At 45.1% G+C, this 144,179-nt stretch overlaps 4 protein-coding genes across 10 annotated transcripts in view; all 4 read right to left on the bottom strand.

Annotated features, from left to right (window-relative positions):
- LOC129735946 (collagen alpha-1(I) chain-like) overlaps positions 1-396 on the bottom strand; it is a 1,699-nt gene extending 1,303 nt beyond the window's left edge. The window contains exon 1 of the mRNA XM_055708707.1: positions 135-396. Coding sequence (XP_055564682.1) covers positions 135-186 — 52 coding nt within the window. The 5' untranslated portion in view covers positions 187-396. The remainder of the gene's footprint in view (positions 1-134) is intronic.
- A 16,273-nt stretch (positions 397-16,669) lies between these two features.
- LOC129735942 (collagen alpha-1(I) chain-like) lies at positions 16,670-18,369 on the bottom strand. The gene is made up of 2 exons (XM_055708683.1): positions 18,107-18,369; positions 16,670-17,497 (listed from the first exon to the last, which is right to left on the bottom strand). The coding sequence occupies exons 1-2, from the start codon at positions 18,156-18,158 to the stop codon at positions 16,905-16,907; spliced, it is 645 nt and encodes a 214-aa protein (XP_055564658.1). The 5' UTR covers positions 18,159-18,369; the 3' UTR covers positions 16,670-16,904.
- An 11,370-nt stretch (positions 18,370-29,739) lies between these two features.
- LOC129735945 (collagen alpha-1(I) chain-like) lies at positions 29,740-31,471 on the bottom strand. The gene is made up of 2 exons (XM_055708702.1): positions 31,101-31,471; positions 29,740-30,577 (listed from the first exon to the last, which is right to left on the bottom strand). The coding sequence occupies exons 1-2, from the start codon at positions 31,150-31,152 to the stop codon at positions 29,985-29,987; spliced, it is 645 nt and encodes a 214-aa protein (XP_055564677.1). The 5' UTR covers positions 31,153-31,471; the 3' UTR covers positions 29,740-29,984.
- A 14,091-nt stretch (positions 31,472-45,562) lies between these two features.
- On the bottom strand, positions 45,563-123,044 carry LOC102057384 (solute carrier family 12 member 7). Of its 7 annotated transcripts, none has more exons than XM_055707221.1 (25): positions 122,823-123,042; positions 105,443-105,537; positions 100,338-100,460; positions 91,690-91,836; positions 90,892-90,946; positions 86,908-87,038; positions 83,128-83,369; positions 80,479-80,690; positions 78,790-78,957; positions 77,282-77,380; positions 76,518-76,575; positions 73,869-74,043; positions 70,530-70,648; positions 69,262-69,360; positions 66,921-67,040; positions 64,834-64,938; positions 62,408-62,576; positions 59,359-59,554; positions 58,876-59,045; positions 58,593-58,724; positions 56,762-56,869; positions 53,667-53,783; positions 51,271-51,452; positions 46,999-47,132; positions 45,563-46,540 (listed from the first exon to the last, which is right to left on the bottom strand). In XM_055707221.1, exons 1-25 carry the CDS (start codon positions 122,944-122,946, stop codon positions 46,449-46,451), a joined length of 3,372 nt encoding a protein of 1,123 aa, XP_055563196.1. In that variant the 5' UTR covers positions 122,947-123,042; the 3' UTR covers positions 45,563-46,448. The 7 variants fall into 7 exon arrangements, with proteins under 7 accessions (XP_055563196.1, XP_055563199.1, XP_055563197.1 ...); XM_055707224.1 differs by lacking the exon at positions 122,823-123,042 and adding an exon at positions 118,981-119,131; XM_055707222.1 differs by lacking the exon at positions 122,823-123,042 and adding an exon at positions 112,905-113,035.
- Positions 123,045-144,179: the final 21,135 nt, after the last annotated feature.

The following is a 144,179-nucleotide window of genomic DNA, read 5'->3' as shown; positions in this document are numbered from 1 at the left end:
GGCAGCAGAGGGAGGGAGGGACGCGAGCCCGGCGCGGCGGCAGGGCTCCGTGCAGAAGCCCGAGGGGACGGCAGCCCTGCGGGGGCCCCCGCAGGCCGAGCCCCGGCCCGCCCCCCGCCGCCAGCCCCGCGCACCCAGCAGCAGCGCGGCCAGCCCCGCCAGCCCTGCGCCCCGGCCCCGCCGCATGCCGCCGCTCCGCCGCCCGCGCCTCGCTGCCCCGCGCCAGCCCCGGCTCTGGGCGGCGGCCGCGGCGCCTCCTCTCCGCCGCCTCCTCTGCTCCGCGCCGCCGCCAGCTCCGCCCCGGGGCTGAGCCCGGCGCCGGCGCCGCTCGGGGGCTCGCCGCAGCCTGGGGCAGCAGCGGGGCCTCGGCCCGGGAGATGGAGCAGCTTCCGGAGCTGCCTCCCCGCTCCGGGGCTGGAAGCGGCAGCCCCCGCTGCCCTGCGGGTGCCGGGGAGCAGCCTCAGAGCCTGCCTTCTGCTGCCTCTGCAGCCCACTTGGGTCATAGAGAAGGTGTGCGAGAAGATGCCGCTCCAGCTGTTGCCCAGCAGTGCTGAGAAAAGGGGAGCAATCGCCTCTCGGCCTCTTGGCAATGCTTTGTCTGAGGCGGCCGAGGATTCCCTTGGAACTCCTTGGCGCAGGGGCACAGTACTGGCTCATGGCCAGCTTGGTGTCTACCAGAAGCCTAGTTTGTTCTCTGCACAGGACTGCTTTCTATGGGTGACCCCGGGCTGCCCTGGTGCGTGGTGCTGTTCTTCCAAGGACGGGAGTTTTTCCCTTTCCCTTGTTGAACTGCATGAGGTTCCCATCAGCCCATTTCTCCAGCCTGGTGTGGTCCCTGTGGCCAGTGGCCAGACCCTCTGGAACAGCAGCCACTCCTCCCAGGTTGGGGTGCTCTGCAACCCTGCTGCGGGCACGCTCTGTTCCATCATAGAGATCATTAGAGAAGGGGCTGAACAGGGCCCACTATTGATCCATGGAACACCCACTACTCAGTGGCCTGTGACTCAGTTTTGCGCCACTGACCGGCCCCCCCTGGGCCTGGACATTCAGAGAGTTTTCAATCCACCTCACTGTCTGCTCATGCAGCGCTCTATGTCAATGGCTTCTTTAATGAGGACGGCATCAAAGGCCTTGCTCAAGTGGAGCCAGATGAGATCCACTGCTCTCCCATCATCTCCCAAGCCAGCCTCTTCATCGCAGAAGCTTACCAGCTTGGTCAGGCGTGAGTTCCCTTTGGTGAAGCCATACTGACTACTCATGGTGGCTTTCTCATCGCTATCATGCCTGCATTAATCAGGCTTTCTGGGATTACCTGCTCCATCCCCTTCACAGAGACTGAGGTGAGGCTGAAAAGCCTGTGGTTCCTTGGATTCTCCTTCTTTTTTCTTGAATGAAGGAGCAACATTGGCTTTCCTCCAGTGCTCAGGCACGTCTTCCAGTCACCGTGGTCATTTGAAGATACTCGTGAGTGACCTGGCAATGACATGAGCCAGCTCCCTCAGCTCTTGCGGTGCATGCTGTCAGAGCCCACGGACAGTTTCTATGTGCAGTTTGCTTCAGTATTCCCTGACCTGATCTCCTTCTGCCAAGGGCAGGTCTCCCTTACTCCCGACTTTCCCCAGGTCTGCAATTGGGATTCCTGAAGGCCAGTCTTGCTAGTAAGGAGTGAGGCAAAAGCGGCCTTCAGCACCTCAGTTTTTCCCCTATTCTGTGCCACCAGGGCCCTCATCTCATTGAGCATGCTCCTTCATTTGCCGTATTCTTCCTTTTGTTACCCATGCCCTTAGAGGAGCCCTTCTTGCCTTTGACATCCCTCCCTCGACTGACTTCCAGCTGGGCTTTCTCTTCCTTAACCTCATTGGAGGTTGTCTCTGTACGCCTCCCAGGTTACTTGTTGTGGCTTCCACCTTCCGTATGCTTCCTTTTTGTGTTTGAATTCCACCAGGAGCTCCTTGTTCATCCATGTAGGCCTCCTGGCGTTCTTTCCAGACTTCTTCCTTGTTGGGATGGGCTGCTCTTGAGCCCGGAGAATGCAATTCTTGACTAGGAACCAGCTTTCTTGGGCCCCTGTTGCCTCTAGGGCCTTATCCCAGGGGACTCTTCTGAGTACATCTTTGAAGCAGCCAAAGATTCAGCCTCCCCTTCCCTTTCAGGCTGAGGAAGACACAGCCAGCTCCTCCCAAGTCAGTGACAATCAGACCCTGTATCCTGGCATCTCTGCTCAGGAGCAGCCCCTTGGCCTCAGAGCATGTCCTGCAGATGGGCAGCCCAACCACGGCTGTCCCTCAGTGAGGATCCTGGTGCTGCTGGCGTGCCTGAGCTGTCAGCAGCTCTCAGGCCTATGAGGAATGCTATTCCTCATGGTTTCGGTAGCGTAGTGCTGCAAAAGGAAGCTCAGTGAGAAGATGGCTCCAAAGGAAGCAGGAGTGGGGCTGGAGTGAGGAAAAGCATTTACAAGAGCCCAAGACATTCTCCTCCTCCTCCTCCTCCCACCTGTCCCCATAATGATGGGCCATGGCCTGCACCCAAGGGCAAGGATAGCAAGGGCAGGTCACCTGTACACCCTCTATGCCAGAAACAGTTCCCTGCACAGCACGGCAGTTGCACGCATGGGCAGGGCTAAGGCGACTCACAGGCTGACGCTGAAATCAGCCTGGCCAGGCCACAGACGACGGCACCCAGTGCCCAAGCCCCCACAGCTGCTCTGTGCTGCCTGGCCTTCCCCCAGGCAGGAAGCAGCTTTCCCCCAGGCCAGCTCTTCTCCTGGAGGACATGTTGCCCACCTCTGCCTGCTGGTCTGCTCCCCCATTCAGCTCTTGGATAGACTTGTACAGCATGGTCCCGCTGCAGAAGAGATGAGGCAGGGCTGAGGGCAGCACACAAGGTAGGGCATAAGAAAGGCTCCAGGGACGGACAGAGCACACTGAGAAGAGACTTCCTCAGGCTCCCAACACACAGCAGCCGGAGGGTTTTCCAAAATCCTTGTCATCATGTCGTTCCAGGAAGGAGCATTGCCACGTGGCATGTCACTTATGTACCTTTCCTCTTACCTTGAGCTCTGACCTGTGAGGGACGCATCCTCGAGCAGCTGCTCTAAGAGACAGGCCTGCAGGAATACCTGAAGAAGCAACGTGCCGCAGGGAAACCAGAAAGCAAAGAGCAGCAGCAAGGCACCAATGCAGAAACTGCGCTGATCTCCTGCATTGCCTGTCACCTCAGCAGAGCCATTGGGCAGAATACTCACGTAAGCCACAGCGAAGGCACGGGGACCTCAGATTCTTTCACCGCCTTCTGCTGCCTCTCAGGCCACTGACACCGGCCCTCCCTGGAAGAGGGTCTTGGCCTGCAGAGCTCTGGGTGGACGGGGGAAGGAGCGCTGCCCGGGGACACCTGAGGGCCCCTTCCCCCAAGCTCAGCCTTGCACAGGCACGTCCCCTCCCTCCCCTGGCTCGTCGCACAGCCGGAGCATCTCCCTGTGCCAGGGTGTCTTGCACAGCAGCGAGGTGCACGGCACTGGCCGAGACCTCGACTTGCGCTGGCTGCAGGACGCTCTATTTCCCTGTGGTGTTCAGCAACGTGGTGAAATGGCCGCTCTGCCTGGGACTACCCGCTGCCTGCTACGAGACGTGCTGTGGGGCTTAGCCTTTCTTCTGCTGGTACCAGAGCAGACGAGGAATCGTACCGTCAGTCAAAGCCAAGGCTTACCCAGCGGTTGCCTCAGGAAGTCAACGATGACGAGATACGCAAGGACCATGCTGAGATGGATCGTCCTGCATGTGTGAGAGCGACTCAAAGACCGCCCGCGTCCCCACCGGGAGCTCTGAGAGAGCAGAGCTGCCAGAAACGACTCTGCCAGGGGAACCCAGAACGAGAAAGGGAGGAGAGAATTCTTGTTCTTAGCATGCCTGAAATGCCTGTGCTGTGCTCCTGCCTCCTCCAGCAGTGGCACCTGTTGCTCCTGCACTCAGCAGCTTCTGCCTTGCCAGGGTGGAGGGGCGACAGGCCTGCAGCTGGGGACCAACCTCTCTGACACATCCTCCCATGCAATGTCGTGGGAGTCTCTCCTTCCCTGATGCCTGTGTCCTCTCTCTCACAGCACAAGGCCTTGGTGGGGTTGGCCTGTCCTAGCTCCTTCACGGTGCCTAGCGCCAAGCTCCTGTCAGCACAGCCCAAGGCTGCAGCTCTTACAAACATCATCTTCAACACCCCCAAGCCCTGCAGACACCAACTGTCCCACTCAGCCCCACAGGCACTGTGGACTTTCTCCTTCTATCCAAAAGAAGATCGGTACTCGAGGAAGCAACACATGAAGCTTTGTGCCCCGCTGCTCAACCCCTCTTATAAATCAGCTTCTGCCAAGCTCACCCAACACCACACAGCCTTTCCCGATGACCGTAACCCTGCCAATTTCCCTTTCCTCCAAACCAGCTGGATCTCCAGCTGTCCTGCCCTTACTTCCAGTCCCATCAAACAAACCTGCCAAACTGTTTCTGCTCTTCCCATAGCATGATGTAGGTTGGACAGGGCCGGTCAGGGCTGTGTCCAGACGAGTCTTGAAAACGTCCAAGGCCAGAGCCTGCACAACATTTATGGACAGTGCATTCCAGTCCTTGAGCTTTTTCAGGGTCAAAAAGAACTGGAAAATAAGGTTCTCACACGTCAGTAGAATTCCGCAGGTTCCAAACTGTGTCTGTGGCCTCTCGGCCTACCGGCACCGTGCACTTGGAGAAGAGCCTGGCTTCATCTTCTCCACGTGCTCAGAGCACGTAGCTGTAGACACCCATAAGGTCTCCCTTTGAGCCTTCTTTTGCTAAGGCCTCGTTCCCTCAGGCTCTGAGTGCATCATGTCCTCAAGCTCCCTGCCTGCCTTGGGGCCTCCCGCTGGACTCCCTCCAACACGCCTGTACCTTGCCTGCACACCGAGGAGCCCCAGCCTGAACGCAGGAGCCCAGGCATGGTCTCAGGAGTGCCAAAGAGAGGAGAAGGATGACTTCCCTGCCTGTGCTGGTTCCGCTTTCGCTGGCATCTCAGAGCGCAGTAGGTGTGCTTTGCCACAAGGGCACACTGCTGACTCACCTGCAGCCACTGGCCACCAGGCATCCCCTGCCTCCCCAGCTGCCTGACCTCCAACCTGTGTCTACAGCACGGTCCCAGGGCCCTCCAGAAGCTGAAAGGTGCCTCTCCCCGGAGGAAGTGCTCGATCATGGCTCAGGCCTTTGGAGAACAATCCTCTTCTGGTGTGTCCTACCTGCATGGTCGCTTCTGGTGGAACTGCAGCGTAAATTCCTTCTGCCTGTGATCTGTCAAGCCAGAAAGGTATTTCAGCATTGCCTGGCTCTGTGTCCGCCGTATCTATCCGTTTGTCAGCTTTGGCACTGGGCTCATGCTCCACCTCGCTTTCTATAAGCTGCCAAAGGCTGATCCATGCATCTGAACAGGGTGAGATTGCAGGCTCAGGGTTCAGCCAACCCCCAGGTGCAAGGCAAGGAGGGATCTTCCCTCCTTGGGCTCATTTGGCCAGGAATTAAGTCACGAGCATGATCATGCCTCCTGCCTAGAACCATTCTCTCCAACGGCAGCTCTCGGTGGATGCTGGGGGGAGCCTAGGAGCAAGACAAGTAGGATCCTTCTGCTGAGGATTCACTCCTGTGTTCCAAGCCCCTGGGCTTGGACTTGGCTGAAAAAGTCGCCCCCATACCAATCTCCACAGCTTTCCTCACTGGCACAGAGGCTGGGGAGGCACACGCCCAGCCTAACCACAACCCACAGCACCATGTTGCCCTCTGCTTTACAGCCAGGCTTCATCCATCCCTCCAAGTACCCACCTGGAGAACCCCTGGCGGCCTGTGCTGCCCTGGGCTCCAGGACACCACCGCTGAGGCAAGCGTGCTGGCTGGCCGCTTTGAACCGCATGCAAAGAATGCCTGGAGAAGGGATCCTTTACCACCGGTTCACGGCGAGGGCCTCTGCCGCTGCACAAACCAGGTTTTCCTCTGTGCTTCAGAAGCCCAAGAACGTCGACTCTGAACAGCTGAGTGCTGTTCAGAGCCGTGCAGGCTTCCTCTCCACCACAGACCTTGTGCTCAGGAATTGGCTGCAGTGCTGGGGGAAGAGGATTCTCTTACCTGTAAATCTCATCCCTTCTGGGAGATGGAATTGTCTCTTGGCAGCCACCACAGCCTCATATCCTATTTCCTCCACGAAAACCCCGATGTCTTGACAGAAATGTACAAGTGGAAGGATGGAAATCCCTACACCCCTGTCCTCCACCGAGAGGGGATTATGGCTAATGAAGCACATACAAGCATAGCAAAAATGTGAAAAGGCCAACACCATTATAAGGGCGTTTCTGTTGCGTGCCTGGCAAGTAAGGCCTTTTGCCAAAGCCCTGCCAGAGCGCTGCTACTGGCTCTTGGCACAACCTCTAGCTTGCTTGCCCAACGGAGACCATGGAAAGATAGAAAAGGGGCACAGGACCCACCCAAGTTTTAGACCTCAAACTAAGGGCATTGCTGCCAGCGGTTGTCCTTTCCAATGGAGATTTAAATCATGCTGCAGCTCTTCTGTGCAGAAGACGGGCACTGAGCTGTCTCAGGCTGCGCTTCTCATTTCAATGCTGTGGCCTGGTTCTATGCCTCATGTGTCTTCACCTACACGGGAGCCCCCGAGAAAAGGTCACTAGGCAGAGTAGCGGCTGTTCTCTGCGTGGTTCTTCCTCTTCTGCTCAACACCTTGGTTTACACCCTAAGAAAGGAGGATGTGAAAGCTGCTCTGAGCAGGGTCAAGAGCTGGCATTTCTTCACATGAGGGAAACAACCAGCAGGGTGCCATCACCCTCACCCCCACATCACCGTAGGTCAGGGAGTTGGTGATCCAGGTATCCTGAGGAGGCCCTGGCCTCTGCTGTGCCCTGCTACAAGCAGAGCCTGGCCTTCAGGCCCGTGTTGTTCTGCACAGATCCCTTGGCCAGGGGACAAACTCAGCCCGTCCATTGCAGCCGATGAGCTTTCAGGCAGCTTCGGCTTGGTGCCAGTGATTGCACTGCCCTTGTGTCCTTGCCTCTATCTGAAGTGCAGCAGGAAGGTCTCATGTGAACATGGCTTCTGTTTCGCAGCAGAAATGCTGAATAGAGCTGTTTTATTTCATGACAATCGTCTTAGAGTTTGACTGACCAAGAAGGGGTGACCTTTTCATGGGCAGGACGAGCGTGGTGTGCTGTGCCCTGACTGGAGCCACCTATTTGACAGCACGTAGCTTAGGGCTCCCAGCGTCTGAAGGACATAGGATTATCTGTACTGCCATCTCTTTCTTCAGTGGCATTCTCTGGGATAAGAAATGGCCATTTACAGAGTCTGGGTGCCTTTCCACTGGGAATCAAACCAGCAGCTCCTGGTGCAAAACGTTTGGTGCAGCTGGCAGGTCCCCGTGGGAAATGCCTTTGCAGGGGAAGGACAGTGATTTAAAGAATCACTCTAGCAATATATGAGCAAGCGCAGGTTATCTTTATTTGGCAGCGGTGGGTGCATGGGGGATCGCTGCACCAAAGTCATGCACAGCAAGGGAACCTTTCAGCCCCTTCTTTATACAAGTCACTCATGTCTATTCATTAACTTTCCATGAACTCATTAACATATTTCACACCTGGACAATTAGCACAACATTCCCTCTGTCACCCATTCAAGGATTTAGTACATCTTCAAGGTAACAATATTAAGATATCTCATGCCTGGACAATTTAGCACCCTCCCTGTGTCACCCATTCAAGGATTTAGTACATCTTCAAGTTAACAATATTAAGATATCTCATGCCTGGACAATTAGCACACTCCCTGTGTCACCCATTCAAGGATTTAGTACACCCTCAAGTTAACAATAAGGGTCTCCTCAGACAAACATGAGCACATGTTCTTTAAATAAATCGTATATGGCCCATTATTCAATAGTGAAGCAGAGACAGAGCAAATGCCCGACTGGGCCCGCGCACACAGCCATGGAAGGCTGTTACGGGACACGTGGCCTAGGTGGTTTTCCTGGTGAAGCGGGAAGTGAGGAGGGATTATCGGAATGTCCCAGCCCCCCTGAACAACTAACTTGTTTCAGGCAGCGTGGGCCCGCACAAGGAAAAGGCAAGGAGAACCTGTGCTGTGTTGGTTGTGGCATCCGTGCTGGAGGTGGACGTGGGGATGTTCGGAGCTGAAGCAGCAGCCCCAGGTGAGATGCAGGCGCGGTAGCTCAAACGCATCTGGGCAGCACATGGTGGTGTGGGAGCAGGGGGCACACGGGGTGGCATCCCTCCTCACCTGCAAACCAGCCCAGGGAAGGGGTGTCCCCTCTTCAGCCCTGGGGCAGGGACAGGGCGGGCCAGGGGCGGGAATGAACACAGCCCTTGAGTTCTGCTTGTGACACTGCGGAGCCAGCACAACACTCGCCGTGTTACGGCTCTGCTGGATACTGGGGCAGAAGTAACCCTAATTCATGGCAATCTGCACCATCACCCCAAGACGAAAGCAATGACCGGTAACACAGTTGGGAAGGGGCTGTTGGGGGCAGAGGCAGAAGAGTTGTCCCCAAAAGTCTTTCTAACCTTGCAGCCAGGAGGAAACGAGCTACTTACAAGTTGGGGTGGGCTTCCAGAGTGCCCTGCTTCATATCACAGGCCGCGATCCCTTAGCAGGAAAGGCTTTCCATATCCAGCGGGGGAAAATATTCCTCCCACATCCACCCAGCTCACAGCGGGGAGGACTTTGCCCCCCACATTATGCAGCCCCCTCCCTCCAGGACAGTAGCCTCAGAGCAGGACTGGCTGCCTTCAGGGCTTGCTGACAGGTCTCCACCAAGCCAAACACTCCTAGAGCCTGGGGTTATCCAGCAGGGGCATTTGCCTTTCAGTAACCCGGGCTGGCCTGTAAAGCAAGCGACTGGGTCCTGGTGTAGGACTGTAGGTCCCTGGCTTTTGGGCATGGTACAAAATTTTTTAACCAGAATGTATAAGCTAATGAACAATACTATATGGACATACGGTTTTGTTTAATAATCTGCACATCTTCTTGAAGAAAGAGAACATCCACATACTTTTGATTCAGGATGTGCCATGCAAAGAACTATCAAGGATAATTAGCTGAGGCAATTGCTGCTTGGGACAAGGTGACTCTGCAGAAGAATTACATCCAGGAAAGTTGTACCTCATCCTTGTTGCACAGGTAGCAAGAGATTTGTCCTTAAGCAAACTGCCTTCATTATAATACTATAACTCACAGCCCTTACACCAGATGCCTCGGCCCACAAAGACACCCTTCCTCAACGAGCATGTGTAGTTGACCAGTAAGATTGTGTAACCGTTAAGTAGATTACCCTCCACTCAGTGTTAGAGGGTTGGAAATTAACAAATTCATATTCATCTACTCTGACTGTGGAAACTACCAAGTTGTGCGAGTTCACTCACCACTGAAAGCTAGAGGAACTTTTTATTAAAAGCAGTATCTCGTAGACTTACATTACTCCCTCCTCTGGGAGGCAGTCCTTGACAAAGTTCTCCAAATGGGTCCTTCCCATGCACTGCCATTCTTCATAAAGTCCTTTCCACGGTCTGCAGTCCTTCAGGAATGGATTGTTCCAGTCTGGGTCCCCCCTGCTGTACAGGTCCTGCTAGAAAAATGTCTCCTCCGTAGGCTCCTCTCTGTGGGCCGCAGTTTCTCTGAGGAGCCTCCTCCAGCACAGGGTTCTCTATGCTCTGCAGCTTCCTTCAGGGCATCTCCACCTGTTGTGGCATGAGGTCCTCCGTGGGCTGCAGGGTGGGTATGTGCTGCATCATAGTCCTCCGTGGGTTGGCACAGGACAAGCTGTGTCACCAGTGTCTTCTCCATGGCTGCAGGGGAGTATCTGCTCTGGCACTTCAGGCACCGGCTCCCCCTCCTTCCTCAAAGACCTCGGTGCCTGCCAAGTTGTTTCTCTCACATTTTCTGACTCTTCTCTCGCAGGTGATGCACAGCACCTTTTACCCCTTCTTGCATATGTTATCAGAGAGGCGCTGCCAGCGCTGCTGATTAGCTCTGCTTTGGCCAGCAGCAGGACCGCCTTGGAGCCGGCTGTCATTGGCTCTGTCTATGGCTCTGACATGGGGGCAGCTTCTGGCAGCTTCTCGCAGAAGCCATCCCTGCAGCCCGTCCGCTACCACAGCCTTAGGTGAAACACGTGCACTGTCATTACCCTGGTGTGATTATGTGCAAAACCTGTTTTGTGTCTGCAGGATAAAGCCAGCCAGCTCAAGGCGCACAGAGGAGGCTGCTGGCAGCTCCCTCTTGCTACGGGCAATTACCGCACCCGCACCTGCAGGCAAAACAGCAGCAGAGCAAAGGCCAGCACAGCAATTAAAACAGGGGAAAAATAACAAGAATGCGTGAGCATTCACAGGGCAGCCAAACCATTTGCTCAGCTGCTCTGTAAATTAATGTTGCTCCTGCCTTTCTCTGCCTTTACAAGAGAGGGTATTTGCCTTCACGTGAGCCTAGAGACAGGCTCACTGCTACATCACTTCTGATGCCCCAGCCTCAGCGGCTGCGGCCCAAGGGGAGTCTGGCTTGTCCCAGACACACCCCTTCTGCGGCCACATGAGTGTGTCACTGTGGAACTGCTCCCTCTGCAAGGGCAGGGGCTGGTCCCAGACCCCTGAGGAGATCACCAAGGTCAGGCGGGAGCTGCTACCACTGAGGGATTTAATGTTTCTTTTCCTTTCTTTTCCTGGTACCATGGGAATTCTTTGGGTGGCTGCAGCAAAGGGGATGTTCTCCAGCTTTGCATTATCCTCCACACATAGGCTTGAGATGTGGACAGGCTCCATATCTGGAAGGGCCTTGAAAACGTCCACTCTGCGGTGCTTTCTTGAGCGCTTCTCATCATCAAAGAGCCTGGATCCAGACGCAGCTGCACAAGTCACACAGGCCTGTGCCTCACAGCAGTACAGGCTGGGGAGGCAGAGGCCCAGCCTCACCACAGCCCCCAGGTGCTGCTGCTGAGTAGGCTGAGCTCAGAGCTCCAGGCAAGCAGTGGCAGGGAGGGATGTGCCCCTCACAGCACCGCCCATGTTTCTATGCGCTGCTGCGTGCTGTGGGCACCACTGTGGGCTCAGTGCACAGAAATAGGCAGCGCTGTCCTGGAGCTCAGCATCCCGCACATGCAGAACCACCTGGGAGGTCTCCACAGACAGTGAAGACGAGAACCTCCCTGAATCCACCTGCGGTTTCCATTTGTGCACTCCCTGCAGCAGCATCTGAGGGGACTGTGTCTGGCGCTGCTGGTACCAGAAGATGTAGGGATTGGTAAAACTGGTGGAGAAATTGCAGCGCAGAGCTGTGCTGTGTCCTCTCTGGATGGTCATTTCTGCAGGGAACTGGAGCACAGAGTCCTTTTGGGCATGACCTGTAAAGCCAGAAACTTCTTTCAGCCTTGCTTGCCTGTGCACCAGTCCATCTGTCACTTCCTGGGCTTGCTCACTGTCCCCGCTCTCCATCTCACTTTTCCCAGGCTCTGAGATGCTGAGCTGCTTGTCCCTGCACCCTTCTTTCTGCAGCTGCTTGCCACTCCTCACCGCCCAGATCATCCTGCTTTCCAGCAGTGCGCACATGTCTTTCCAGCCATTCTTTCTCTCCGTATCTGCCTCTGAGCTATGTTAACTGCTGCTGTCTCCTTCAGCAGCGGCAGCCATGAGCTGTCCTTCTCCCACCTCTGACTGTATCTTCTTGCTAGCGAAGCTCCTCCATATGACACACCACGTCCTCTGCCCTTGCCCTGTCCCTGTACAGCATTTCAGCTCTCCTTGACTCTAGTTAGCCTTCTCTGTTTGTCCCCCGAGGTTTAGAGACAGCCCTGCAGAGGCTGGTAACCTTTTCTCCAGCACACCTAGGAGAGAAGCTCCTAGATGCCACACAGCTCCGTTCCCCAGCGTCTTCCCTCTTTCAGGCTTGGACTGTATTAGCAGCACACTCAAGAATGCTCGGTACCTGCAAATGCAGGGTAAAGTCTTGTCCTTCCTCTTATGCTCGTTACTCCTGACATCTCCCACATTATTTGCCATACCCACCTGCAGCCCCGGCTCTCCCTACAGAAACACTCCCTGATCCCCCAGGCCGTCAGGACTGACACCTCCGTGCTTCCACCACCAGCTGCGCAAACTCTTGCCTCGTTCACCCCAGCCTGGAAGTGGCATCTCACCAAAGGCTGCCAGTCCCGCCAGGGCTGCCAGCACAATCAGGGCCATGTCACGCTCTCCCTTCACGGGGTGTGCAGGCACCTGCCAGCCGGAGGGACCTGATGCTTGCAACTTCACCTCTTCCTCTGCCTCTGCCCGATCAAAGAGGCCTCCAAACCACAGCCCAGAGGGCGGAGCAAAACTCTCTCCCTGCTGCTCCAGGCAGGCCTCGTTGCACCTGTCCCCCAGCCTCTACCACCAGAACGTTCTCCAGAGCCTCGTGGTGTAGGTACCGTCCATCAGAGGGAATGGCATCCCTGGTGATCTTCTCCTGGCATCGGACCCAGGTGTCGCACACTCTCCCTTCCCCTCTGGCCGTGGAGCAGGAACCTGAAGAGAAACATCTCTGTAAAGAGCATCTGCTGCAGAAACCAGCCGCACAGGGACAGGCACGCTCCCGCACTCTGGCAGGGGGAGGACACTGCCACACAGCTCTCCGTTGTACAGGCAGTCCCCCTGTGTCCCTTCACCTGCCCACATTAGCCACAGGCGCCAGGTGCTTGTCCCACCCTGGGCCCCAGAACCGCTATCCCCAGGCAAGCCAAAGGGCTGCTCGGTTTTACTGCCTCCTGCTCCTGGAGCAGGGCTCCTCTGCCACTTCTCACCCAGGGCCCTTGGCTCACACAGCTGGCAGGGACTGCAGAAAACAGCTGGCGAGCGCAGCAGCCCCCATTCACAACCCCGCTCCCACAAGGCCTTCAGGGTCCTGCTGCTCAGCCGAGGCCGTGGCAGAAGGACGGTGGGCTGCCCTCTGCTCTCCAATGTCTGCAAACCTGCCAGGGGCTCCTGGTAATGCACTGTAGCTGCCACCACAGTCCCCAGCTGAGGCAGGACGAAGGGCTGAACCTTTCCCCTCTGCCTCTCAAGCCTGTGCACATGAACTTTCACAGCTGCGTCAGCTCCTGCAGCCGCACCAGCCTCGCTGGGGACTGGCTGGGACCAGGAGCCAACTTTGACATCTAGATGAACATGCCAACCAAATGTTTTATATATATATATATATATCTGTATTTAGTATCCAATCATTGGTAAAATATGCATGATCATTAGTGAAAGATGTAGCTTAGATAGAATATAATCATTTGCAAAGATGGAGTGCATCCTTCCTTGCTTGGAGGCAGGTGGTCAAGGCTGTGAAACCAGATATATGGCCTTCTATGGAAACCGGTGGTTAAAATCAAGTAGGTAAGGGAGGCTCCCTTGGTTCCTCCTGGTAGCCCGGGCCAGGCTTTGGTGGGATCTGAGAGGAGAGTGAAACCAGATGTCTCTGCATTTGAAATCAGGTGATCTTGTTTATTCAACACTATAAGAGCTGGACCCTCTGACAGTGACTTTGGAGACCTCACCTATGAGTGGATGCCCTGTGTAGGACCTCCCAAATGCTGGGACAGGCTCTCCAAATCCTCACTGTAACCAGGGCTCCCAGCAGCTGTGGACCTGGATGACGGTAAAGTATTAAGGCAATTGGTGATGTATCTTTCTTAACCGCTGTAGCCTGTCATAGGCAGCAGTGATTAGGTGCATTGCCTTGTTTTATTCTTGCTGTATCCTTTCACTTACTACTTGTTTCACTTCCTATTCTATTTTTTAAAATGTAAGTAAAGATAAACTCACTTCTTTAACTAGGGGTCTATTTCCTTTGTACTGACCCGGTCTATGGCAAAACACCTCTCTGCAGGAGGCCTTCCCACAGCAGCAGGAGCAGGCTGGAAGTGGACTGTGAAGCCGGGGCAGCCAGTTTGTAATTGTGTGCCTGAGCCAACGTTACAAAGGTACCAGCAAGAAACCACTTCTCCTTGTGAATTCAAAGCAATGGCTTGCCCCCAGGCTGTCTCAGTTGTGACTTTCTGTTCTAACAGGGCCTGGCTATGTTAGTGGGGTGGAAGAGATCCCCAGCCCCTGCCTGCTGAGCAGCAGCAATGCCCGGCTCATGTGGCAGGAGGACCTCTGCTGCCTGCCTCCCTGTGCAGACCCAAGAGGAGTCGCTCCTCGCCAGGGACCACGACTGAAGGGCAATGTTTTATCAGGGCATTTCACTTGCATGTCTGAAATCCTTTTTCCCTAGCTGTGCTACAAGGAACCATCACCTGCAGCAGCACAGCTGCACTTCCTAACCCAACCACAGTAAACCTTGTAACAAGCTGGAGTTCCTTCTTAATGAGGATAGCACCTGCAATGGTCCTTGTAGAAGAGGGAGGGATGGCATTTCTCCATACAGACGAGTAAGCCATTTGGCCACAGCACCGCCAAGGCGCTGCTCCTGGCCCTTGGCATGCCCCCTGGTTTGCCTGCCCGACCGAGGAGATCTTGGACATGGAGGAAACGGGTACAGAATCCATGCAGGTTTTACAGTCCAAACTAAGGGCGCTGCTGCCAGAGGTTCTGGGGGTTTTTTGATGGTGATTTAAACCACCTACTGATGGAGCTGTCGCTGTTCTTTACACCTCTCTTACTCCCCTGCTGATTGCCTTGATTTATACCCTGAGAACTCAGGTTGTCCCAGCTGCTACTATCTGCTGATTTGCAATCAACTTCTGTCCAGCTTGCGGTGGTTCACAGTAGCAATGATGTCAGATCTGTTTCCAATGGAAGCAAATGCTCTAAAAGCATGACCAACCGCAATGGAGTAATCCTTCTGTGGACGCGATCTGCACAGTGTCCTGTGCCCTGGCTGTGGCCTGCTGATGTAAGGGGGAGTTTGTGAGCATTGTGGACTGTCTGAGAAGGGCCTATATGACTGTTAATTGAAAACACTTGATTCACAGAGGTGAGGAGTGGAATGTATTTGGTTTATGGGGCAAGGTTATGGTAGCAGGGGGGCTGCCGGGGTGGCTTCTGTGAGAAGATGCCAGTCAGTGCCGCCCCATGTTGTTCAGAGCCAGTTTCAGGTGGCTACAAGACGGACCTGCCACTGACCAAAGCTGGGCCAGTCAGTGACGGTGGTGGTGCCTCCACAATAATACATTTAAGAAGGTTGAAAAAGTGGTGCACAAGAGCATGTGGGAGAGAGGAATGAGAATACGGGAGAGAAACAACTCTGCAGGCACTGAAGTCAGCAAAGAAGGAGGAGGGGATGAGGTGCTCCAGGTTCATGTGTGGCTCATGACACAGGTTGTCCCTGATGAGCTGGTGATGCAGCTTGTCCCCCTGCAGCCCATGGAGGTTAAGGGTGGGGCAGACATCCACCTGCAGCCCATGGAGGAGCCCATGCCACAGCAGGTGGATGTGCCCTGAAGGAAGCTGTGACCCCATGGAGATCCCATCATGGAGCAGGCTTCTGGCAAGATCTGTGGCCCCACGGGGGATCCACGCTGTAGCAGTTTGTGAAGAACTGCAGCCCACGGAAAGGACTCGTGTTGGAGAAGGACAGTCTCCCACAGGAGGGACCCCACACCACAGCAGGGAAAGAGCATGAGGAGGAAGAGGCGGCAGAGGGAATGAGTTATGAACTGACTGCAGCACCCATTGCACATCCTCCTGTGTTCCTCTGGGGGAGGAAGTAGGGACGTCAGGTGAGCCCAGGCATAAGGAAGTGTTGCAGGGAAGGTGTTTTAAAATTTATTCTCATTTCTCATTCTCCTACTCTGATTTGATTGGCAAGAAATTAATTTCTCCAAGCTGAGCCTGTTTGCCTGTGACACCAACTGCTGGGTCAAAATTTCCCTGTCCTTGCCACAAACCATGAGCCTTCTTATTTTTCCATCCTGGTGAGTAGTGGGAGTGATAGAGCAGAGTGGGGGAGACGTTGCAGCCAGGCAAGGTCAACCCAACCCCAACACGCCATGCTCATGCTGGCCCAGTACAGCAGTAGAAATGGTCTAACAACCTTCCTGGTGCAGAAGGGACATTGCAGCAGCAGAGCCACCTGGGAGGAGGTGACCAAAAAGCCCACTGCCCACACTCCCGGCGCTGGCAGGGAGCAGAGCTTCTTTGTCATGACAGTGCTTTTTGCCAAGCGCTTTGCGTATGGTGACACCATGACTGAAGGCCATGGCTGAGAGGATCGGGAACTCAGGCATAGCCAGGAAGAAGCAGGAAAATAACAGCAGGAGACACAAAGGATTGTTCTGTTGGCAAGGAATCTTGGGGACAGCATCTGGGGGACGATGGTGGTGACACAGCAGATCTCCAAGAAGGAAAGCCTGACAGGAAGAAATGCACAAGGATCTGCAGGGAATTGCCTGATTTGAATGCCCAGGGAGCTTGTTAGTGTTAATAACAACTCCAAGCTGAGATCTTTGTGTGCGTCCTTGGGATGGGGAAAATTACCGGGTGGAAGCTGCTGCTGTGTTTGCCCAAGGCAGCCAGGCAAAGGTGAGACACCCACTAAGCTGAGCATCGTGCTGGAGCATTTGCGTTCGCTTTATTCTTGACATCGTGAACTCCCTGTGCCATGGCAGCACTTGGAGGACCTAGAGGTGTCACTTGGCCTTCCTAAAAGTCATGAAGAGCTCAGCATCCTTGGCAAGAGGAGAAGCAGCCTGAGGTGGCCTGGATGGGAATCGGTCCCCTCTGGGAAGGCGTTGCGGGACAATGCCGGCAGGCCTTTTCAGACAGGCCAGGGGACGCCACGGTACCCGCAAGGCTCTGACCCCGTGCTGGGCAAGCACGAGCGCGTGGTGGGAAACACGCTGCGCCCCGCTGCCTTGCACAGACCCTCTCAGGCTCCCCGTGCAGCGCGGCCCAAGCGCGGCTGTTTGCTGCCTCGGAGCACCGATGCGCAGCAGCCCTCGAGGAGGAGAGGTGCTGAGCCCGGGCAGCGACTGCAAGGGGCACCCGCTGATCCCGGTGCCGGTGCCGGTGCCGCAGGCGGTGGCGGGAAGCGCCCGCGGCCGGGCGGGCCGAGGCGGCAGCGCCCCCTGGCGGGCCCGGCCGGGGCTGTCCCCCCGCCCCCGACACACACGCCCGGCCCCGGCCGCCGAGGTTCGTGCCCGGCCGCAGCCCCGGCTCCGAGCCCCGTGTCTCCCACGGCGCAGTAATACACCGCCGCGTCCCTGCGCCGGGGCCGGGCGAGCCACAGGGCGCTGGACCGGCGGTCTGCCGCCACCGACATCCGCCCCGGAGGGTCCTGCACCTCTCTGGACCCTTTGTGACCGCTCGTGATGAATGCGGGGCCTCGGCCCGGGAGCTGGCGGTACCAGTAGATTAAGTCTGTTGTCAATATGCTGGGGTGTGAGCAGCTGATGGCGATGCCGGTGTCCTCGGTGGTCTCTGCCGACGGCTCCTGCTGCACCTGGGCTCTGCCCACAGCCACTGCCGAGGAGAAAAAGAAGGGGGAATCCTCAAAACCTGCTTTGTGCCCTGCCCCGCCTGCCGTTCGCCATGGCAAATCCCAGCCAGGAACGTTCGGGCATGGGGGGGGGAGAAGAGTTTCCAGAGGATGTCTACAGGTGCATTAACGGAGGTGTCCGTTAACGGCTGGCAGACATACGAACGCGAGAGTGACAGGTGGAGTCACTGGAGAAAAACAGGGACAAAGGGAAGGAGCCCGAGGGGAAGCAGCAGCGGGGAAGGAGCCCGAGGGGAAGCAGCAGCGGGGAAGCAGCAGCGGGGAAGGAGCCCGAGGGGAAGCAGCAGCGGGGAAGCAGCAGCGGGGAAGGAGCCCGAGGGGAAGCAGCAGCGGGGAAGGAGCGGCTGCAGGCGCTCCGCGGCAGAAGGCGGAGGGAAGGAGGCAGCGGGCAGGGCTGGACAGCGAGAGCACGGCGAGTTTCCGCAGGGAAGGCGGGATGGCAGCAGAGGGAGGGAGGGACGCGAGCCCGGCGCGGCGGCAGGGCTCCGTGCAGAAGCCCGAGGGGACGGCAGCCCCGCGGGGGCCCCCGCAGGCCGAGCCCCGGCCCGCCCCCCGCCGCCAGCCCCGCGCACCCAGCAGCAGCGCGGCCAGCCCCGCCAGCCCTGCGCCCCGGCCCCGCCGCATGCCGCCGCTCCGCCGCCCGCGCCTCGCTGCCCCGCGCCAGCCCCGGCTCTGGGCGGCGGCCGCGGCGCCTCCTCTCCGCCGCCTCCTCTGCTCCGCGCCGCCGCCAGCTCCGCCCCGGGGCTGAGCCCGGCGCCGGCGCCGCTCGGGGGCTCGCCGCAGCCTGGGGCAGCAGCGGGGCCTCGGCCCGGGAGATGGAGCAGCTTCCGGAGCTGCCTCCCCGCTCCGGGGCTGGAAGCGGCAGCCCCCGCTGCCCTGCGGGTGCCGGGGAGCAGCCTCAGAGCCTGCCTTCTGCTGCCTCTGCAGCCCACTTGGGTCATAGAGAAGGTGTGCGAGAAGATGCCGCTCCAGCTGTTGCCCAGCAGTGCTGAGAAAAGGGGAGCAATCGCCTCTCGGCCTCTTGGCAATGCTTTGTCTGAGGCGGCCGAGGATTCCCTTGGAACTCCTTGGCGCAGGGGCACAGTACTGGCTCATGGCCAGCTTGGTGTCTACCAGAAGCCTAGTTTGTTCTCTGCACAGGACTGCTTTCTATGGGTGACCCCGGGCTGCCCTGGTGCGTGGTGCTGTTCTTCCAAGGACGGGAGTTTTTCCCTTTCCCTTGTTGAACTGCATGAGGTTCCCATCAGCCCATTTCTCCAGCCTGGTGTGGTCCCTGTGGCCAGTGGCCAGACCCTCTGGAACAGCAGCCACTCCTCCCAGGTTGGGGTGCTCTGCAACCCTGCTGCGGGCACGCTCTGTTCCATCATAGAGATCATTAGAGAAGGGGCTGAACAGGGCCCACTATTGATCCATGGAACACCCACTACTCAGTGGCCTGTGACTCAGTTTTGCGCCACTGACCGGCCCCCCCTGGGCCTGGACATTCAGAGAGTTTTCAATCCACCTCACTGTCTGCTCATGCAGCGCTCTATGTCAATGGCTTCTTTAATGAGGACGGCATCAAAGGCCTTGCTCAAGTGGAGCCAGATGAGATCCACTGCTCTCCCATCATCTCCCAAGCCAGCCTCTTCATCGCAGAAGCTTACCAGCTTGGTCAGGCGTGAGTTCCCTTTGGTGAAGCCATACTGACTACTCATGGTGGCTTTCTCATCGCTATCATGCCTGCATTAATCAGGCTTTCTGGGATTACCTGCTCCATCCCCTTCACAGAGACTGAGGTGAGGCTGAAAAGCCTGTGGTTCCTTGGATTCTCCTTCTTTTTTCTTGAATGAAGGAGCAACATTGGCTTTCCTCCAGTGCTCAGGCACGTCTTCCAGTCACCGTGGTCATTTGAAGATACTCGTGAGTGACCTGGCAATGACATGAGCCAGCTCCCTCAGCTCTTGCGGTGCATGCTGTCAGAGCCCACGGACAGTTTCTATGTGCAGTTTGCTTCAGTATTCCCTGACCTGATCTCCTTCTGCCAAGGGCAGGTCTCCCTTACTCCCGACTTTCCCCAGGTCTGCAATTGGGATTCCTGAAGGCCAGTCTTGCTAGTAAGGAGTGAGGCAAAAGCGGCCTTCAGCACCTCAGTTTTTCCCCTATTCTGTGCCACCAGGGCCCTCATCTCATTGAGCATGCTCCTTCATTTGCCGTATTCTTCCTTTTGTTACCCATGCCCTTAGAGGAGCCCTTCTTGCCTTTGACATCCCTCCCTCGACTGACTTCCAGCTGGGCTTTCTCTTCCTTAACCTCATTGGAGGTTGTCTCTGTACGCCTCCCAGGTTACTTGTTGTGGCTTCCACCTTCCGTATGCTTCCTTTTTGTGTTTGAATTCCACCAGGAGCTCCTTGTTCATCCATGTAGGCCTCCTGGCGTTCTTTCCAGACTTCTTCCTTGTTGGGATGGGCTGCTCTTGAGCCCGGAGAATGCAATTCTTGACTAGGACCCAGCTTTCTTGGGCCCCTGTTGCCTCTAGGGCCTTATCCCAGGGGACTCTTCTGAGTACATCTTTGAAGCAGCCAAAGATTCAGCCTCCCCTTCCCTTTCAGGCTGAGGAAGACACAGCCAGCTCCTCCCAAGTCAGTGACAATCAGACCCTGTATCCTGGCATCTCTGCTCAGGAGCAGCCCCTTGGCCTCAGAGCATGTCCTGCAGATGGGCAGCCCAACCACGGCTGTCCCTCAGTGAGGATCCTGGTGCTGCTGGCGTGCCTGAGCTGTCAGCAGCTCTCAGGCCTATGAGGAATGCTATTCCTCATGGTTTCGGTAGCGTAGTGCTGCAAAAGGAAGCTCAGTGAGAAGATGGCTCCAAAGGAAGCAGGAGTGGGGCTGGAGTGAGGAAAAGCATTTACAAGAGCCCAAGACATTCTCCTCCTCCTCCTCCCACCTGTCCCCATAATGATGGGCCATGGCCTGCACCCAAGGGCAAGGATAGCAAGGGCAGGTGACCTGTACACCCTCTATGCCAGAAACAGTTCCCTGCACAGCACGGCAGTTGCACGCATGGGCAGGGCTAAGGCGACTCACAGGCTGACGCTGAAATCAGCCTGGCCAGGCCACAGACGACGGCACCCAGTGCCCAAGCCCCCACAGCTGCTCTGTGCTGCCTGGCCTTCCCCCAGGCAGGAAGCAGCTTTCCCCCAGGCCAGCTCTTCTCCTGGAGGACATGTTGCCCACCTCTGCCTGCTGGTCTGCTCCCCCATTCAGCTCTTGGATAGACTTGTACAGCATGGTCCCGCTGCAGAAGAGATGAGGCAGGGCTGAGGGCAGCACACAAGGTAGGGCATAAGAAAGGCTCCAGGGACGGACAGAGCACACTGAGAAGAGACTTCCTCAGGCTCCCAACACACAGCAGCCGGAGGGTTTTCCAAAATCCTTGTCATCATGTCGTTCCAGGAAGGAGCATTGCCACGTGGCATGTCACTTATGTACCTTTCCTCTTACCTTGAGCTCTGACCTGTGAGGGACGCATCCTCGAGCAGCTGCTCTAAGAGACAGGCCTGCAGGAATACCTGAAGAAGCAACGTGCCGCAGGGAAACCAGAAAGCAAAGAGCAGCAGCAAGGCACCAATGCAGAAACTGCGCTGATCTCCTGCATTGCCTGTCACCTCAGCAGAGCCATTGGGCAGAATACTCACGTAAGCCACAGCGAAGGCACGGGGACCTCAGATTCTTTCACCGCCTTCTGCTGCCTCTCAGGCCACTGACACCGGCCCTCCCTGGAAGAGGGTCTTGGCCTGCAGAGCTCTGGGTGGACGGGGGAAGGAGCGCTGCCCGGGGACACCTGAGGGCCCCTTCCCCCAAGCTCAGCCTTGCACAGGCACGTCCCCTCCCTCCCCTGGCTCGTCGCACAGCCGGAGCATCTCCCTGTGCCAGGGTGTCTTGCACAGCAGCGAGGTGCACGGCACTGGCCGAGACCTCGACTTGCGCTGGCTGCAGGACGCTCTATTTCCCTGTGGTGTTCAGCAACGTGGTGAAATGGCCGCTCTGCCTGGGACTACCCGCTGCCTGCTACGAGACGTGCTGTGGGGCTTAGCCTTTCTTCTGCTGGTACCAGAGCAGACGAGGAATCGTACCATCAGTCAAAGCCAAGGCTTACCCAGCGGTTGCCTCAGGAAGTCAACGATGACGAGATACGCAAGGACCATGCTGAGATGGATCGTCCTGCATGTGTGAGAGCGACTCAAAGACCGCCCGCGTCCCCACCGGGAGCTCTGAGAGAGCAGAGCTGCCAGAAACGACTCTGCCAGGGGAACCCAGAACGAGAAAGGGAGGAGAGAATTCTTGTTCTTAGCATGCCTGAAATGCCTGTGCTGTGCTCCTGCCTCCTCCAGCAGTGGCACCTGTTGCTCCTGCACTCAGCAGCTTCTGCCTTGCCAGGGTGGAGGGGCGACAGGCCTGCAGCTGGGGACCAACCTCTCTGACACATCCCCCCATGCAATGTCGTGGGAGTCTCTCCTTCCCTGATGCCTGTGTCCTCTCTCTCACAGCACAAGGCCTTGGTGGGGTTGGCCTGTCCTAGCGCCTTCACGGTGCCTAGCGCCAAGCTCCTGTCAGCACAGCCCAAGGCTGCAGCTCTTACAAACATCATCTTCAACACCCCCAAGCCCTGCAGACACCAACTGTCCCACTCAGCCCCACAGGCACTGTGGACTTTCTCCTTCTATCCAAAAGAAGATCGGTACTCGAGGAAGCAACACATGAAGCTTTGTTCCCCGCTGCTCAACCCCTCTTATAAATCAGCTTCTGCCAAGCTCACCCAACACCACACAGCCTTTCCCGATGACCGTAACCCTGCCAATTTCCCTTTCCTCCAAACCAGCTGGATCTCCAGCTGTCCTCCCCTTACTTCCAGTCCCATCAAACAAACCTGCCAAACTGTTTCTGCTCTTCCCATAGCATGATGTAGGTTGGACAGGGCCGGTCAGGGCTGTGTCCAGACGAGTCTTGAAAACGTCCAAGGCCAGAGCCTGCACAACATTTATGGACAGTGCATTCCAGTCCTTGAGCTTTTTCAGGGTCAAAAAGAACTGGAAAATAAGGTTCTCACACGTCAGTAGAATTCCGCAGGTTTCAAACTGTGTCTGTGGCCTCTCGGCCTACCGGCACCGTGCACTTGAAGAAGAGCCTGGCTTCATCTTCTCCACGTGCTCAGAGCACGTAGCTGTAGACACCCATAAGGTCTCCCTTTGAGCCTTCTTTTGCTAAGGCCTCGTTCCCTCAGGCTCTGAGTGCATCATGTCCTCAAGCTCCCTGCCTGCCTTGGGGCCTCCCGCTGGACTCCCTCCAACACGCCTGTACCTTGCCTGCACACCGAGGAGCCCCAGCCTGAACGCAGGAGCCCAGGCATGGTCTCAGGAGTGCCAAAGAGAGGAGAAGGATGACTTCCCTGCCTGTGCTGGCTCCGCTTTCGCTGGCATCTCAGAGCGCAGTAGGTGTGCTTTGCCACAAGGGCACACTGCTGACTCACCTGCAGCCACTGGCCACCAGGCATCCCCTGCCTCCCCAGCTGCCTGACCTCCAACCTGTGTCTACAGCACGGTCCCAGCGCCCTCCAGAAGCTGAAAGGTGCCTCTCCCCGGAGGAAGTGCTCGATCATGGCTCAGGCCTTTGGAGAACAATCCTCTTCTGGTGTGTCCTACCTGCATGGTCGCTTCTGGTGGAACTGCAGCGTAAATTCCTTCTGCCTGTGATCTGTCAAGCCAGAAAGGTATTTCAGCATTGCCTGGCTCCGTGTCCGCCGTATCTATCCGTTTGTCAGCTTTGGCACTGGGCTCATGCTCCACCTCGCTTTCTATAAGCTGCCAAAGGCTGATCCATGCATCTGAACAGGGTGAGATTGCAGGCTCAGGGTTCAGCCAACCCCCAGGTGCAAGGCAAGGAGGGGAATTGCTCAGGAATTGGCTGCAGTGCTGGGGGAACATACCTAGAATTCCCTTTACCTGTAAATCTCATCCCTTCGGGTGGGGAGAAGTGTCTCTTGGCAGCCACCACAGCCTCATATCCTATTTCCTCCATGAAAATCCCGACGTCTTGACAAAAGTGTACAAGTGGAAGGATGGAAATCCCTACATCCCTGTCCTCCACCGAGAGGGGATTATGAGTGTGTCACTGTGGAACTGCTCCCTCTGCAAGGGCAGGGGCTGGTCCCAGACCCCTGAGGAGATCACCAAGGTCAGGCGGGAGCTGCTACCACTGAGGGATTTAATGTTTCTTTTCCTTTCTTTTCCTGGTACCATGGGAATTCTTTGGGTGGCTGCAGCAAAGGGGATGTTCTCCAGCTTTACATTATCCTCCACACATAGGCTTGAGATGTGGACAGGCTCGATATCTGGAAGGGCCTTGAAAACGTCCACTCTGCGGTGCTTTCTTGAGCGCTTCTCATCATCAAAGAGCCTGGATCCAGACGCAGCTGCACAAGTCACACAGGCCTGTGCCTCACAGCAGTACAGGCTGGGGAGGCAGAGGCCCAGCCTCACCACAGCCCCCAGGTGCTGCTGCTGAGTAGGCTGAGCTCAGAGCTCCAGGCAAGCAGTGGCAGGGAGGGATGTGCCCCTCACAGCACCGCCCATGTTTCTATGCGCTGCTGCGTGCTGTGGGCACCACTGTGGGCTCAGTGCACAGAAATAGGCAGCGCTGTCCTGGAGCTCAGCATCCCGCACATGCAGAACCACCTGGGAGGTCTCCACAGACAGTGAAGACGAGAACCTCCCTGAATCCACCTGCGGTTTCCATTTGTACACTCCCTGCAGCAGCATCTGAGGGGACTGCGTCTGGCGCTGCTGGTACCAGAAGATGTAGGGATTGGTAAAACTGGTGGAGAAATTGCAGTGCAGAGCTGTGCTGTGTCCTCTCTGGATGGTCATTTCTGCAGGGAACTGGAGCACAGAGTCCTTTTGGGCATGACCTGTAAAGCCAGAAATATCTTTCAGCCTTGCTTGCCTGTGCACCAGTCCATCTGTCACTTCCTGGGCTTGCTCACTGTCCCCGCTCTCCATCTCACTTTTCCCAGGCTCTGAGATGCTGAGCTGCTTGTCCCTGCACCCTTCTTTCTGCAGCTGCTTGCCACTCCTCACCGCCCAGATCATCCTGCTTTCCAGCAGTGCGCACATGTCTTTCCAGCCACTCTTTCTCTCCGTATCTGCCTCTGAGCTATGTTAACTGCTGCTGTCTCCTTCAGCAGCGGCAGCCATGAGCTGTCCTTCTCCCACCTCTGACTGTATCTTCTTGCTAGCGAAGCTCCTCCATATGACACACCACGTCCTCTGCCCTTGCCCTGTCCCTGTACAGCATTTCAGCTCTCCTTGACTCTAGTTAGCCTTCTCTGTTTGTCCCCCGAGGTTTAGAGACAGCCCTGCAGAGGCTGGTAACCTTTTCTCCAGCACACCTAGGAGAGAAGCTCCTAGATGCCACACAGCTCCGTTCCCCAGCGTCTTCCCTCTTTCAGGCTTGGACTGTATTAGCAGCACACTCAAGAATGCTCGGTACCTGCAAATGCAGGGTAAAGTCTTGTCCTTCCTCTTATGCTCGTTACTCCTGACATCTCCCACATTATTTGCCATACCCACCTGCAGCCCCGGCTCTCCCTACAGAAACACTCCCTGATCCCCCAGGCCGTCAGGACTGACACCTCCGTGCTTCCACCACCAGCTGCGCAAACTCTTGCCTCATTCACCCCAGCCTGGAAGTGGCATCTCACCAAAGGCTGCCAGTCCCGCCAGGGCTGCCAGCACAATCAGGGCCATGTCACGCTCTCCCTTCACGGGGTGTGCAGGCACCTGCCAGCCGGAGGGACCTGATGCTTGCAACTTCACCTCTTCCTCTGCCTCTGCCCGATCAAAGAGGCCTCCAAACCACAGCCCAGAGGGCGGAGCAAAACTCTCTCCCTGCTGCTCCAGGCAGGCCTCGTTGCACCTGTCCCCCAGCCTCTACCACCAGAATGTTCTCCAGAGCCTCGTGGTGTAGGTACCGTCCATCAGAGGGAATGGCATCCCTGGTGATCTTCTCCTGGCATCGGACCCAGGTGTCGCACACTCTCCCTTCCCCTCTGGCCGTGGAGCAGGAACCTGAAGAGAAACATCTCTGTAAAGAGCATCTGCTGCAGAAACCAGCCGCACAGGGACAGGCACGCTCCCGCACTCTGGCAGGGGGAGGACACTGCCACACAGCTCTCCGTTGTACAGGCAGTCCCCCTGTGTCCCTTCACCTGCCCACATTAGCCACAGGCGCCAGGTGCTTGTCCCACCCTGGGCCCCAGAACCGCTATCCCCAGGCAAGCCAAAGGGCTGCTCGGTTTTACTGCCTCCTGCTCCTGGAGCAGGGCTCCTCTGCCACTTCTCACCCAGGGCCCTTGGCTCACACAGCTGGCAGGGACTGCAGAAAACAGCTGGCGAGCGCAGCAGCCCCCATTCACAACCCCGCTCCCACAAGGCCTTCAGGGTCCTGCTGCTCAGCCGAGGCCGTGGCAGAAGGACGGTGGGCTGCCCTCTGCTCTCCAATGTCTGCAAACCTGCCAGGGGCTCCTGGTAATGCACTGTAGCTGCCACCACAGTCCCCAGCTGAGGCAGGACGAAGGGCTGAACCTTTCCCCTCTGCCTCTCAAGCCTGTGCACATGAACTTTCACAGCTGTGTCAGCTCCTGCAGCCGCACCAGCCTCGCTGGGGACTGGCTGGGACCAGGAGCCAACTTTGACATCTAGATGAACATGCCAACCAAATGTTTTATATATATATATATATATATATATATGTATTTAGTATCCAATCATTGGTAAAATATGCATGATCATTAGTGAAAGATGTAGCTTAGATAGAATATAATCATTTGCAAAGATGGAGTGCATCCTTCCTTGCTTGGAGGCAGGTGGTCAAGGCTGTGAAACCAGATATATGGCCTTCTATGGAAACCGGTGGTTAAAATCAAGTAGGTAAGGGAGGCTCCCTTGGTTCCTCCTGGTAGCCCTGGCCAGGCTTTGGTGGGATCTGAGAGGAGAGTGAAACCAGATGTCTCTGCATTTGAAATCAGGTGATCTTGTTTATTCAACACTATAAGAGCTGGACCCTCTGACAGTGACTTTGGAGACCTCACCTACGAGTGGATGCCCTGTGTAGGACCTCCCAAATGCCGGGACAGGCTCTCCAAATCCTCACTGTAACCAGGGCTCCCAGCAGCTGTGGACCCGGATGACGGTAAAGTATTAAGGCAATTGGTGATGTATCTTTCTTAACCGCTGTAGCCTGTCATAGGCAGCAGTGATTAGGTGCATTGCCTTGTTTTATTCTTGCTGTATCCTTTCACTTACTACTTGTTTCACTTCCTATTCTATTTTTTAAAATGTAAGTAAAGATAAACTCACTTCTTTAACTAGGGGTCTCTTTTCGTTGTACTGACCCGGTCTATGGCAAAACACCTCTCTGCAGGAGGCCTTCCCACAGCAGCAGGAGCAGGCTGGAAGTGGACTGTGAAGCCGGGGCAGCCAGTTTGTAATTGTGTGCCTGAGCCAACGTTACAAAGGTACCAGCAAGAAACCACTTCTCCTTGTGGATTCAAAGCAATGGCTTGCCCCCAGGCTGTCTCAGTTGTGACTTTCTGTTCTAACAGGGCCTGGCTATGTTAGTGGGGTGGAAGAGATCCCCAGCCCCTGCCTGCTGAGCAGCAGCAATGCCCGGCTCATGTGGCAGGAGGACCTCTGCTGCCTGCCTCCCTGTGCAGACCCAAGAGGAGTCGCTCCTCACCAAGGACCACGACTGAAGGGCAATGTTTTATCAGGGCATTTCACTTGCATGTCTGAAATCCTTTTTCCCTAGCTGTGCTACAAGGAACCATCACCTGCAGCAGCACAGCTGCACTTCCTAACCCAACCACAGTAAACCTTGTAACAAGCTGGAGTTCCTTCTTAATGAGGATAGCACCTGCAATGGTCCTTGTAGAAGAGGGAGGGATGGCATTTCTCCATACAGACGAGTAAGCCATTTGGCCACAGCACCGCCAAGGCGCTGCTCCTGGCCCTTGGCATGCCCCCTGGTTTGCCTGCCCAACCGAGGAGATCTTGGACATGGAGGAAACGGGTACAGAATCCATGCAGGTTTTACAGTCCAAACTAAGGGCGCTGCTGCCAGAGGTTCTGGGGTTTTTTGATGGTGATTTAAACCACCTACTGATGGAGCTGTCGCTGTTCTTTACACCTCTCTTACTCCCCTGCTGATTGCCTTGATTTATACCCTGAGAACTCAGGATGTCCCAGCTGCTACTATCTGCTGATTTGCAGTCAACTTCTGTCCAGCTTGCGGTGGTTCACAGTAGCAATGATGTCAGATCTGTTTCCAATGGAAGAAAATGCTCTAAAAGCTTGACCAACCGCAATGGAGTAATCCTTCTGTGGACGCGATCTGCACAGTGTCCTGTGCCCTGGCTGTGGCCTGCTGATGTAAGGGGGAGTTTGTGAGCATTGTGGACTGTCTGAGAAGGGCCTATATGACTGTTAATTGAAAACACTTGATTCACAGAGGTGAGGAGTGGAATGTATTTGGTTTATGGGGCAAGGTTATGGTAGCAGGGGGGCTGCCGGGGTGGCTTCTGTGAGAAGGTGCCAGTCAGTGCCACCCCGTGTTGTTCAGAGCCAGTTTCAGGTGGCTACAAGACGGACCTGCCACTGACCAAAGCTGGGCCAGTCAGTGACGGTGGTGGCGCCTCCACAATAATACATTTAAGAAGGTTGAAAAAGTGGTGCACAAGAGCATGTGGGAGAGAGGAATGAGAATATGGGAGAGAAACAACTCTGCAGGCACTGAAGTCAGCAAAGAAGGAGGAGGGGATGAGGTGCTCCAGGTTCATGTGTGGCTCATGACACAGGTTGTCCCTGATGAGCTGGTGATGCAGCTTGTCCCCCTGCAGCCCATGGAGGTTAAGGGTGGGGCAGACATCCACCTGCAGCCCATGGAGGAACCCATGCCACAGCAGGTGGATGTGCCCTGAAGGAAGCTGTGACCCCATGGAGATCCCATCATGGAGCAGGCTTCTGGCAAGATCTGTGGCCCCACGGGGGATCCACGCTGTAGCAGTTTGTGAAGAACTGCAGCCCACGGAAAGGACTCGTGTTGGAGAAGGACAGTCTCCCACGGGAGGGACCCCACACCGCAGCAGGGAAAGAGCATGAGGAGGAAGAGGCGGCAGAGGGAATGAGTTATGAACTGACTGCAGCACCCATTGCACATCCTCCTGTGTTCCTCTGGGGGAGGAAGTAGGGACGTCAGGACGGAAGGTGAGCCCAGGCATAAGGAAGTGTTGCAGGGAAGGTGTTTTAAAATTTATTCTCATTTCTCATTCTCCTACTCTGATTTGATTGGCAAGAAATTAATTTCTCCAAGCTGAGCCTGTTTGCCTGTGACACCAACTGCTGGGTCAAAATTTCCCTGTCCTTGCCACAAACCATGAGCCTTCTTATTTTTCCATCCTGGTGAGTAGTGGGAGTGATAGAGCAGAGTGGGGGAGACGTTGCAGCCAGGCAAGGTCAACCCAACCCCAACACGCCATGCTCATGCTGGCCCAGTACAGCAGTAGAAATGGTCTAACAACCTTCCTGGTGCAGAAGGGACATTGCAGCAGTAGAGCCACCTGGGAGGAGGTGACCAAAAAGCCCACTGCCCACACTCCCGGCGCTGGCAGGGAGCAGAGCTTCTTTGTCATGACAGTGCTTTTTGCCAAGCGCTTTGCGTATGGTGACACCATGACTGAAGGCCATGGCTGAGAGGATCGGGAACTCAGGCATAGCCAGGAAGAAGCAGGAAAATAACAGCAGGAGACACAAAGGATTGTTCTGTTGGCAAGGAATCTTGGGGACAGCATCTGGGGGACGATGGTGGTGACACAGCAGATCTCCAGGAAGGAAAGCCTGACAGGAAGAAATGCACAAGGATCTGCAGGGAATTGCCTGATTTGAATGCCCAGGGAGCTTGTTAGTGTTAATAACAACTCCAAGCTGAGATCTTTGTGTGCGTCCTTGGGATGGGGAAAATTACCGGGTGGAAGCTGCTGCTGTGTTTGCCCAAGGCAGCCAGGCAAAGGTGAGACACCCACTAAGCTGAGCATCGTGCTGGAGCATTTGCGTTCGCTTTATTCTTGACATCGTGAACTCCCTGTGCCATGGCAGCACTTGGAGGACCTAGAGGTGTCACTTGGCCCTCCTAAAAGTCATGAAGAGCTCAGCATCCTTGGCAAGAGGAGAAGCAGCCTGAGGTGGCCTGGATGGGAATCGGTCCCCTCTGGGAAGGCGTTGCGGGACAATGCCGGCAGGCCTTTTCAGACAGGCCAGGGGACGCCACGGTACCCGCAAGGCTCTGACCCCGTGCTGGGCAAGCACGAGCGCGTGGTGGGAAACACGCTGCGCCCCGCTGCCTTGCACAGACCCTCTCAGGCTCCCCGTGCAGCGCGGCCCAAGCGCGGCTGTTTGCTGCCTCGGAGCACCGATGCGCAGCAGCCCTCGAGGAGGAGAGGTGCTGAGCCCGGGCAGCGACTGCAAGGGGCACCCGCTGATCCCGGTGCCGGTGCCGGTGCCGCAGGCGGTGGCGGGAAGCGCCCGCGGCCGGGCGGGCCGAGGCGGCAGCGCCCCCTGGCGGGCCCGGCCGGGGCTGTCCCCCCGCCCCCGACACACACGCCCGGCCCCGGCCGCCGAGGTTCGTGCCCGGCCGCAGCCCCGGCTCCGAGCCCCGTGTCTCCCACGGCGCAGTAATACACCGCCGCGTCCCTGCGCCGGGGCCGGGCGAGCCACAGGGCGCTGGACCGGCGGTCTGCCGCCACCGACATCCGCCCCGGAGGGTCCTGCACCTCTCTGGACCCTTTGTGACCGCTCGTGATGAATGCGGGGCCTCGGCCCGGGAGCTGGCGGTACCAGTAGATTAAGTCTGTTGTCAATATGCTGGGGTGTGAGCAGCTGATGGCGATGCCGGTGTCCTCGGTGGTCTCTGCCGACGGCTCCTGCTGCACCTGGGCTCTGCCCACAGCCACTGCCGAGGAGAAAAAGAAGGGGGAATCCTCAAAACCTGCTTTGTGCCCTGCCCCGCCTGCCGTTCGCCATGGCAAATCCCAGCCAGGAACGTTCGGGCATGGGGGGGGGAGAAGAGTTTCCAGAGGATGTCTACAGGTGCATTAACGGAGGTGTCCGTTAACGGCTGGCAGACATACGAACGCGAGAGTGACAGGTGGAGTCACTGGAGAAAAACAGGGACAAAGGGAAGGAGCCCGAGGGGAAGCAGCAGCGGGGAAGGAGCCCGAGGGGAAGCAGCAGCGGGGAAGGAGCGGCTGCAGGCGCTCCGCGGCAGAAGGCGGAGGGAAGGAGGCAGCGGGCAGGGCTGGACAGCGAGAGCACGGCGAGTTTCCGCAGGGAAGGCGGGATGGCAGCAGAGGGAGGGAGGGACGCGAGCCCGGCGCGGCGGCAGGGCTCCGTGCAGAAGCCCGAGGGGACGGCAGCCCCGCGGGGGCCCCCGCAGGCCGAGCCCCGGCCCGCCCCCCGCCGCCAGCCCCGCGCACCCAGCAGCAGCGCGGCCAGCCCCGCCAGCCCTGCGCCCCGGCCCCGCCGCATGCCGCCGCTCCGCCGCCCGCGCCTCGCTGCCCCGCGCCAGCCCCGGCTCTGGGCGGCGGCCGCGGCGCCTCCTCTCCGCCGCCTCCTCTGCTCCGCGCCGCCGCCAGCTCCGCCCCGGGGCTGAGCCCGGCGCCGGCGCCGCTCGGGGGCTCGCCGCAGCCTGGGGCAGCAGCGGGGCCTCGGCCCGGGAGATGGAGCAGCTTCCGGAGCTGCCTCCCCGCTCCGGGGCTGGAAGCGGCAGCCCCCGCTGCCCTGCGGGTGCCGGGGAGCAGCCTCAGAGCCTGCCTTCTGCTGCCTCTGCAGCCCACTTGGGTCATAGAGAAGGTGTGCGAGAAGATGCCGCTCCAGCTGTTGCCCAGCAGTGCTGAGAAAAGGGGAGCAATCGCCTCTCTTGGCCTCTTGGCAATGCTTTGTCTGAGGCGGCCGAGGATTCCCTTGGAACTCCTTGGCGCAGGGGCACAGTACTGGCTCATGGCCAGCTTGGTGTCTACCAGAAGCCTAGTTTGTTCTCTGCACAGGACTGCTTTCTATGGGTGACCCCGGGCTGCCCTGGTGCGTGGTGCTGTTCTTCCAAGGACAGGAGTTTTTCCCTTTCCCTTGTTTCCCTTGTTTCCCGCCCGCGTCCCCACCGGGAGCTCTGAGAGAGCAGAGCTGCAGGAAATGACTCTGCCAGGGGAACCCAGAACGAGAAAGGGAGGAGAGAATTCTTGTTCTTAGCATGCCTGAAATGCCTGTGCTGTGCTCCTGCCTCCTCCAGCAGTGGCACCTGTTGCTCCTGCACTCAGCAGCTTCTGCCTTGCCAGGGTGGAGGGGCAACAGGCCTGCAGCTGGGGACCAACCTCTCTGACACATCCCCCCATGCAATGTCGTGGGAGTCTCTCCTTCCCTGATGCCTGTGTCCTCTCTCTCACAGCACAAGGCCTTGGTGGGGTTGGCCTGTCCTAGCGCCTTCACGGTGCCTAGCGCCAAGCTCCTGTCAGCACAGCCCAAGGCTGCAGCTCTTACAAACATCATCTTCAACACCCCCAAGCCCTGCAGACACCAACTGTCCCACTCAGCCCCACAGGCACTGTGGACTTTCTCCTTCTATCCAAAAGAAGATCGGTACTCGAGGAAGCAACACAGGAAGCTTTGTGCCCCGCTGCTCAACCCCTCTTATAAATCAGCTTCTGCCAAGCTCACCCAACACCACGCAGCCTTTCCCGATGGCCGTAACCCTGCCAATTTCCCTTTCCTCCAAACCAGCTGGATCTCCAGCTGTCCTCCCCTTACTTCCAGTCCCATCAAACAAACCTGCCAAACTGTTTCTGCTCTTCCCATAGCATGATGTAGGTTGGACAGGGCCGGTCAGGGCTGTGTCCAGACGAGTCTTGAAAACGTCCAAGGCCAGAGCCTGCACAACATTTATGGACAGTGCATTCCAGTCCTTGAGCTTTTTCAGGGTCAAAAAGAACTGGAAAATAAGGTTCTCACACGTCAGTAGAATTCCGCAGGTTCCAAACTGTGTGGCCTCTCGGCCTACCGGCACCGTGCACTTGAAGAAGAGCCTGGCTTCATCTTCTCCACGTGCTCAGAGCACGTAGCTGTAGACACCCATAAGGTCTCCCTTTGAGCCTTCTTTTGCTAAGGCCTCGTTCCCTCAGGCTCTGAGTGCATCATGCCCTCAAGCTCCCTGCCTGCCTTGGGGCCTCCCGCTGGACTCCCTCCAACACGCCTGTACCTTGCCTGCACACCGAGGAGCCCCAGCCTGAACGCAGGAGCCCAGGCATGGTCTCAGGAGTGCCAAAGAGAGGAGAAGGATGACTTCCCTGCCTGTGCTGGCTCCGCTTTCGCTGGCATCTCAGAGCGCAGTAGGTGTGCTTTGCCACAAGGGCACACTGCTGACTCACCTGCAGCCACTGGCCACCAGGCATCCCCTGCCTCCCCAGCTGCCTGACCTCCAACCTGTGTCTACAGCACGGTCCCAGCGCCCTCCAGAAGCTGAAAGGTGCCTCTCCCCGGAGGAAGTGCTCGATCATGGCTCAGGCCTTTGGAGAACAATCCTCTTCTGGTGTGTCCTACCTGCATGGTCGCTTCTGGTGGAACTGCAGCGTAAATTCCTTCTGCCTGTGATCTGTCAAGCCAGAAAGGTATTTCAGCATTGCCTGGCTCCGTGTCCACCGTATCTATCCGTTTGTCAGCTTTGGCACTGGGCTCATGCTCCACCTCGCTTTCTATAAGCTGCCAAAGGCTGATCCATGCATCTGAACAGGGTGAGATTGCAGGCTCAGGGTTCAGCCAACCCCTAGGTGCAAGTAAAGGAGGGGAATTGCTCAGGAATTGGCTGCAGTGCTGGGGGAACATACCTAGAATTCCCTTTACCTGTAAATCTCATCCCTTCGGGTGGGGAGAAGTGTCTCTTGGCAGCCACCACAGTCTCATATCCTATTTCCTCCATGAAAATCCCGACGTCTTGACAAAAGTGTACAAGTGGAAGGATGGAAATCCCTACATCCCTGTCCTCCACCGAGAGGGGATTATGAGTGTTTCACTGTGGAACGGCTCCCTCTGCAAGGGCAGGGGCTGGTCCCAGACCCCTGAGGAGATCACCAAGGTCAGGCGGGAGCTGCTACCACTGAGGGATTTAATGTTTCTTTTCCTTTCTTTTCCTGGTACCATGGGAATTCTTTGGGTGGCTGCAGCAAAGGGGATGTTCTCCAGCTTTACATTATCCTCCACACATAGGCTTGAGATGTGGACAGGCTCCATATCTGGAAGGGCCTTGAAAACGTCCACTCTGCGGTGCTTTCTTGAGCACTTCTCATCATCAAAGAGCCTGGATCCAGACGCAGCTGCACAAGTCACACAGGCCTGTGCCTCACAGCAGTACAGGCTGGGGAGGCAGAGGCCCAGCCTCACCACAGCCCCCAGGTGCTGCTGCTGAGTAGGCTGAGCTCAGAGCTCCAGGCAAGCAGTGGCAGGGAGGGATGTGCCCCTCACAGCACCGCCCATGTTTCTATGCGCTGCTGCGTGCTGTGGGCACCACTGTGGGCTCAGTGCACAGAAATAGGCAGCGCTGTCCTGGAGCTCAGCATCCCGCACATGCAGAACCACCTGGGAGGTCTCCACAGACAGTGAAGACGAGAACCTCCCTGAATCCACCTGCGGTTTCCATTTGTGCACTCCCTGCAGCAGCATCTGAGGGGACTGCGTCTGGCGCTGCTGGTACCAGAAGATGTAGGGATTGGCAGAACTGGTGGAGAAATTGCAGCGCAGAGCTGTGCTGTGTCCTCTCTGGATGGTCATTTCTGTGGGGAACTGGAGCACAGAGTCCTTTTGGGCATGACCTGTAAAGCCAGAAACTTCTTTCAGCCTTGCTTGCCTGTGCACCAGTCCATCTGTCACTTCCTGGGCTTGCTCACTGTCCCCGCTCTCCATCTCACTTTTCCCAGGCTCTGAGATGCTGAGCTGCTTGTCCCTGCACCCTTCTTTCTGCAGCTGCTTGCCACTCCTCACCGCCCAGATCATCCTGCTTTCCAGCAGTGCGCACATGTCTTTCCAGCCACTCTTTCTCTCCGTATCTGCCTCTGAGCTATGTTAACTGCTGCTGTCTCCTTCAGCAGCGGCAGCCATGAGCTGTCCTTCTCCCACCTCTGACTGTATCTTCTTGCTAGCGAAGCTCCTCCATATGACACACCACGTCCTCTGCCCTTGCCCTGTCCCTGTACAGCATTTCAGCTCTCCTTGACTCTAGTTAGCCTTCTCTGTTTGTCCCCCGAGGTTTAGAGACAGCCCTGCAGAGGCTGGTAACCTTTTCTCCAGCACACCTAGGAGAGAAGCTCCTAGATGCCACACAGCTCCGTTCCCCAGCGTCTTCCCTCTTTCAGGCTTGGACTGTATTAGCAGCACACTCAAGAATGCTCGGTACCTGCAAATGCAGGGTAAAGTCTTGTCCTTCCTCTTATGCTCGTTACTCCTGACATCTCCCACATTATTTGCCATACCCACCTGCAGCCCCGGCTCTCCCTACAGAAACACTCCCTGATCCCCCAGGCCGTCAGGACTGACACCTCCGTGCTTCCACCACCAGCTGCGCAAACTCTTGCCTCGTTCACCCCAGCCTGGAAGTGGCATCTCACCAAAGGCTGCCAGTCCCGCCAGGGCTGCCAGCACAATCAGGGCCATGTCACGCTCTCCCTTCACGGGGTGTGCAGGCACCTGCCAGCCGGAGGGACCTGATGCTTGCAACTTCACCTCTTCCTCTGCCTCTGCCCGATCAAAGAGGCCTCCAAACCACAGCCCAGAGGGCGGAGCAAAACTCTCTCCCTGCTGCTCCAGGCAGGCCTCGTTGCACCTGTCCCCCAGCCTCTACCACCAGAACGTTCTCCAGAGCCTCGTGGTGTAGGTACCGTCCATCAGAGGGAATGGCATCCCTGGTGATCTTCTCCTGGCATCGGACCCAGGTGTCGCACACTCTCCCTTCCCCTCTGGCCGTGGAGCAGGAACCTGAAGAGAAACATCTCTGTAAAGAGCATCTGCTGCAGAAACCAGCCGCACAGGGACAGGCACGCTCCCGCACTCTGGCAGGGGGAGGACACTGCCACACAGCTCTCCGTTGTACAGGCAGTCCCCCTGTGTCCCTTCACCTGCCCACATTAGCCACAGGCGCCAGGTGCTTGTCCCACCCTGGGCCCCAGAACCGCTATCCCCAGGCAAGCCAAAGGGCTGCTCGGTTTTACTGCCTCCTGCTCCTGGAGCAGGGCTCCTCTGCCACTTCTCACCCGGGGCCCTTGGCTCACACAGCTGGCAGGGACTGCAGAAAACAGCTGGCGAGCGCAGCAGCCCCCATTCACAACCCCGCTCCCACAAGGCCTTCAGGGTCCTGCTGCTCAGCCGAGGCCGTGGCAGAAGGACGGTGGGCTGCCCTCTGCTCTCCAATGTCTGCAAACCTGCCAGGGGCTCCTGGTAATGCACTGTAGCTGCCACCACAGTCCCCAGCTGAGGCAGGACGAAGGGCTGAACCTTTCCCCTCTGCCTCTCAAGCCTGTGCACATGAACTTTCACAGCTGTGTCAGCTCCTGCAGCCGCACCGGCCTCGCTGGGGACTGGCTGGGACCAGGAGCCAACTTTGACATCTAGATGAACACGCCAACCAAATGTTTTATATATATATATATCTGTATTTAGTATCCAATCATTGGTAAAATATGCATGATCATTAGTGAAAGATGTAGCTTAGATAGAATATAATCATTTGCAAAGATGGAGTGCATCCTTCCTTGCTTGGAGGCAGGTGGTCAAGGCTGTGAAACCAGATATATGGCCTTCTATGGAAACCGGTGGTTAAAATCAAGTAGGTAAGGGAGGCTCCCTTGGTTCCTCCTGGTAGCCCGGGCCAGGCTTTGGTGGGATCTGAGAGGAGAGTGAAACCAGATGTCTCTGCATTTGAAATTAGGTGATCTTGTTTATTCAACACTATAAGAGCTGGACCCTCTGACAGTGACTTTGGAGACCTCACCTACGAGTGGATGCCCTGTGTAGGACCTCCCAAATGCCGGGACAGGCTCTCCAAATCCTCACTGTAACCAGGGCTCCCAGCAGCTGTGGACCCGGATGACAGTAAAGTATTAAGGCAATTGGTGATGTATCTTTCTTAACTGCTGTAGCCTGTCATAGGCAGCAGTGATTAGGTGCATTGCCTTGTTTTATTCTTGCTGTATCCTTTCACTTACTACTTGTTTCACTTCCTATTCTATTTTTTAAAATGTAAGTAAAGATAAACTCACTTCTTTAACTAGGGGTCTCTTTTCGTTGTACTGACCCGGTCTATGGCAAAACACCTCTCTGCAGGAGGCCTTCCCACAGCAGCAGGAGCAGGCTGGAAGTGGACTGTGAAGCCGGGGCAGTCAGTTTGTAATTGTGTGCCTGAGCCAACGTTACAAAGGTACCAGCAAGAAACCACTTCTCCTTGTGGATTCAAAGCAATGGCTTGCCCCCAGGCTGTCTCAGTTGTGACTTTCTGTTCTAACAGGGCCTGGCTATGTTAGTGGGGTGGAAGAGATCCCCAGCCCCTGCCTGCTGAGCAGCAGCAATGCCCGGCTCATGTGGCAGGAGGACCTCTGCTGCCTGCCTCCCTGTGCTGACCCAAGAGGAGTCGCTCCTCGCCAGGGACCACGACTGAAGGGCAATGTTTTATCAGGGCATTTCACTTGCATGTCTGAAATCCTTTTTCCCTAGCTGTGCTACAAGGAACCATCACCTGCAGCAGCACAGCTGCACTTCCTAACCCAACCACAGTAAACCTTGTAACAAGCTGGAGTTCCTTCTTAATGAGGATAGCACCTGCAATGGTCCTTGTAGAAGAGGGAGGGATGGCATTTCTCCATACAGACGAGTAAGCCATTTGGCCACAGCACCGCCAAAGCGCTGCTCCTGGCCCTTGGCATGCCCCCTGGTTTGCCTGCCCAACCGAGGAGATCTTGGACATGGAGGAAACGGGTACAGAATCCATGCAGGTTTTACAGTCCAGACTAAGGGCGCTGCTGCCAGAGGTTCTGGGGTTTTTTGATGGTGATTTAAACCACCTACTGATGGAGCTGCCATGGTTCTTTACACCTCTCTTACTCCCCTGCTGATTGCCTTGATTTATACCCTGAGAACTCAGGATGTCCCAGCTGCTACTATCTGCTGATTTGCAGTCAACTTCTGTCCAGCTTGCGGTGGTTCACAGTAGCAATGATGTCAGATCTGTTTCCAATGGAAGAAAATGCTCTAAAAGCTTGACCAACCGCAATGGAGTAATCCTTCTGTGGACGCGATCTGCACAGTGTCCTGTGCCCTGGCTGTGGCCTGCTGATGTAAGGGGGAGTTTGTGAGCATTGTGGACTGTCTGAGAAGGGCATATATGACTGTTAATTGAAAACACTTGATTCACAGAGGTGAGGAGTGGAATGTATTTGGTTTATGGGGCAAGGTTATGGTAGCAGGGGGGCTGCCGGGGTGGCTTCTGTGAGAAGATGCCAGTCAGTGCTGCCCCATGTTGTTCAGAGCCAGTTTCAGGTGGCTACAAGACGGACCTGCCACTGACCAAAGCTGGGCCAGTCAGTGACGGTGGTGGTGCCTCCACAATAATACATTTAAGAAGGTTGAAAAAGTGGTGCACAAGAGCATGTGGGAGAGAGGAATGAGAATATGGGAGAGAAACAACTCTGCAGGCACTGAAGTCAGCAAAGAAGGAGGAGGGGATGAGGTGCTCCAGGTTCATGTGTGGCTCATGACACAGGTTGTCCCTGATGAGCTGGTGATGCAGCTTGTCCCCCTGCAGCCCATGGAGGTTAAGGGTGGGTCAGACATCCACCTGCAGCCCATGGAGGAACCCATGCCACAGCAGGTGGATGTGCCCTGAAGGAAGCTGTGACCCCATGGAGATCCCATCATGGAGCAGGCTCCTGGCAGGAGCTGTGGCCCTGTGGAGAGGAGCCCATCATGGAGCAGGCTTCTGGCAAGATCTGTGGCCCTGCAGGGGACCCATGCTGGAGCAATCTGATCCTGAAGGACAGAACACCACAGAAAGGACCCATGCTGTAGCTGTTTGTGAAGAACTGCAGCCCACGGAAAGGACTCATGTTGGAGAGGTTGGAGAAGGACAGTCTCCCACGGGAGGGACCCCACACTGCAGCGGGGAAAGACAGCTATTTTTCCTCACCTCAAAGTGCTATGAAAATTTCTTTCTCTAAAGCTAGGTTCTATTCATTATTCTATTTTTTTCCTGAAAGGAGTCTTGCAGCTTAATCCTTAAATTAATTTTTTTCAAGTTTTGTTTTTTTCTAATACCACTGCAGGAAAATTTTATATTGTTTAAGTAAAGAAAGTGTCTGCTACAGTTGCATTGGATCAACATCTTTTTTTTTTTTCCAACAAGTGAATGAGTGCAACCAAGGTTCTCCCAGGACTCATACAGAAGAAGAAAGCACTGATTCAGCTCTGTGCACTGACGAGCAGGTGAAGGAGCTGCTACTAATTTGAAAACTACATACGTTCTTCCATGCCAGTTTTGCAATGGAGAAGAAAAACATCCCTTACTGTTTTGATATCTAGGTCCACACTTTCTCATTTGCAAAGCAAAGCCATTGCTTTGAGAGACTGATTAGAATTACCTGGAACAAAGTTTATTTTAACATAGGAACTTTTTGTTAGCTGATAAAACACTCACTGTGTCTTGATTAATACTACTACATGATTTCATCAACACACTTCTATTTCAAGGGGCCCAGTTCTATTTTATTTTCCAGTAACCCATTCTTATCTAATTCCTATCTCTTATTTAGAGATGAGAATCTAGAATTTCTACAGTGTCTACTTATCACATGAGGACACCAACCAATCCCTTTTCCATGGTTACCAGCAGTTTCCAAAGATGTGACAGTTTGCTCCAACCCTCAACTGGCCCTGAACAAGGAGGAAAATAAAAAGGTTTAATAAATGTGAGAAAGACCACACTGAGGGATTAGGGAAGCCAGACAAACTGGTGCAACTTTCTTGCCCATTGATTTGAAAAGAATGCTGTTAGACTGCTGATAATTCACAAATCATTTGCTAATCTTTTTAGCCAAAGGGCTAAGGCAGTGCCATTGGCAGCTTCATAACACACCTCAAAACAAAAACCAGATATTACAGCTCACGGTCTGAGGAAACAGCATCAACGATTAAGACAGCTGTAACAGGGAAGGCATGGTAAGTGACAGTTGTCTGAATTGTTAATAATTTATCATGGTTCCATTTCAATTCTGACATTTTCCATGACTTGGATTATGCCCAGTATGATGAAATCATAACGTCACCCATCACACCAGCATAACTGTTGACTTTGCAATAAAAGCTGCCAGACAACATACAACAGAGTTACACAAGCGAGGGAAGTGCACAATGATTTCACAGGCAGTTTTGAACTGGGCACTTGACTCATTTCTCATGCTGAAAACCTCTCTCCAAAGCATTTACCATCTTTCACTAAGATCCAGCATTAGTTCTCTCCTGTGCCTCACGCTTTTCTTTAGCCACCCACAGCACACGGAGCTGCACTGCGAGCTTGCAGACCTGTATGCCAGCCTCATGTCCCATTTCTGTCACCTAGTTTTTAGGTAGCATTTCTCACTAATTAAAAAGGCCCAGTGATTCCTTGTCACACATCACACTTGAGTCACAACATCCATTTATTATTTCTGAACCATTATATCGGTACGGATTAGCTGTTGAACCCTCCAGATGATGCACTGCATTTCAGGAGTGTAATATAACTGGTGAGAGTCTGCAGGAAGCCCAGGAGGGTGCTCCATGACCTACAGAAGTCTGACTTCAACCTATAAGTTGAGAAAAAGCTGCTTAAGCTGGAAAGTGGAAAGGGAAAGCGAAGTAACGATGCTTAAACATCTAAAAGGTAGCTATAAAGAAAAACTTTTGTGTACATTCACAGCACTCAGGACACAAGAATGGGGCTTAAATTACAAGATGAAAAACTTTGGGTACATAGTAATCTTTGCAAAAGTAGTAATAATTACAGGAAATTTAAAAAAATAAATTAGACAAGCTGTGGGCTTGCTTCAGGGGCAGTGGGTTGGCTGATGTGGATAATGTGCAGCTGTGGCTGGTTCCCGCTAAGTAGTTAAATAGCTCTAAGGGGTATGGAAGAGGAGGACTGAAGGACCAGAAGCTCTGGAAAAAGAGAGACCTGGAAGAAGCAGAGGGAGGCACCCTAGATGAAGGAGGGGCGTGGAGAGTAGATGACCTTGTGAAACCTTGTGGTGAATTGGTGGCTGTGCCAGGGCAAGGTGCGGGAACCACTTATTGAAGTTAAGCTGGTATGTGATGGTAAAAGCCTTGTTGCAGCTGGTTAGTTTGGGTAGTGCTGTGACATTCAAGGACAGCATCCTCCAAGCTCAGCAGTGGTCTATAACACATCTCAGTTAAAATCTGAAAGTAAATTCAAGGGTTCTGTAATGAGCTGTTACTAATTTGGGGACAGTTAAAACAGCAGCACAGGTAGTACGGGATCACTGCAAAATTGCATAGGAGTAGGTGTTAATGGATCTGTGATATTTCATGTTCTCCTTGAGTCGGTGATCTCCAGCAAGGTCTCCCAGTCTTAGTGCCTCAAGGCAGGACTCTAGAGGAAAACGGCCAATGGTAAGTAGGAATCAAAGCAGGGGCTACTTGAGTGAACTCAAAGGTTAGCAGGCAAAAGGGACTGGATGTATGAAAAAAATTATGAGAATTTACAGACCAGCATCATAACACTGAACATGAAGATTTCTTATGTGCTCATTACGGTAGCATCTTTTCTGCGTATGTTTCAACCTCTGCCTAAGATCTCTGTTCAGGGGTTGATGCAGTTGCCCATACAGAGGTGGCTGTTGCTTCCAATGTCCCTGGGAGTAGCTGAAGCCCACACATGTGATTGAGAAATACAAGCCAGGACTGACAGGAACATTTATGGAGCAGGAACTGGTGGACAAGCAGGGTAAGCCAAAGCATCTTGGTTGAGACAACTTATTCCTCTCCCTTGTGTAAAAAGAAAAGCCTGGGCAATTGTACCCGAGCTGCCTGGTGTTGGAGGAGAATGAGGAATGAGTGTATCTAGATGTGACAGAGCCTACCTGGAGATGCTTCCGTAACCCAGGTATGTTAGGATTAGTGCAGGCTATTCAAAAGAGAGCTTTTCATTCATTTTGACTCTTTGCTTCCCTCTGTGGATTCAGGGAGCTCATGACTCTGGGGTATGACTCCCTGTGAGTGCATATGGACAGAACCCAGGGCAGAGATGTCTTTGGGGGTTCTTAGAGTCTGTGCTTGACGCAAAAGTGTGTTTTCATTTAGTCTAAGAAAATCCACTGTGGATAGTGGACTTCAGAGGAGGTACGATGGACTTAATATACAGCAGAGGAATGTATTTTATTTTCTATTAAACCATGCATTCATATGGGTTTGGCTTTTGGCAGTTAAGGAATGTATCTGAAATGTGTAGCTAGGGACCATAACAGAGAAAGCTCAGACATGAACAAAGGTGCTGCAAGTCCTAGGTGCCTGATGAGAGACATGTGGGGCTGGAGGTAGGGACAAACACTGCCCATGGAGTGTCTGACATAACAGGCTCCTGACTTCCCTACATAATCAGACTCCATTTGGGAAATGTTCGGTTCCAGTTATCATCTGGAAATTACTGTTAACTCTTAATGTCTAAGCAGAAAAATGAAGAAATGTTGAGGAAAAAGAAAGATTTCAGTAATAAAAAACCAGAAGAAAATCTTTTCGGTTTTGAAGGCTCTCTAATTAATCCCCTAGGAAGTGAGCAATCAAGAAAATCATGCCCAGAGGCCTGGCTTGGGCATTGGGCATGCTCGTGGGCCCTCTGGTGCCACGTTCTTGAGCTGCAGAAAGAAGATTGACCTGGCCTCGAGAGAAGTGAAAGTCAGCAGGAAACCTCCAAGTTTCTGAGGGTGTTAGTGGGCTCCACTGAGAGCCGTGACTGAAGAGACCTGGAGGGAATGAGGAGACGAGGTCCTGGTCCCTGTCCCTGTCCCTGGGAGCTGGTGAAGCAGTAAGTCAGATGTAGAGGAATGAAGGCAGTGGGTTAATTAACATTGATAATATACAGCCATGGGCTTGCTTCAGGGACGGTGGATGACACAAGTGATATGCAGCTGTAGCTCATTCCTGCTAAGTAGTTCAATAGCCCTGAGGAGTGTGGGAGAGGTGCTTGGATGGAGGAGGAGCAGTGTGGTCTGGCCTCTGGAGGAAGGGGAAACAGCATGGATGGTAGAATCTGGCCGCAGGTAAAAGCTTTGTTGCAGCCTGATTGTTTGTGCTGTAGCAGTGAGAGGCACTGCTTGCAGGTTGGTAATCAAATGTTCAGGTGACTCTGAAAGCCCTTGATATGTTTCATCGAGCAGGGTGTTCAAGTGCTGAAACCACAGCCTGGGAATGGGGACCCTTCCCCTCACAGGATGCTCAGGGCTCTTCCTGGGAGCAGTGAGATGTGGGGCGTGTGCTGTCAAGTGCAGGACAGTGGCAGGACTTGTCCCAGGCTCTCTGGAGGGGGGGGGGAGGAGGCAACAAGGCATTATGGCTATAAGGAACCGGTGTCTCCTCTCAGGGACCTCGGTGGAAGAGACTGCAGCCATAGTCAAAAGGACAAGGATTTCAGTTTCAGCTGCCAGATTTCAGAGGTGCCAGTGAGGCCGAGGGAAGCATGTCCCTGTCCTCAGGGCAGCTGTGACAAAACTTATCCTAAAAAAGGTGGGACTCCTGCAAGCTGCAGGCCTGGCTTTTGCTCCCAGGCTGGGTGCATCCTGCCCCAGCAAGAGGTACAGGAACCCCCCCATTTTGCCCTTGGCAGCACCATCAGTTCCCATGGGGCTGGGGTGCTGTGGGGGCCCATGGCAGTACTTCCCACAGCAGTGGTGGGTTTTGGGTACTCCCCCTCTGTGGATTCTCCACTTAATATGAGGTGGAGCTTTTTCTCAGGTGGGAGCCCACAGCCAACGGCTCTCCCCTGTTGTACCCACTTTATTTTATAACCAGCCAGTAGGTCGGACCTTGCAGGGGTGGTGAGGGATAAAGCAGGTTCAGAACCTCACTGTTCTCTCCAAAAAAATGCCGTAACTCACTACAGCAAAGTGCCCAGCACCCTGCTGCTGCCCACAAGCTGCTTGCCTGTGTGTAGGTAGGGCTGCATGCCCCCCACGACAGCTCACCAGCCCTTTTGTTGTCACCCCCCCCACCCAGCAAGCTGCTGGCCCATTTCCACTGTGTGTCCTGTGACCGGCCCCCTCAGCATGCCAGTGCCTGGCCCATGAATAGCACCCGGCGCAGGTGCATCGGGGAGCTATGGGGGTGGCACAGGGGGAGATGGGTGTTGGCATTGCCCTGCTGTGCTGGGCGCAGGTGTGAGGGTGTCTGCCCGGGGGGTTTGACCCTGCCAAGGGCTGGCCACAGCCCTGTCCTTCCACGGGGGAATGGGGGCCGCTCCCCAAGGGCAGTAGGGTGTTGTGGGGTACAAGCCTGTGGGTTTTGGTGTGCTACTTTGAGCCAGGGTGGGTTGTTTGCCCCCATACTGTCCTCAAGCCGGAACAAACGGCACCACAGCCACAGGTTGGGGACGTGGGAACCCAGCCCCTGGGGTGCAGGGGAGCCCTGCACCAGTGAGGAAGAGCTCTTCACCAGGTGTAGGCAGGGGTCTGGGGGTGCCTAGGCAGTGCACGGGAGCCGAGAAGTTCTGGGGAGGGTCAGCTGTGCTTGCCCCAGGGCTGTGGGGTTTTACAGCCCTGCCTCATCGAGCCCAGGTCTCTGCCTCGATGGTACTGAAGCCATGTGTGATGAGCTGTGCCTGGTCTCTGCCTGACCTCAGGCTTGGTGGGGCATCAGGTGCCTCCTGTGAGACAAGGTGCCAAAATTCAGCCCCGCAGCTGGGGCAGCCCAGTTCCTGCCTGCTGATGCCCTGTGCTTGAGGTACGGGCACCTGCTGTGGCCACAGCTGGTTCCCTGGGGCTGTGGGTAAAGAGCAGAACTGGGCACGAGTCTCCTGCAGCAGTCAGAGGGGAGCCAGGGACATAGCCCACTGGGGGGCACCTTCCTGGCCCCCTCCCTGGTGTGGTAGGGCGAAGCACAGGGTGCCACAGTGCCAGGCACTGAGCATCCCCATCCCACAGGGAGCAGGTGGCTGAGCATACCTGTGCCCTACATTTTGCATCCCTGCTGGATTTTGGAGATGCTAGAGAGCAGAGGTGAGTGTGTCCCAGTCCTTGGGGCAGCTGTGACAAAGCTCATCCTAAAATATGTGGGAATCCTGGGCTCGTATTCCAAGTTATGTTGCAGTAGTTCTATGGCTGCAAAGTGAAGATGAGGGACAGCAAGAGAATTCCTTCCTGGCACCACCTCTGTGGGAGCAGCCGGACACTTTCAAATTTTCAAATCCCACCCCAAAGCCTAAATAATCTATACCAATGCCCAGTGGTCTACAGCTGCCTTCTCTCCATCTGAAGTTCACTGGGTCGCCTGACTATCTTTCTGTGTTCCCTCTGTTGCTGTGCATTAAATGGGGCCTGCTAACAGCCGCTGTCAGCTCTTTATAACTTTGTTTTGCTCCCTGAGCACTCTGTGATAAAAGTGCTGGTCTTGAGCAGAGTCAGGTATTTAGCCTCTGCTGTCCCAGTTTGAACGGAGATATTAACTATTATAATACAATCAATATATGTTTAAATAAAACCATTCTTTTTAGAGTAATCTCCTGCTACCCAATGAACACTTTAGGTCTTAAAACAACACTTACAGAACTATCAGTGTCTGAAAAGGGACAGAATTCTGACAGAAGCAAGACATTTCCATTGAGCACCCAAGCTAAACTGTTCAAGGATTACAAATGAAGCACACTTAAGAGTTGTTCAGTTCAGAAAAGCAGATTTTATTTTAAACAGCAGCACATACATACAACATTTTCAAAATATACATATTTGAAAACAAGACTGTACTTCATTAACCAACTTGCTGTGGTTTATCAATTGTTACAATTATATTTGCAAACAGGTGGAGTTACTGCATCATAGCCTTCCTGGGAGCTGGATGCTCTTAGGTTTCACTGGTATAATTATGCAATACACTAACAGCCAGTAGTTCATGGGGGAAAAAAAATACCCACAAAACTTGTCTATTTACTGTTACCATCACCTGGAGGCTTCAGCTATCTGATGAAGTATTTTAATTAGAGAAATGTTATATAAAATGTGTGGCAAATGGTGAACTTTATGCACATAATACACAAATTTGAGTAGTTGTATACATTTCTGAATGAAGTTTCCTGAACTAGGCCTAATCCCAACAGAAGCAATATAGCAGCATTTTGGTAAGGGAGGAAGCCAATGTCTCCTAAAACCTTTCCCTTTTATTTAGATACAGAACAAAGATTAAAATAATGAAAAATTGCTTACATTTCTATAGGTTAAAAAAACCTATTGCATTACTATTTCTTTTCTTGTGCTTCACCACAGTTTAACAAGTGTCAGAATATGCTATGTATAAATATCCTAACCCAACCACCATTCATTAATGCACTACAGAAATGTTTTCTATCTACATAAATCTATCTTCTTAAAATATAATTTAAATATAACTTCTTTAATAGAAAAACCAGAACACATCAGAAGATTCAGCTTGCAAGCTAATTTTCGATGCACTAGAACTCCTAATGAAGCTCCTCAAATTATGGCAAATAACTTTGTTTTCTCATTTGGGGTGTGGGAGGCTGTTGAATAAAATGTGCAAACGGGTTAAGAATAAATGGTGATCACTTCACGTCCACTGCCTCGAACTAGGAGAACTCTATCCAGACCTTCTGTCAGAACTTCCAAGAACTCCATGTCTGAAATACCATTAAGTCAAGGAATTTATTCAGAAAGGAAACAAAATAGCCATTAATCTCACAAGAAGCCTGACATGTAATGCAGAAATCAAGTTCAACAATTTGATCAAGGAGTCTTCCCGTTTCCCTTTACTGTCCCATTGCTTAATCCACCTGCTTGGCTCAAGTGGAAGCAAGGCCTAATTTAGGGAAAAGTTCCTAGTTCTGACCTACTCACCTATGGAAAATATAGAGATTTCAGAGTAAGTTCAATACAGGGGAATGCTTTACATCAGTTAAAAAAAATAAACCACTATCAACATTTCTTAAAACTCTGTGGAATCAAAAGTAATTTTCTTAAAGTGAAAGTTACGCTTACCATGATTACTAATACTTATCCCAACAAGTGGACAACTGCACAATCACTAAAAAACCCCTCCCAATTTCAAGAAATACAGAAGCAGTATAACAGAGGATACAGTTTTCATCCCCTTTTCTGTTTTTAGGAGGTCCAGGCATATTCAGGAGAACTAGCTGAGCATGCTGTGATTTATTAAGCACTACTCCATTGAGCTTCACAGCTGTGTGCATTCTTCTTACATTTGACTGATTCCTAGCATGCAAACAAACATCTTTTAGTACTGTCACAATACTTGTGCATTTGAATTATACGTTATGTATTTGAATGTATAAGTTTAATATATATAATGCAGAATAAGCTATTTTCATGGACACCAGTATTTGTACTCATTCAAAAAACATTTGAGAAAATACAATACCTAGGTTTAAAAGATTTTTTTCCTTTGAAAAGAACATCTAACTCTGAAATACAAGCAAATCTAAGTGGACTGCCAAAATGCACAAATCCTCCAATTCTCAGTTATCTTTTATTAAGATGATGCAAAAACTTAATAGAAATTGATTTCTATTTAAATTTAGTCAAAACCACTGAGAATCCAGTTTATTGAATTACACAAAAATGTAACTGGAGTTGTACAAGAAATCCCAAAGGAATTACAGCAATGCAATGCAAAGATTGCAGCATTTATGTTGTACAGTACAGGACTTCCCTCATGCTCCTTTGGAAACGTTACAAGATTATTTTATGTCTGGTTAAGAAAATTTAGAAACAGTATAAAATTTATGAAAAAAATTACTAGTTTCTCATGCCACAGTAGTAAGGCAGTAAGCAATGAACTGCAACTGAGCCTCTGCCTCTATGTTATCAGTATTAACTACTGCTTTGCTTGTAAATTTATGCGCAAAAGGGAAAAATTGCTAGGACTTCAGAGATTTCCTTATTTTAGGAACCACCTTGGATGATTCAGTTCTCTTCCGAACAAAACAAAAGAACAGTTCCCTCACAGTCCCTGAGAAACTGCCATCTGTGTAAAACTAGCCAAGACTGAAAATGAGTCATATGCTGCAGTGCAAAAGAAATATTCAGACTCTACCTAAGCAAGCCCATTTATCCAAAAGATCTGCCGCCCAAAAGTAGATTCTTTACAAGTGAAACGAGTCACTTCAAAGGGAAGCTCAGAAGCACCAGGTGACAGCACATCTCAAGAACGGAGACAGATACCAGCGTGCTGGTATAAGACACTCAGATCACTCTACCCTGGCGCAGTTTTCTTAGCACTGTCACTACTGGTCTCACAGTAAAAGTACAACAGCACCCTGCGCCGCTGGGCTCACACACTGTCCTACAGAGGGAGGACTGGCACATTAGTAGCGGCAGGACATAAAGCATCCTCTGAAATGCCTGATCAAGTCTGGCATCTTCTGAATTCCACTGACAGCAATCAAAATTGCAGCACAAGCCTCAGCACTGTTTCAGCTCAAGTAAACAATGGAAATTAAAGAGATCTCTTTTCCCAGATTTAGGAAGCCAAAATTCATAAAAGGAAACGCACAACTTTGTTCTGCTACTAGAGGTCTCTTCAGGGGACCACACCAACACTTAATCCTAGAATCTTCTAGAAATATGAGGCTACCCTCAGTTTATGTAAGTAAGCATAGAGTTGAGAACAGCAGCCAGATACAGATGATTCATTTAAACACAGGGTACCAAGATGGAGAACGCAGGGAGCATACATACTTGTGTTCTACTAAGCCCCCCCCCCCCTTTTTTTTTTTCTATGAAGGGAATAGCCATTAAGAGGATAGTATCAGGTGTAGCATGTCTCATATTGCATTTTCATCCTTGATTTTGCAGGGACAATTAGGGGGAAGTGGAAGGAAAACAAAAAAAAAAAAAGCATTTGGCCTGAAGTTTAGTAGCCAGTGGAGACCGGACACATCCATTTCAGCTGATTCTCTCTACTCCCCTCCCCACTCCTGGCGTTTTCCTCCAAGACCACAACATTTCCAAAATTGAGTTTATCAGTCCCTCCTGGAGGATTTTCTGTCACAGTGGCCATCTGTCCTAAGAACCAACTGTACAAAAACTATACATGGAACAAAAGAATACGTGAAGCTCAGTTTTTCAGAAGCAGAACAGTGGGTTGAGAAGACCAAAGAACTACGAAGGGAGAAGCAATAGTGTGTAGTTGAAGAGGTGTATAAATGTTGAAGTAGAAACATTGTAAAACTAAAGATAAAATGCAAAGGGAAATAAGGAGGATATAAATTTGTGATGAAGCGGCAAGAACTAAGCACTGAAATAAAGGCTCAAATTAACTAAAGGTATATTGTGTACAACGTGAACCCAGGCTGACTAACTTCATTTAGCCTTCAAGCACTGGAAGAACCGAAATCACACATAGTATACAAAATAAGCTAAATTTTCGTAAGAAACTAAATTTGTTAGACAAATGAAGGTAACAGTGGGCTCTGGAAAAGAAAGCAGAGCAGTCAAGAGTCAGTTCCACCCAAGAACAAAGAGAGATGGAGTGTCATATTTTTGTATGCGGTCATATCCAATATATATCCGACCTTGTGTTATTCCTACACATGCATGGGTTAGTAGAAAGGGAGGCAAGAACTGGCATTTGACAAAGTATGAAAGCTCCCTCTGTAAACAAATTCAGCTTTATTGTTCAAGTATTTATATCGCAATGGGGGCTATTTTTCCAGAACAGAAATGTATTTACTTTTTAATGTAGTTAATTAGAAAACTAAATATTACACTGGTGCAGAGGAGTACTATCAAATTTTATATACTTACAGAAACTAAAATACATGTTACGTGACTTACCTCGACTGGAAAGTTGATAATATTTAGAAGAAAACATTAACAAGTCATGAAGAATATTTTTTCAGTGATAAATGCATCATGACAGTATATAAACAAAGGCACAAAAGAATATACACAGTGCAACTCATGTAACACACATACAACATACAAGACCACAAGAACCAGGGAACAGCCTACATTGCTTAAGTGAAATGAAACTTGGACTTACAGATTTCCCCATTCTCTATGTGGAAGGGAAGCAAATATTCAGGGAAAAAATATTTACACCATCAGGTACATTTTAAATTCAACAATATTAATATACTGTACAGGCACACCAAGTCTGAACTGTAATTTCCACCCCGAACCACGCATAGCAGTTTTGAAATAATAATATCTTAAGTCTGTATCTTGCACAATTCTAAAGTAGTAACAGGAAGTATTTCCAAGATGTTACCCCCCCCCCCAAAATAAATAAATAAAATAAAATAAAAAATTAGCATCTAATGCAGCCCAGAACAAAAACTGTGCTTTAGAGCATGAGCGATATAAATGTTTGTGGTTTGCAGAAGACAAACTGTTTCTAAAGAGCTCAGAGCAAATCCTCAAAACAACTTAGGATGAAGGTGCTGATTCTAATCATACCTTCTAATGCTACTGTCTACGAGCCCTAGATTTAAGATAGATTTCCTTTAGATATTAAAATTTCCCTTGACATTCACAGTTTTGCTTTGGGCATACGCAGAAAATAGTCCAGGCCACGCTTTAACCACATTCTTTCAAAACTTGGAAAAGATGCATGTATGTGCTTGAATCACAACATGCAGAAGCAAACAAGCTGCCACCTTTCTGTCACAGGTTTTGTGTCTACATCAGGCTTGACATAGGTAGTAACTCTTATCTATTAAGTCACCTCTATTTAAGAGAAAGACATTAAAGAATATTTCAACGGGAAACACTAATATAACAAGACATACCTATAAGCACAAATTTTATATTGCTTTTATTTACAGGATGAGGGCCGAATTTCTGTTTCCAAAAAAAAAAAAAAAGAAAAAAAAACAACTCACAAACACTCACACAACCCCCCCCCCCCCCTCAAAAACAAACGAAAACTAACACATAAGCTAAATGTCTTGGAAGAGTCTTATCTGCATCTTTGGTACTCTCTCCACCCCAACAAAACACAGTAAATGAGGCAGGGAAATGATACACAGCAATTTGTTACCCACAGGAAGAGAGAAAAACAGAAGTTACCATTAAGCTTCATTCACAACTTCTAAACTCTACCAGAAAGCAGAGATGTTAAAATGCTTAAATATGGCAGACTAAGCTGTAAACTCAACATTCTTTTGAATGACACTTTACAGCCATTGTTGTTCCACCCAAGTCCATGCTAGTTTCAGAAGAATGGCATCTAAGTGAACTGCATGGAAAAAGCATATTTGTACTCTAAACTTTAAATACACATCTTAATCTCTTAAAAAACAAAACCCAGAACAACAACAAAAAACCCCCACCCCACTACAATACACACAATCAAATACAAAACTCCAAACATCACAGGTATACTTACGGCTTCATGTTGAAAATATCTTTAAAGCCAGACACATTTGAATCTTTGGTTTTATGCTTTTCAGCTACAAATTTTTCTTTAGTCCACGTCATTTGCACTTTTTCTGGCACAGCAGCAGCCACACTTGCTTTGACCACTGGAGCTGAGTGCGAGGCAGTGTTTCTATCATGGATCAGCTGAGCCTGGTGACAAAACAATCAATCACCCCAAGATTCAGCCAAAAAGAGCACTTGTAGATTATATTTCATTAAAATTTTGAAAAGGAATTTCACAGCAGTGGAACAAAGGAAGGCACAGAAAAATTCACCTTACTTTGTGGGCAAATATCAGACTGTTTTGACTTCATCACTAAAGGAAACTGCTTGTTAAAAGGTAGTTATTTGTTTACATTTGCAGGATTATATCTGGGCTGGACATTATTTTTGTCATTAAATAAAAGTGAGGCTGAATCCAGCCAGAGGGTACTTCATTGACACCATGGCTTTTTGCTAGTGAAAAACATGAAAGCCCATGCTCTCATGCTTCATCAGTGACATTACTATTTTCTCAGATACTGTCATGAACACTGACCATTACACATGCCTTTAGCTGAACTACCAGTGTGACTCATGGTCCCAGTAACACAAGGCTGGACCGGCCAAATTGAAGGCTAGCTACATTCCTTTATGCATGCAGGTGCATATCACATAACAAAAGCCAATCAATCTAACCAAGAAGGGGCCCTCTCATCACTTATAATATCAGAAGCTGAAATCATAACTTTAGGAACACAGTACTGTTGTTCCCACTTGTACATGCACTTCTGTGTTCTCCATTTCCCATTCCCCTCACTCCTCTTGAGGAAAGAAAAATATTTAACGTATGTTATTTACTTACTCTCTCTCATAATACCTTGTCCTTACACTTCTGTATTCCCATCAAAAGCAACACAAAGTACCTTAGACTTAAAATCATAAGTGAATTGGTATGGGGGGAGGATTGTTTTTGTGTTTTGGTGTGTTGTTTTCAGGGGGCTGGCATTTGGGAGGGTTTTTTGTTTGTTTGTTTAAGATCTTTAGCAGTTTTGAAGGGTCTTCAGAGACTTGTTACATCATGAGTTGAAGCTCCTGTTCTATTCGGCAACCTCAATTATCACGCTAGTGATGGTCACGTCCCTCCATATACGTGATGACTCAAAAGAAGCAATTTCATTCAGGTCACAACCAAAAGCATTAATAAAATCAAAGCAGATGAGAAAACTACTTTCTATCTCTGAACAGCAATTCCCCTAGTGGTTCACAAACTGCAGTTGCAGCTGTTCGTAAATGCTTAAGTTTCTGTATTTCTCCTAATTTCTCCAAGTCCCTGTTCTTGTAGATTCCCAAAACCTAGAGCTCAATTCTGAGGCTCACGTAACTATCTATTTGTTTGATGGCCTTCGTATCTCCATAGAAGATTAAACAAGTCAAGACCATGAATCAGAAGTTACCATGAATACAGTTCTATCCTGAGAATGGAAAAAGCTTACAAATACATGCAGATAGCATACGTGCCATATGGCAGTATCCAACGAGCTAAAATTTTGAAATAACCACTGTAAGATGAGTCCAATACAACTGTGCTTCAGTGAAAGACAGTTTGCCATTTTTAGAAAGACAGTGAGCCAAGAGAAAAAATGGACCTATAGCACACATTCATGATAATGCAAAGACAACAAAAGCACATTTTTGTTAGTGCTGTTTTGATACTAAATTAATTATATGGAACACAACATGTTCTTCTCACACTTCATGAGGAAAGAGAAACACAAAGGTATTACAGCATTTCTACAAACTAGGCTACACATCTTTAGATATGAGCAACACTTCAAGTGTACACTAAAGCCATTAATCACATTAGTCCATTTTCTTTGCAACTCACCACTAAGAAAATACTAATGACATTTATGGGTTAATAATGGCTTGTGAATGAGCATAGACGTCCCCCTAGTGTATCTATATGGTCTCCGAAAAGCTTCAGTACTTCAATAAAGGAATAATAAAGGAAGGCAATGCTTTGTGAAAGCATGAAATATGCTTATTAATGAAACACACGCTATTAAGACTTTAAAAGATAGGAGGCAGAGAAATATCCTTGCTTCTGGCTCTTAAGTAAAACAGGCATTCTCAGAAACACAAGTGTTTCTTCTATGGAAAATAGGTGTGAGAAAAATAGGATGTTAATTCCTGTCACAGAAGCATCATCCAGAGGAAAAAATATAGAGTAAGATAACGAATTTACAGTAAAAATTAAAATCTTTGAAGAACTATTCTGTAACAATGAATGATCAAGTTGTTCATTTGTAGTTCAGTTTGCAATAGTGGCACTCCAAGTGTTGCAATGGGAAAGTATATCTAGTCAGTACTACGTCCAACTACCTCCTCCTCTCGATAATCATTAGTCAGCAGTGCCTGCGCATCTTGGCCAATGGACTGTGGACTGGAGTAGCTTTTTCTTCTGATTGAGCCTCGAGACTCATCAGTGATGCTCTGAATCTGAGACAAAAATGTTACCGAGGACAAAAAAACCACAACAGTCTACAGAAAAAAGCAGATGATCATATCATTCAAAATAAAAGTTGTCTTCATTTAAATACATGAGATTCGGTATCACAGCTTGTTATAAACTTGCTTTATTTTCACAAACGTCACTTGTTTATATATACTATGGGGTGCTGTTTTGGATGTTTAGCAGTTGGTTACTGCTTTTTACAGAGACTTGTGAAAACATGAGATGAATTTAATCCTTTAGTCTATATGGGAACTTCTAATATTCCCCTGTTTGTGAGGGTCACATCCCATCATATACATGATGATTCAGATGAATTTATTTTATTCTGTTACAATCAATAGCATAAAAAAAATTCAAGCAGATGAGAAAGCTGCTTTCCATCTCTAAGCACCAATTTATTTCCCAGTGATGTACAAAGTATAATTGTGCGCCTCGCCTACATGCACCCACATTTCTGCCAATCTTACCTAACAGCAGCACTGGTGCTGCGCAACCCAACATAAAACAGCGGTGGGATGGATGCTGCCTTCTCCCTGCACAACCCAGCACAAAAGAGCAGTGGGATGGGTGGCTGCCTTCCCACAGGTCCAACAATACCAGTGCCCAGCCCAACAGTTATTACTCAGGACTAGCCACAGAAGGAAGCCAATGAACACCAGGAAGGGCAGCAAGGAAGTGAACAAAGCTCTACGTTTTGTTTCTGCAGCTCTATTGTCAAAGTCAAATAAATAAATGTTTGGCAGTTGCACCCAAGTTGCTTCGCATGCATGTGTTATATTTACACTTGAATGGAAGCAAATCAACCAGCTTTCTCAAAAAAGGAAACAAAAATCTGTTGAGTTCTTTTGCCTCAGTTCCACAAGAAAAACCAGGCGCAAGATCAAATAAAGTTCCATTTTAAAAAACTGACAGAAAACGGGAGGGTAAGGGTGATTCCTCAGGGATAAGAGCATGCCTACAAGGGAAACAGCAAAAGAATGCTGTACAAAACCAAATTTTCCCCTTCAGGAAGGTCAGAGCCTGGTTTGAAGAGGTACAAGCATGAAAGTGAAGTTAAAAAAACTGATCTTCATGGTAACAAACACCATTCAAAGCTGGAATATCAGGTTTATATTTGAATGGCTGGAGACAGATAATGAGAATAAAAGCAATGCTGATTTGAACTAGCGATACTAATGAGAAAAATACTTTGGAGGTCATCATAAAACTGGAGGGGATGGCTTGGCTCATTTAAGAGAAGACGACCTGTCACACTGAGTGCATATATTCAACTTGCAGCTCCAGAGGAAGTGAAAGCATAGCTAGACATTTTCTGATGGAAGTATAAGATAACAAGGTAGATTAAGATACTGAAATCGTAAACAACAGATGGATATGGCATTTATTCTTGGACAAGGCAGGAAGTACGTACTAGATGTTCTTGAAATTAGCAAGGATTTTACTTAAGACCATGAAATAAATTCAGTGGTATTTTGAACATCTCAGGTTTTACCTTGCATGATACAAAGGAAAAAACTGAAGCTATAATGGTGATGGCTACGTTCAGGTAAGAGTGAGTAATTAAAAAAAAAACAACAAACAAGAAAACAAACGAAAACTATTAAAAAAAACAAAACCAGGGGTGGGGTAGGAAGAAATTAAAATTTGCAAGCAAACAGCACTCTGAAGCAGTGCAGATTTAGACCAACTCACAGAGCTGAGAAGAAATTATTCTGTCTCCACTACAATTTACATGCTATAGACTACAGAGCCTTAGGTCCTTGGGCTACTGGTAAAGCATTCATGAGAAAGTTAAATCCTTAAAAACCTGCCATAGATTAAGCCACACAAAATCCACTGGAAAAATACCAGTGTTCAATAACAAAATGTGGAAAAAACCTTAAAAACACTGAGTAAGGAGTACAGAAGAGCTTGTTTTACTGAAAAGGTGTTAGGCAGGCTCAGATCAAAAGAGAACTACTGTAACACACATTGGAAGAAAGGATTTACAGCAGCACAGTGCTGCAGCAATATAAGGCATCTTTAGGAGCTTTAAAAAAATCCTGCAAAACAGAAATAAGAATAAATAAGGAGAGATAAAAAAACCAAAAGCCTGCATGGACTTGTAGGATTAACACGAGAAAAATTTAGGCATAAAAAGTGTTACAATTATCAGTAGAGAAAAAAAGCCATAATAAAAAATTCTAGTTATTTTACAAATGACCAGTTAAACGTAGTAGAGATCTCTTACTTGGCATGGGAGGGAAATCACTGTAAGCGATAGCAAAGCCAAAGCATTCAGTATCTTTTACATCACTAAGAAGTGTTGATAATAACGGGACAGTTAACCAGGTAAATGAGGGGGTAGAAGCACAAGCCAAAAGAGAAACAAAAAAAAATTTTGAAGTTACAAATATTCATGAAAATACAGTTGCGTGAAGCTTGTCACTACAACGTGCAAAATACCACCAGGGACTAGTAAGGGTAGGGGAGCAGCGCACACAGCTTTCCCACTGGATAGCATAGCTTTATAGGTTAGTTGGCTCCAGAAACAATAATTAGTTGATACATAAACCATTCAGAATAACGCAGAAACTAAAAAACAGTTGTTGTGAATTGAATAAGAACAAGTCAAATCTCATCAGCCCAGCTGAGTAACCATCAACGTTAGCTACTGATGTATATCAGGTTTTGAAATGCTCTGGATATAGTCCACACTGATGCTCAAATGCTTTGCTAGTAAATACTTGCACTAATCTTAACAAGAACAGGAAAACTCTAAACACCTGTTCAAATAAAAAAGGATTTTCTTTTTCCCCCACATTATTATAACCTTGCACGTGAAACCTGCTGTAGAGAAACTAACACAGAATGCAGTTATAGAAGATTTTGACTAGTTAGAAAAAATTGATTAGAAGCCACAGACAAGAAACGCTACTTTCTGATTTTTCACAGAACATCTCTGCCAAGCCAAAGTTCCTACCTCTCTTTCCCTTTCATTCTTTGATAGCTGCATCTGCTTTAGCATCTGAGATCGCTGTTCCATCATAAGTGTCTTCTCATATGTGAACGCAGAAATATCATTTTCAAACTGCAAAAGACATTGGCATTAGAAATATCAGAAGAAAAGTACTACTCAGAAGAACAACATTGAGCTAGTGTACCACCTTCATTCCTGCATTCATTCAGTCTTGGACATATTTACAGCATTAGAGAAATCCCAAGCATATAACCCATGAATTCTGTCTGTCCTCATTCTTAAAATTCATCTCCAAACAGCAAATCTCATACAATGAACTATCCTACTATACCAACATCAATGTGATTTTTATCTTTATCTAAATGTGAGGTACTCGGGACCGACTTTCCATCGTTCTGTTCCGACTAAGCTGCAGAAGTGAGAAAGGGTTGAAAGCGCTTATTTAAAACGGGTCTGCATCGCTGCCTCCTGAGCATGTGTGCATACTTGTTTGCTCAAAAAATGTCTAGAGCCACAAAATAACACATTGCCCTTTCACCAGTGAGAAAGGTTCAGCAACAGGAGCATTTATGAAGAAACTCCAACATATATTCTCACATCAGCACTAAGCTAAAATAAAACATAAAAAACTATAGCAGTCATCTGTGCTGTCACTGACTCTTAACATGTCTCTGATCTTTTGGAAGAATCTCAGGGTTAAATATGACCTGCATAAGAATTCATTGTGCTTCCTATACTGTCTTCTGCTCAAAACCCAACCAAGGCTGAGCCTTTTTTTAATGGTACTCTGTCTTCTTTCACCTGCACATGCCACAGGATTTAGTCTTTTACATTCAGTACTCTAAGCAAACAAAAACAAAATTAAATGAAAGGATTTCTCTTACTTCCTAGTTCAAAATACTAACCAATTTTTTTGTAAGTAATTTTTTTCATAATTTAAATGATTCCATAAAGTTTGCTTTACGCCTGAATAGCATGATAAATCTTTTTGAGAGGTTGTGTTCATTCCAGGAACTGGTGGTAGGATTTTCTTTTGAACCAGCTGACTCACCTTCTTCAACACACTTCAAAATGAGTTTAAAAGGTGGTGGGTTTTTGGTTTTGCTTTGGCTGGGGGAGTTTCATGGGGTTTTTCTGTCTTACTTTGGACACTATGCTAGTCACCTTTGAGTCCTGAAGTTCTTCCTTAGCTGCCAAACAAAGCGGGTCTAGACAGAATATGGCTTTAGCCCTTTTCTTCAGCAGTTTATGACCAGTATTTAAAAAAGGAAAAAAATTACAAAATTAATTTTCTCAATAATTGACTTGGGAACTTGTAGCTATATGTTGCTATCTTGTTCTCCAGTGCCAAAGAAGTTGGCAACACCAAAAAACAACTGACATACTCTCATGGGGGCCTGGAGATTCCTTATTTTGGAGAGATAATCACACAGCAGCTGGAGACTGACTTGTTCATCCTTGCTCATGCTGGATGCCATGGCTTATTAGATTAAGCACATTCAGCCTTCCATTTCACTGCCTGCTAAAATTCCAAGTTTTTTCCTACCTGAATGAACTATCCCTATGGACTAGTCCTCGCAAATAAAGCAGGCATTAATACACCAAAATGGCTCAACTCTACTTGACAAAACTATTAAGCTCACTACCACATACACTAGCACTGTGACATCGTAAGATAACATTGCTTTAAAAAACTTCTTGTTCTTGGTGGGCCCGCAGTCTTTCCCTTTGCACGTTTGGGCTAACATCTCTTAGTTTCAAAAACGTTAAGTCCATTTTCCAAATTTAGTCTCAATTGCATCTAAAAAAACCCGAAAACCATGCAGTAACATACCATTTCAACAACTTCTACTTCAGCATTCAGTCTAAGATGATATAAGAACATCTGAAGGTCCTTCTTCATTTGAATGCTATTATCATCCATTTGAGCCACAGTAAAGATACGCATTTTGCATTTTCTCCAAACCTATCAAAAAGACACATTATAAAAATTTGTAACACAATTGATTGCTATCACCATGAGTAACTCCATCAAGGTGAAAGGGTGTTTCATTAGAAACTCATAGAAGTATTCATTGTTAGAAAATGAAATCCCAGGCGTTTTCTGTTGTCCTTGCCTTGTGCTGTCGAAGGAGAAAAGGCAGTAACATCAGCATACCGCCATCATGGACAATCCACCACACATCTATGTTTCCTTCAGTAAATCGTTCTTGATTTGTTGGAAATAAGTCAATGTTTTTAGCCACCAACAGTGCTTGCTGAGCTGCTGTTGTTTCTCGTACAGTGTCTGCAAGGGAAAGCAAGACATCTGATCAAGAACTTCTAGTTACCATTCACAGCTTTTCTTCTACATTCAAAAGCTTAAATCTTCCCAGATTCTGCTGAGGAAAAAGAGGAACATCTTTGCTTTAGTGACTGCCCTGCTTAGGAGAAGAACAAGAGAAGCTATGGCTGAAGAGACCCAGGGCTAAGAAAACCCACCCCACATGAAATACTCAATTGTCCACTGGATGTTCAGCATCACATTTCCTCCACATTGCAAATACAGTAGTTACATAGTGGTATTACAAATGCATAGGAGAAAGACTATAAACACATACCAACAAAATTTTTCCATGAGAAACGATTTTCTGTCTGCTTCCATGACTGTGGCCATGCCATCAGGACTGTGTTGTGCTTCATCCCTCCTAGACCCGCTGACTGAATCAAATAGGATATTCCATCTCTGAAATTAGGAGACACCACAATCTGGCAAAATCCTTTAGTCTTTTCTACTCCCATTAAGGATTTAACGTTCTGCAAATGGAAGAAGATCACACACAGGGAAATGCAGTCATCAGCACGGTAATAATCACTATGAGGAGTAACAGCACTAAGTAACAGCAAAACAGGAGCTACAATGTACAACCAACAAATCGGTAATTCCAAAAGAGCAAACATGATTCTACGACAACTAACACCCAAAACAACCACCTCCCCAAAAGACACCACACAGGTTTTTCATTACTTTAATTATTCAGTCTTTTATTTCTAAGGAAGAATGAACAAGATATGAGTTTAACCACATTGACAAAGATAGATAAAGTAACACTGCTTCAGGAAAAGTCAAAACTGCTGATTGACAAAACACCGTATGTTTGGAATGACAAGTCCTTTCTTTTGGAGTTGGAAGGGTTTGGAAAAATGGGATGCCAAGGACTTCAGCAGATGAGGCCACCAAAGCTCCTTAAACAAATTTGACATTAAGAGGCTGACATTGTATTTATCGGCTCCCAACATGGAAATATATACGTGCAGGAGACAATTGGAATAACTGGCTGAATAATGACAAGATAAACAGACTACATTTAATCTCCCACACCTCTTTAATTTCAACATGGCTCCCTTTCATTTAACAACAAACACACAGATGCATAATTTATTTATTGCATAAGTAATTTAGAAGTAGTATTCAAAATGGTACAAGGTCAGCTAGGGAACATCAGCTTTGGCATTTACTAGGTTTTGATGGCATGACTTTAAAAATCCCATCAGTATCAATGACTTGTGCAGGAGATCAGCATGGTTTCAGAAGGAAGAGCTAGCACATCAAAATTTGCAATTTTGGAAGCTCCAAAATTCCTATCAAAACCAACAGATTTGACCACAGAACACTTGGCACTGGCTCAGTGTGGCTTCACATCAGAAATTCTGTTCAGTAGAGAAAGAAAATCTTCAGAGAATTTGGTAGCAGAGCTAACAACTATGTGCAAACAATATCTGTGAGGGTGTATCAGTTTAATAAGATGCTTTTTTCTTGTAAAATACAGGAGAAAACTTCATTTCCTACAAATATTCTAGAAACATTTTCTAGTCCAGATTTTCCAAAACCAGCGAGGCCTCCAGATGCTCAAACCTCTAAAATTCATCTTCATTTCTACTTTAAAAGCAATAGTTGCCTCACTCTTAACACCAGGTCTGACTGCCTAGAGAACCTAGGAATTAGGTCTCCCTTAAATTCACTTCTGTTCCATCTCTGGAAAATATAGTTGACTTCAAGTTAAGCCAGCTGTAGGTAACATTTCATATTCTCATGGGTAAACAGTTTCTGTCCAAAGGTTTTCTTCATTTTATTTCAAGAGGCTTGGTTGTATTCTCTATCTTGTTTTCTACTCACACTTGCTGATAACAACAGCTTATTAACAATTACTTCCAAACACACCGTTGCTACACTTTTCCACCACGTTTTCAAACTAATTGGTCTCTTGGAGCCTTTTCATGTGCTATCAGCTAGGCCATCTGAATTCATACTTTGTTATTTCAAAAAACACTACGGACAGGTCTGAATACCAAAAGGGAGAAAAAAAGAAAAGCTGGCAGAAAAAGGGCAGTTAGCTTTGTTAAGTCCATTTCCATATTTCAAATGCTCACCTATTTTAGAGATATCAAATTTGAATAAATCACAGGTGTGTTTATATAGCTTTTAAGATTATTTGGATCAGAACAGTAGACATTTCAACTAATACTCTTTTCAATAACACTGAAGACATTAACCATTTTTGGACGATCTAGTGGCAATCAGAGACTACTTTTGGAGTAGGCTTTGTAGTATTTTCTAAAGGCATTAGATTTTTTAATGGTATTCAATAAACTACATGAAACATGATATATTCTAAAAATGTTTCCCCACTCTGTAAAATTTGGAGAGTTTGTGGAGGTAAGCAAATACAGTTACCTGTACCAAGTTACCCCAATAATGGATTAAACAAAGAAGCACACGATTTAAGACCAAATAAAAAGGTAAAACTTGCTTTGCATTAAAAGTGCAAGCTGTACAAACAACGGATCTTCAGCAGCTCAGTCTATTAACTTCTCTTTTTCCTTCACGGGACAATTTAAAATTAAGTTCAGGTATTTTCAAGGGCTTCCCACAAAAATGTCTATATATTTCCAATCAGGTAGCACAGCCAAATACTGACAAGTTGTCAGGGAAGGAGAGGGGCAAGGCAAGGGAAGAAACATTCAAATTAAGTTCACTTTTGTTTGTAGCACAGTTAGATGTCACCTTAAATTACATGGCAACTTACTATTTTTTCCTACCTCATCCTACCTTCTCTAGAGATACGGCAAAAATAGGAAAGAAAAGAAAATAGAAAGAAAGTAAAGGATCTCAAGAAGGATGTTGAGTTCTGGTGAAGACTGCTCCTAATCCTAGCTCTGCTACATATTTCTATATCAATGTAGAAAATAATACCCTGTATACATCCAGAGAATGAAATTATATCAAACACATCTGCATTTGTTAGATAAATGTTAATTTTTTTGCTAAATAAAACTGGTTTCTTTATAGGGTGACTTGCTAAAAATCTATTACTTTTTCCCCCCCCCCCCCACGAACATGATCTGATTCTGAGCCAAGGGCTCTCAACATAAAAGAAAATAAAAAGCTAAGAAGTATCAGCCTTGTCTCATCCTATTGGGAAATTTTATAAAGTGTTTTGCTACACACACCAACCTGTTCTCTATATTTAATCATTGACTGTGCTGATAGAAAAAAATTGACATTTTATTCAATACTTTACAGCAGTCTGTTCTAATTCAAGATGAGTTATCCAGATCCAACATTTAAGTACTAGTTGAAGTTACAAGTGTTTATAAGCTTTTACACACCTCTTCAGCTTTCTGAGTTTCTGTACATTTATCCAAGAAGATTCCCTGAAGCACAGAGCCCACAATAGTCAGCCCTTTACCAGCCTTCAACTGAGAGGTGAAAGAAAGCAATCTAGGATGTTTCACCAACTGCTCGCTATCCAAGTTTAACAAGACCAAAAGTTGAGGTCTGCAAAAAACAAAAAATAATTTACAATTAATAAAATGCAGATTAAGTGGTTAATTCAATGGAAAACATTCAACTATGAAGCAATGAAGTCATCATTTAACAAAGCAACAACACATCAAATATAGAATATGTACCCACCATACCATCATTCTGAAAAGCTACCTTAAAGAATTGTTTTACCAAGAAAGTTACTGAATTAAAAAATTTTTGCCCTTCCAAGGTCCTCTTACTGCAACCTGCTGTTCGAAATAGTTTAACATTGAATGTATGCCAGATTGTTTATAGCTCCATCCAGTTGGATTTTTAAGATCTCCAGGGACAGAATTATCACCTCTAGATAATCTCTTCAATGCTTAATTACCATCATCTCAAAAGTGGTGGGATTTTTTTCTTTCTCCATTTTACCATGTTCTCTCAGTCTTTTACCATACACTGCTGTAAACAGTCCAACTCTATCTTCTCATTGACCTTTTAGGTATTGGATAATTACTAGTTAGTTATACCAGCTCTTAGGCTCCTCTTAAGGCTCCTCAAAGCTGAATAAGCACAGCTCCCTCAGCTTCTCCCCACAGGAGATATGCTCCTGTGGCCCAACCATCGTCTTGATGGTCCTCTGCAGAGCTCACTCCAGTTTATCAATGTCTTTCCTACACTAGGGTGCCTAAAACTCATGAAATATTCTAGATTGAGTCTAATGAGCGCTGAGCAAAGAGGAATATTATTTCCCAGTATATTTATTTCTCAATGGACTAGCTATATTCCTGTTGACGTAGCCCAACACACGTCACTGCCAAGGCACACTGCTGGCTTACCATCTACTGGGAACCACAGAGCCTATTCACCAGAGCAGGTTCCCAGCCTTGTACCATTGCACTGGACAAGCCTGTCCCAGGTACTGGACTTCCCACATATCCTTCTGGATTTTCATGATCTTGTCAACCCATTCCTCTACCTGCATAGGTCCTTCCAAAAGGACAGTCACAGCTTTAACCGTACTGACAGCGCTCCAAGTTCAGTTTCAACTGCACACTTGAGGATGCATTCTGTTGCCTTTAATCAATATCCAATCTGCTTACTTTCTCCAAACCAACATTTTATAATTTCCCTGTCATTACTACAAATTCAAAAGAATGACAAAGAGCTGGGAGCGTTACTTCCTCCTTCAAAACCAGCGTGGTTTAAGATACAAGAAGAAGGTCCAGTTCTAGGAAATACGTTGACACAACAGAAGGGTAACTCATCTGGAACCGAAGCAACATTAGACATTTCACAGGAAAGCTCTTTGTCAGATACTACATCGATGCCTCCGAGATGCCAGTTCAGACACAGGTAAAAGCACTGGCTCATGTTTTCCATAACTACCTATGTGCATCAGTCCCATTGACAAATGGTAAAATAATGCCATTATACTGACGGGCAACAGCACATGGTATGTGTATGCACCCAGGGGTACTATCACAGAGCAGCAATTACAATTAAAGTATCACATTTGGCAACAATCTCATTTTTGTGCATTCAACTGATCAGAGTTCTGATTTGAATTACACTTATCATAAGTGACAGTGTGCAAACATCCTTTCATTTTAAATACTAGGTAATTTTTTTGTGTTGGCTTTGAGAAAGTTGATACATTAACAAGTAAAAAGATTATATTGCAAAAATAGTTGTGGACATCTAACCCCATTACATATGAATGGACAGCCAACATAAGATTTTTGTTTTAATGATATCTAAGCAATTTAGAAAGTGCTACTATTAAATGAAGATATATAGATAGATATAGATATATATATATATAAAAGATTGCCACAAAAAATTAATTTAAACAAATAATGGATCCTCTGTAAACAATCTATTTCAGATGGAACATATATAAAAGCAAAAAACCCCAAACCACCCACTTATGGAATTGCAGCATTTCTCCTATAGAGATAGCGGGACTGATAACTGTTCCTCTGAAAATCTATAAATAATTAAACATTAATATTCTTCTGCACTTTGGAGAACTAAGTCAACACCACATGGATTTAAGTTCAAGCTAGTTTGCCCATATTCCCACCCAAGTTGATTACATGCTGACCATATGTCACATTCTACTGCAGTAAAATGCTACTAATGCAATGACATCATCACCATCCTCAAGTTAAAATACTATTTTAATGGTGAATTTCACTTTGGCCATTAGCTTTACCAGAAGTACTCCCAACAGATTTACATATTTCAAGACCTGTGTGACCCTGGAAGGAGTAGAACCTACCTCCAGTTCTTGGTGTGAGGAGGACCATCTTCAACACGAAGCAAAGCATAGCGAGCTGCATTCAGAGACAGCCCTCTGATTCCATCGCCCCATTCTTTTTCCGCTCTTCAGGGTGCAGAAGAAATTCAGTTAACACGGTCCCATTTATTTATACAAATAAAATAAATTTTGCTCACATAAGGGACAACGAACATAAAAATAAACGCTCTTATATGCATGAATGCATGAAAAAAAACCCTCATCTTGCAGATTTAAATCAAGAATGAAGATGAACCAAGATGAAACAGTCTCAGGTCCCATCAAGAGAACTATTTATTAAGTACTTAATAGTCATTATGGTCTATTTTGGTGGTACCTCAAAAGCTACTTAAGTTGCTTTTAAGCACTGGAATGAACAAGTGAGGGCTACTTAAAAGTAATAATTTTTAAAGCAGCAGAATGAGTGCTGTCTTTACATGGATTACTGTGTCCTATCTCCGCCCCCCAAACACCATTACCACAGCTTTCTCCAGTTCCTTTCCTTCCCAGCTTCTCTCCCGGGTGAGCCTAAAGCTTTATCTGCCCTCCCAACCACCTTCAATTTCCATACTTCTTCCACTCCTCTTTCTCCCAACACAAAGCTGTGCTATATACCAGGTGGCCAACCAAACAAGAACAAACTGTTAGGCTAACACATTATTTTCCTTTGTGGGGATTCTACTATGGCAAGGGGTCATCCCACTTGCCTGCCCCGCCTCCCTCTTTTTTTCCATTCATGCATGCTTACTGAACTTTTGTTACCTCTAGCCTTCTTTTGGAATTTATATGAAATAAGCCAAACTGAATTTAAAAGCTATTAAAGAACAATGTGGCAATTAAAATGTACCCTGACAGACAGCACAATCATGTAAGTTTCTTTTACTTAGTTATCCAAAAATTAAAACAGAAATAGGGGTTGTCTCCAGAGAACAGATTTTATAACATTTCAGGGTAAGTTTCTGCCCACTGCCAAATCAGCTCCTGCATTTGTAAAGGCAGGCAGAAAACTGCAAAAAAGAACTTGTTCTCCCGGGTAGACATGCTGGCTATGTGCCAACATTTGTAGAGCCTGTATATGAATTTAGATGTACATATAACTTCATGTATGTGCAATCCTACACACATACACACAAGCAGAACTTATCACCTGATCTTAATTCCTGGCTAAAACAGGCAAGTTAATTTCCTTGTAATTAACACAATAAATGGAACTGTTATAAACCAGGAAAGCATCTAATCTGGAAATGGAGATATTAAAAGATGGAGAACCCACAAGGTGGAGCAGTTTATACCAACTGATCCACTTAAGACCTGTGCTTAATCACTCATCAAAACAGCTGGCCTCGCTTCAATTTCCTTCTCCAAAGCCTTACTATTTTTCTTGACTGGAATCTTTCAGCATCTGGTATCTTTCCTTAGAAAGGGAAAGCACACACATTACTGATCATAACCACCTTTAGTGTTTGGATACCTTGTTTAGTTGTGGGGTGGTGGTGTTTTGTTTTTTAAATGAACTCCAGCATGCTCTTTAAGTCTCCTACTTGCACAGCATTTCTTACAGGTCTGACTTTGTATGTAGCCCTTGTCAAATGCATACAATACAAAAGTACGTTGCAGTTTAAAGATTACCTAAGCCTTCAGAAAATAAATAATTTTCAGTGGGTGCTCAGGATTGTTCAGTATGATTCATTCTAAAAAGTGCTTAAGTCCACACAAGAGTAGAGTTTTTGGGCTTTAGCACAAGTTAATTCTAAGGTAACAGGTTTTTAATAGTTGTTGCTTGATATTACAAGCTGATGTTCCTGAAGTACCATAACCTCTGCTGAGACGGAAGTTTCCCAGCTGTATTGGTTCTTGTTTTGATCAGTTCTGGCTGTCAAGAAGATTGGAACAGAGCTTCCAGACAAATTAGAACCTGAAAACTTACAGCCCTTAAGAGATGGGATCTTACCTTGTTTCAAGGAATACTCTCAATTCTATTACTTCAGTTTTATCTATGTTATACAAAAGTGCTTTTTGCTGAATGTTAAAGATATTATATATAGAATAAATAAGATATATGGTCTTACCCTCTATATTCTATGTATTTGTATATACATCCTGCGATTAGCATGGCAATCAAAGCATAGTACCAAGAGCAAATGAACATCAAGGCAAGACATAAACTCATCCCCAGGAATGAGAGAGTCCTAAAAGAAACCATTTTTTTCCATTTTTTTAAATAGGCATGCGAATGTTCTACAAAGTCAATTTCTTATTTAAGTTAACTCCCAGAAAGGCCTTTCTTCCTCAAAGGCCACTTCATAGCTACTATATAAATAAAAATACATTGTCCCAATTTTAATTTACAAGAAAATTACATTCTCAAACTTTGTGTAACATAAATAATACAGTTGAACTAGATATAACAATAGATGTACTGCACTTGTCAGTTCTGAAACTCTATCAGCACCTCCAAGTAAGATCAGTTTCAAAACACACTGCTATCACTTAAGAGTCGATTTGAATTTAAGCTAAAAAAAAAATAAATTCTTAAACAATAGTAAACAACATTATGTTACTTCCAGCAAAAATAGTTGATTACGTAATTAAACTTGACTCATTCTCCACTTCCACTGTGGCCCATCTCTTCAGAAAGAACACAGGACAGTAGAAGATAACACAGAAAACAATCTTTCAAAGACTATAAAGAAAGAATAATTGTGAGCTGAAAAAATTACAGAAGCATTATCAGATTAAAGTTTATGTGCCTGGTTTGCCTATGCTATTGTTCAAGATAGATGTAAGTCAGCTCAGAACCAGACAGTTTTGTGAATAGTTTTTGTCACATGTAACACCCCAAATGTCTTTTCACCCCATTTCCAAATCAGAGCTAGCTGCCATTGTATTGACAGAGTGTTGGCAGACCCAGCTTTTGACTGGTACCTTGAGTTTGTGTACCATGCCAAGTATTGAGTCCAAACACGTCCAGTTTTAAACCGAAGAAATGCCTTCTACCATTTCTGAGGACATCATTCTAAATGTCTAAAAGAACAGCAGCTGCTCTTTCATGCTTGAACTAGCCAACCTAAGACTCCCACTCAAAAAATAAAGTCCCATCCCAATTCTGGCCAAGCATTCTGACACCTGCTTTGGCAAGAAGCGACTACACAGTCACACACTGAGTCATCCGTTGGCTCACTGATCAATCTGGGGAAAAAAAATAAGCTAAAAAAGAATTGTTGCCTAACGGTTACAAACTCTGCTGCTGCCATACCACAACCCTTTGCTTTTTCTTCCTCATCACGGTCCATCCCGTATATCTTGCTACCTCCATTTTATCCACCTGCCTTAAGTTTTAAGCTACTTTGTGGAAGTACAGTAGGAGGTACAATCAGACTGCTCAGGAGAGGTGGAACAAAAAAACCCTACCAAACAAACAAAAAAACCCAACCAAACAAAAAAACCCACCAAAAGACAGCAGTCCCCCATTTTCCTTCCTGCTGTTGCAAACACTACTAGGTGTTTGCAGTGATAGATTGGGAGACAGGCTCTGAGGTATTTGAAGGTTTATGTGCCAAAATACTAAGTGCCTACCGAGCAGATTCAAAAAGATCTTTTAGGGCTAAACTAGTGACATTTCATTTTCACTCAATTCTTTAAAAGAAAAAAATAATAAGCGACTTACATCCTAGCGTTAGGCCATCTTACCTCCTAAAGGCTCTAGTCTTCAAGGCATTTCAGCACTAATATCTCTCAAAAGAATTAGCGTTAATTAAACAAACATAAGTAATTTTTAACATTTGGTAAAAATTAAAGTTTCCCAATCTTAGTTTGAAATGTTTGAACGCTTAAAAAAAAAACTAATTAAAAACACCCCCCACACATTTTTTGTATATTTGATCTTTAACGACTGTCAAGTATCCACTTGTCTACTTCAGTTATCAAATGCAATGTCCAAAGCATGATATATTTTGAAAACAGTGATCGTATCATTAAAGAGCCAAATGATGTATATAAATAAGATTTTTCTTCTGTACAAGTTTTAGTTATGCAGTAAGATCTACAAAACCAAAATGAAAATCACATGAACCTTCCTGAACATTTTCACCAGTTCTCCTTATCAATATATAAAAGACAGATTATACGTTTTTTCATCTTCATTCTCATCTATTCAGAAGAACTTGGCTTATAAGCCATACTAAATGTCATCCTCTAGCCCCTTCCCAAACCCACCACGTTTTTGTGATCACAGCTATTCCTAGCCCTATTCCAAGCACATGAAAAAAACCATTGCTGTTATGAGTATTCAGTGAATGAATCACCTTATTTAAATCAGAAAAGAGAGATTTTTCTTGCAATAATAAAACATCAACAATTTAGGGCTGCATAATTAGTTTTAACTCTTCTGAATGAAGGAGTATTCCCTACCAGTGGTAATACTTGAAACGAGGTCTCCAGTTGGGAGTCCGTAAAAGCGTCTGAACTGCACAAGCCAGATTTACAAACATATAGCACATAAGGAAAAACCTGTTAATAGAGGAAAAAAGAACACTAAGAACACTTTCCAATAGGAAATTAACTAGCAGATTTGCAATAAAAGGCTGAACACAATTCAAAAAAGGGGAGGAACTTGCACACTGCGTTCACAGTGGCCAACAGAACACAAGACATAGACAAAATTAATACTTGTAGAATATTAGGCCTCAAATATGGCATTAGCATAATACAAAGCCTCAAAGATTTCACAGAAAACATAGCAAACAACTGACAATCACAGTGTACTGGTTTTGACTGGGATAGAGTTAGTTGTCTTCATATTAGCTTATATGGTGCTACGTTCTGGATTTGCAACCAACCCCGTGCTGTTAACACAGGGATGTTGTAGCTCTCGTTGAGCAGTTCTCACGCAGCACCAAGGCCACCTCTGTTTTTCCAGCTGCCCTGCCAGCACATAGTCTTGGGGAGAGGACACAGCTGATCAAAGGGATATTCAACACTGCCTGACATCATGCTCAGCAGTAAGAGCTCGGGGAAATGAGGAAGAAGGGGGGACATTTGTAATAGTGTTTGTTTTCCCAAGTAAGAGTTACACATGGTGAAGCCCTACTTTCCTGGAAATGGCTAAGCACCTGCGTATTGATAGTGAACAAATCCTTTATTTTTTCTTTGCTTGTGTGCAGAGCTTCTGCCTTACCTATTAAAATGTCTTTACCTCAACTCCTGAGTTCTCCCACTTTGGCACTTTGGATTCTCACCCCATTGCCCTGTGGCAGGGGGGAGTGAGAGATGTGTGGGGCTGAGCTGCCTATCAGGGTCAACCCGTACCACACGGGACAAACTTGCAAGACAAAGTCAATAAAATAAAGTTCAGTTCATACCCTAAAACAATACATTGTTTTGTGTGTCTCTATTAGATGGCACCTGCTAAGATAGCAGGAATTTTTATTTTAAAATCCAGGTTTTTACAAGTTGAACATATTTTTACTAGCATTTGAGAACTCTGTCATGGAAAGAGTTTTTTGTGCCTAGAAATTGGTTCCAGCCAAAACATTTTGTTGTTTCATGTTAGCTCCAGGATCGAATGAATATAACTTGTTAGAAAACAAAATCTAGCATTTATTATTTAAAAAAGAGAAATAATTAGTTACTTTAAAAATAAAATACTAAAGAACAAAACCCACCACATTCACACTTACATAGAAAGAATTGGTGCTACACTGTCCAATGAGGCTATCAAAATTCCTATTTCACAAATACCAGCAGTGAGAAGCAGAGCCCAAGTTGGTTCTCCATTTGCTTTTCCATGACCAAATACCTAGTTAATTCATGTAAACAGTAAGAATAAGGAAAACTGTTCAATACACAGTTATGAAATGTGATGCAGATCGCAAACAAACTCTTAACTGGAAAGAACAATCATTCGTTACAAAGGATAATGAAGTAAACTATAGTACAAAAAGCACAAAACTGCAAAACCACACATTTCCAATATGAAAAATACTTGATAAACCAAGCATAAAGTTAAAGCTCTATTGAAGCTGCTGTTGAAATAATCCTAAGTAACTTGAAATCCACATGCATCAGAGACTTATGCTTAGTCTATAAAAAGCTAATGTAGTTGAAGGTAGTACTTTTTGCAACATAAAACAGGCTTCAACTCAGTATTTACAAACACAAATATTGATCTTTGAAAAGGACTTCAGTAAGCCCATGATCCTGCACAGAGCCCACCCAAAAAATCATTTTGCATGTGATAACTTCCTTTGGGGAGAATTCTACCCAGCTATACTGGTGATAGATGGCACAATGCCTCACCTGAAGTTCCAGCTGCATTTACTCTCCTCCATACAATTATAAAGACTAAACCCTCACTCCCATTTTCCATAATGGCTTCGTTTCGAAACGCTTGCATTCTTCACCTCACTCACTTTCCATACTGTGTTCTTCCCTTAGCTTTCTGCTATCCACCAATCTTCCTTTCAATGCATTAAAATGCCGTATTTTCTGCTCCTGTTTCATCTTTTGTTTTTTTTTCTTAAACATGTCATACTTTTGCACCTATATTAATCTCCTTGCATTCATTTTCTTAACTGACCATGCAGCAGCTATATCACTCCAAAACTGCAAGCACTTTTCAAGTCTCAAATCTTTCTTCAAACATCCTGCTTATCCTGGATTCCCTGTCACTCACTTCCCAAACTATGTAAATTTTTTTCTTCCAATTCTTCACTCCTTTTAGATCTAACCCCGATAAGACAGAATCATACTGTCACCCTTTAACCAAATACCAAATTTTTACTTCAAAAGTGAAATTTTTTGTTTCTCTCTCAACACAACCCAGCATTTACAATTTATTGCATTACAGTCCCTTCCCACTCACAAGTCAAACTCCATCATGATTCTGTCCCCCCACCCCAGGACACTTAGTGTATTCCAGTTACAGATACATCTTGCAAGTCAGAGAACATGCCACTGCTCTCAACTGTGAAACAAAGCATCATCATGTTTAATATTCTGGCACATCCTCAACATCTTTTCCACCCCTGGTAGAAAAGGTGCTCTTAAACCAAGGGAACAGTGATAGAACTTTCTCAATGAACAAGCTGCCAATACCGTACGTGCAGAGCAGCCCCAGCCAGTCAAGCTGAGGATGCAGCAGTTGCATTTCCCACTAGCAGTAGCACTGCTACAGTGCTGCTCGCAGAACATTCAGGCAGCAGAGAGGCTACAGAAGCAGCAGCTGCTGTCTTTTTGTCTACTTCTAGATTCACTAACCCTCCTGGGCTCCTGTAGCCATACTAGCATGTTTCCAGTGACCATTCTGCCCTCCAGCCCAAGACTGGAAAAAGACCTAAGAGAAAATACCAAGGATACAGCCCTACCGAGACTAGGCACTAGCAGAAAGACCAGGGAAGCAGTGGCATGGAACCAAGTGATTAAAGACCGAGGAGAAAAGCTGGCAACAGCAGTATGATCTGCCTTTAGAAAAACCAACAAAAAATCCACCACACACAAAAGACAACCCCTCTGCAAAGCATTACCTCTTCCATTTTGCTTTGCTTCTCGACTTTTCCAACCATCTCCTCTAACCCATTCCCTATGTACTCCTTCCCCCTCTTCACAAGTCCCCTCTCATCATTTTCCCATTCCCACATATTCTGCACATACCCCTTCCCTGATGCTTCCCCCCAACCCCACTCAAATTCTCCAGCTAATCCAGCATTCCTAATAGTCCAAGGCACGTCCTCGCTGAGGAATCTTCTCCTCAAGTCACACATCAATGTGCTGATTCATTGTAGGCAACTCAGGAATCAAACCAAGCTGCTGCTATTCCATAGCTAGCCCTCACTGGAGACAGATTATAGGTATCTCTGAATGGAGTCTTAAGCTACGCACCAAGTAATAGCCCATTTTAACATAACATACTACACCGACCTCAGATGTCAGACTGTGACCTAGAGCACACTTCTGATCAAGCCTCTAGAGGTAAGTGTGGTGAAGTAGGGAATACTTATAGGTTTGGTCACATAACTTAGGTATCAAAATAATGATATAAACCTCCCAAAGAGATACACAAAAACAAAGCAGTACTCCAAATCCTCCTCAGGACTCTCTCCACACAGAACACACTATTCTCCTAAATTCAGTCCTAGCTACCTTCAGTGTCAATTTCTTTCTGTGTGCCAAATTTGACAACGGTCCCCTAACTCTGTTCCCAAAATACTCATAGTTACTCAGACATAATCCTTTTCTTTGCATTTGAATCTGTTCTTGGCAGGTTATCGCTGTGCTGTGCAACTGTTGGCTATTCTTGGCAGTTTGAGATAAGCTTTCAAATGCCAAACTTCAGCACTGAAACCACAGTGTTGTTTAGACATTATCAACTTTTGGAATTTTTTTTTTTTTTTTTACTCAAGTCTAGTTGTCTAGTTTTTGCAGATGCAGCCCAGAAATTGTGTTAAATAACTTCCAACAAGACTCCTCTTGTCATCTTTGTTTGCTAGCTCCCTTAATTTTTTCTCAAAGGAACTATTTTTAAAACATGCACAGGGATGTCAGAACAATCTTAATGTTCAGAGTCACGGGACAGAACGCTATTGTTACACCTTTGTTGACTTCATTTAGCTTACAAAAATGAGTAAGAATTAGAATTGTATCTCTACGATATGAGTTCCATAGTGAGATTAAATCAACTTTGCTCACAAATACAAGTTGTAAACACAGCCTGGAGTCAAGAAGTTCAGTAGTTAGTTGCTTCTTACTTCATTCATTTCCATTTATAGAAGACTTATATTCTCAGCTTTGAGCCACTACCTTCTACGTGCAAGAACAAAAATAATTAAATTGCATTGCACAGAAATAACCACATTCCAATTCTGTCCTACAATAGCTTGATCTATTATTATACACAATTAGAACTGAGCTCCAAATCTTTTCCCCACAGTTCAACAGGAATAGCAGAAACAATGCCTCATTGTGTTTGTCAAAACATAAGCCATATTTGAAGCACAGTAAAGAAAAAAAATAATTCTTACTTGAATAAATGGTACAATGCCATCTCTTGCAATGGCCTGCAACAGACGGGGTGCACCAGTGAGACTCTGGAGACCAGCACCACACGTTGAAAAGAATGAACCAATTACAATAACCCATGGAGACGGCCAAGCCAATGTACCGACCACTAGATTTCCATTAACTGCTTCTCCAAACCTTAGGGAAGAGGGAGGAATAAAAAAAAAAAAAAAAAAAAAAGAAATCAGTAAGCATTAAAATGACTTTTAATATAGCTTCAACACCCACATTTCCATTTTTTTTTGAACAGCAGCACTTTTCAAGAATAAACACCATGTCACAGTATGCATTAGAGGGCTTCCCAACCAATTTCTATTTATTGTGCTGTTTTAAAGTAAACATGCTATAATTGATTCATTATAAGTACTGCTTCTAAGTAGACACATAACAGTTTACAGGTATCTTGGCAAACTTTACAGAACTAACAGCAATATCAAAAGTATTTACACATGCATCCTTTAAATCCTTGTGACTGCAGAAGTCTGTTCTACAAGTAATACAGGTATACCCTGGGGCATAAGCAGGAGACTGGCAAATCAGAGTATTAGCCTTTCCTTTTGTAAAGGAGAAACTGCTAGACACAACCACCTCAGGTTATCCACTTGCCTTCTGACTGTCAAGCTACGTGATGCACTGTTTTATGACTATGGCAAAAAGCAGATGGAAGTCAGGAAAAGGTGCTTTAATTACAGTCTTGAATGTCCCATCCAATGACACTGCCTTTTTTTTTTTTTTTTTTTTGGTAATTAACTTCATGCTCATGTATGGACATCTTGGGTAAACTATGAAAAGGTTCTCCCCTCCGCTCTGCCTTCCCCTCAAACTGATGTTTATTTTAAAAGCGGGTAATCTTCCTGCAGTTCATCTTAGTTTTATTAGTAAGCAGCCAAAAATCTATTTTAAGACTATCTACACTGTGATAGCATAGATCCCCCCTGCCTCTCCCCCTGCAGTGTTTTCAGTTTCTTCAAAATAAATCCCAGAGAAAATAGAAGGTTACAGACTAAGAAAAGTTGCATGTGTTATGACTGTTCAGATCTGCTCTTAAGCAGGGTCAAGAAATTTAAAAATCAGGTTAATATAATAAGCCAGTGTTCAAATTTTTGCATATGCCCAAGCTTGGATGCATGACTACATGCTGTTCTCAACAAACAGAAAAAGAGCAAACCAAACTCTTTGGAAATGTAGGGGAAAAAACATACTATGCTTCTATGACGACACTTATACAGCTGCACATTGATTCTTAATTAATTAAAATTATAATGTCTGTGTTTTAATTAAACAGAGGGTAGGACCAACTTGAAAAGATGAAAGACAGAAAGATGTACAACCTACTTTTTCCCATGGCAGAGGTGACAATCCATAATGAGAAGAAAAAACCTAAACCCTCTGGTCTTCAAATCAGACCAAGATAGATACATTTTACTTGTTTGCCTGAAATCCAACCTAACAGAACTGGCAGAAGTAGAAAGGGAAGAACACTGATTCAATGCTCTTGCTCCACTGCATCCTGCTCTACTGACAGATCACCTGCACTCAGAGCATGCAAAATTCCACTCCCACCCCTCCCCAGTAAATTTCAAATATGTTACATTGGAAAATGTGAGTTAATGAGGTATTGGTTCTGAATTAATTTACAATTTATAATTCATTTATTATTTTATAAGCATCAGTTTGATTTGGTTTGTGCATTTACTTTGAAGAAAAGGAAATCTGAGATTTTCCCATATGCAGCAATACCATTTTAAAGTAAAAATTATTCCCCGCTGCTTCTTGTATTAGCTTTAATCAGAATCCAGCTTTTAACTTATGGTTTTCCTTCTAGAGTAAAAGACTGTGTTTTCAAATAAGTTGTCTCAACATCACCTCCATCACTTTTCAAACAATACTACAATGCCACTGCTTTATCACCAAGAGCAAACTGGGCCTCAGTAGAAAAGAGAACCTGATACCAGCAGGGAAACAAACGTGAAACCTGCCAACAGCTTCATCTTGTCAACTCAGCTTCTCCCAAGGTGGTAATTTATCAAGATCAGGAAATTCTGTTCATGCTTATCTCCCATTACATTTATTCCCATCATGCTTCATATTGCACCTCAAATATCCACAAATATTACATGGGTGAAAACTGACATGACTCCTGATCTACAACTGAAACTTTACAACGAAGTCATAAATCCAGTGGAAATCTTAGTCCTGATGATGCATTGCAGTCTCTCTCATGAACTTTCCTTGTCATGTAAGTGTCAATCTGTTTCTGTTTTTGTTCCTCAGTAGTATATTACTTCTACCAAGTAATGCCACTCCCCTTACCCCCATCCATCAGCTCCACAAGTAGTAACTATGATTTCCTTTCTTAAGCATGTTTTATTACAGCCAGTTCCACTTCAAACATTTATCTTAGATTCTGTTTCTACTTCTTGAAGGGATACAGCCTAATAACCTGACCATTTTTGTAGTCATCTCAGTTTCACAAATAGATTTTCCTAAAAAATAGGTTTTAACCTAAGGGAAAGAAAAATGTTTCACAGATATTTCCTTGAAGAGCCATTAATAAAAGTCCTATTAACATAAACATTTTCCTGTAAAATTAGAAGCTGAATACAACTTACTTATCTCTTAGTATCACACCTTCTATACAGGCACCAAACAACACTATACAGGAGAGATCTATTACTGAGACTGAAGGAAGATTACACTATAATCATATACATAGAGAGTGAAAACATTCAATTTTTCACCTAGGGATGAAAGTGTCCATGACAAACGTTTTTTTTTTTTTTAGTGTGTGTGGTTGTCATTTTGTTTGTTCTGTGGTTTGTTTTTTTTAAAACTTCCCTGCTGCAATTTTTTTAGTTTATGTTCTCTACAACTGCATTTGATATACAATTGATTTGTTAAGTATTGGAAGCAGCCGGTTCATGCATCATGCAACAGAACAGATACTTCTCTCGTACAAATAAGCATTTGTGTTTTCTAGGTATTGAATGACCAACAATTTCTATTGCTGGTAGTTTTAAGTTTTTTCAGTGGTTATGCTGAGCATAACAACAAAGCAATCTTCCAGCTGATGCATGAAGCTAAAAACAGCTACATCCCATCACTAAAAACATCAACTATATCTTGGAATTTGAAGCACTGCTGGAATATAAAATGTATATATAAATATTTATATATAAAAATAAAATCAGATTTTAAACACTATTTATAAGTATTATTTGTATTTTAGACAAATACAAAATATTTATTTTCAGTTTAGATTCCATTCATTTTATATTCCGGTAACTAATGACATCTCAATGAAAAAACTATGCTATTATACCTACAGAATGCACACTAGGGAAAAAAACCAAAGGAGTCACAGCATAAAGGATACAAATAAAAGACGTCGTTGAAATAGCCAAAATTGTTCCAGTAGGAATAGATTTCTGAGCATCCTTAAGATCTCCAGATCTGTTTGAACCTGCCATAATACCTTAAAAAGAGATTAAATTTATATGTCAAAACCAATTAAAACTAACTCCTTGTAAATAACAAATTTTAATGTTCCTATTCTATTAAAGTGTGATTTAACATCATTATCAATGCAGGCTACAGAAATGTATTATAACCCCGCAAAAATCCTCAATCTATACTTTCATTCATAACTACATTCAGAAATCTGTGTTACCATCCTTTGTTGACTGAACAAATTCCAGAAACTCGGGAAAGAGACAGATAAAAAAAAAATATTTCTCAAGTATAACTTCAGAATTGTTTTTGAAATGGGGAAATACACAGAAATAGCAAAATGTTGGGGATGGATGTTACAAACTAATGGGGATTTAGCAATTTTAGCCAGCGTGACCAAATGCACTAACTTTCTATTAAATAGACAGTAGATAATAAGATATGCAAACAAATCAATAAACTAAATAATAGAGAATAATAATAAAAAAAGAGTAGGCAGGAAATACAAGAAGAATGATTAGGAAATCACATGTACACATCCCTGGTTTAATTTAACAGGAGAACAAAAATATTTTCTAGCACATACTGTGACAGGAAGGACAAAAAAAAATAATTAAAAAATCATACAGTAACTTATTCTGCCATCTTTCCTAGAATTGCCCTGACCACTGTTGGAGGCAAAAACATGGAAGTTAATGTCAAGACATTCCAGTGCAAAAGCATGGGCAAACTCCACACAATGCAAGAAACCCTAACCACAGGCTCTGATACGATGAGACGTTGATAAAAAGAGCCTGAAGTAGAGAAATGGGAACAGCAGGGGACAAGAATGCAAAGGAACACCCCAGCCCGGTATCCTACTAGTAAACAACTTCTGACCCGATTTCTGTTGTGTTACTTGATATTGCAATTACTGAGCCGGGAACTTATGAAGGAAAATCTCTCTGGATATTTCAGTCAAATGTGACCTGAGGAAAGCTACGTACATCTAACCTAACCTTTAAGCTTGAACCAAAAGTCTCGACTAGTTACTGTTGCAAAAAATATTGGACATTTAAACAAATCACAGGCAGTTCACAGCTTGAATACCTGAAAACATTACCTTAATACTAAACTGTTCTCTCATGCATTTGAAGATTAAAACATTATAAAGTTATGCATCTTAATTTGAATAAGCATTTAATAACACGTGGAGCTTTTGTTTTCTTTCCAGAAAACAAAATAGCACTTAAAATTATTCCCTGTTTAAGTCTTATAACCCCCTAAAATAACCAACCACCGGCTATGTCTGTAGCACCAGAATTTTTCAGGTATATAAACCCTGGGACAACACTAGCAGTATCATTGTCAGCAACGAACATTCACACACACGCACACAATCTTTTTTTCAGCTGTAACTACACATACTCAGTCACGAAAAATAGCTGTATCTACCTGTCACAGATGGGAAATAAATCCCCACAAGCATTGTGAAGTAGGTCATGATGTCTGTAAAAACATAAGGGAGACCACTCATTTTTGTCTCTTCTGATCCAGCAACTGATGGCTGATCTTTTTTCTCAACTATTGATCCTTTTTCTGAATAGCTACTCCACAGATTATCTACAAGGGGAGAAAAAACAAGTGCCAGTGTCATTCTCCATTTCAGGATACTTAAGTAGTGGGAACGCAATAATCTTATGAATCAGATGGCTTCTCTTACACAAAAATCATGACAATTCCCAACGTTTCCTTATAAAGCCAATAATGCAGCAGCAATATGATCAATACCAATTGTAACTGGTGGGCATTACCACTGTATGCCAGTGGAAGTGCAGCAGCATATGGTATGCATCATGCAAGGTTTTCTCTTTTATTAAAGAAAAAAATTAGTTATAGAATTAAATTCTAATATACTTGCAGAATGACCACTTACGCTGCACAGACATGTAGATGTATTATCGGGATGCATTGTGAAAAAATAATGAAACTATTATCTCCAGGTTCAGGCAATCTTAGCATACATTTCTATTTCCTGTTCTTATATTTTGAGGAGCAGGTCAAAAAAGAAATGCGGCTTAGTAATAACTTGACTTCTTTGAGACCCACTGTACAGACTAACCCTGGACAACAGTGACAGCAGAACAGGGAAATGCACCTGCATACAACAAATCCTAAATCACATTTCTTGTTACAAACATTTCAATTGAAAAAGATTAGTTTTTCATTACGGAAATTAAGTTAGTTTTTTAAACATACAAGTTTAGATTCACAGAAACCTATGCTTCATTTAGTACCTTTGTAAGTACTGAAATACTAATATACTAAAATACTAAGTTACAAATACTAAACACATAGTATTTGTGACTTTATATTTCATGTCTTAAACTTAATTACTATGGCAGCAGTGATTACCTAGTGTCCCTATGAAGAGTTGCATATTTATATACATCAAACCTTATTTTAAGGGGAAGCAGGGAAGAGGTATCAGAACATCCATGTCATCCCCAGAAATATTCTTTATTTGTATACAATCCAATCTATTACATGTTCAAAATTAATCTTGTTACCCAATGCAACTGGAATCCCAAGCTGCCACAACCCTACAAAAATGTAAACAGAAGTAAATCTATACATTTTTTAGATGTATCTCCTGCCCAAATACTAGATTGGAAGCTAGAAAGACTGCTTTTCTCCAAACACATCACTAACTTGCTGTATCACACTGAACAAGCCACAGGACCTCATTCCTCAACACACCACCTGTAAATTGGAAACAAGTTCTCCCTCAGGAGAGTTTAAGAATGTATTATGAACCACTTGGGTTGAAATAAGCCTTTGGCATACAAAAGAGCTAAACACTTTAAAAAAACACAGCACCACATTAGCTGTGAAAATCACTTTTTTTTAATAGAACAATAGCTTCTGAAAGAGTGCCTATAAAACTCCAATTAAAATTTGATACTAAAATTCTAAAATCAGATGCAAACTTTATAGGAGGAAGCATGCTCCAGGTAGCAATCTTTCACACAAACAGATTAGAGCTAAAGCAGTAGTGACAGGCTAGACCAGTACATTACTGAACAGTATAGACCAAATCAATAACATCCAAAAATTTTTAAATCACAGTGCTTTCCAACTCACCTGTTAGAACTCCACTCATTATTCCTGGAATTCCTTGAATTTCTGTCACATTATTGAGACTAAAGTAGTCGTCACATGTAGCATTAAGAAAAGGACTATCACAAAATAGGCGCCACAAAGTTGTAGTCTTTGTTTCATTATTGCTTTCAGTAAATTTGGCACAGACATCAAAGCTGCGTTTTGACAATGTACGGTTTCCAAGGAGACAGATACTATAAACAGGAAAATAAAAACAGCAGTCCTTCAATACAGTGCTGTGCATTAAACTATTTTTTGTCTATTCAGCTTCTTTAGAAACCTGTTATAGTACTTATCTTACTCCCTGCACTGCATTTACTAAAACACTATATAGTTTCTGCATATAAAATAATAAATAATCTTTGAAACACCAATCAAGCATTTCTACTTTAAGGTATTACTATCTATTTTGCCTTCTGATTAAATCTTTGGAAAACACAATCAACTCAAGCAGCTTGGCCACTAAATAACAGAGATCATGATCCATTCAGTCCTACAAGAAAGTAGTAAAATTAAGTAATATTTAATATAATGAGGAACCTGACCAAGAAAATACAAAAGTAAGATTAAGCAAGTATGTCATGCCTTTTTCTAGCATAAATATTTCAGATGGTCCTCAAAAATACTAAAATCCAAAAGGTAGGAAATAAGCCAAGATTTAAAACCAGGGAAATTTAAAACCACTGATTGGAGTACAAATTCAAGAATCATGAAGCTGGAAGCAATTAGAACACTCAGAAATAAAAGATCTAAAACTCAGAAGTTTCCAGAAAGCAAATTCCTAACAGCAAAGAATATTAAGGATCTAGGAACATACTTTTACTAAGCTACATCAAAAAAAAAAAAGTTCAGGAGATATTCATTCCAGGCTTCCTTAATAATGAAATGATACAGAATAGCTATGAAGACAAAAGACTGAACAGCAAATACAACATTTGTGTCAGGTAAGTCAAAGAACGCATAGCACATATCCGACATTCTGAAGGAGCTCAGTTAAGAAGCTGATAACAACAGTAAACATACCACCTGGCATTAGAAGTATACCAAGCCAAGCAAAGTACAGACCTAGTACAATGTCCTGTTTGTGACAGCAGTTAGGAGTAGATGCCAGGACACCAGTACAGCTTCAGGGTACAGCATCACAGGGAAGCTGAGCAGATTTAACACAAAGCTGCTGCAAAAAAGATCATCTTGCTACTTGCCTTGTTCATTTTCTTTTGTAATTGCTATTGATTTGGTGACCCTATAGCAGCAGGGTGAATTGATTGAATGCATAGAAACTTCGTCCAGTTTGATTCAACTGGGAGATCATGAGGTAAACTTATTTTATCACTTGCACAATGGTCAAAGCTAATGGAGGTTTAGTGATGCCAATCTAACTAACCACTTAAGTGGAAGCTGGTCTTTTTGGTGACCAGCTCACCACCAGATCAGCTTTACCATAATATAAAACCACAACTGAGTTTCTCATGTTGAGGCAGACTGGTCAACATGTGAACTTTTATTGGAAAATAACCTTCTGTTTAGCTCAAACAATAATACAGCACAGTAGCTGCTATAAATAAGGTTGCCAGGAACTCGGTAGTCTTACCCATGCTACATATCCAGAGAAGCCCTCTTTTACCTATACAGGTGACTAAAGCAAGTATTTTCCTACTAGAAGTTAGTTTCTTAGAAATTCAAGTTTTCTTTAGAAAAAATGACAGTTTTGAATATAGTTTTATTTTTTCCAATGGAAGACCTGTTATCATTTTACAGTATAGTCATCAAATACTGCTTTAATGCTCAATTCATAATGTCATCAGCAACACTTCAAACATGGAATCTGTAACAATCCCACAGCAAGGGATAGCTTTAGTCCTGCATTAACAGATGGCACTTCGTAACAAAAGTTACCAGGCTATTCTGCCAATGTGTTGAGCAGTATCATTTTGTCTTCTCTCCAAACAGAAAATGGTGTACAAAAAACAACCCATATACTGATAACTGGGCAAAAGAAATAATTCTTAGTGGGCTAATAATGAGCTAAAACAAGTACAAGTTAGAAGCAGTGAGAAGCAATATGCCACGTGTGAAATAATTAAATTTGATTTTATTAACAAGAGGGCAGAAAGCCTTCATAAACACAAATGAATTTAACACTGCAATGTCTCCATTTTAAGTAGGGAGAAATGGAAGTTTCAAAGATTTCCTCATGACAAAAAGTTTGAAAGTATATTTCTTTCATAACTATGGTTCATAGCTACAGTTTTCTTGAAGTTTTCACCTTACACATTTTTAGTTTAATTCTTTAGATAAAGCAGACATATTTACTGTCAGCAAAAAATACCTTCCTGTTCTTTAGGTGTGGATGGAATAACAGCCAGTAACTAAGTACCAAAGAAAATTTTCCAGAGTATCATGTCTTATGAACAACACAAGAAAGATTCAGATAGGTATTTCAAAGTAACAAATGAGCACATAATTGCCTAAAACACATAAAACCCACTACTGAAGCCAACGTGCTTGTATGTTGAATTTTAGCTTAAAAGATGAAATTATTACAGTAGCTATTCCCTTCCCCCCGTTTTTTTTTTTTGTTGGGTTTTTTTTTTTTAAATACCCCACTCTACTTAAAGATACTGCACTTACGGAAAGTCAGGTGGGTCAAAAGCAGTCTTAATAACTCCAGCATATATGGCAATGATGGAAAGAATCACACAGGCAAGGAATACCAGTGCAAGTTTGTTGACATACTTTACTCCCACAAAAACTACTATGGCCATCAAAGTGATAATACACGTTCCATAAACTCTCATGTTGTTCAGCATAGCCTCTGTTTCGTCACCAACCTCTTCTGCTTTGAATATTGCAGCGCTTGGAGAAATGTAGGTCTGCAAGAGATATGGCACACTATCACACATATAATAGCAAAAACTTTTTAAGGAACAATTTACTTGAACTTCAAAATCTAAACTTCTGTTACAATATCAGTTTTATTCTCTCACAAACCAGTTCAACCAGATGCCATGGGCATTTAGAAAACATAGAAGTAAAAGGAAGGGGGAGACAGAGATGAAGAAAAATGTATTTTGAGAATGAGGTATGCTTTTGATCCAGCTTCTTCTCTCCTCTTTATAAGTTCCCACTCCTTAAATCCATGTCTCTGCTAAGCAGGAAAAACCACTAAGGACAGGGGGATGGGTTGGGGTGGCTAGGGAACTAGCAACAAAATTGGGATGAAAAAGCCAAAACTATAAACCATATACACTATCTCAAACCAGATATATCCTCAGATTCATCTGAAGAATTTGCCAATTAATAATTCCATTGATGGAGACCAAATATGAAGTCAATCAAAACCATAAAAACACCTGAAAACATTTCCAGTACTATCACCCCTGCACTACATTTCATAAAATTCAAAGAAAGATATCTTAAGCATCGTACCTTGATAAGTGTTTTTAACTTTTAATCTGAAGTTGCAACAGCACAATTTAAGATCAATGTGACAAAGCTCAGTCCCATGCTAAAACAGACAATTTAAGCAACTGTAATTTCAGATAGGATTCACTTACAGATCTCAATTTCATGTCATTTTTTTCTGGGTTCTACCCAAAAAAGTTGGAAGCACATCTTATAGGACTTATACCGATAAACACAAATGAAAAGACAAATTCTGACCTATAGTTCTGAGATGTTTGTGTACAACACTGCATGATAAAGGTATCTTTATTGCTTCTACCAACACCTTTACATAAAAAAAAATTATTCTGCTCAGCTGTCAGGGGAGTACTGGGGCTTGAGGCAACTCCACTCCTTCAAAACAACTGTTAAATTACCCATTTTAAAACTAACTTCTACAGGCAGGAAGAAACTTTGAGCAGGAAGCTATCCTGATATGTCCAGAACCAAAATACAAAGACAGACTTAGGCAATTCTTTACCAGAATTTTCTTAAAATTTAATTAAATTAATTGTAAATTAAATTTAAATCTAGCAAATTGATACTTACTAGAATGCTAGAAGGAATTAAAATTGTCACGTCACCATGAAATAAAAAAAAAGCAAAATGAAAACCTGATTACAGATAGAGTATTTCCATATTGATAGAAAATTCTACATTGTAATGTTGCAGAACTATCAGGCTCTGTATGGAGGTACTCTAGAAGGTTTTCTCATGTGCTTTGTTGCCCTGCTGTTCACAGCTTTTGCTGAGCAAAGTCACAGGCAGTTGACTGATTTCTGCCCCTCCAAATAACCCGTGTTTCAGTGGAGAAAAAAATCAAAATCAGTACTTGGTGCTTTGTGGCTATGACAGGGGCCTGTTCTGAGGTCTTCTGCCAGCTATGACATCCTAGGAGACTTTTCACTTCAAATTCCATAGCTGAACACCCTACATGTTTATTAGCAATACGTAAAGTCAGCATTTACGTAGAGAGAGCAGCGCACCAAATCCAATTCACCACTTGACACAGTACTAGTGGTGTTAATGCAGCTCGTATCTCAGAAGCTAGTGGTAGCGAGTGTGCAGTATCTCTTTAATTTCAAATCCAGGCTTTTTTGAATTTATGACATGGGTCATAGTAAGTAACAAGAAGGAGGAATCCTGAAGTACCTCCTGTGCATACCCACAGTCTCTGGTATGATGACCACTAGCTGTCTGGCTGCTCCTGGATGAAGCAAAGCCACAGCAGCTGGGCCACTGCCGTACAGGCAGTCTTCCACAAGCACCTTTACAGGAATATGGAATTTCACAGCCAGTAGTCTGAAAAGGAGGAATAGATTCTTAATTCCTGCCTCATAAATGTGCCTTTCATGTTCTCAATAACCTTTCACTGGGCAGAAGCTTTCCCCAGTGCACATGGCACTGCCGAGCACTGCAGAAGCTGAAAAGCTCCTGTGAGTTATCCTGGCAATGCCGCTTGATGCCAGGCCCACAGACTTTGATTTGGAAGGAGGAGGGGAGTCCTAGACCTTAAGAAAAAAAGGCTTAAAAAAGGACTTACACTATAATTACCTAGAGTAAACAGCTCTTTTAATAGAAACATAGAGCCAACTAGGTGTGTTGACTGTTTACTGTAAGTAGGTGCCAGATTTAAAGTCTTACAGTCATGATCTGAAAACCAGAATAGTAAAATGTAAAATTAATTCCAGTAGATACAAAATAAGTGGAAGCTCTCCTGAAGAGCTCGTTACAGGATTCAGGGCTCAGAGGTATACAGCCTGGGAAAAGTTAAGTAAGATATATGTTGAGAAGTTACAGCAAGACAAAAAAAAACAAAAAAGAAAAAAAAAGAAAAAAGCTGTTGAAAAGACAAAGGAGGGGTAATACCATGAAATCCACACCTTTGTTAAAATTTGTGAGTCACAAGGAAAGGAACCAAAACCCTCTCGTGTTAGATGAAAGAAGAAAAATGAGTAAGACTTCATTCAGAGTCAAAATAAAGGAAGAGTCCAAAGGAAAAAAGATAAACTGACTCTCAAGACAGAATCTTTAGCTTTTCAATTCCAAGTCTAAGATGACCTAAAGAAAGCGTTATGTGCAACTGTATTTTTGTTTAGAAAGAGAGGAGGACATACAACACAAAAGCAGCATAACACATGGATCAAACCTTTTGTAAGTTTGCTGTGGTGCACCGTGAACACATGCAAGTAAATGTTTAAAGAAGAAATTAATTCCTTCACACTTATAAACACACTATTTTTTTAAAAAAAAACAAACCTAAAATAACTTGGCATTACTAAACTCAAATGACATTTCAGAGGCCCTGAAAACAAGCACTGTCAACTATAATTTCACATGCAACCTACTGTGGGACTGCATTAATTCTTGTGGCACTGTCATTTTTGATACCAAAGTCGTAGTTTTAAGTTAGTATCAAAATCACCAAATTGTCTCAACACGTTTCCAAATTTTACCTGTTGATCTGATGTCGTTTTCCACAAAACCTTCTGAAATATTTTTCATCTCCAGTTTTTTAGGTCTAGTTTAGTTCTATACCTTTAGTTTTGGAATTTTAGGCATGCCTTACTAAAATTAATAGTTTTCCTTGCAATTCTGTAGGCATACAGTAGCACAGGCATTATTTACGGGACATTTGCTATTTGAACATGTTATGAAGAGGAGAAAACATATATATTGCACCTAGCACAAATTAGTAATTATCAGTTACCGAATTCTGTTTGGTTCCTACTTTAAGTAGAACAAACTTACATCAGACAGCCCTTTATCTGTTTTTGTATTGCTGATCAGAATTCGTTGGACTTCTAACAGTCAAAAATAGAGTAAGAATAAATTGACATACTGGAAACAACAGTATCAAAACATTAAAAATCACCAAACTAGGATGCATTTTAGGCCAAATACATTCCTCCACAACCTCCCCAAACAGTTCAAATACATTTAATCTTAAGAGAAACTAGTACTTACCAATAAAATTTCAATGGTACCAAGAATGTACATTGCTCCTGCAAAGGTTGTACCCAAGTAGAAACAAAGTCCCACTGCTCCACCAAATTCTGGCCCTAAAGATCTTGAAATCATGTAGTAAGAGCCTCCAGCTGTGAATTTAACAACAAAAAAAAAAGACTCCAGCCCTTCAGATTAAGGACAGCAGTACACAACAAAAGTTTGAATAATTCAATCAACCTAATCAAGATAACTACTGCATGCATCTCCATTGAAAAGTTCATAGCAAAACTATTCAATCTCTATACCAACTAGGCAGTTAGGGAGATTCACTTTGAAACATACATTTTATGTGCATTTTCTGGGGAAATGAAAGTAAGCACCAAGGGGAAAAAAAAAAAAAAAAGAAGAACAAATCCACAAGTAAAACAATCAAAAAGTAAATTAACAACAGGATATACGGGTATAAATAGATGCCAATCAATCTTTAGTTGTTAACCTCAAGCTGTTCACAAACAAACAATAAACTTCCAGAATAATTTCTTTACAAGATAAGGACAAATCAGAATTTGTCTTATTACCGTACGTTATTTTTCTTTTCTGTATGTGAAACCATTAGCACATTTAATACAGGCATTAATTTCACTACCATTTCAAAGTGCTAGGTAGGGATTACTTTTTCTTGTCTACTCATATACTATTCATTTTGTCCCTGATTTTTTCAATTATTCTCACTCATATTTCCCATATACGTGCATCATCTTTCTTTTAAGTCACAAACTACAAGTCTTATTTCCATTGTACCATTGCACTTTCAATAAGGCTCTAGGTTTCAAGCTCTTTATCTTGACTTCCCTCCAACCCCCTCAAGGCACGCTCTCCTCTATCTCCTCTTGAATTCATGATGTTTGTACAACTCGGGACAATTGAGGATGAAAGAGGAGACAAAAGAAGTGATGGACCTTGACAGGCTTGAAGCAGGCCTGTGGCGAGCCTCACTTAGCTCAACAAGGCCCAGTGCAAGGTCCTGCACATGGCTCAGGGCAACCCCCAGCATCAACACAAGCTGGGCAAAGAATGGACTGAGAGCAGTCCCGAGGAGCAGGACTTGGGGGTGCTGGTGGACAGAAAGCTCAACATGGCCCAGCAACATATGCTTGCAGCCCAGAAAGCCAACCAAATCCTGAGCTGCATCAAGAGAAGCATGGCCAGCAGGTCAAGGGAGGCAATTCTCCCCCCACTATTCTGCTCTTGTGAGACCCCAGTCGGAGTGCTGTTTTGAGCTCTGGAGTCCCCAACACGAGAAGGATGTGGACCTGTTGGAATGAGTCCAGAGAAGGCTACAAGGATGCTCAGAGGGCTGTAGCACCTCTCCTATGGAGACAGGCTGAGAGAGCTGGGGTTGTTCAGCCTGGAGAAGAAAAGGCTCCAGGAAGACATCAGAGCACCTTCCAGTACCTAAAGGGGCCAACGAGAAAGCTGGAGAGGGACTTTTTAGTAGGTCCTGTAGCAACAGGACAAGGGGGAATGGTTTTAAACTGAAAGAGGGCAGATTTAAATTAAATATTGAGAAGAAATTCTTCACTCTGAGGGCAGCGAGGCGCTGGCACAGGCTGCCCAGAGCAGCTGTGGATGCCCCATCCCTGGCAGTGCCCAAGGCCAGGCTGGACGGGGCTGGGAGCAGCCTGGGCTGGTGGGAGGTGTCCCTGCCCGGGGGCAGGAACTAGGCTATCTTTAAGGACCCTTCCACACAAACTATTCTATGATTTTAAACAAATATACACCAGCCTTGTATAAAATTAGTCCGCAAATAAGATATACACTTCTAATCAAAGGGCAGAGTCTGAAACTGCTTTTCAAGATGGCTGGACAGCTGAGCCTAAAGAGTGCTGGTGAACAGAGTTACATCAGTTGGCAGCCAGTCACAAGCAGTGTCCCCAGGGCTCCATGCTGGGCCCCGTCCTGGTTAGTATCTTTACTGACAATCTGGACAAGGGGATTGAACGACGACAGCGAGCTGGGGGGGAGTGTGGATGTGCTGGGGGGCAGAGGGCCCTGCAGGGGCGTCTGGGCACGCCGGGCCCATGGGCCAAGGCCAAGTGATGGAGGTGCAACACGGCTCTGTGCCAGGCCCTGTCTGGGGGGCACCGCAGCCCCCGGCAGCTGTGGGCTGGGGCAGGGGGCTGGGGAGCTGCCCAGCAGGGAAGGCCTGGGGTGGGGGTGGCTGACAGGTGGATGGGCATGGGCCAGCCGTGTGCCCGGGTGACCAACAGCATCACAGCTCGTATCAGAAACCGTGTGGCCAGCAGGGCCATGGCAGTGATTGGCCCCCTGCACTGGGCGCTGGTGAGGCTGCACCTCAAATACTGCGTGCAGCTTTGTGACACTCACTTCAACAGTGACACAGAGATGCTGGCACCTGTCCAGAGACTGGGGCACCAGTCTGATGGGGCATGGCTGAGGGAACTGGGGCTGTTTAGCCTCGAGAGGAGGACACTTAGGGGGAGCCTTAGTGCTCCCTACAGCTGCCTGACAGGAGGCTGTAGACAGGGGGAGTCAGTCTATTCTCTCAGGTAACAAGCGACAGCACAAGAGGGAACGGCCTCAACCTGTACCAGAGATTGGATACGAGGAAAAAAAAAAAATCTTCACTGACAGGGTGGTCAGGCATTGGGACAGGTTGCCCAGGGAAGCAGCAGAGTCACCATCCCTAGGGGTGTTTAAAAAAACCCGCATAGACTTGGCACTTAGGGCCGTGGTTTAGTTGTGGATTTAGTAGTGTTAGGTTAATGGTTGGACTCTGATCTTAAGAATCTTTTCCAAACTAAATGATTCCATGCTTCAATATGAACAAAAGAGACAAAAAAAAGTTTATGATCCATCACCAATCCTTTTGCTAAATATAATGCTGTCATATGAACAGTAAGAGACAAGATCCTGCTGCTCAGAAGGTCTCTTTCAATCCTAGGTTCCTGTCTGTGCTCTCTGCCTCCTCTATATATTCCAGCAGAAGCAGCATTTCTCTGAAACTGGCACCAACAACAAAAAAAAAAAAAGTGAAAATTAAGACCCGTCTAGTTTAAGACCTGCAAACTTCAAAGAGTCCTGTGACACTCAGATATTAAGCAAAGCTTTTACTATGAACTTTAAAAATATGAGAGGGGGAGAAAAGAGCAGTACATTTTCATTATCTGGATACTGATTAGAATAACTACACTTCATTATTAGTTTTAAGTATTTGAAACATTTTTATTGTATTTATATTTCCTATATGACATTGTATCCATGAAATACACTTATTCTACACCCTGCACAAGTTATAGCATTTGCTTTTGCTCAACAACTTACAAATCTGTTCTGGAACCCCTTACTGAGCTGTACAGAGTTCATAACAATGCCAGAACACCAGTATTATCAATAAACATATTGAGAAACTGAAAAGGGCAAGAGTTTCAAAGGCTAACTGATTTTACATCTAAAAAAACTTATCAGCTTCATAACTGAAGAGAAACACGTTTATGTATTTATCCTGAAAATTTAAGGAGATAAGCGTAACCTAGAGTGCTTATATAGACAAAGATTTCTGCTGTTAAGACTGGCTGCTATTCTTGCAGGAAACAACATAAGTAGCTCCAGTGTTTAGAAATGGAGTCCAGGCAAATTTGGGGGCAGGGGAAGAAACAACAGCAGCCTTACTTGTAAGTGTGAAGAAATCTGCTTTGCATGAAGACAAGTCTCCGTGAGTTCAAGTTATAACATCTTATCTTTCATTCAAACAGAATTAAGTGATTGATGACAAATGTGTGCTACAGCTCATAATTCCCAGAAAGTCCAGTTAAAAGATTGCATCTCACCTTAAAAAGTAATTTCTAAATCAGTTAAAAGAAAATATGCACTTGACACAAAGGTATTACTCTTGATATCTCAGACTACAGTAATTTCTTATCCCAGCTTTAAACTTCCATCATTTGATCATTCACTATTTCAGATAAAATTCTTCATTACCTGGAACTACACCATTTGTTGCTATTGCGCTCATTGAAATTGCAGTTAGCATAGTCTGTGGAAAGATGAAATAGAGGAAATTTAAAATACTGGAAGTTTTTTGAAAGATGGGGCAAGAGAAAGTGATCAAATGAAAAAAAGGTGGGTTTGTTTTTTTTTTTTTTTTTACATAAGATGTCACAGCAACTAAAAATAATCATAACTTTGGTTAGGGATATCCAGGTAAATTAAATACTAAATTTTTCAGTAGAAGATTCAGTTAGTTTAGATGTTTGAGACAGTCTTTTGCAAGAACTTGAAGAATACAGGTCACAGAATGTACTTAAAATAAGATGTTCATTATTCCGATTAAATAGTAGTGAAAACCTGACCAAGCGTCACTGTTATGACAATATCATCTACTAGGTCTCACATTTCAAAATATTAATTTATAGATGTAAAGCTGTGGATTGATTTCTAGTTTATATTCCAGTTTGTTCTGTGAAAAGCAGAACAGTTCAAATCTCAATATAAATCATGAAATACTTGCTAAAATCAAGTTTAATAAAATCCATATAATACTTCAGGAAAAAGCTTACTCCAACTCAGAAGATGTAGGCTTCACACAGGCTAGAATGACATGACACTCAGTGCAGATACAGATAGATACACACTCACCAACACCCCCCCCATGTGACTCAACTGCATGATATTTAACAGATATGGAGAAACCTTTCTCTGCTGTTCATACATTAGAGGACAACAGTACTCTTGTTAACAGAGAATTTGGCCCATATTTTTTAAAAAAAGTTAACTTACACAAGCACAACACATGAACACGATGATGAAAGACTCTAGAACTCCAGCTGTTCCCACAATCCATGTTAAACGTAAGAAAAGGATGACTCCCAAGATGTTTTGCAAGCAGGGCAGGTACACACCAATAAAAGTGCCCATACGTGGAACCTGGAAATGAAATCAGAACATTTAATTCCTTTGCACTGAACACTTTAAACCCATAAGTACTTTATTCCACAAGCACTTATCACAAATGCTCCATGAACAAATGCCAAGTGAAATTGGTAGCTTCAGAGCGTCCAGCTTTGCAAGTATTCTAAGGCTACTTATGCAGAAAGATCCCTGAAAAAACAGAAGACTACTTGTGATAGCAAACTCTCTTGTTCCACAGGAATTAGGATGAAACCCTGATAAGGATAGGATGCCCCTTTATCTGTTGATTACAAAGCTTTACAAACCGTTTTCTAAAATACCAGTTACCGACTACCACTGAAGAGAAGTTACTGCCACAATCAAAGTATCAAGTATGTTCTGCAAAAACGTGACCATCCATTGCCCTGTAGCTGGCCCACAAAATGATAATTCCAAGATACATGTTCTCGATTTTAAAAAAAATTACAAACAAAGTATTATGACAAGGCCAGGAGAAATGCAGAGCTGACTACAATTTGTTTCCTCAAAAGCTGTAAAACCTGCCAGAACATAGTATATTTGTTTGCAGTTTTTATCTGCTGGTGATTATCATGGGTCAAGACACACACAAAAATATTCATGCCTCATTAAAATTCCAGTCTTCTACACTTAAGAAGAAAATCAGGCCCGAAATATTCAGCTTAAAAACAACAGTTATACACAGTAGGTTTCCAGATAAAGAAGTTCTTCTTAGACCACAACTCAGGCTGTGAAAAAAGGCGTTCAATTTAAATAAATAAGTATTGGTGCTCTGTAAGTGTCCTGGTTTAACACCAGCCAGCAACTAAGTATCACACAGCCGCTCGCTCCCTCCCTCCCCCTGCCCACGGCAGTGGGATGGGGGGGGAGAATCAGAGATAGGTAAAACTTGTGGGTTGAGATAAGAACAACTCAATAATTGAAATAAAGTAACATATGCTTAAAATAAGAACAACAACTGTAATGAAAAGGAGCGAGAAAGGGACAAAAGAATTAAAACTCATGGCAGGGGGGGAACAGACCACAAAAAACCCCCACCAAAACCACCCACAAGTGATGCACAATACAATTGCCCACCACCTGCTGACTGATGCTCAGCCAGTCCCCTAGCAGTGATAGGCCCCTCCTGGCCAGCTCACCCCAGTTTATATACTCAGCATCACATTCTATGGTATGGAGTATCCCTTTGGCTTCTTTTCCCATGCTCTGCAACTGAGCAGGTGCACACATTAGAAGTCCTTGATTTAGAGTAAGCACTACTTGGCAACAACTGAAACATCAGCGTGTTATCAACATTATTCTCATGCTAAATCCAAAACACAGCACTACACCAGTTACTAGGAAGAAAATTAACTCTATCCCAGCCAAAACCAGGACAGTAGCTTTCCCTTACTTCATACTATTTATGTATGTCATGCCACACTTTCCTGTCTTTTGATATAAACCCAGAGATATCGGTCCCTTAGTCTGTGGACCACCCCTCTATAAATTCATTAAATTCATTTGTCCACAAGGTGAGCTCCATCTGTTGTAACAGTCTTTCAAGGCAAGAAAGATGGTATGAGGTGTTGGATTGCTGCATGTTGAAGCCAGTTCCGATTCCAACGCCACTGCGCTGGTCCTGTCTCATCAAGGTTCATTCTTCATTAATGCGGCAACTGGGAGGGAGTCAGGTTCAGCTCTCCAAACCCAGAGCAGCAGAGATGGCCACCATGACATACCCTGCACACCGATGGGCATATAGAAATGATAACATATATATACAGCAACATATAGCAATTAACATCACACGACTTACTTTATTGGGTATTTCCACCCAAAATCAAGTCCTCAAGTATCTGAATTCCCTGTCCTCCCACATTATCCACCAAGTGCACCTAGGTCCTCAAGTAAAAGTAACCTCACAAATGGGTTTGCCTTTGGCCGAGGCAGGGATGACCCAGTGTATTTTTAAAGGTGCACTACAGGGATTTTAGCTCCTCCTACAGTACGTAAAAGCTTTGATTGGGCAGGGTAGCTCAATTAGCAGATCCCCTAATGTTGACTAACCAGGTGGCTTTTGCTAAATGCGTACCCTAATGTTTGAAGGTCCCATCACCCACTGCTCTCAGCATAGTCTTTAACAGACCATTGTATCATTCCATTTTTTCAGAGACTGGTGCGTGATAAGGGATGTGATATACCCATTCAATGCCATGCCAGTGTCTATGACATTGTTTTGGAAATGAGTCCCATTGTCCGACTCTATTCTTTTTGGGATGCCATGTCACCACAAGACCAGTCTTTCAAGGACCAGGACAGTGCTGCAGGTGGTGGCATGGGACACCAGATATGCTTCCAACCATCCAGTGGTCGCTTCCACCACTGTAAGCACATTGGTGCTTGCCTTGGTAGTCTGTGGGAGTGTGATACAGTCAGTCTGCCAAGACTCCCCATATTTATATTTCATCCATTGTCCTCCAACCCAAAGAGGCTTTAATTGCTTGGCTTGCTTAATTGCACCACATTTCACATTCATGGATCACCTCTGCAATAGCATCCATGGTTAAGTCCACCCCTCGGTCTCAGGCCATGTGTTGCATCTCTTCCTTGATGGCATGAAGTGTCATGAGCCCACCGAGCTATAAATAATCTAACTTCATGTTGCCAATCCAAATCTACCTGAGCCACTTCAATCTTGGCTGACTGATCTACCTGCTGGTTGTTTGGATGATCCTCAGTGGCCCGACATCTACATGACATGCTTTTACAGCCAGGTTCTCCACCCAGGCAGCAGTATCTTGCCGCAACGTGGCAGCCCACATGGAAACTGTTTGCCAGTTGCTCTGTTTCCATTGCTGCAGCCACCCCCACAAAGCATTTGCTACCACCCATGAGTCAGTATAGAGGTAAAGTATTGGCCATTTTCCTCAATCAGCAGCATCTAAGGCCAGCTGGATAGCTTTCACCTCTGCAAACCAACTGGACTCACCTTCTCTTTCAGCAGTTGCTGCTACTTGTTGGAAAGTGACTGTATGGAGTCCCCTACATCTCCTATGCTTTTCTACAATATGGCAGGACCCATCAGTAAGCATGGCATATTGCTTGTCATGTTCCAGCAATTTATTGTACAATGGGGCTTCTTCAGCATGTGACACCTACTCCTCTGGTGATATTCTGTTTACCTTCTGGCCAGTCCATAATAATTTCCAAGATTCCTGGATGACTGGGATTTCCTATCTGAGCTTGTTGGGTGATCAGCACAACCCACTTACTGCACATAGCATCAGTTGCATGATGTGTAGAAGAAATCCTCCCTTTAAATGCATAGGCCAGCACTGGCAACCAGGGTACCAGGAGGAGCTGGGCTTCCGTGCCAGTCACTTCTAAAGCAGCGCAAGCCCCTTCATAAGCTGCCAACATTTCTTTCATTTGGAGTATAGCGGGCCTCTGGTCCTCTGTATCCCTTACTCCAAAAGCCCAAGGGTCAGCCTTGAGTCTCCCCTGGTGCTTTCTGCCAGAGGCTCCAGGTAGGGCCATTCTCCCCAGCTGTGGTGTAGAGCACATTTTTTACACCTTGCCCTGCGTTCAGCCTGGCCCAAGGGCCACTGCTTGAACTATCTCCTGTTTCATCAAAGGCCTGTCATTGTTCAGGGCCCCATTTGACATAGTTCTTCTTCTGGGTCACTTGAAAAAGAGGGCTTACAATCAGACTGTAGTTTGGAATGTGCATTCACAAAAACCCCAAAATGCCTAAGAAAGCTTCTGTTTCTTTCTTACTAGTTGGTGGAGACATAACAGTTATTTTGTTGATCACATCCACTGGGATCTCACTATGTACATCTTGCCATTTTATTCCCTAAAACTGAATCTGCTGTGCAGGTTCCTTGATCTTACTTTGCTTTATGGCAAAACCTGCTTTCAGGAGGATTTGTACTATTTTCTTCCCTTTCTCAAAAACCTCCTTCTGCCATATTGCCCCATATGATGGTTTAATCAATGTATTGCAGGTGTTCTGGACCTTCACTTTGTTCCAGCGCAGTCTGGATCAGTTCACAGCAGATGGCAGAGCTGTGTTTCCATCCCTGAGGCAGTTGATTCCAGGTGTGTTGGACACCCCTCCAACTCAAAGCAAATTGTGCCTGCACTCTGCTGCCAAAGGGATTAAGAAAAATGCATTTGTGAAATCAACAGTGGCATTCATTTGGCTGCCTTTGACTCCAGTTCACGCTGAAGTTCTAGCATGTTTGGTACAGCAGCATAACTTCATTCAGGCCAAGACAATCTATTGCTAGTCTCTATTCTCCATTAGACTTCTGCACTGGCCATATGAGGCTAGTAAAGGGGGAGAAAGTCCTGCTGATCACTGCTTAGCTCTCCAGTCAACAACTCAGCTTACGGATGGGAATCAGGGAGTCTCAGCTAGTGTGATATTGCCATCAGTACACCACTGGTGTAGCGATCAGCACCTGTTGTTCTCTGACCTTCAGCAACCGCCACAACACAAGGATTCTCCAAGAGATCAGGCAAGGTAGACAGCTGCCTAATTTTGTCCATTTCCAAGACAGCTGCTATACAGAAAGCCAAATGGTACCTTTTTGGGTCCTTAAAACACCCTCTCCTAAGATAGTCTATGCCAAGGATACATGGAGCCTCTGGGCCAGTCACAATGGGGCCTTTTGCCACTCGTTCCCAGTCAGGCTTACTTCAGCCTCCAACAGTTAGCTGTTGAACTCCCCTGTCACTCCAGAAATACTAATGTGTTCTGCCCCTTCGTAGCTTGATGGCATTAGGGTATGCGGTGCACCAGTATCTACTAGAACCTTACACTTCTGTCAGTCTGACATACCAGGCCATTGGATCCACACAGTCCAGTAAACCCAGTTGCCCCTGCCCTCTACCCAGCCAGAGGCAGGGCCCCTCTAGTTCTGGTCATAGGATTCTCCACCAGGGCAGCAAGTGGTGCAGAGCAGCTGTAACGTGGAACAGTCTTGCCCACTTAAGTCTTGCAAAAATGGATTAGAATTCCTTTCTACAGGCTCTGGAGTAAGATCAGCCCTTCCACTCTCCCTAGGAAAATGTCCACTAGAGACTGGAGCAGCAACCTTCATGAAAGAACCCCCAGTTGTGACTGTTCTTCCTTGCAATTCATGTACTCATGCCTCCAGGGTCAAGGCAGATTTTCCATCCCACTTCCTCACGTAATCTCTATGGTTCCACAGGTAAAACCCCAGGGTGTCCATCTCCTGTACTCTCCCTCCTGAGCAGAAGGACACTTACTGTTAATAGCCAAAAGACGTGGGTCTGTACAGGTGAGGAGGTAGGAACTATCCTCTTTGAGTTGCTGGACCTCTTTCTCCACAGTCAAGATGAGGGAGGAAGAGATGTTGTCTTCATATTCCCATAGCTGGCGAGCCACTTCATCCACCATTGATGCCACTTTGTCTCTCCAGCTCATTACTGCCAATAAGTTGACATATGATGCTGGTGTGCTCCATACAAATTTCCACCACATGGGTCACGGGCATTTGACTTCATCTGAATCTGTGGGTAACTACGCATTGTTCAGGTCATGATAAATCATCTCTAGTATGAGTAATTCCCTCAGTAACATGATACCTCTCTCTATTTCAGTCCATTTCCCTGGGCCCCACGTAATATCCTCCTTGAAGGGATGGATATCTTTCCGTCATGCTTGACAGGAGTTGTCTCCAGAGACTGAGGATTACATCCCTCTTCCAATTGCCTTGTCAATGCCCCCTTCCCTAGAAAGTGATCCCAGCTGCTTGGGTTCACAGTCTTTTAATTCAAAACTACTAGCCCCATTATCCCAGCATTGGAACAGCCAGGTGGTAACATGCTCACCTGCTTGACAGATAAAATCTTTTTGCATATTTTGTGGCTCATTCAGGGATAGTGATCTGTCTCTTCCTCTTGTTCCTGTGGTGGCCCTGCTCTGTCCTTTACTGAATGAGTCTATTTTCATGTCCAGTTCTTCTTGCATGTAGGGGCAAATGACACCAATACAGGTTGGTTCTCTGCATCACTCATCACCAGGGGCCTGACTAGTTGCCATGCCAGTCAGAGACCTAAGCAGCTGCAGCTAGTTGCCTAACTCGAAACAAGATTGGAACCACCACATTCAGCATTCCTAGCAATAGGATCAGGACCAGAAACAGGGTGTTTTCAACATCCCAAGGGTGTTCCCAAGACTTTCAGATTTCTTAAATGCTTCTCTAATTAGCCTGGAGAAGGGGGAGATGTAGGAAGATGTCTCCCCCATAGGTTGGCTCTCCGAGAAAAATCAGAAGGTGTAATCACTAACTGTTTCCACTAGATGGCTCCCGAAGTACAGAAGTGAGGACAATACCGAGTCCTCACACCAGAATAGTTTCATGATCAAAGATCACAGCAGATCACATGCCAGTATCACAAAGTAAAAAAAGATGAGAACCAGGCCCCAGGGGTGATAAATACCAAATCAACAGCTTAATTGCAGCATATGTTTGCTAACATAATGCAAATACGAGACCAAGCTTAACAACTCGGAGCAAACAAATAAACATTACTACCAGTGACTATTAAACCGATCTGTCATTACCTCAATCCTTCGAGAACCATGTCAGGTGCCAAAAAGCACTGTTGTAGCCAGCAACTAAGTACCATGCTGTTGCTTGCTCACTCCTTTCCCCACCCCAGTGGGAGATGGGAAAGAAAATCAGTGATAGGTGAAACTTGTGGGTTGAGACAAGAACAAGTTAATAACTGAAATAAAGGAAAACATAGTAACAACAACAACTATTGTAATGAAAAGGAGTGAGAAACAAAGAGAGGGGAATTAAACCCAAGGGCGGTGGGAGGGAAACCAAAATGACCAAGTGATACACAATTCAGTTCCTCGCCACCGGCTGATCGATGCCCAGCCAGATCCTGAGCAACAATCAGCTCCCCCAGCTATATACTGAGCACGATGTTCTATAGCATGGAATATCCCTTTGCCTAGTTCGGGTCAGCTGCCCAGGTTCTGCTGCCTCCCAGCTTCTTGTGCACCTGCTCAGTGGTAGAGCATGGGAAATTTGAGAAGTCCTTCTCTAGAATAAGCACAACTTAGCAACAACTGAAACATCAGCATGTTATCAATATATTCTCAAATTCAACACACAGGATTGTACCAGCTACTAGGAAGGAAATTAACTCATTGTCCTGGTTTTGGCTGGGATAGAGTTATCAGAATTGCTAAGAAAACACCAAGTTTCAAACTAGTTATAAAGAACCATGGATTGCCATTTAGACTATAATTTTTGTTTTTAACATCTTGGGCAATATCCATAAGGGATATCAATGCTACTGCCTCAATTATGCCATTAAAACGCTACTTTGCCAGGTTACTAAGGTTACTAGTTAACCATCACTTGATTTCAGACATGGAACTAAAAGAGAGACATACATAAGAATCACATTTTCAGTCCACCATACAGTGCTCAAATGAGATCAAGTGCAAGTGAGCACAGGAGCGTTCATTTGGCTAGTCTGTTCTAGGGAGACTAACACTGTGCTGCGCTAGTAAAATGCACTGCACAGCCGCTGAACAGAGGACATGGATTGCACTAAGAAAAGTGCGAGTTCATCAGCGTTTGTCTTCTCATCTCTCAAGCTGTATCTTCAGAAAAGAAATACAGAACAAGCACAATGAGACAAACGAAAAGCATCCTGTGTCTATTTGTGTGTGGGGTTAAGCAAAAAGCTAAAACAGCAGGACTTTATTCCTTGCCCTTGCTCACTGTCCTGGTACCAACTTCCTATACTAGATAGGCACTTTCTGTATCCAGTAGACAACCCCTGAAGAATACACTTGCTGTCTTCTAGCAAGTGAATTTAGGTACGTACCAAACACAGCCTTTGCCTGCCACTGCTGCCACACACACCCACAAGTGTCATACTTTTGAAGTATGCAACAAATGTTTTCTTGGAATGTGTCCATTAAGTTTTAAAAATACTTAGTCTGACACACAGAAACCAGAGAGCTACTCAGAAAAAACTGCTATCGTGCGAACAGGAGCAAATATGCCCACTGATTTAAGAGTGTGATTTGCTTCATCTCAAGTTTTCCTTAAATCCCACCTTTAGGTAAAAATCCAATTCATTAAATAAAAAAAAAAATATTTTTTAAGTAAAAAAAAATATCATACTGTATCCACACTAGAAGTAGACAGAAGGTACTGATGCTCATACAAGGGCAGAAGGAAGAAAAAAAGAAAGGAAGATGAAACTGGTGCACTACATGTTTCAGATCCTAGCTCTGCACACATTTTAGCTAGGGCTTTTGCAGCAAGGTCTTGCTAAAACATGCTAACAAGAACACTGATTTAACACAAGCTTTACTCCAAACACTTCAATTTTAAATACAGTATTACAAACCTTGCTCCTGTTTTAGGCATCCACATATTTTCCTTTTAGGTTGTAAAATGCTCGTCTTTGTGGACACCTTTGTCTCAATAACACATTAGAAGTTTAAATACCTTGACTTCCTTTCGCTTGCTGTCTTCATCTGCTTCATGTTCCACCACACCTTGAGTTAGATTTGTGTAGTTTGCTAGTTTATTAAGAAGAGATGACACCATGGGATTACTATCCATTTCTTCCTGTTGGGATTTTAAGAATACTGCATTTATTAAATAGGTTTTTTAATCATCATAATTTTATGATAATACTTCAAACACATACTTAACAGGTCAACCCTGATTCACCTAAATAAAAAATTAGCATGACAAAATACCATCAGCTTTCAACCCACAAGAGTTCTAAATCTTTCTAGAAGTCTAATGCTACATGGCTATCTTGCAACATTTCTTTCACTTTTTTACACTGTCTTACAATGTGTAGCTTGTACAGCTGGAATATAAGGCAAATCTAGAGAAGAGCCATTGTTAATTGTAAAAATCTATTTCTATCACAATACAGTTTTTAGGGGATTGTACTGGCAGGGTCGAGTCAGAGTGTTTTTCCAGCATCTTGCTTATGTCTAGAGAGTGTCCTCAAATGATTCTCTCTAGCAGCAAGATACTTAAGGATCACTCTCAAACCTGCTGTTGCAGGCTTATATATATTTTACCTTAAACCATGCATACTACTTCCAAAGTATTCACTGTTTGAAAATACTGGTACATATACATATCATATATAATTGCATGTATATAATATTACTTGACACAGAAATCAGCCCATCTTTCTTTAGCCAAGTGTCTGCTACAAAACAAAAACATGCTAAAACAAATAATAAATCCAGAGGAAGCATATACAATAAAACTATTCCAAGAAAAGTGGAACCGAAGAATTCAACCAAGCACACAAGATCAAATGTTGGAAGGAAGGTAAGAGATCAGGGCTGCAAACAGAAAGACAAGAACCAAGGTATCTCTGTCTGAGGCGTTAGGTCATGATAATCATGTTTGTAATAACCAAACTTCTTTGTAACATTCATACAAAAGTTCAAAACATAGGTTAGCTGAAAACATGGGAAGAATAAGAATGCAGGAAAACCACTGTGAAACATATGTACTACCAAAAAATATTTACCACTACTACGGCAATGGTGATGAAGTCACTAGAAGGCTTTGAAGGCAACACTATAACTGCATGGTCTATATAGTCTGAGATATGCAAAAGATAGTCATTGTTATACCATCAGCTGAGGATTTAATACCAGCGGCTATTCAAAATAGCTGATGCAAGCATATATTCAAAGGAGATTAAGGACAAAAAGCAGCTATAACAATTTAATCAACACTGAGGAACACAGCAACTAATTTGAACAACAGGTTTTGGACATTGCTTTACAGAATACAGCTTGAATGAGAGAAATTCAGTGACAAAACTCCACTACCATGGTTTCTGTCAGAAATAGTAAGAAATTGCATACGTGACAAATAAAGAAAATTAGTGACCAACACGACTTTGACCCTTAGCACAATCTTCTCTAAGACTTGGTGAGAAATGGTGAGAATACTTTATTTGGGTCACGCAGAAAGAAGGAACTGAAAGATCACGTCTTCTGTGCAAAGATACGTAAAAAGAAGAAGAAAACAGCATAAAGGGTCACAGTGCCATGATCTCACTGCTATTACAGAGACACGGTGGGATAGCTCATGACCAGATTGCTACATACTTTTTAGGACACAGGCCAGCAAGAAGAGGGGGTGGAGTTGCTCTTTATGTGAAGAAGCAACTGGACTGTATCGAGCTTTCCTTGGGGGTGGATTCACAATGAGTCAAGACCTTATGGCTAAAGATTAAGGGGCTGGCAGACATGGGGGACACTGTTGTGGGCGTTTGCTGCAGGCCACCTGATCAGGAAAAGCAAGTTGATGAGACCTTCTACAAACAACTGGAGGTAGCCCCTCATTCTCATGGGGGACCTCAACCTCCCTGATACCTTCTCAGAAAGACAACACTGCTAGGTTCATGCAGTCCAGGAGGTTTCTGCAGAGCGCTGCTGGTAATGTTTTGACACAGGTGGTGAGGGAACCAAAGAGGTGAGGTGTGCTCTTAGACCTCATGTTCACAAACAAAGAGGGACTGCTTGGGGATGCGAAGGTCAGGGGCAGACTTGGCTGCAGTGACCACAAGACAATGGAGTTTGGAATCCTGCATGGAGGAAGTAGGGCAATAAATAGGACTGCAACCCTGGACTTCAGAAGAGCTAACTTTGGCCTCTTCAAGGACCTGCTTGGAGGAAGCCCATGCATTAGGGTTCTACAAGGTAGCAGGGTCCAAGAGAGCTACCTAATATTCAAGCACCACTTCCCCCAAGTTCAATATAGCTGCAACCCCATGAGCAGGAAATGGAGCAAAGGTGGCAGGAGGCCTGCATGAAGAGGAAGGAGCTAGTGGCAAAGCACAAAGAGAAAAAGGAAGTTTACGGGATGTGGAAAAAGGGACAGGCCACTTGGGAGGAATATAGGGATGCTGTCAGCACATGCAGGGAAGCAACAAGGAAGGCTAAGGTCTGTTTGGAATTAAATCTGTAGAGGGATCTCAAGGACCGCAAGAAGGGCTTCTGCAAGAACATCAGCAGTGCAAGGGTGATTGGAGAAACGCGAGCTTGCTGCTCAGTGAGGTGGGTGCCCTGGTGACAAAGGACACAAAGAAGCCAGAGCTACTGAATGTCGTCTTTGCTTCAGTCTTCACTATCCAGTTTGGTGCTCTGCTTTCCCAGAGCCTGGAGGCAAGAGAGGAAGTCTGGAGAAAGGAAGACTTTCCCTTGATTGAGGAGAATGACATTAGAGATCACTTAAGCAAACCTGACACCCACAAATCCATGGCTCCCAATAGGATGCACCCCCAAGTGCTGCGGGAGCTGGCAGATGTTACTGCCAAGCCACTCCATCTTTGAAATGTCATGGCAGACAGGAGGGGTGCCTGGGGACTGGAGGAAAGCCAGTGTCACTCATGTCTTCAAAAAGGGCAAGGAGAAGGACCCAGGAAACTACAGACCAATCAACCCCACTTCCATCCCTGGAAAGGTGATGGAACAACTCATCCTGGAGGTCATCTCAAAGCATGTGGCAAAAAGCAGATCACCAGGAGTAGTCAACATGCATTCACCAAGGGGGTATCATGCCTGACCAACCTGATAGCCGCCTATGATGGAATAACTGGCTGAGTAGATGAGAGGAGAGTGGTAGAGGTTGTTCACTTTGGCCTCAGCAAGGCTTCTGACACTATCTCCCGTAACATCCTCGTAGCGTAGAGAAGCTCAGAAAGTGTGGTAGATGAGTGGACAGTGAGGTGGGCTGAGAACTGGCTGAAGGGCAGAGCTCACAGGGTTGTGAGCAGTGGCACAGTCTGTCTGGTGGCCTGTAGCCAGCGGTGTTCCCCAGCAGTCAGTGCTGGGTCCAGTCCTGTTCAACTTACTCATCAGTGACCTGGATGAGGGGCCAGAGCGCACCCTCAGCAAGTCTGCGGATGATACAAAACTGGGAGGAGTGGCTGATGCACCAGGAGGCTTCGCTGCCATTCAGCGAGACCTGGACAGGCTGGAGAGCTGGGCAGAGAGGAACCTAATGGAGTTCAACAAAGGCAAGTGCAAGGTCCTGCCCCTGGGGAGGAACACCCCCTGCACCAGCACAGGCTGGGGCTGACCTGGGCTGGAAGGCAGCTCTGCGGAGAAGGGCCTGGGAGTTCTGGTGGGCAGCAAGTTGCCCACGAGCCAGCAGTGTGCCCTGGTGGCCAAGAAGGCCAATGGCACCCTGGGGTGCATTGGGAGGAGCGTGGCCAGCAGGTCAATGGAGGTTATCCTCCCGCTATACTCTGCTCTGATGAGGCCACATCTGGAGTTCTATGTCCCACTTTGGACTCCCCAGTTCCAGAGAGACAGGGATTTACTGGAGAGGGTCCAGTGGATGACTACAAAGGATGAGGGGACTGGAGCATCTCCCTTGTGAGGAAAGGCTGAAAGACCCGAGCGTCTTTAGCCTGGAAAAGAGAAGACAGAGGGATCTTATCAATGCCGACAAATACCCTAAGGGTGGGTGTCAAGAGGATGGGGCCAGGCTGTTTTCAGTGGTGCCCAGCGACAGGACAACGGGCAGTGGGCACAAACTGCAACACAGCAAGTTCCATCTCAATATGAGGAAAATCACTCTGAGGGTGACAGAGCACTGGCACAGGCTGCCCAGAGAAGCTGTGGAGTCTCCTCCTCAGACTGAATGGAGGCATTCAAAGCCCACCTGGTTCCGCTTCCGTGCAACCTGCTCTAGATGAACCTGCTTTAGCAGGGGTTGGACTAGATGGGTCTCCATAGGTCCCTCCCAACCTTGACCATTCTATGAAGAGGTCTACAAGAAAACAGTGGGCAGAATACAACAGCAGGATGGCTAAGCAAACCAGGTTGGAAGGACCTTGTTTACTGTTAATAGCAAGCATCAAAGCAAGACCAGCTGATGTTGCTAGAGCAGATCAACTTGAGTTAAACTTCACTAAAAGTACTATTTCATTGCAAGTGTTGCACTTAAATATACCATATCAGATTTTTTTTTCATGTAAATGATTGCAATCATTCAGTGAATTAAACATGTATTAAGCTTGCATGATAAGGCAGATGTTTCTATTAGAAAGTAGAAATAGCTGTGGTATGCTCTACACTGTAACTGGACAATACAACCAAGTCATGGCCTATCGCAGTTCCAGTTTGGTTTATAGTTTTGCAGCTTTAAGAAAAGTCTTTATTTACCCCTGTTCAATATAATATCAATAAAATAAGCCTTTTAAAACTGGATACTGCTTTGTTAAACGCACTACATTTAAGCTTCAGCAACCTTCTCCAATAACAGTTTCTAGAGCCTACCATAGAAATGCTTATCTTCACTTTAATGCATATCAAAATTATTGTTCTTGCCTATACCGATAAACTAAAACATAGAAGGAAGAAAAAAAAAAAATCTTAGCACATCATTACATCACGCAAATTCACTGAAAAGCAATGTTACCAAACTACTGAAATGTTATTCAAATGATTTTCCCCCCACTAAATTTCAGAAGAGAAAGAAAACAGTGTTGCATTTTTTCATCTTACTAGCAGAACCTCAATCTAAGGTGAAATATGTTTTGGGGATATTTAACTTACCTCAAAGAGAGCCATATTCTTTCCTTCATACATGTTTTCTCTGTCCATCTCTGCATTGTTAATAAACGGACTACTTTCCCTGGCAATCCCATCCCCTGGTGGAAGAGCGCAACAATCAGAAACAAAAGGAAAAGAAAAAAGACGAGGTATACCATAAAAGGAATAGTAAGAACTTATTCTATCTAATACTGGAGGTGGCTGCCAAACACTATGTCTTCAGCCCAGACACATGGGCTCAACGTCCTCATTTAAGGAAAATAAGTTTACCAGTCTGATCACTGTATAGTGTTTTGCCTTTTAAATATTACTTACTACTCCTCAATACATATACTGGTATCTCCCCTCTCCCACCTTTCTAGGTTGCTTAAAATAAAAGCACTTGATAATAGTACTTCACATAATCTTTCTGGGCAGCAAGAACAACCTACCTTTTCATTACTGCTGACTCTCTCAAAACAAGCTCCAGTAGTTGAGCCAGGATTTATTTTAAAAATCATGTAAAAGGAATTCTTTTGTAAAGCTTGTGGGGACTCTCCATGATGTGCTAATATTGTTATGGTTTAACCCCAGCCAGCAATTAAGTACCACGCAGTTGCTCACTCACACACCCTACACTCACACAATCTTCTGGGATGGGGAAGAGAATCAGAAAAAGGTGAAACTCATGGGTTGAGATAAGAACAATTTGATAATTGAAATAAAAAAATAAGGGTGTGTGTGAGAAAAATAAAACCCATGAAAAAACAAGTGATGCACAATTCAGTTGCTCACCACCTGCTGACCGATGCCCAGCCAGACCCTGAGCAGCGATCAGCCCACCCCAGCCAACCCTCCCCCCAGTTACACACTGAGCATGGTTCTACGGTATGGAATATCCCTTTGCCTAGTTGGGTCGGCTGCCCAAGCTCTGCTCCCTCCCAGCTTCTTGTGCACCTGCTCAGTGGCAGAGCATGGGAAACTTGGAAAGTCCTTGATCTAGAATAAGCACAACTTAGCAACAATTGAAGCATCAGTGTGTTATCAACATATTCTCATATTAAATCCAAAACACAGCACTGTACCAGCTACTAGGAAGAAAATTAACTCTATTCCAGATGAAACCAGGACACATTTTTTTCTATTCCTTATTGAAATATCAATCTCATTAAGCTGCAGCAAACCTGACCTGCTTTGGCACACCTCTGGAAAAAAAACAAAAAAAACCCAAAGCCCCCACACACAACACAGCACACTTTCACTGCCTTCCAGCCCATGTAATACAAAAGCTGTTACATGCCAATGCTGTTACAACATTGGCATTTCCAAGTAGCCTCAAGTGCTTGCCTACGCCACTTCACCTGGCTGCTTTTGCCCTTATATTCACAAGTTACATCAATAGCACCTATACAATCTCTTCACTATAGAATTAAGAAACCGCAGGAGGACAAGCTGTACTCTTTTCCCCTGTGTCCCCCACTCTGCCCCCTCCAGGACACCTCCCCCCACATGAAGTCCCAGAACAAAGCTCTCGCAAACATGGACACAAGTCTTAGCACAAAGTATTATCTTCTAATAAAGACAGAAATAGATCTCAGTCCCTCAAGCAGATAAGTGACTACATCCCCGACAGATTTCCTACCACTCTCCGTAACTCCCTTGTCCAATAGACTCTCCATAGTATCACTATACTTACCGGTATCATGACAAAGCCGCCGCACACTATCATAAAAGACTCAAGAGACAGCTATTGTCTATTAGGGCTCTAGAATTAATTCCATGATCCATAGAAGAACTGTTGATGAATTCATTCACAGCTACTGTTCTTATCCAATGTATCTCCTCCCACACATAGCTTTCAGCTTTCATTTTCCTGTTTCTCTACAGTTCATTAATTGGTCTCCCATTGCTTTGAGTCCTACAGCCTGGGTAGGTCCCCCTCCTCCAACAATGCTTAATGCAAGGCCAGAAGAAAGAACACTGTGAACACAGAAGAATCTCCCTCACAGACCAGCACCTTGAGATGTTTCACAGTGCATGAAACATGCTGGTTTGGCACGAGATTACCTGAGAAATTGGTATTTCTCCTTTAATCAGCTCCACTGTACTCAGAAGATTCAGTTAGGTTTTCCATAGACAACAAAAAATAGCTCTGTACCCAAGCAAATACATACAGATTCCTCTCATCATTTTGCTAATGTGTACAAGCACTGAACTTCCTAGTTAAGACACTGCAGTTTCTTCCCAAGATTTTTGGAACAATGTATTTCTTTTAGCTCCATTCCTTGAATCTGCCTTATTTTTGTTGAAGTTTTCAGAAAACGTTCATTAAAAAGCACATTCCAAGTTAAAATAAAAATAAGGTTGCTTGATATTTGTCCTGCTAAGACTACACTTCTATTGACTTTCTCACCTATTGACAGCCAGTAGCTGTACTTATTAAATATTTGTACTCCTTTTGGGGTACTTCCAACCCCTTCAGAAAGGATTACGCTTCAGTAAGTGAGCTGGGGAATTTCAAGTATTGTTTTTCTCTCATACAGAGTGTAATGTCACTAGAGTTACTCCTCCAGCAGGTATCTAAAACATCAGAAGGGTAGGCAAATGAATAATGCGAATGAGTATTCACAATTCTGAGGTTAAAGAATACACTTTCTGGAGGCACAGTACCGAGATGCTGATTTTTAAGCATTTTAAATTGTAGGTAGAATAGTGAAGTCTTATATGCTTGTTTTTTTGAAACAGTTACTTGGCTTTGCTCCAATATGAAAGAGCTCAGAGCACAAGGTCTCTAACAAACAAGTCTTGTCAAATGCACCTAAGACTTCACATGGAAAAGCCACAGAACTCAGGTTTCAAATTCTTCAAATCCTTTTCCAGTGTTTCCCACCAACGTTCTACCTATTTTAAAGCTTTCTAATGCTAGTCTTCAGAATAGCATGTCACCACCAGGCTCTGGAGGAGTCTTCTGATTATTACAGTTGTCTCTTTTTGTATTTTGTGAATGTTTGGCACAGCTATTTGAAAGAGGATCAATACTGGAAAAGCAACCACAAAAATGTACTGACAAGTACTCTCTCATGTGCAGTTGGCTGACTAATCCTACAATTATGAACACCTATGAACAAGCTCCTTTGAGTTTTCAGCATTGTTGTCAACAAAATCATATTTGACTGTAAATTAAAACAAACACTACCTTTGGGAGCACATTTATTTAATATGCTTAGACATACAGTGAGCCTTAAAAACATGTAACTCAAACAGCGATGTATTATACCATCCAGTAAAAAGAACTAGTTTTAGGACCTCAACACAAAGTCAACAATATATTGAAGTTAACAAAATAAGCTATCCCAATCTTCAGGTCATCCCTTCTTCAAAAGAAGGGATTCATTTGAAAACCAGAACTAAAAAAAAAAAAAAAAAAAAAAAGGCAGGATTTACACTTTCCACAAATGCGGTAAACATCACCTCTGGTGCATCAAGCGGAAATGAGCAAACAGAAAAAACTGTTTTGGTTGCTTCCACAGAGGTAACATGGAATATAGAAATACGTATTTCATTCCACTAGCCAGTCTCAAGCCATTTATAGCTTTATGTTTTAACCCTACTCCCTCAAATTCTGTGTGGAAGCTTAAAGACAATCAAACCATAGAATCATTAAGGTTGGAAAAGACCCTTAAGATCAGAGTCCAACAATTAACCTAACACTACCAAGTCCACCAATAAACCATGCCCCTAAGCACCACACCTATAGATCCTTTAAAATACCTCCAAGGATGGTGACCCAACCACTTTCCTGGGCAGCCGGTTCCAATGCCTGACAAGCAAATCATCTTTCCCACAGGCTTCTTTGAAATTGCGCCAACTTAAACTCTTCTCAGGCATGGAGGCGAGTTAAACATACAAAAAAAATTCTAACTTCCAATGTAGCTTTAGACGTTCCTCTAAGATGCACACATCTTCTGGAATCCAACTACACCTTCTGCAATTAAAGCACTCCAAAAAATTCTATACTTACTGTTGCTTGATTTCTGAAAGTAATTCATGTTATGAGGGTTTACAGGCAGAAATCTTAAATCTGAATTAGATTACCAGCCCATCTGAGCCACTCATCTGGGACCACCATTGGTATTAAGAGATTCATAAGAAAGGCAAATTAAAACAACAACAGTCTTCCATGGTCTTGATTATGGTACGTCTCCTCTGTCTTACAACACACAAAAACCACACCTGTTGATGTGCCACTCCATTCCACCCAACGTAAGGTGACCAAAGCCTAAGCTCCAGAAATAAATCTGTGTCCCGTCCCCCCCGAAATACATACTTAAAAATTATTATTACTATTTTTTAATCTGCTATGGGATGTTCACATACTGTAACACAACCCCTGTGCTTACTGATGGACCAGCAGACAAAGTAAAGTCATAACTAGTGTACTTTTCCTAGAAGCCTGTCTGGCATTTTCTGTATTGATGGGACATGCAAAAACTCCTACTCTTGATTTCTAGAGACACTCAAACACTGCCACCAGTGTAACTATATTTACATGGAAATTAGCTGCAATATTCTATTTTCTACATGAGATACACAGCTGTAAGCAGAGAAGGCAGGAGATATGTCTTGTTTGGGAGGTAATATTCAGAATGTTCATGTAGATGATCACAGCATTCACTCCCACATACCCTAGCCCCCCAACTGCTGATGAACCGTAACCCACACAAGTTATCACAAACCACCCTAGTCTCACACTAGCTGCAAGTTTAGAACTGCCAATGCCATTAGATGGTTTCTCCTTAACATTTCCACATACCAAACAAAACTTACGTCAGAAATATGTCTGTGTGTCACAGTTCAAAGTGTTGGTCAAACAGGCAGAAGACAGCACTTTGTTCAAATTCCTCAAGAAGTTTCAGAGCAATGATCCTCACAAACACTGACAGGTAGAATACTTGGAGTTATGTTAACAGTTGCTAAGCTGATCCAAACTGATGCATTTTATACAGTGTAGGACAGAACCCAACAATACAGCTGAAACAGGCAGAAGCCACCTTTGCCACCAAAGAGGTGGCCCTCTCACTTCCTACTCACCCGTTTGCATCCCCGTATCACACTTCCTCACACAAACAGAACTATTCATTCTAAGTGCAACAGTGGTGTGTTCTTAATGCTGAGTTGGGAGGGAGTTGCTTTGCTTTTGGTTTTATTCTTGCTGCTACGTCCTTAGCATCGACACCAATATTACTAAATCACAGAACTATAGTGGTTGGGTTTCTCCCTTTCCCACTCATCCCCAGGCCCCTGAATCAAAAGAGGTAGAGTATGAAATAAATAAATAAATAAATAAATAAATAGTTACAAGGTGTCTAAAGAGAAGCGGAGCAGGCCTTGGCGTAAAAGAAGGAAATGATCAAGTGATCCTAAATTTGCATTAGGATGCCTGTTCAAGAGATTAAGGACAAAAATGTTAGACCATCTAATCTGATTTCCTGTCTTTCCACTGGTCACAGAATTTAATTTCTGCATTAGGCTCTATAACTGTGAAAAAAAAACATACTGAAAACTGACCAGTGTATCTCTTGATGCTTCCAGAACTGAAATAAGAAGGAAAAAAATCTATCTATTTATCTTTATAAAGATTAAGGTTTTCTTAATGACTTGAAAAATTTCAAACAAGTTGTTCCTTATTTCTATTTAAATTTTGCTTTTTTCAAACTTGTAACTATAACATCCTAGTACACCTTCCAAATTTAACCACTCACACTTAATATTTTCTATCTGTGAAACTAACAATACTTATCAAATCACTTTGAGGTTCCTTTTGAAAAACTGAAACACTTCTGTGCATAAAACATTTTCCTAACCTTCAATAATTTTTGGCAGCAATCTCTCCAGTTTTTAAGTTAAGCAAAAAAATAAAATAAAATTCAAACTTCAGAAGTCAAAACACAGCCTTCTAACACTAGTCTCAATCATGCTATTTACAGAAGTATAATCATCACCTCTCTACTCCCAAGGATCAGCTAGCCCTCCTTACCACAGTATTAAACCAAGCTCATGCTATTCTATTCCAGTCTGACCCCTAAATCCTTCCCAGATTCACTGCTTCCTCACTGTCCCACACTGTAGCTGTCATTATTGTTCACATTCAATAAGTGCTCCTATTTCCCTTTGCATTCAAACACATTCTGTCCAAAAAAACAGCATGACAAGAGACAGATGCTTGCAAGAATTCAACATCTATCTGAAAAATAAAAGCGGATTTGTTTTACATGACAAAAGATTACAGGTGGTATTCAAAGAAGAAAGAGGGATCTAAAACTTTTGAACCACATGGCCTGAAATAAGATAGCTTGGCTAAGATAAGGTGTAACTGTTTTCTAAACAAGCACACGTGTAAAACTAAAAAGCTTTGCTTTCCACTAGAAATTTCTAGCTTTATATGCTGTTGTCTAAAGCAGAACACAGTTGAAGAATACTACTTCGCAGAAAAGTCATAACCTTTCATAGTTTCTAAAGAGCAACTCAATTACACTCAATGTACCTTGAAGTAGTTTCTGGTTTCTGATTAGCCAGATACAGATGAAAAATAACAGTTAATAAAAAATATGGTAGCATTTTCATTAAGTTAGTATTTGGCCACATTAGAATACACTACAGACCAAGAATATGAACATGAGATCCGGTCCGTGCAAGAGTAAACAAGCATTTACCATTCATGTAAATAAACTTCACAAAGTAAAAAGCACCTAACTTACAAGTCACTAAAACTGACATATAGAAGCGTCACGTCCAAGAAAGCTGCCTGTGGCAAAAACTGTAATTCCATGCTCTCTATCATGCATATTTCCTATATGCCCAAATTTTCGATTGGCAGGCAACTAAAGAGAACTCACACAATCCTGAAAATGTAACTTTTTACCACTCCTAATCCAAACATATATAGAAGTATTCGTTAGAGCTTTAACATAAACTCAAATTTTCCAACTTGACCTCGCTTTAATTCAAATTATGAAAAGGCAGGAATAACTTTGAACAAATCTTACCTCTGAATTTTTGTATCAGATGAGTTTAAGAATTGAGTGCAATCTACTTCAAAGTTGTAGGTTATTTGGATTTTTTAGTAAAGAAATGTCTAAATATGTTTACTATATCACCAATTTCTTGTATTATTTTTATCAGTGACGAGCGCAATTTATGTAAGTTATCCTGAAAAGCAGAACAAGGTGTACTTAAGCTCCTTATAAACCCTTTTACATAATGGAGGATTCTAATATTACATCCATCACCTACCTTATCAACATCACTAAAATTTAGCTTTCCTTTACTTAGGCTACTACTATAATCAAGCACAGCCTATTTCTAATGAAAACATACTGAAAAAGCTCTTTATAAATTCTTTCTAATATAGCTGGAAGTACAAACCCTGCTATTTCAGAAGAAGAGTCATTAGAATTGTGGTATTGTCTTTTAAAAAGAGACTCACTTGGATTTGGCCCACTTTCTTCATAGTCTTGTTCACTCATGATTAAGGAAAAAATCAAGTCATTCCCCTCTGCTGATTCTTCACGTATCAAGAATTGAAACAGGGAACTGACAGTTGCTTCCTCTCAGCTTTGTGTAAGACCTTAAATCCTGTTTCTTACTAGTATTGGATTAATCCTGAAACAAGTCATTAAGGCTTTACGCAGCGTGAAGCATGCACATGACACAGAACTACATGACAGTCACAGAACTCTCTAAAGAGAATTAAGCTGGAGGATTTCCGTCAGGAATAAACACTATGCTTAGTGAAACGGGCAGGATCAAGTTACTAAAACATCCCACGTCTTCACCTAATATTAAATACATTTAAAGTTTTCTTTCCATCAAATAAATTCACTTCAAAATGCTTCCACTAAACAGATCAAGACACATTAGCAATAAGTAGTATTAACCCATTTGAAAGATCTATCTACTATTAAAAAAAGCCCATTTTATTCATCAAGTATATACTGCCAAACCTTAACCAAGTTAACTGTAAATATAGCTGCTAAACATTGATTTTATGTAGGAAAGAGCCTGCATTAATTGCAATTAAGATGTAGCATATAAAAAGCACTTTATAATTCTAGCAACTCTGTAAGCATTCTTTTTAAAATCAAGTATTTTGAAATTATAAAGGGGTCCTCTTTAAGACTGGCTGCGTAATTTGTTAATTCTCTTTCAAATCAGACATATCCCCATTTTCCAGTTTATGCATTAATCTATTTCACACATTCTATACCAGACAAACAATATCATACAACCTGTTTTGATTCTATTAAAGGGACGTTACTGCTTAGAACAGGCTAGTTCCTGTAAGCAAATCTTTGAATTACATCCAAAATCTGCTTTTCTCTGTGATCCTAACACCCTATGCCACAAGCATGGTCAACTGTGGAAAGGCTGAAAGGGTTGAAGGCTCCTTCCAAGCCCACTTTCCAAAGTTCCTCCATCCTAGAACCAGCTCTGGTGCTTGCTGGGCCTCTAAGAGAGCTGCTTTAACTCACCAATGCTGCAAAAGCCTGCCTCCATGTACCTCCCATCTTGATTTTTTGGATCCCACACCCCACCCCGGGAATGCTTCTTGTTCCTCACTAAGAAAAATATAGTGGCCTGTGCAACTCCTCAGCAGATGTTCCACAAAGCAAGAAAGGCCAGTAAAGGGATAGAGATGGGACTGGTCACTAATCGATGGCAGCAAGCTATCTGGTTGTTTATCTTCATGTCCTGGGAAGTTTCTATCAGGACATTTCTACAGGTAACAAAGCGAAGTTCTGATGTATTTTCAAGGATGTTCTAAACTTTCCTTTCTGAAGCTAGAAGAAAAACATGCAAGCTTCCCATCCTTCAGGACTGGAATTAATCTCCTAAAGGTTTTATTCTCTTCATAAAGTAAGTTTGTAGGAAGATGCTTTTAATTTTTAGAAGTTTCAAACTTGCGTGTCCCTTGTTCTATTTCTTGCCTTCTGACAAGTTTTCAATTTCTTCTTTGAAAGAGAAAGGATTTTTTTCAGAAGATAAAAGTTTAAAAACAATTAATAATAATTTTTGCACAGCAGTTACCACTCAACATCTTGCCTCCAAAAGGCTCCCAGAATGACCTCCTAAACAGGTTGAATGCTGCTTATTTTTGGTTGCTATGGGTTAGCTAAAGGATACAGCTAATTAAGGTACCTGACTAAGAATGCTAGCTGCTGAAATCAGGAAGCAGATAATAAAAACCGTCCAATTGACACAAACATTATTAAGCCACACTTTCCTATAGCTGTGATTCTAGGGCAATCATTTCTGTGATTCAGGGACCACCTTTTAAGTTCATATACTGTTAACTGCTCATTAATCCATTTCTGATGATTACCGTCAGACCTTGAAAAATAAGTAGGTAACACTTCTGATGCCCTAAAACTCAAGGATGGCAATTTTGAAGGTTGAAAAGCTGCCAAAGAAACAGTTATACCTCTTGCAAAGCAGGGTCAGGGCAGCATAGCAAGAACGTAGTGTCGCACAACCTAATGCATCAAAACTTTGTCCAGTTTTGCAACTATTGAAAAATTGCATATCAAATCAGAGTCTGCAGTTTTCATAGACTTCATGCATAGGTTGACCTTGGCTAGTCGCCAGGCACCCACCAAGCTGCTCCATCACCCACCCCCACCCCCCGCCTCAGCAAGGCAGGAGGAGAAAATAAGATTAAAAAGTTCGTGGGTCAAGACAAGGACAGGGAGATCACTCAGCAATTAGTCATGGGCAAAACAGATTGACTTGGGGAAATGAATTTAATTTACTGTCAATTAATAAGAGAGCAGGGTAATGAGAAATAAGAACAAACCTAGAAACACCTTCCCCTCACCCCTCCCTTCTTCCCAGGCTCAACTTCACTCCCGATTTCTCTACCTCCTCCCCCCGCGCAGCACTAGGGGTCAGGAAACAGGCATTGCAGTCAGTTCATTACATGGGATCTCTGCCGCTCTTTCCTCCTCACGCTCTTCCCCTGCTCACCCTTGGTGCGACAGATCTCCATGACCTTCTCCAACATAGGGTCCTTCCTACAAGCTGTAGTTCTTCAAGTACTGCTCCAGCACGGGTCCTTTCCATAGGGTCACCAGTCCTTCAGGAACAGACTGCTCCAGCATGGGTCCCCCCTGGGGTCACAGGTCCTGCCAGCAAACCTGCTCTGGCATGGGCTCCTCTCCACAGCCAACAGCTCCTGCCAGAAGCCTGCTCCAGCCTCCTTCAGGGCACATCCACCTGCTGTAGTGTAGGGTCCTCCATGGGCTGCAGGGGGGATATCTGCTCTACTGTGGGCCTCCATGGACTGCTGGGGACAACCTGCATCATACCGCCATGGTCCTTCACCATGGCCTGCAGGGGAATCTCCTCTGCTCTGGCACCTGGTGCACTTCCTGCCTCCTCCTACACTGACCTTGGTGTCTGCAGGGGATTTTCTCTCACATATTACTCTTCTCTCTTAGATGCTGTTGTGCAGCGTTGGTTTTTTTTTTTGTGTTTTTTTTTTTTTTTTTACCTTTTCTTACCAACATCACCAATGGGCTCAGCTTTGGCTGGTGGCAGGCCCCTCTTGGCAGCCAGCAAAACTGACTGTGTGACATGGGGGCAAGCTTCTGGCATCTTCTCACAGAAACCACCCCTGTAGCCCCCCCCCTACCCAATGCGCTTCACCATGTATTTTTGTTTCAGCAGGGAAGGAAAGAATGTTCATAACCACTGCCAGGAGCGATGACACCTTCTCCATGGAATTTGTCTTTGCTGCCTGTGCTGGTTGTGGCTGGGACAGAGTTAATTTTCCTCGCAGCAGCTACTACGGGGCTATGTTTTGGATCTGTGCTGGGAACAGCGTTGATAACGCAGAGATGTTTTCATTACTGCTGAGGGTGCCTGCACAGAGCCGAGGGCTGTTCTGCCTCTCACCCCACCTGCAGCGAGCAGGCTGGGGGGCACAAGGGGCTGGGAGGGGCACGGCTGGGACAGCTGCCCCCAGCAGACCCATGCATAGGGTCTGTTGCATAGGACACCATGCTCAGCACAAAGCTGGGGGGGATGTCTGGAGTGTACAAGAAGAAAAACGGGTAGGAGAAACCATTTAAATTGGTAGAATTCATTTTAACCAAGCAACGCATTGCGGGGGTGGAGCAGAATGGAACACTCAAGCTTTAATATTTCTACTCAGATTCAGAAAATATGTCCCCTGTGATAACATTCTATAGTTCATTAGTCTGGAGAGCAAGTAAAAATAGTGCTAATTGTTTCATTCCCCATGCTTTAGTATCTATTTTTATGTAAAGCAACAACAGAGTTCAAAGATGCAGGAAAAATTATTCAGGACAGTGCTGCCAAGAGAGTGTTCTTCTGTGTTGGGCTGAAACAATACTGTTTTTTTGCAATGAGCTGATTGAAGGAAATAAAGCCTCTTCAAACATCTTTTCAAAACCAACTGGTTTTCTGTCATTAGCTAGTTTTTTGCCAATTTGGCTCCCTAAAACAGTTCACAAGCAGTAGCACTAGAGAGACTAGAAATACTTTTTTTCCCCAGCAGCAGCAGCTAATAAAATCTGCTGCTACGCAGTAACAAACTACACCCCTTACCAAAAGCAACCTTTACAACACTACCTGTGAGCATTTCACAGGGTCACGTCACAATTTTAACACCACATTACAAGCAAAGTTCTGTTATGAAAACCAGTAAAAACCAGTTACACCAGAAGACGTTTACTCACCACATTCTGATGGCTGCAAAAGTATTATCACCAAAAGAAAAGTCAGCAATAAGAGATCACAGTAATAATATTTTCATTACAGGATCAGAGAACTTAAAATTACGAGGGTTGACATCACTATATTTGATGTTCCCTTCTCCTGGAATATATTATTTTAAAGTTACTTTATGACTAGAATTATTTACATTTAGCTCTTTAGGCAATAAGTACAGTAAAAGAACATTAGCACTTCACTCACAAAAAATTAACACAAGAGATATAAATTATTATTTTTATTCTGTTTCAGTTATTAAGATCCCCTACTTCACAAAAAAACGGTCAAAACTGCAACGGTCTAAAACAAGTGTTTGACCAGTTACAAAATGCCAAGTGACCACTTACTCCACAGCGATGTTAGTTAATTCTGCCTCCTTTATTTGCCCCCATTTCCCTTCAGGCTATCAATAGCTAACAGAAACACTTATATTCACGATGATACATACAGCTGTATTCAACAGTGAAAGGATCAACTACAGCACCTTGGCAGAGCTGGGCATACATCAGAACAGGCAATGCCCCTCAAAGCCAAGTATAACTCCCATGCCTGTGATCAAATGTCAGCCGTGCGTTTATCTGCAACAGGAATATTTTCCATTCCAACATTGTATTACACAAGATGACACCCGGGTGGTGACGAAGGACACCCAACAGAATCTCCCTTTACGGAAGCTCTATCTCACATGCCTAAGAGAGTTCTTTGAAAGAATCCACAAGCAGACGGATAATGGAAACCTAATTTATACAGTTTGCCAAGATCTCCAAAAGACATCTGATTAAGTCCTTCTCTGAACATACTCAGGGCAACAGAGCAGCCATAGAATAAGAGAGAAGATAGAAGATAAGCCAGAGGTAAATAACCGAGTAAGAAAATAGAAGACAAATATGGTCTACTCTCAGAGATGGTCACTGAAGTTGTGCTGGGACACATGCCGTTCCACACATTAATAAAAAACAGTAACAAAAATAAAAAAACATGAGGTGCCAGAGATGTGACAGTGAAACCATTTCAAGTTATTTAGGATAGTCAAGGTACAGGCTGACTGTGGAGAGGTGCAGATCTCCAAGACTAAATGACTGTTAAACCAACAGGCAAAATCTGATGCAGAAATTTAAGAGTAGATATATGCATACGTGAAGGAATGCAATCCTAAACCAGTTGGGCTCCAACTGATTGTTACCTCTCATGAATGAGATAGTCTCGTTGTGATTGTTTCATAAAAACACTAGTTCAATAATCACTTTTCAAACCACAGTCTGAACATTGGGAATGAAATGAGGGAAAAGTCCATGTTAGACAAAGGTGTGGAGAGGAAAAAAAAAAATATATATCACTGCTTGTTCACAACTTGATTACCATGCACAGTTCTGGAACCTCCCCCATTTCAAAATGAACAGAAGTGAGAAAAAGTTCAGAGGAAGACAGAAAGTAGAACAATTAAGTATGGAATAGCTTCCATGCAAAGAATGATCAAATAAAAAGTCTTCAGTTTGGAAAAGTGATAATAGTGTTAAGATGGGACAAGGTTAATAATCTTGAGTGATCTGGAGAGGGACCTGACAAGTATTAACGTGATTTGATGCCCTTAATCTGATGACTGGATCAGAAAACAAACAAGAGGTAACTTGCCTTTAAGCAGCAGATCTTACTGCCACAGTTTCTCAAGTGCCAAAAACATATGTTAATTCCCGACTACATAGACAACGTAAGAAAAATTCACTGACTGTGTTTAGAATACAAACATTTAGAACACACTCTAAACTCACCAAAAAATGAGAAACAAATCCAGTTTCATTGAAGAATCATCTTTTTCTGGCCCACACGTTGTTAAAGCCTGGAAGAACGTGTGGAAAACAGTATCATATTTGCCAACTCATGCTTGCATGCATATCCCTAGACCTGAACCTTTAGCTGGCTAAGCAGATGAGCAAGGCAGAGAGGGATAACTAACCTGGGGAGAGATTAAAGAAGAAAAAAGTGAAGACATCAGTTTGCATTTTTTCAGGATACAGAAAACTGGACAAACTGCAATGGGATGAAGGGAAACATGTAAAACCATATTTTTCTGTACAGATGAAGTTCTGAACTACAGACTGGCTTCTGCTCAAACATAGAACCAACAGAGTATACTGGATATCTCAGTGAGATTAGCTTGTCTTCCCTCTGTTGCATATACACCTGCCTCAACCATTTTCTGGTTTTCCAGGAATTAGCATTTTACAGGAATTCACAGCATTCATGCTACTTTAGTTACGTGATGACTTCTTGGTAGATGACCAGGTTAATCACTGATATGCTTTGTATTTGAGGGTCTTCAATTTAAGAGTTTGCAGGAGTTAGTTCTCTTACTGGTTTCTAAAACAGACACTGCTGTGGCTAGGTAAATAATACTATGAGATTCTAAAAATACTAGTTATGCTTTGAAAGAGCTGACGTGCAGACCTGCTAATGAAAGACAGATTTGATTAACTTTACAAAGCTTTGCCAGTTATCCAATAGTCATTACTGACACGTGAGAAGAAAACAAACAAAAAACTGAACACAAATTAAAGCCAGAATTTCTCACAAAAGTTCATCCATTATCGCCTACCACCTGTTTCCTTCTCCTCTTCAGCCAGTTACTACTTCCTGAATACCCTTCCCTGGGAGTGTGTTTTAAACACATGAAAAGACACAGGTACATATGGTTCTGCACAGGCACATATGCCTTCTGATATTTTGTGCATATTTGAGTCAGCAGGCTCCAACACTCAATGACATGGTTCAGTCCAAGCATAACACTCTACCTCCCTACTATTCCAAAGTACTACTCTGGCCAGTGCTATAATCAGCCAAAGAGCCACTCACCCATGTCTTCCCCTCCTTCACACATGTGAGGGTGTCACATAATCATCTGAAATTCTATAGACTTCTATTTTTTTGGTTATGAAGAAGTGAAGAGCATAGAGTAAGAACATCCCAATTTACTCCATTATCACATAGGTAAGTATCAGATAAGAACATGTGAAAGGGGATAAATGCATGGAATGGTAAGATACCAGAGCTACTTTACTGGTGATCTAATGGTTAAACAACATACACAACCTGCTGTGTTTTTTTGTTGTTGGGTTTTGGTTGGTTGGCTTTGTAGATTTTTTTTTTAAAAAAAACAAGGTACTAGTGCAGTCAAATGAATTCCAGAACTACTTGGGTTTTAAGCCAGACAATTCAATCAAAACTGACAAAATTCTAGATTCCTGAACAACTGGAACAGAATTGTACACTGAGCTATACAGGCAAAGGATGAGCCAAAGGGGATGTTCCCATTCTCCCTCCTTTTTATCTCCACCTCTGCTCTCAGCCTTACCTGCCTCCCACCTTGACACAAGTCCAGCCATTCACAGACTTTCTGCAGTGCTCGCTCACCTCAACTCCCGAACAGGGGAAGCATGTTTTTCCCTCTGCAGTTTAGTTTTCTGCCAGTTTAGCACGTTGAACCAGCCCAGCAAAGTGTCTGATGAGCACCAAGGTCAAATGCAGGAAAAAGGAAGGGCACCCTGGGAAGGAAGTGGTTTACTCCCTTGCGTTTTCCTTAAGGCTGGAGCAAGGAGAAAGGCAAATACTCCTTCTCCAAGCAGCAGGCTTTCAGATGAGCTTAACTGCAACTGGTTTTAGCTATACTAATATTTTAGGATCCTTTACAGTTTTCAGAAGAATGAGTCAAGGAGAATTATTTGATTACACAGCATTACCTTCAATTTTATGTATTACAGGTTTACATACCACAAACATCCATATAATACCCAAGGCAACATTCAGTATGTCCTAAACCTCTGCATCTGAGTATAGCATTTAATCTCGTAATGAAGGCAGAGCTCTCTGACTGTATCTTGTCTACAAGTTGATGCCTTCTCTCTTCCAGATCTTCCTCTCTACTCCCTGTTTTACAGGCACATTAACAGGAAGTCATACATGAATACATCCATTCACATGATACAGATCCAGAACAGGAGATAATTCAAATATATTGTACAAATGTAACCGCTAGTCCACACAAATTCTACTTGACTGCATGAATAATTTTTTTTCTTTCTTTATTTAACCACCACTCTAAAGGTTAGAGATAAGCCACTATAAGAGTGCCAGTACCACTCTTACCCTCACTCTCCCAAGATTTCCAAACGCTTGATATACACACAGGTTCTAACAACTCCTGTCTAACTACGCCTGTATTTTGAGATGTCATCTGAGCAAACACCGCAATCCACGCCTTTCTGACCAGCTCTTCTAACATGAGGGTGGCTGCCCAAACAGATTCACATTGCGCTGCAGTCATCCATCCAGCACAGGAAACAAACTGTTGCCACAGTTTATACTATTTTATTTAGTTTGAAAGAAAAAAGTGGCAGCTATTAGGACACTTGCTCACTGCTTGAATACGCCAAAGGAAATGCAACTACACAGTGTATATATCTTTCATAGGTAGGTAGGGGTCTGGGGGGAGAAAACAACCTGACTTTGTCAGCTTGGTGCTTTACTGGACCATCTTCCCAAGGAGTCTTTACGCAAAATGAAGTTATAATAACGTAAATATATTGTTCGTCAAACACCCGTTTTCATCTCTTTACATTCGCACCCTACATCACATGGTATTACCCTTACTTATCTGTGATCTATACCACAAAAAGAAGCCATCATTACAAGGAGTCGCGTTTTGCAAAATCCCATTTTCCCCTGCGATCACCTAAGAAACACCCCAAACCCCTGGGAGCGCCGCCTGTAACAGCGCCCGACCCGCCGCGCAGGACGCGCCCGCCGCCGCGGAAGCCCCGCCCCCTGCCCCGCCCCCGCTGCCGGCGGGGAGAGCGCGGGGGCTGCTGAGCTCAAGCCGCCGCTTCCCGGGAGCGCCCCGGCACCGCGGCCCCCGCCGCTCCCGCCCCCCAGCGGGCGGGCAGAGCCCGGCACCCCGCTGCAGGGGGCTCCTCCAGCCAGGCCCCCACCCAGCTCCACCGCGGGCTCCGCTCTGCCCCCCCGGCGGCCCCAGGGGCAAGGCCTGGCAGGAGGCGCGGCTCCCAGCGCTCCGACAGGTACCGAGCGCCCACCCCGCCCGGAGCACGGCCGCCGGTGCGAGAGCACAGGGACCCGGGGCAGTCCGCGCCGCCCTCCCGCCTCTCTAGTGAGCGCCAGCGGGACGGGGCTTCTAAACAGCGCTTAACGGCTGGACCTGACGAACTCGGAGGTCTTTCCCGACCTGCGCGGGCAGCGGCACCGACCGGGCCGGTTCGCTCCGGCAGGCGGGAGGTGGCCGGGCCGCCCCACGCCGCCCTCGGGCTGCCTCGCTCCGCCGCCCGCGAGCACTTCCTCCTCTGGGCCAGCGGCGAGCGCTTGTGGAAACAAAGAGAAACCAGCTCCCGGCCACCGCGGGCGCCAGACCTTCGCCCTCTTCCCCAGCGCACTCCTCCACTTGGGCAGGTGGCGCCGGCACCGCCCGCCGCAGGGAAGCGGCGCGGTCCCCCCCGGAGGCTGCGGGGGCCCACCGGCGGCCGGCCGGCCTGCCCCGCTCCCCCGCGCAACGAGCGCCGGCGCTGCCCTCGGGCGCTGCCCCCCAGCACTTCCCCGCCTCGCTCACCGGAGCCCCGGTCCCTCTCGTCTTCCTCCTCCTCCTCCTCCTCCTGCCGCTGCCCATCCCGCTCCGCCGGCCCCCGCTCCTCGCCCTGCGCCTCTACCGGCACCACGGTGAAGCTGGTCGGCATGGCGCAGCCGGCCCCGGGACCCGCTGGCGCCTCCTCCCCGGGCAGCAGGCAGGGTACGGCGGGCGCTGCCGCCTGCCTCACGTGAGAGCCATTTCCTCACGCAGCGGGGGGCGGCGGCCGGCACCGAGCCCCCGCCCGCCCCCGCCCCTCGCCGCCTGACTGACGGCGCTGCCGCTGCTCCGGGGGGAGGCGGGGGCCGGGTCGCGGCGGGGCCCCCTCGGGGCCGAGGAGGAAGGGGACGGGGGTGCTGCGAGGAGCTCGTGTTTACATACACGCAACTTGCCCGCTCGGAGCCGCGGCGAGTGGGCGGGAGGGTTCGCGCTGCCGCGCAGGGGAGCGGCGGGCTCCGGCGGGGAGAAGCCTTGGCCGCGGGTCAGGCTGCCGCGGGGCGGGCAGCCCGGGGCGGGGGGCGAGGGGGCCCGAGCCGCCCGGGGCCGTGCTGTCGGCTTCCAGCTGCGGCCGTGGGGCACAGAAAATGCCTCTCCTCTCAAGCCGTGCCTTGTAGGTGGGCTGGCAGCACCGGGCGGCTGCGCCGGGGGTCCCAGCCGACAGCCTGCCAAAGGCAACCAGAGCGGGCTGCGGGGCCCTGACCCCCGGCCCTGAGGCGATGGCAGCGGGCGGAAGGCCCGAGCAGGAGCTGTGTGGGTCGCTTTTCGGACAGGTGGCGGAGAAGGCCCGCCTGCGCCTTGGGACCGCCGGGAGATGCTGACGGTTCCCAGAAATCGGCTCTCCGAGGCGGCAGCCGTGTGCGGCGGGCACCGCTGGAGGCCCGGGGTCAGTGTCTGGGCTCTGACCCGAAGTGAGGCAGAACCAGTGAACCGGTGATGGGCACTGGATCGAATCAAGTATTAATGGTGTAGCACTAGTGATGAGCTGTAGCTCTTGGCTACCTTAAACTTACTTCCCAGAGGAGGCTGCAACAGCTCCGCTCCAGGAGTAGAGAAAACACACTTGGAAGCCGAGGGCCTTTTCCTTGTTTCCTGCTGTTCTGCCTTCCCAGCAAAGTGCTAGAATAGAGCAGAAAGACTCTATGCATGTCAGTCTTTGCCTGTGCGTTTCAAAGGGGGCTCTGGTGGATTCGTGGGTCCCATACCTCGGTGGGATGGCAGATGTCTGTGGCCTTCAGAGGGGGCGGGGAAAGTGATTCTGGCCATCAAAGGTGGCAGTGAAGTGGCAGATGAGGTGGGAGGGCAGCAAGAAATGGAGAGGCACAGAGGCATGGTAACACTTTGCTATCTGGTATGAGCTTCCAGTTCCACTCACGTTCAAACCGTGGTGTAACTACAGTAATGAGAACAGTGGCTGCATGAAAAAGGAGTGTCTGTGTCAGGGATGTGTCTCTTCATCCTCCCCCTGCCTTTTTCCAAGCTTAAGAAAGCAACTGCGGTGGCATCTTTGCTAGTGATAGCAGAGTTCTAATATGTTAATGATGTTACCTGCACACACAAGGATGTTTTGGGGCACTTTTAATGTTAAAGCTCACTTTGTCATGGTGCAGACTATTATTAAAATTAATGGTACTGAGGGACTAGATACAATGATAAATTAGAATAGTAAAAGTAATTGTAAACCTTATACAAAAAATAACAATTCACTCTTCAAAACAAGGACTGAACAGCATGCGATGTATAAGGTATGGGATCACGTGTGAGCATTGAGAAGAAAATTTTAAAAGCTGATCATTTTTTAAGTGCCATTGATCTGGTGCTCTGCAAAGTCTATTGAAAGAAACCCATGTATGATAAAGCTGAAAAGTGTATCATACTGCACACACAAGAGGTTGAAGTGGGGAGAAATTAGGACTACAGCCTTCAATTTTCCTTCAACCTGATACAAATTTTTTGTCTAAAACAGCAAAGAGCCAAAGAGAGAGAAGCTTTGGACCAAACAACTTTTGAGCGAACAGAGACAGCACTTCCTCTTCCAGCTGTTCTATTTCCTCTGACATAACCCTGGAGACCCATGTGATGAAAAATGGGTGCAGTTCTGTGAAGCGAGGATGATAAGTTCGTATGGGGTTGTGGGTTGTCCCCCATGACAGAGATTCCCTGTAATCTGAGAGCTCTGATTTGTGAGCCTCTTAAAAGTTTTTGCACAGTGAGGACTTGGGACTGGGAAAAGTAACTCACTTCTTACGTTGATTTATTGTCATTGCCTTTCAAATAGCATGAGATAAGTAGTGCTGTGATACATGCCAGGTTTAACAACAGACTACTCTAATGGTACCCTTTCAGGGATAAGAAATAAAAAAGAGGAAAAGTAGAATAAGATTAGGACATTATATAGATCTGTGTCTAAAAAGCACGATGCTGGAATCATAACGTTACATAAGTGTTTTGCAGAAAAAAAAAAAAAGCTTTAAGTCTTTGATGCTTACTGAAAGCAGAGAGCTCTGGACCATCACCATCTTTCTGTTTGGCAAGATAGGAACACAGGAGGTACAGGACCAATACAACCAGATAGATCCAGATGGGCCTTTAGAAGGCATTCCTTCTGTAAACAAAAATGGGTTTTGGGGGAGAACATTCTACTGAACACTCACCCCCAACTCCCCCCTCCTCCCCCCAAAAAAACCCCCGCAGGAAAACCATGTGATATGAAAGTGTAATGAAGCTAGTTTACAAACTTGTATTGCCTTTGATGTTATTGAGGTATTAGAAATAAATCACTAGAAATAAATAAAAAAATACAGTTACTGTCACAGGAAAAAAAGTAGAATCAGAAATGGCAAAGAAGGAGAGAAAAATGCTTAATACATCCAGATCACAGTCTATGCGACCGACAATAAAAATCTTACTGAAATTACACATTCTCAAGTCACCAGGACTAATGGAGTTTATGTACATGAACTGAAAATAAGTTAGCCAGTGACTTCTTGGACTCAGGGATGTTAAATTGTTAGATATCCTGGAAAAACTGGGAAAATTGCAAAAGGGTGATTGATTGTCATTATTGAGTCATCTATACCTAAGAGGAAAAAAGAGTGACTCAGGAAAGTTAGGCTAACTGGCTTAATGATAATTTTGTTTTAAGGAAAGATGATTGTGATACATAAATTTTGGGGGACAAGATAATGTGTCTGAACAGTTAAAGTTGTTCTGTTGTTACAGCCCACATGAAAATAGCCAAGGCATTTGATTTGGTACCAGATGAAATTTCGTTGGAAATTTCTGTGGAATTAACTCCATATACCTTCCATGTATTTCAACACTGCTTCCTGACAGATCTCAAGGTGTTAGCAGAGGCAGAATGATAACGAAATTTAATTTAGATTTTCTGGTAAAGTCTGTGGGTGACAATGATTGCAATAATAAGTAATGGGGGGAAATGTCTGTAATCTGAATCGAACAGACAAAGGGATTATAATGCAGCCATAAATACATCTGAGTATCAGGACTGCAGGAAGTGAACATTTATCTTGGGAAACAATAACTCCAAAAAGGATATAGCGTAACCCACATTGACTGTGACACCTTTCTTGTCTGACCTTTGCCAGACCTTCCTGACTCTTCGAATATTTCTGTCTTGTACTGTGACCAAAATGCGAGCCAGCTACACAGTGCTTTTTATTTCTAGTGTACAAACAAGTGTTTCCCGAAGTCCCATACACCATGCCGAGTGGTACTGTTCTACGACTTAGTCTGTTGACTACTTGTCTCTCCTTAAGAGGGGCAATCACAACCTGCTATCACCTGATTCCTTAGTCTGTTATCACTGTCATCTAGAACACAGTTCAGGTTAGCACATGGCAATGGACTCCAACTTTGTGAGAGCCAGAGAGTTTCTGTTGCCTAAGTGCTCATGCCTAGGGTATTTCTGCAGAGATGCTGCAGTAGCTGTTCATAATCTGTGGTGATCACTAAGACACACCTACAGCAAAATGTCAGATTTTGTGTCTGTCTTGCGTTCAGAGCACCTGGAAATGGAAGCTGTGAAAACCTGATGAAAGTAGTCATTGCCAACATAGTCAATGCAAGCAGTGAACCGGCACTTTTTAGGCAGGATCAACAAGACCACAGTGGTGTAATCACAGTTTTCTGTGGAAATGGAATACCCAGCAGCAGCTCCAGAAATCCTGTGTGACGTCTCTGTTATGAAAGAAGTTGGCTATACTCTTCCAGGGTCTTCCAGAGCATGCTGATAGAAGAGCAGATGCTGGTATGATTCCGAAATGTGGCATCTTGGCCAGCTGGCTGATTTCTCATTCTTTCCAAATAACAAAATCATTGATAAAGAACATTCTGGGGGATTCTTTCCTGGAATGATTTAGGAAGCTGTATCCACCACAGCATGAAGCATGTTAGGATATCATCACAAAAAAATGGGTATGTATAATTATTGAACAGTATTTGAAAAACTAGTGGAAAGTATTTTCACTTATAAAAAGCTCAGAACACAACTGGATTCAACGACTATTCCCCTATTCAGAAGGTATATGAATCTTAGCTGAACAAATTAGCTGGGGAAAGTAGGGGTGTCACATGCTTGCTGAGTAATGATATGCCAGAGCATGTGCTGATACCACAGCACAGGTTTCTGACAAGACTGCTTTGTAATCCTTTACTGAGTCTCTTTGCATTAAATGTGCATACATAGCTTGATTTTACTTGAGTTTTTAGCAGAGCAAAGCCGTTGGCTCATGGGCAGGCTTTGTATGACATAATTTTATCTTTCAGTAAACTCCTGTGGCTTCTGTAATAAGCACAAAACTCAACATTTGATAAAGCCTTCCATGGCTAAGCTTTGGAGAAATCCTCAGACAGAGTTGGGCTGCTTTATCCTGCCATTGGTTTACATGGTGATAGTTTACGGTGTTTTGTAGTCCATGAAGCTGGGTAGACTCCTAAGGTGCTATGATAGACAGCAGGATTTCTCAGATTTCTGGCTTCAGTGTACTGTATGAAAACCTGCATAGTCTGTTTTGTTGAAGAGATCAGATGGATAAACAGCAGATTGAAAAGGTGTGTGTGTACCTGCCTTAGTCAGTGCATTGTTTTTCACATGGACCTTTCTGACACTGGAGCCTGGGATAGGGATTCTGCTTTTTTAGACAGTAACTGAGAATGCTCAACAGAGAAAGTTTCCAAAGTGCAAGACATAGCAGGCAGACAAGGAGAAGCCATTAGCTGAGAAACTCCCCAAAAGATAAGGGGATCTGATTACCCCAAGGACTAGTACCAATAATTGATGATTAGAAGTTATGGAAGAAATAGATCCAAAGAAACCACGTGATGTGCTTTAACTCCAGGAATGCCGTTTAAAGTTGCTGAATTGTCCAGCAAGATTGTTGAAAAGGCCACACTAGGCAGATTTCTTTTCAAACTTCAGGTTAATTTGTTCCAACCAGCAGAGCTGAAATTCATATATTTGGAGAGTGATCTTACTCTAGCTTAGTATCCTCACATATGAAGAAACCTAGCAAAGAAGGCTGTTGGTTGCATCCTTCTCCATCCTTAGTGCTATCTAAAACTGCCAGGACCCTGAGTGCATTAATAGGCCTTAATTGCACTGACCAGCCTCACCTGAGACACTTCTACCTGCAAAACCTCTGCCCCTGGGGCTGAATGGCTCCATGTAATTTCATGCCTGGGCCTTCTGTCTTGATTTTATTCTATGGCATAGGTGTCCTTGTCCCCAGATCCATCACAGCTGTGCTTCACCGTGGACTTTGTTGACCCAGAGCCTGGCCTGCTTGTCTCACTTGGATACTGTGGAACTAGTCCCTGGCTGGTGAAGCTCCTGCCCTGCTAGCCTTGTTGCCATGCTTGGCTTCTCTCCCAGAGGGAGATTATGGTCTTGACTGCTCCTTAATGCTTGTCTGGGTGAGGCTCCAAGTAACTTGATCTGCCCTTGAAGTTTGTTCTTAGCATAAGAGGCTGCACTAAATGACTACCAGAGGTACTTTGCAAACTACTTTCTGATTCCATACAAATGCAACCACTAGCCCACATTAACTAGGCACAAGAGAAACAAAACAGAAAAGTAGAAGGGAACTAAAAACTTGGTATGTTATCTGTTGCGTTCAGGATCTACATCTGCTCTCTCCTTTCTACTTTTGCCTTTCCTTGCCAGTATTGCATGGTGTGGGAACATCGTGAGACCTAGCTCCTGTGGTTTTGCCATGCCATATCGGAAGCAGTAAAGGAAGATTAATTCAACAGGTCCCATCTTTTCTGGTCATAAAACAGAATGAGAGCCATCTGCTGCTATGAAAAAGGCCAAGCCTGTGTTATGGCACATGTAACAGCACTACTGTCTTAGAGCTCTAGGAGCTCTAATTTCTGTTCATCCTTGTTGCAGTTCAATATCACTTGCAGAATTAACTTACCCATCCTTTCCCTCTGTGTGCTTTTTTTAACAATATGGCACAGAACAAACACAGTGTCTCCTCAGCCTGTCTCGCTGCACTTTTCATACTATTGTTCGTAATTCTGTTTATTCTCTAGGTACCTTTTCTTCTTAAGAGAAGCTAATGCATGCAGTGCACCTTGAAATTTTTAATCTGCTACAACTCTGTAAGGTTGTTAACAGTTGTTGACTCACGCTCACTTTGCATGGCTCAGTGGGTTGGACATTGATGCCTGCTTGGACAGTTAAACTCCTATAACCATTAATGTGCAAGGGTGTAATTTGTTGGTTTTGTTTGGTTTTTGTTTAATTTCAGGAATGAAAGGCACAAAGCTATAGTTTTGTGTCTTTTAGCATGTTTAGCATGCCATTTGACATGTTTGCAGGCAGTTACAGATAGAGTGGTTTTGAGACAATGCCAGCATTCCTAATGGAAAGTTGGTTTGCTTTGGCATCTGCATTAAATATTGATCCATCCACGTAGGAGTTGTTCTTTCCGAAGACAGCAGTTCAAATCATTATAGCCCTAGGCTGATTTTGTTGCTTGTCCACCTGATGCAGTGTTTCACATATACCTTGAGCTGAGAGATTGTGCCAAAACTGCAGAGATGCAACCTTAGAATATGCATAGTATTTTTCTGACTGCACATCATGGGCCAGCTGGAGCTAGTTTTGTTAGTTACAGAAGTGGTGAAATAAATTATTTTCACTGACTAAAAAAACTGCAGTGCAAATCTCTCTGCAGGATGAAGGTAGGAATACCAACATGTTTCTTAGTGTACTATTTGCTAGCATACCTTTCACATGCACTTGCTCCTCATTGTTATTGCTAAACCACTGCATGGGAGAGTGAAAACTGGGCTCATCGTGGAAGTATTCAAAGCAATTGTGCCTCTTAAACTCATCCCCTGCCAAAATGAACAGCTTCTCCGCGGTCTCGATGGCATCTGCTAGCAGACACAGTGATACTAACTTGCAACATTAGCATTGCAGGTTAATCATTGCCAAAGTTTAAATGAATTGTGAAACAAGTTTCATAATGCCCAATAAGTGAGCAGAACACTGAAGCACATTAGAAAAATATGAAGAGTTTAAAGAGCAATACCTGGTCAAATGAATGGCAGATAGAAACACTGAGATAATAAAATGGAAGTTAATACTAACTTTGTTCAGTACTACTTCGCTTTAACTGTGTTTTATTATTCTGCTGGCCTAGGGTACTTGACAGAAAAAAAAACACCGCATAATTCAACTGCATTGCTTTTCTTCTGAAGGGAAACTGTACTTAATGGTGAAAATCCCTTCTGCCCCTCATCACTGTCTGTTCCCTGATACACACTCCTTTGGAAGAGTGAGTTGTTGAATCTCCTCAGTTGAATCCCCTCAGGCAAGAAATGTTTAGAATCCACTTGGAGGAGTACTCTAAATAACAGGTTATTATGCTAAAAGTAGGCACTTCTCCTTCTGTTTTTAATTAACTAACTTTTAACTGTTATACACCATATTCTTCAATATGTCTGCTGGATGAGGACCCTCAGAGGACATGGGCAAAATCAGGTGTTTCTTTGCTTTATCTGAATTGCAGTGAATCTGTGCAGACAGGCTGATTCTTTATGTGTGAAGTTGAAAATCAAATACTGATTGAATCAGACAAGTCACTTACCTTGTTAGTAGGGAAGTATGTCTTCTCTGTTGCCATCTTGGACACAGGCACCTGAATTCCTCCCATGTATTTGTGTTGTATTAAATGCCAAGGAACATGGCCTTAATGTAGTTCATTATTGTTTATAACTGGCTCTTTAAAAGATTGAAGCATTTGTTGGAATCAGCTGGTGGCAATTTTCATTCTCCCTCCGTAAATTATGTCAATTTACTTTTTTTTAAAAAAATAATGTCAGGGATTCTTCTTAGTTGAACATTACTTGGTCTTGTAACTTGTCCATTGCTATCAGCTGAGAATATTTCACCTACATATAGGCTTCACAGGCATGGTTAGGAGTGACACAGTAAATCTATCCATTTCACATCTTCTGTAGATTATAATGACTAGATGATTTTAAAAAATACAAAATTGCTTCCAAAATGCTGAATTTAAAATGCCCAGACATTAGTTACAGTTTATCTTTCTTCCTTTTAATTTTCTTATGCTTCTCTGCTAACATCTGTGATAAAGTCAAGTTGAAAACACACACAAACATAATTGTGTATATATATATATATATATATATGCTTATAAGGAGATTCTGCTAAGTTCATCGTTTTGTGTTCCAACTAGAGGCAGAGTTTCCTGGCATTTTTCCTCAGTTGCCATCTTTCTTTCCATTATTGGAGGGTTGTAAAACAAAGGTGGAAACAGAAGTTCCCTGAACGGTAGTAACAAACTGCACAGTTATTTCTCAGTGAAGAGAGCAAACACCTTTTATGTACCAGGAAAGCTAGCCAACTTAATGAGCTTGCAAACTGATAGAAAACAGCTGCTCCAGATGATGCCTTTCTGTAACCTATTGCAATGGCCACAATTACAGTTTAAAATTTGATTATTGACTAAAATTATAATACATCTTGTCATGCTGAAATACTGATGAACATAATTTTATTCCTTCTGTATATTGTGCTCAACTAAATACATATAAAAACTCATACCTGTATTAGATTTACTGTTTTTTAAAAATCATAATTTTCACAGTAGTTGAGAATGTGTAGTCTCTGTGGATCATCTTTTTTTTTTTTTTAATCATGACTCAGTGTCCCCATATCATCCAGTGGAATACAATTGGACAGTGGCTATCAGAATAGCCTGAGGAAGTAAAACATGATTAAACAATGCCTTTCCAGCCAAGAAGCAAATGGAATTTTTTACCCAGGTTTGAAGCTGGGAGGCAACTGGTGCTGAAATGACATCTTTTGGTGGCCAAAGAGCTTGGAAGCAAGAGCCAGGTTTTAGAAGAGATTTTGGGTTTTTTTCCCCAAATTTAATTGTAATTCAGTGACAAACACAGCTGTGGTGGATTCCAGGAAAACAGGCTAGGTTGTGCCTTCTATATGGACTTTGATCACACTTATCTAGAGACTGTGTGCTGCAAGCTAACTGACTAAGAGATGCTCATTGCCTTTAGAAAAGCTGTCTACATCTCTGCTACAGCCTGTTCTCACAGCTTTTCTTCAGAGATAAGCTCTCAGCATCAGCCAGTTTTGCCTTACAGGAACAAATGCCTACGCTGTAATGCAAAGGCAAGTCCTGATCTAAGTTGCACCGTCATTTGGGACATTACACCTTGAACTGTTTCCTCAATGGAAGTTCAGGAAACTGTATGAAAGGGCTGAGTGCTGCGCAAAGCCTTGTAACTCTTCATGAAATATCACCTTGTTTGCAGCCAAGAAGGTGGCTTCAGCCAAGGACATGATGTTCAACTTTGAACTTTCCAGTTTTTCACTTTTTTTAAGTTTTGAACTTTTACAGCATAAACAGAAGGGCATTGTTTTCCCTAGCTAGGCAGCTCACATGGCAGTGGTTTTCTGAAGTCAGACTAAGCCATGGATACGGAGCGTCTAGTCCCTTAGCACATACCACCGGGGAGTTCTAGGTGATTAGTCCTCAAGTGGGAACTACAATACTAGTGGTTTCACTTTTTTTTTTTTTTTTTTTTTAAATGTAGCTATGTAAAAAGCAACGATTATTCTGGCTCGTCATTTTCTGCTTACACAGGGGTTAGAAGTGCTCTCCACCTTCTTCTCTGTTCCTAGAAGTCTGCTACAATGAAACTAATGAACAAAATAATTTTTGTGTCCTTACTTGGTGGTGATATCTTAACAATAATTGGTCTTGAAAGGAAAAATGTTTAGTTCTCTGTCAGTTACTGGGTTTAGTCTGAAAGTCTTAGCAAATCTGGATTCCCAGAAGAGATTTTCAGAACTGACACTGATAGAAAAGATAGATGATACTGCCATATTGATACATCGGAGCTGCTGAGGTACATTATCATTGCTTTCAGCAATGACACATTGGGGGCAACTTTTTAAATGTTTTAATGGAATAAATCAATGAATGTTAATAGAAGGAGTAGGACGGTGAAGAAAAGAAAGAATAAAAGTATTACACTTTTTGTTTAAAATATCACTTAAGATTTGTAAGGAATATGGAACTGGAAATAAATCAGCCAAAGCTGAAATATAACTGAAATCGACTGTAATTTAATGAACAAAATTATGAGAAAGTCATATATGCTGCCCGCCAACTTGCTCTTAGAAACAAGATTCAACTAAGACCAGTGTGCAAAACGGACAATGCTAGCAAAGGATTTAAGCAGTAAGAAGAAAGTAGTCTACTAGCAGTAAAAGGAAGCCCAAACAATGGTCAGTACAGAAAGTTAAGTATTCGATACTTGTGTATTTCATCTTTTATTTGAAATGAAAGTGTCTGCTAATGCCTACCAAAATTAAACACCTATGACAACTATGGCCAGAATTAGGAAAGAACAATATAACAGAATACTTGTATCAACTGAATATTTTTGAATCCACAGCACCAAATGAAATTATCCTTATTGTAATAGGTAACTATATAAAACAATCTTAAAGCTATTAGTGGACACCCATATTTTTTGCATCTGTTAAGACTGGGACCGTACAATCACCACCCAGACAGCCTTGCATTGTCTCTCCCATTCCTGAGTATCTTTCTTCATCCTGTCCAACGTCTCTCTTTCCAGTAAACCCAGATGTTACGAAGCTGCCATTTCTTGTGCAATTCTATTGTCCTTATCTTTTGAGAAAACTGACATCAGCAGTCATTCTGTCACCAAGGCAAACGGGTTTCTTTTGGAATTCATTCACTACTTTCCATCAGCAGGCAGGGGCTCAGCCATCCCCAGGGCAGCAGGGCTCCATCATGCTAACAGTTACTTGGGAAGGCAAATTCCATCACTCTGAATATCCCCCCTTTCTCTTTCTCCCCCCAGCTTTTATTGCTGAGCACCACATCATATGGTATGGGATATCCCTTTGGTCAGCTGGGGTCAGCTGTTCTGCCTGTATCCTCTCCCAGCCTTGTGTGCACCCCCATCCTATTCACCGTTGGAACAGTCTGAGAAGCAGAAAAGGCCTTGACTGTGTAAGCACCCTTCAGCAATAACCAAAACATTCCTGTGTTATCAACGCTGTTTTCATCAGAAAACATGATCATCAGAAATGTGGTCTGCTTCCTGTTGCACCGTAAAGCACACATTTGTTTGCCAGGATTGGCAAAAAAATAAGTCATTAAAAAGTAAAGGCATTCCAATGGGTAGAATGAGTAATGAGTGAAATTTCTGAGGTGAGCACAGTAATTTAGAGGAAGCACTACATGAAGTTGTGGTGTGACTAAAACTAAGTTTTTGATGTGGCAATAATGGTGTGTGGCAGAAGACAAAGCAGTATTGCACTAGGAATTCAAAATGCAGGAATTGATGCCTGTATATTTAAACAAGTGCAGAAGAGACTCACAAAAGTGTTTGATCCAGGAAAAAAAAATTAGACTATTTTCTATTAATAAGAGCATGAGATGACTAGATTATATTATGGGACTAGTTTTCCAGGTAGATAGTGTAGGGTAATAAAGAGCAATTAATCTAATAGAAAATCTCTGACTGAATGCCAGAAACAGATAAGGAGCTATTGGCTCAGTCTTGGAGGAAATAAAGGGCTTCTGAAGAACAGTGGTCTGGATAAAATCTGGGAACTTCCTCTGAAAGCTTTTACTTCATGGATTTAAAAATCTGTGCAGCCACCCCTGTTACTACTAGTTTTCTTTGAATTCATCAGCCATTTTTGCACATAACAAGAAGCTGTCATCTTGATTTATGCTTCCATCTACCTAGTGATTATTTTTTTTTTGTTTCTCTAATAGTTTCTTTACAAATTATTTTAAAATGTGTGGAACCAGATTCATTTTATGTAAACTGGAGGGATGCAGGCAGAGTAAAGCGAATGGGACTTCAGATTATTACTATTTTTTTCATCTAATATATATGTCCAAAGAGCTATCTCAGTCAGGTGTTCCTGGTGGAGATACAGTCTATACCGGCAAAAGAATACTTTGGCTGGCCAATTTCTTAGGACAGCACTCTAAACAGAACAAGTCATACTTGCAGCATATACTTTCTTTTAGCTGGTTATACCTTTATGTAGGCATGTGGTGGAGGGAATCACATCTCTGAGAAAACGGTCTCAATATTTAAAGGTATAGATGATGTAGTTAGAACTTCAATGTTAAAATACTAGAATTCTGTAGAGGTGTACAGTGTTCTTGTAAAGAGCACTTTCCACCATTTCAGCTCATCAGTCTGTCACAAAACATTTATCTGGAGACAGTGAATGTCTTAACCCACTCCCACTCTAGAGATTCTGTTGCCTGTAAGAACACATTTTTTCTTTTGATATTAAGGGCTTAAATATATAAAATTACTGTTACTGTAGGATTTATTACCTGATATAGATATAGATATATATATGTATATAGTTTATAAAGTGTGTTTATATACACCCTAATATATTAATCTAGTTATAATTCCTGTAGAATTAGAACAAGGAGACTTGAATACCTCCTTAGCCAGAGTTGATTGTTCATCCTGTCAAAGCCATGGAAACAGGCAGCAGCAAGTCACAGCAGAGAAAGGAGTCAGAAACTGCTCAATTAGCTCAGCAACTGCTGCAAGATCCTCCTTTAAACACCGACTTTGTGAAGAAGACCTGTCCTCACAATTGGACAAGAGAAAAATGGAACGTTCCACCTAGAATGAAACGCCCATGAGAAAGATGACATAGGAAGAGACTGGGAGGAACCAGTTGCCATAATTGTATACAATGTGTTTGGGCTTGAATGGACAGAAGGGGATGACTCTGTGTCTAGTTGAGAGAATGGGAAACCTGGGAAAGCCAGCGTTGCATCAAGGGTGGAGCCTTGATCTGAGTGAGGGCAGGGAAGAGAGGGACAAGTTGCAGCTGTGACTATCACGTGGTCCCTCCAGAGTTCAGTGGAGATTTGACCTTTCAGTGTCATTTGACCCTTAGTCACAGCTCAAGCTCTGGAACTTGTTTCTTTATATGACTCCTTCACAGGGCTGAGTTTTGATCAAAACCAAACAGTAGAGGTGGTCCATAGAGTACAGCTGCAACCAGGGTGGCCCACTGCATGGCCCATGGCAACTCAAACCAGACATACACCTCTCTCTTTGTATGTAGTCTGCCAAGCCAGCCCTGTACCATCTTTGCTGCTTCTATTTAACTTTCCGACAGCCAAAACCCTACTCCTTTACCAGGTTATACAAGGCTAATTTCATTGGAACATGCCAGCTTCACCAAATGTATTCTTGACCTTAACTGAAAAAATTGTATCTCTGCCTATGTTGGTTTGGTTTGGTTTAGTTTATTTTGGTTTGTCGCCTCTGGCTGGGCTTTATCCACGACTGCCCCATGTCTGACCTCATTCTAGCTGCTGGCGCAAATTATTCCACTGCCATCTTCTTCCCTCCTGAACCACAGAACTGCATACACCTTTCCCATTCTTCCTTACTGTTTGCTATGTGACGCTGTTGCAAGACCACTGTATTTTACATTTTCCACAGATTGTTCAGTTGATGCAGTATTAGCAGTAATAACAGCAATCTAAGAGGGTGGTCACCGTAACCTTAAAAGCATAGGGGAACACCAACAAGTTAGAACATGCAGGGGGGCCATGCTGCAGTCATAGAAGGCCACCAAGAAATCCTCAAGCAAGCCCTGTCCCATGCAAAGGGGCTAATCCCGTGAGCCTGACCAACAGACCCGTGCACCTTGACCCAAGCTGCCAGGATGAGCGTGGCAGTTCCTGGGGCAGAATTTGGGCTTTGCACTGTGCTGCAAGATACAGGCAACACTCCACACTAAAATGGAAAAACAGAACAAAAAACCCCAACTTTGGGTGAATGTGTAGGTCGTGACCATAAGCATGGGCAATTTGGTGCTGGCTAAGAGGCCTGCAGGCCTCTTAGCAGACAAGTTGGGGGTGGGGGTGGGCAACATCCTACTACGGTTTTAGTGCTAACTCCATGGCAAAAATGTCATTTGGAACAAAATATTCCTGTTTTCTGCATACAGTTTATGTCATCAGAAGCATAGCCCTTCCCTGCTTCTGTATATTCCAAGATAGGCATGAAGCACAGGTGCTTGTTTAGTTTACAGATCTATCCATAGCGCATTGCACTCTTCCAGCCTTTACATTGCTGACGCTTTCCATGCAAGCTTTGTGTTTCTCACAAAAAATCATAGCCAAATCAATGTTTGTTAATAGCCAGGGCCTTGTGCTTCTGCAGACATTCCCAGACCTGCACATCAGTCTGCAGCTGGGGCACCTTCATCTCACATCCATATTAACCGCACAGCTGTGTGACAAACGGAGCTGGCAAAGTGTACAGTTATGGATGTGATCACACCACAAGTGACAAATACAGCAGCGAAGTTCCTTGCCCTGAGTAGCTTTCTGACAACCTTAACACTGTGGTAAGTTTGATCATGTGAAAAGAGGAAGGAATTCTTGGGATATCTATGCTGATCATTTGACTTAAAACCACCTCAACACTTTTTCCTCTCAGATAGAAGATATGTAACATGCAGCAGGTCTTCAGGCAAGGTGATCTCACACTGTATGACCTTCCCGTGCACAGACCACCCCAGCTGACAAGGCAGCTCTTTTGCACCAATTAACAATTGTCCATCTGCCAGATCCCACACCACTCTTAAGTCCTGTGAGACTCCCAGCACAACAGTTTATTGTTACCATTATTTAGATCAACTAAATAGCACCACTTTTTATCTATGATTTTAGAATGGCAGATAGACTGTAGGGTTCTGTGTCATATGCTCCAAACTGCTTTTATAGTAACGATAGGCAAGAGGAAAGTCTGATCAAACCCACAGCTCTCATTTAGTCTGTAGGAGCGTACTGGTACAGTCTAAAATTCTCTCTGCTTTCATATTGCTTAAATTAATAGCGGCAGAATATAAAGGGTCTGACAGCTTCAAGATGGAGCTGAGCATAATCCCCAGGTTCAAACAGTCGGCATGAGTGGTTAAAGCAAACATTTCATACAGTTCTTGTGGCGATACGTCTACATATTGCCTAGCTCCAACCGCCTGGATGTGCCATTACCATTGCTGTACATCTTGCATGGATGCCTCCCACTCTACCTCCTCTGCTGCATTTGGCTGTAGAGGTAACACAGCACTTTCAAATGCCCCCTCAGAACTTCGGTGCACTATCAGTGGCCCCTCCTGGTAGACACCCTCATTGTGAACTTGTTCACAGTGGGCACAAGCCCTCGTTCTATACGATGAGTGCAGTATTAAGGATGTCCCTTCCAGAGGATTCTCTTCTGCCCTAGCAGGACACACGTCCACTGTCCAGCAGATTCAGAAGAGCAGCTTGCACCTGGGGGACTTGTGGTTGCAATAAACACTCCCTAGCAAGATGCTCACAATAATGCAGAAATGGTTTAGCTTTACTAATAAGCAGTCTTTGTTGTAACAGTGTTTTCTCTTTTGCTGGGCCAAGAATTGTCTGCAAAACAAGCACTTTGATGCCCTCCACTTTGTTGCTCCTCTGTACCAAATAATAACCATGGTCTTCAGCTCTGCAAAACCCCTACTTTTTTTTTGGTACACTTGATCTTTCAGCCACAGCTGTGGTCTCTAAGACCATGTGTCTGTAGACTGCATCCCAAAGCCTGGGTCTTGCTGCTTCCACTGTAGTCATGGTCTAACAGTACGGCCTTTATTTAATTCTTAGTATTCTGCTTTTTGTTTTCAACAACATCCTTAGGGTAAGGAAACACAAACTTCCAACCCAACCATTATTGGTCTTAGAAGTTGCTTGCTGTAAGCTTCCCCTGGCTGTGGGTGAAGGGGGCTTCCCCACAGCCCACATTCTCCAAGTGACACTTACCTTGCGGTTCACTTCACGCACTGGCGCATGCGGTCCTTTACGAGCAGCCCTTCGGCCTCAGCCTCTGTACAACACGCGGTCCTGCTTCCCAGACAGCCTGGCTTTTTCAGCCCTGAGATGGCACAGACTCCGCCTAGCGTTACTACCCTCGGCAGCAAAACCGAAGCATTTTGCCGGATTGCTAGCCGAGTGCAACTGTCTCTCTTCTCTCATTCCAGTACTAAGAGTGAGGAATTTGTCCTGGGGCTCCCTGTGTATGCAAACAATAGAGCTGTCATCTTTTCTGCTAGCAGGAATCTGCTGCCCTGTAAATGTCACAAGTCCAGCCACAATCCTACTATGCTGTGCAACAAATAGAAAGTCATTAGGACAATGTGACATGAGCAGTCTTTTGAATTTGTTCATTCTAGCATTGGGCTCATCTGCTTTAAAGACTGCACAAGCTGTTGAGCAACCACTGTGCCTGGCCTTAGAACTTGAATCTCAATAGATTAAAATCACATGGGGTTTACCAGTAGCAGTCAAAACGTTAAGTTAATATGTTTTGTAAACCATATCCTACAACCACAGGAATGTTATCACTGAAGATGATGAGCCAAGGAAACAGTATCTCATAGAGCGTAACAGAGAATATTCTGTCATCTCTGGCAGCTCTGCAAAAATAGAATCAAAGGCAATTTATACCTCCAGTTAGAGGACAAGATCAGTAAGAATTCACTGGTCCCTTTAATACTTACTGGTCCTAAGGATGAACAAAACTTCCCCTCTAAATGGCACACCGTCATAGAACAGAGCAGTACTGTTTTCCTATCCCTTGATAGGCTGTAACTCCATGCTATTACCTGGCACCCTGTCCGTCTTAAAACCAGGAAGCCTTCTGGTACTTAATGCAACAAGCACATCATGCACTATCTCCTGGGCTAGTCAGGAGAAAGAACTCAGTGCCCACTGCAATGTGAACTTCTCAAATCTTCTGAGTCTTCAGTGTACTGGCATTCTCATCCACTCCTCTGTGACTTTGCTTACCCTTTAAAGCAGGCCAAACTCTTGTTGAAGGTCTACCCCACATTTGGCAGGAGAGGGGAGGGAGTTTTCACCTTTTGAAAGTGATGAACATCATGTAAAGAGCCTGGAGGAATAGATCTTCCCAGTCACCCCCCAACTCACTCCATCGCCTACCATGCAAAGCTTCTTTACTGTGAGCTTTGGTGTAACCATGAACTTCAAGCATAATCCACCTGTTTCTCTTTTGATCACAGTCTGCAATCATTAGCTCATGTTTGCCTGAATCTCCCATTCTTATTTCAAACAAGTTTGTCCCTTGCTGTGCCACCAGAATGGTCTGCCCACACTTTCCAAACGGCTGGGCCAGCTCCATTTGTTTTTGGAGAGTATCGCTGGTTGCTGTCCAGGGTGCAATATGCTCAGGAATACTGTTGAGTCTGTGTGTCCCATCCCTTATGCTGTCCTGCTCTGCTGCTATCTTTCCCCATCACTGTGAAACTGTTTCCACCCACGTCTTACTCCAGAGCTTGATCTTCTGCCCTTTTAGCAGAAAATCCCTGAGCAACATTTCCTGCATGCCATGTCACTACGAGTACCTCATGACCCTAAGGTGTGCTAGAAGACTCTCCACACCTGGGCTGCTGGAGTGACAGTCCCTTTGTTCCCTACCACATATGGTAGCGCCACTGCTCTCTTCCTTCCGTTTCAGCCAAACCTGCAGTTTTCTGGCTGTCTCATACCCTTAGGAACACCCTTGGGAAACCAAGCTCAAGAGCACAAGGCATATGGCTCCAGCCAATTTCCAGTGTCATTCATCTACAGTGGCAGATGTATGCGACCTTCCTTGCTACCTTCCTGTCATCAAGCATGAAGAAAGAAATCCTCCTCATCCCCTTCCAGCGTTCTCCATGTGTTTGGGCACCCTTATGCCAAGAGACTGCTAGCTACAATACAATATTCCAGGAAGTCTGGCATGAAAATCACCAATCGTTACCTGAGAGCATGCCTTTTACTCTCTCTCCCGCCCAATTTGCTTTTCCTAAAACTCCTTCTGTCATGGATTCACATGGGGCCACAGTCGCACTCTGCACCCAGAATGGCCAAACCTCCCACCTAGTATCAATTTGGGGGGGCTCGTACCTGGAGAGGGGAAGGATCCTTACTGACCTGGCTGGAGGACTGAATTTGAACTGAACAAGAATCAGTAACTGATGGGAGCCAGTGTGCTATAAAGTAAATCCAAAATTGTACTCTTCAGCTGTGACCTTGGTGGGAAAAAGGGGAAGTCTTAGGTCTAAATGTGCATAATTCTAAAGTAGTTTTTACTGATATAATTCCTTTCACATTAATATTTTCAATTTGTAGACCTGGATAACGTTTTGGAAAATATATTACAGCACAACAGTTTTTAGTTTATATTCACTTGAAAAGTAGCACATCTGCCACTGCTCAAGTTATTTTTTGCAAATCCTTTTGCTTCTGAAAACAAACCTTTTCCGTTATAGCTGGCAAGATGTCGATTCCACAGAATTAACTGACTCTGCTTTAGTAAGTTTTTTGATAATAGAAGCTGTTTGGCCATTAAAAGTATTTGCATCATTAAGGAATTAAGTATCAGGTAACACTTAAAGAATGCTTTATTAATCTCAGAACAACAAGAGCTCTCTCTTCAAGCCAATGCCTTTCTAGATTTTTTTTTAGACATTCTTTGATGCAAAAGAAACCTGTTATGAAACATTGAAATATTTTTTTCATTCACTTAAATCTTCTGTTAAAAATCTGCTCTTATTATCCCCAAAATTAATATATGAATTTAACTATAGCTATGTTTGAATCTGCAAACACTGTAGTAACTGAAGGATTACAGCCTTGTCGTGAGTTACAAAATTGCATATATAGCTTATGGGGTCCTAGGAAACCATGACAATTTTATTTCGTTTCATTCAATTTACTCTGTCAGAAGATATTCTACCGATAAATGAGTAAAACCTACTGAATGGTAGATGTTAGAAAAGTACAAAAGCTGTATCAGAATAAACAACAACAACAGACCAACTGTCAGATTTGGAACAAAACCGTCAGAAGCCATAAGCACAGAACGCTTCAATGTGACGGTGGAATTACCTCTTCTATCAATTAACCAATCATGGCCTTTGGGAAAAAGACAAAATATAACGCTCAGGTATTAGCTTGTTAATAGAATTGCTTGTGACTTCTGGAGGTTGCGTGCAACATTCAGAAAGATGAGTAAACCAGACTAAGATGATAACCAGCCTCTTCAAAAGGAAACTCGGGGAGGTCAGAACAGCCAAGATGTCTTTGCCCAGCAAAGACGTGGGCAGAATTTGATTAATTGATCTCTATGAACACTTTTGACAGGCAACTTTGTATGTAGGAAAAGAACTGTTAAAGCTCAAGGCCAAAACTGAATCAAGAGCATAGCTTTAAGTTGACTGTGAATTGCAGGATCATATTGGTTGTAAGGGACCGCAGGGAGGTGATCTAGTCCAATTACCTGCACCAAGCATGCCCAGTTCGAGTAGGTTGCTCAGGTTCTCATCTAGTTGACTTTTTAATGTCTTCAGGGAAGGAAATTCTGTAACATTTCTGAGCTACCTCATCCTGTATTTTACCACCCTCGTGGTAGAAGTTATTTTGCATGTATCAAGTCATAATTTCCCATGTTTCAACTTCTGCTATTTCCTCTCGTCCTTCTACAGTGCGCTCTGGCTCTGTCTTCTCCATACCCTCCCATTAGTTGTGGACAGCAGTAAGATCTCTTCTTACTCTTCTCTCTGTAAGGCTGAACAAATCCAGTGCATTCAGCCTCTGCAGGTATGTCAGGTACTCCTCCTCCTGACCAGCGTGGTGGTCCTCCTCTTTCTGACTCAGTCCAGTCAGATCCCTCTTGTACTGGTGAGCCCGCTGCTGGACCCAGCACCACAGAAGTCGCCTCACAAGTGCTGAATGGAGGGGGAGTAACCACCTCCCTCAGCCTGCTGACTTCGTGCCTGCTAACACTGCAGAGCCCGCGGCTGGCTGCCTTTGCTGCAAGGGCTGCCCTGCTAACTCAAGTTCAACCTGCTGCCCCCCAGGAACCCCTGCTCCCCAAGGGCTTTCTACACAAAGCTGCTGTCTAGACAACAGGCTCCAGCCTGTATGGTTGCATCTGGTTATTCTGTTCAAGCTGCCTGGCTTTGTGTACATTTAGGCGGAAGACTAAAAATTTCTCATAGTCAAGGACTGGAAAAAATGGGAGAACATGGGATAATGCCATTGATTTCATATGGGGCTTTATCAGCTACTTCTTAGTAAATGCATTACTACATTACTTCGTAAGCACTGAGACGTCAGCTAAGATGTAGCACTCTTCAAATGCCTAATAAAGTTACAAGAAACAGGCTTTAAACAAAAATTAATGAGTTGTTTCATTGGTGGCATCAATCCAATACCTGTTTAATGACTGCGTACTTCAATAATTAAATTGCGTAAGCCTTTGATTGAAGCTGCTGAGCTGCCCTTCCTAAGCACCGACACATACTTAATCAGAAACTTTGGCACCTATTTAATTGATGCCAACATACTGAATTTAAACAGCAACCTAAATCAGTACTTACCCCAGGAGCTACTGCACTGACTGAACATTTTAATTAATGCTTCCTGAAACAGTGTTCATTAGTATCTGTTAAGAGGTATCTAACTTACTGGGTAAGCAGTAAATTCTGAAATCCCTTAAATTGCTTGTTAAAAAAAAAAAGACAAGCTCTCTAGGTGCCCAGAATGGCCAGAAGGTTCCTTCCTAACTACAGGCTGGTACATCGTTTGACAAGCAACTATCCAACACTTCCCACTCCACTAGTTAGTTTTCATCACTGCCTTTTATTTTGTATAACTTAAGATTTATAAAAGATGCTCCATGCTCCCT

Source organism: Falco cherrug, chromosome 4 (assembly GCF_023634085.1).
Source record: "Falco cherrug isolate bFalChe1 chromosome 4, bFalChe1.pri, whole genome shotgun sequence".
NCBI lineage: Eukaryota > Metazoa > Chordata > Aves > Falconiformes > Falconidae > Falco > Falco cherrug.
This window is presented reverse-complemented; position numbering and strand designations above follow the sequence as displayed.

Bases quoted from the DNA above. Each gene is read 5' to 3' on its own strand.
- LOC129735942 (XM_055708683.1), bottom strand. From the start codon at position 18,158: ATGCGGCGGGGCCGGGGCGCAGGGCTGGCGGGGCTGGCCGCGCTGCTG. The intron at 17,498-18,106 runs GTGCGCGGGGCT...TCTCCTCGGCAG, and splicing joins GCTGGCCGCGCTGCTGCTGG to TGGCTGTGGGCAGAGCCCAG.
- LOC129735945 (XM_055708702.1), bottom strand. From the start codon at position 31,152: ATGCGGCGGGGCCGGGGCGCAGGGCTGGCGGGGCTGGCCGCGCTGCTG. The intron at 30,578-31,100 runs GTGCGCGGGGCT...TCTCCTCGGCAG, and splicing joins GCTGGCCGCGCTGCTGCTGG to TGGCTGTGGGCAGAGCCCAG.
- LOC102057384 (XM_055707221.1), bottom strand. From the start codon at position 122,946: ATGCCGACCAGCTTCACCGTGGTGCCGGTAGAGGCGCAGGGCGAGGAG. The intron at 78,958-80,478 runs GTGAGTTGGAAA...CTCCCCTTGTAG, and splicing joins AATGAGTGGAGTTCTAACAG to ATAATCTGTGGAGTAGCTAT. The intron at 70,649-73,868 runs GTAAGAATTATT...TGAATTAACTAG, and splicing joins GCATTGTACCATTTATTCAA to GTATTTGGTCATGGAAAAGC.